Consider the following 144,179-nt stretch of genomic DNA (forward strand, 5'->3'; position numbering starts at 1 on the left):
GGTGAAATACCTTTTGTAAAACATATGGCCAAAATAAAAGTGATGGCGTGCAAATAATAAAGGGCAAAGCAGAGGAGTGTGCATGTTCTAGCAAGGAAGAGGAAACAGAGATATTTCCTTTATTATTTTTTTCCTGAGCCCAACCAATTTCAGGGTGACCCTATTTCAGGAAAGTGGTTAGAGTGAGCCCACTTTCGTAAGCAGTATCCGAAACATTCATTAAAGGGGAAAATGCCTTGCCTCCTTGGCAGGGTGACTTGACCATAACAGCCTATTGACAATTCTGTTCTGGAGACCCTGGAAAAGTGCCCTGTGTGGTTTTCCAATATGTGGAGTCTTATTCAAAAGACAGTTGGTTTTGTTGTGGGGTTTTTTTTGGGGGGGGGCACTTTTTAGAATGCAAAAGGCAACATAATAATGCAGAGTTGTATAGTTTGCAAGGGGCGAGGTGCATATAAAACCTAATGGCATATTCAGGGAAGACCTAGTATCCAGATCTCCCCATCAGGCTGCAGCAGTTTGGGGTCTGTGTGGCCAATTTCTCAAAGATTGCCAAGATGGAATGACTAAACTTCAGAAGGTTTTGTTAAATCTTTAACATGCTGGATGAATTTGAAATAATACTCGAAAGAAGATACCGTATTATTAAGCTTTGCTCATGCGCTCTGATGTTTGCAAAAGCCTAAGCAATTTGCTAATAACTCTAAATCCTGATTCATTTCAGTATTTGGAGGTTTTGATTCAACCCGACATTTCCCACAATTTAATTAGATTATAGCCAGAGCAAACTTCCAAAATTATGGTCCATCCCAAGCCATATGGCCTACAGCAGTGGTGGATAATTAAGCTTCATATAGCTACAAAGAATAGAGATATCCATGCTGGGAGGTGAGCAGTGGCCTTTATATGTACCTCAGCCCTCCCCAAATTACACCTGGTTCAGCCATCCACAAAACAAGGACCTACCCTGATGGCCAACTGCCCACCAACAGTTTCTGAGAAATCAAGGTCCTATATTTCATCAACCTTCTTTCAAATCAGCAACCAGATACCTCTTACCAATTTTCAGGGGCTACTATTCCATGAGCCCAGTCAAGGATTCAAGATAGCATGTTTATGATTCATAATAGCATGGACTTTTGCGGGGAGTCCTACCTAATCCAGACATGACCTTGAGTCAGTGAGGAAAATGGAGGATGCTAAAGAAAGCCATCACTACATAAGCACCTGTCCTCTCTTGTCCCTTCCCAATGCAGCTTCAGTGCATCAGGTACCATATATGGAACATTGTACTGAATTATATTGCATTATATTATAATGTACTTATATTATACTCTAAATTATATTATGAATATATTATTAAAATTTACCCTCTACTTCTCTGATATTTATACTCCACTAAGTCCAATTAAGAATTATGATTGTAGCACACATAAAAATGACAATTGTAAAATATACATACATATAAATAATACAGATGCAGCCCAAACAAAGGCATTAAACACAAACGAATCCCAAATTAGTCATGAACGTACTAAAAGTGCCACTTGCAAATCAGAATGGTTTAAGGTTCGATTTCTGATATGTCTAAGTAGAGATGGAACTCTTATCTGAAACTTTGAAGAAACACTAAGAGTCAATAGACATAATGTTGAATAAGATGGCCAATGGGTCTCCAATTGCTAAAATTACATAAGATGGATATATATGCATGAACCTCAAACTTCACTGGAAGTACAAAGATGATACTGTCAATGAAATCAGTACTGTACAAATGTGAGGAATCTAATGTGAACATGTGCACATCATTCCCCCCCCCCCCCCCCGCACACACTCTGGGTATTTGCAAATACAGCTCTGATGGGAAAGACTTATTAGGTAGATTTATTTTGCTTTCAACGAATAGAAAAGTTGAGGATATAAAATAGCATTTCCTCTTTTTTGAGATTATATTATTAGCTCATGTTGCTAAATGTTTGTAAAAATGTATGATGTACAGATTTTCAAAGGTCTTGGACAAGGAGAACGGGAGAGAGAAAGACATACAGTTCAGATGTAGTAGGTATTCTTCCAGCCTAGGACTTAGTCTGAAGATAGGTTTCTTTCAAATCTAGCAAGGGGAACAATTAATAAAGGAACCCATTAAGGTCTGATTGTTGCTGCTAAAAAGGTAGGTTGAATTTCAGTCCTTTGAAGTAACTGAGAATGATTCAGGCCTCATTACAGAGATATAATCTACATTCATACATTTATGTTAGCGATTCAGATCTATTGGGACAGATTGAATTCCGTTAAATAGTGCATCTTTCCTCTGGAACTTTTCTCAGGCTTTTTCAGGCTAACCTAAGAGGGAACCTAACAATACAAAATAGTATGGTACTTAGGGATTCAACTGTGCTTTAAAAGAAAAGACTATACAGAGAGCAGAAAAAAGGAACGAGATAGAATCTAAAAAGCTACGTCAGCTTTTCATTGGGCCTCTGTTTTCTAAGCGCCCATCTTGTCATCGCTCAGTAGAGAGAAAAAAGAAGTCCATGAATGTTTCTTCACCTACTCGAACTGAATTTTATATGACAGCGTTTACATTATTTTAAAGTAAAATGTTTTGTTTGTGGAAACATTTCAAACCTATCGATTGGTTCTGCTTATATTCTTTTACATGAAGAGTAAAATCAGTTATTCCTTTTTTAAAAGAAAAGATCATATATATTCTTCCCCATACGCACACATATTTATAGACAGATCTAAACCAATATATGACAGCACTTTGTTGATTGAGGAATGCTACAATAGTTTGGAGAAAGAACTCAAATGAAATGTAATGCTTGCAAATTAAGTGTCAGGAATAAATGGATCTGTCTATCCATTTCTATAGATCTATAGTTTTCATTACTGCCATATTCTGTTCATTTAAATGAAGGCCACAAGCAAGTCTACTCATTTACAGTAAAGTACATGCAACAGAATATCATTAAGATGTTTTCTTCTCATGAATCAGACTTTGGATCTATCTAGCTATCAGGGCTTGACTGGGAGCAACTTCTCAGGTTTTTAGGCAGGCGTTTTCCCAGCCCAGCCTGGAAGTGATGGAGAACCTGGAGCTTTCTGCACCAAAAGAATGATTTTTTCTAAAGAACTTTGGGACATGCAGCATCCATAGCTCCTATAACCTCCTTCATTGCCAGATATAAGTAGCTTAACGCTGTGGATGAACACTGCAATGAAGAACCTCATCTGGTTAGGTTATTTATGTCAGAGTATATTTGTCTTGGATGACAATTTTTCCTTTGGGCTAAAATGTGGTGAAAGCATATTAGGACCCCTGTACTCCAACCTAATGCCTCCCGCATGAATTTTTTGGCCATTCTGCCTGGGAATTTTGGGAATTGCAATTCCCATACTTTTGGGGAAGTGGGCCAGATTGGGAAAAGGCTATTGCAAGAAGTAGCTATTTTGAGCCACTGAGTGAAATGACTGGCAGCTTATAACTAACTGCCCAAATAATAGCCAAATTTCAAAATGCATAAAGATAATCCCTTTACTAGGCAACTGAAGATGCAGAATTCTCCATTAATTCCATGGTTAGAAGAGAGGAGGGGAAAGGGGAAGGGAAAAGCTGCTGATGTTCAAGCCATGTCTAGCAGGTTACATTAAATTAGATAAAATAGTGGAGACTCTCTAGATATGTAAATTAAGTCTCATTAGAGACAGAAGTGGTCTTTAAGGTGACATAAAGATGATGATGATAAATGAACATGTACATAAGTGTGTGTATATATACAGCAAATGACAAATGAACACATACAGTACATGCGTATATACAACAAATGCATTAGAAAATGGACATTTTCTGTATGTCAAATAATCCTTCCAATCAGAGGCAACCTTGGTACTTTCCAAAGGATCCAGCACATGCTTCAAATATGAAGACCAAATATTTCAAAGGAGCACAAACAATGTAATAAAGCACATGGATTCCAGAACCAGCCGTCTTTTTTTCCCCTTCTTCTTCATTCTGAGGGCTGTTTAAATGTTTCCCCTTGAATTGAAGTCCATAAATTTTAGAAATGAGTCTTTGGTAATCAAGTCCACATTGTAATTGGAGAAAATCATTTCTAATTTTCTACTGCATTACCAATATACTCGAAAACCCAAGTTAATGAATCAATCCAATCTGAGAACTATTTGTTCTGTGTGTATGTTCTGCTAGTCAAGGAAAGATTGATTCCAAATGCATACAATATTATGCCCTGGCTGTTTTTCCATTGCATTCCATTGATCAGCATTTTCTTTAACTCGCACTTTATTCCAAGAAGTCCTCTGTTTATATATGATAGAATCCAATTGTGTTGTGTGTTTTTTAATTTTGTTTTATTTACAAGCTATTTTTTCCTCTGTAGCATTTCCATAGAACATGAAAAAGAAGTCCTCATTTTACATTTTACAATATTTATTTTAGACTGATGAATGCCAACACATACTTTCATGGCCTGCTGCTGTAACTTGTAAGTCCAAGGGCCTTTTCCCACTGCTGATTTAGAGTTCTTGCACCCATCCTTAAACTGGAGAAAACTATATCGGCATAAAATGTGCTGTCCCCATTCCCTATCCTGCCTCGATTGCTTGTTTCAAGTCTGTAGGCACCTGGCTTCCTTCCAAGGCAATGGGTGACAAACCCAAGAGATTTTACACATGTTAAGGCTGGGCTTAGTGTCAGAATAAAGGGGAAACACTACTTTAACACTTGTACAACTGGCTTAAGCTGGTCTCTCTTGTGGAATGAAGATGAGATGAAGGCATCATGGGGATCCAGCAGAAAAATGTTGTTGCTCAGAATAGGTGCATGTGTCAAAAGGCCCCAACTGCCTATTGCAAGGTAATTTAATAATCATTGGAAAACTTCCAAGGAAGGGCAGTCTCACTGTCTCTGTGTCTCTTCCTTTAACCAAGCGGTAGGTATACAAATCTGGCAGGCTCTATTCTGGAAGAGTATTAACTGCTGGCAGCAGCAGGGGCCATCACAGGAAAAATATAGTATATCTGTCATGACAAACTTGCTATGAAGCAACACCTTCTGTGGAAAATAAATCACTACCCGCCCTTCAAAAACAATAGATGTAAAAATAAAAAAGCAAAAAGCAAAAGACAGAATGAAAGAAGAAAAAACAAAACGGAAAATGCGTCCCTTTCTGGTAAAGGAAACGGCATTAATAAAAAAGGAAAAGAAAAAACAGGCAGATTTTATGGGCCAAAGCCTTGCCATGTCAATAAAGCCCCCCTTCTTCTAACTCCCCCCCCCCCGCCTTCTTTTGAAGTCATAGGCAAGATTCAGTAAATTGAGCCATGTTAGTAATTAGAAATTTGGCCATTGCAGGGACCTTATTTTACAGAGTTGGGAGTGATAAATCTTGAAAGCTCAAAAGAAAGAGAAAAAGTGTGATTTCCCCTCTGCATTTTGCTTTTAATTTCAGCAACAGAAGCCAGAAATCGTGATTAATTAAAGAAAAGGGGAATGGAAGGAGAGGGCAGGCAAAAGACCTCCTTGGAGGCAAAGTGAGCTAACTGCCTCCCTCCCTTTCTTTCCTTCTTCCTCTCTACATTTTCTCCCATCTAGCTACCTCGCTTCTTAGCTAGCCCCCCCCCCCGCACCCCCCAGTCCTGCACTATATTGTTCTTTCCCGTCCTTAATCCCCCCCTCTTTTCTTTAAGGGGAGAAGGCGGGAGGGGGAGTCAGCAAGCAACATGCACCAGGTGGCTCTCAACTGCTGCCTGCCAAAAAAATGAAAATAAAAATCCTTCTCTAGAAAACAAGTTTTTAAAAAAGGAGGAGGGCTTCCTAGAGGGGATTGGCTGAGCCTGGAAGACAGGGAAATTAGTAAGGCATGAGTCTCCCAGCCCCGCTGGTGGCCAGTACCGTTTGAGGAGCAATTAGCAGAAGACGGCGGCTGCTGCTGCTGCTGCTAGAGAGGAGGAAGGAAAGGGGAGAGAGCGAGCGAGAGCGGGAGACAAAAAGGGGGCTGATCTTGGGGAGTCGTTCTCTCTCTCCCTCTCCCCCCCACCCCCAGCGAGCGCTCGCCCACTGCAACTCGCGAAAGGGTTTCAGGTGTCCCAGCACCGCCGCTTGACCCCCACCCCCCCGCCAAATAAAACTTGACCACCAGAGGCACGTCTCACCTCTCAGCTTCGCAATCTTTAGCATTTAGGCTACAGCCTCCAACCTGCTGGCAGCCCGAGGAGAGAGAGAGAGGCGAGCAGACTCTTCCGAGCGTGGTTTGATCTCCCTCGCTGCCGTAGAGAAATTAGAGCGCGGCGTGTCTAGATTTAATCTCGCTCTCGGGAGGATCCGAGAGGGGAAAAGTGTATTTAAAAAAAAGAAAGAAAACCTGCAAAGACTACTCCTGTCCTGCTTGGTTTTCGCTAAGAAGACCCGCAGCTGAGCGAAGACTTCTCGGGTGAGAAGGCGCAAGAAGGCACGCCGGGGCGGGAGGGGGGCCAGTGCGCCCTCCGCCGATTTGCTCCCGGTTTCATTCGGATTTTTAAACGATTCGAGCGAAAGCCGCTCTTCGCCTCTCTCCCTCGTTGCTGACTCGCCTGTCATCTCTCTCTTTTTCAGAGCTTCGCCTCCCTCCCTTGGAAGATGGTGCAGAAACCCCCGAGGACGGAGCCGCGTTAGCCCGGCGGCGCGCAGCGGCCACGGCGCGTGGGTCGGCGTCCGGACCGTGGCCTCCGCCTTGTGCGCGCGCGTGGTTTTGTTTGGCTCCCGCCTCCCCCCCCCCCCGCGAACTTGCTATCCAAACGGTTGTCTACGCTTCGCTTCGCCGAGAGGACCGTCAGGCACCCGCGTCGCCTCCCTTTCGCAGCGAGAAGCAGGACCGCAATTCGGAGGCTGAACGAATTCGCCGCCCCCCGAGGCGCAGCAGGGCCGAGGCTCCGAAGGGTGGACGTCAGGCGCCCCCGAGGCAAAGGGGAGGGGGAACGCCGCCGTTTTTCGGAGAGCTCGCCCCCTGAGGCATGGATGTCGGCGCCCTCCCTTCAGGCCAGATCAGCGCGCCGGAGGCTCTGAGCGAGAGGGGTCCCCATCAGCTGTCCGCTCGCCGCGCCCGGGAGCTCACCCTTCCAGTATGTTTCTTTCCATGAGGCCTCTCCCAGCGCCCAGAGCTTCAGTACAATGTGCAGATGGAGACTGATACAGGGTGCCTCCGCCTCTGCCCACCTGCCTTCCTCCTCTTCCTCCGCCTCCTCTTCCTCCTCCAGCCGCGGCGGCTGTGGTTTCTTCCTGCTGCTCTTCCTGATGTCTTCGCTGACCGCCTCCTGCCATGAGCACGGCCGCGACATGCTGCTTCTCGAGGCCACCAACGCCTCGTCGACTTCTTCTTCCTCCCCTTCCTCTTCCTCCTCCTCTTCTGCCGCCAGCGCGGGCAGACACGTGCGGAGCTACGATCACCTCCGGGGAGATGTGCGCTGGAGGAAACTCTACTGCTACAACAAGTTCTTCCTCCGGATTGAGAAGAACGGGAACGTAAGCGGCACCAAGAAGGACAATTGCCCCTACAGTAAGTGCGGGGCTTCTCTGCTTTTACTCTTAGGTCCTCTTCGCCGGTCGCGGTGTCAGGCCCCCTCCCTCCTCGTTTTTAGTTAAATGCAGTGATTTTAGGGCCCCTGCGAGTCATTTGCGGGCAGGGGGAGCGGGCTCCTGCCCTGAAGTCCAGGCGGAGGGCCTCGGAGCCTCCTCCCTGCTCGGTGGGGCAGCTCTGTGTCTGAGGGCGGCGCGACACCTGAAGGAGCTGCTTGGGCTCGTTCCCCGGAGAGGGGGGAGAAGGCCCTTTGCACGTGCTCAGAAGCTCTAGCCCTTGCGTGTCTTCCGCCGGTTTTATTCATTATTGTTTCATCTGATTGATTCTGGAGAAGTTGAAAGCTGGCGCATTTCGGTTGGTCCAAATAAAGGAGGTTGGTCCTAATAGGGGTGCTGGATCCCCCCCCCCTTTCCCCATCGTTGCTTATTCTACCCCAGACCTTGACTTTTCCTCAGTACTTTCCGGTTGACATCCCTGGATCTCGATTTTCTTGAATCGTCTCCGTGGATTCAAGGACAGGAACTTGATATTGGGAGAGGTAAAGTAGGTTGTTGAGAGGAAGGGAGCCGACGGACTGTATCCTAGGTTAAATTTGACTAAACTTGGCGTACCCCGGCTCGCATCTGCCTGCCGTTTGCCAATCTCCCCTCCTTTGGAGTTTGCCTCCGACTCCTTCTCGGATAGTTTTGCTCACCTTGTTGCTGGCTGGGGATGCTGGGCTGCATAATCTACCCCAGGCTTTAATAACTGAATATCATCATGTCACCACCATCACCACCATCACCACCATCATTATCGCTCTGTTTCTCCCTGCTTAGCGGAACGAGGGGTGGGGGTGTTGGAGAGAGGCGGGAGAAACCCCTTTTTCGAGATTCTCCGCCTCGCTCCCCCGTCTGATACCTGCCCGCCGCGTGCGCTCCTGCTTAGTGGCTCCCCCGAGCCGGGAGACGGGCGGGAAGGGAGATCAGGTTTGTGGAATGCCCGCTTCGTGTGAAAAGTTGACCGTCTTTCCTTCGAGAAATCACAAAGCAGAGGTAGCCTGATCTCCGGCAGATCAAACGTGCAGAAGCTGACGGTTGAGGAGCGCGGCGCTGTTCTTGGAATACCAAGGCTTTTTGGAGACTTAGATGGCCGGTTTCAAATTTAGGATAACCTCTTGAAGAAGAACGGAAGAGCATTGTCCTCCGGGCGTTATTTTTTATTTGAACGGTGGGAAGCCCTTCTCGGTGTAAATGGTCCTTCCCCTTATAATTCACTAGCTGGAGAGAATTTTTCATGGAACGTTTAATTTTTTAGAGGGCATGCTTGGGAGCGATTTGGCTTGGAGGCACTGACATCCATTTTTGCTTGGGCTAAACAGGACATTGTGTGTGTGGCTTGGAGGCATTTGACATGCAGCTTTGTGTCAGGCTTTCTTCACTGACCCTGTTTAAGAGTCTCATATTGCAACCCTGAGAGAGCCTTGTAAACATCTGATGCTGTAACAAGTCCTATGGACCTCACACACATCTCCTCTTATGTATTCATATCTATGCAGAGTTAAAGTCATGTAGAACTGTCTTTCTTGGCCCTGGAGAAACGTAACCTTCTGGTCCCTCTGCTTGCCTGCACAATCTCAGCAGAAGCAACTGTTGTAAATCACAGCCTATTTCATTATAATTTTAAGTGACTCCATGCTGCTGAAAATAAATAAATAAATAGCATGTTGGGAAACACAGCCTCTGCTAGACAAATATTTGAATAAGCTGCTTTATTGCATCTGGATGTTGGGAAGAAGAGATGGTGCTTTCTCCTTTCCCTTTTAATCCTGTCTTGGACCCCTGCCCAAACCCTGCCTTTTTCTCAAGAATTTCCAGTTGACATCCTTGGGGTTTTCCTCTTTTATCCTTCCAGTAACTCTGTGAGGGCTGGCTTGAGCGTTGGCAGCCTCAGACACTTGTCTTAGGCAGCACAGTCTGAGAGAGGTGGCCCCATTGACCTGCAATGGTCCTGGTTGGGATGGCACCTTTATTAGAGGACAAAACTGTGTGGGTTGTAAAACTTCCTGGGGCAGCTTTGATCAGCATGCTGGCTCAGGTGTTTCAGACGCCATTCTTCAGTCACCAGTGTTAGGAGTCTAGTAGCACCTTTTCTGATTAATATATTTTATTAAAAGCATATGGAAAGGGTTGTTAACACATGACGATTGTTAATTGATAAGATACTTGTAATCTGTCTCACATGTCACCTGCATCTGCATAACTAACCTATCTCCCCCCCCCATTTAAATCCTACATCAGTCTAGGATGAAGCGAGCTGCAGCTGATGAAAGCTTATGCCTTGTCATAAAATTTGTTAGTCGGAGAAGATGTTACCAAACACCTCCTTTTTTGCCATTGACCATTGATTAACACAGCTTTGCTCCTACAAGTGTTAAAAAATAGATCAGTTGTTGTCCAGGCATTTTCTTTACACAGAATGAGAAAGGAGTGCCATCTCACCCATTTCCTTGGACCGGCCCTGGCATCCTGTCTATTTCAGGACTGAGGACTTTTCCCCACTTGCCTGCAACCTTGGCACAAACCTGCCCTGGCAACATTTTCTTCTGCCATCTCCATCTCTTCCCCAACCTGTGAGTGAGACAAACTTCAATCACTTAGCTTTACCTATATTAAAATTACATTTTCCACTCTTATTATGACACTGTCCAAAGGCAGCATCCAGAGGTATAAAGTCTTATAGACATTGTTACCCCTCACCTTGGAAGGAAATCAAGAGGTCTGGCAGTGATTGGGAGCAGAGGAGTAGAGGCAGACAGGGAGCGCCAATGGAACAGGACATTTTATGCTACAGTAGTGGATAGAACTTCAGCTCATCTGGGAGGAAAGACCCCAGGATATGAATGCTGTGTTTTCTCACCCAAGTCTCATTCCAAAGCCCTACGTTGGGTGGGGTTGTTTTTAAAGGATAGACCTCTTCCTGGTCCATAAATAGAACCCCCGAAGAAAGTACTATGACTAAATTATTACACTGTGTATCATCTCTAGCTAGATAGAGCACGCCAGTGTAATCCAAATAAGAGGTACAGTGAAGTGGAGGCAGAATCATTTTGATTGATTGATTGATTGATTGATTGATTGATTGATTGATGATGTTCCATCAAATTCGTGTAAACTCTTAGTGACCATATAGACTTTCATCTTCTCTAAGATGAAAGCAGAATCCTCAAAACACAAATTTGGAAAGGGCCATTCAAGCCAGTAAGCCCAACCACCTGCTCAGTTTAAGGAACCAAATTAAAACATCCCCACAGGTGGCTCTCTGACATCTGCTTGGACATATCCAGTGAAGGGGACCTTAACCACTTCTCTGGGAAATTGGTTCCACTGTCGAGCTACTCTTACTTTTAGGAAGTTTGATTCAACTAGAATTGGTGTTCTGGTAAGTCTGGTCCATTGCTCCAGATCCTGTATTCAAGAACAGGTCTTGATGTTCTTCTGTGTGGCATTCTTTCAGGCATTTGAAGAATGCTATCGTATCCCCGAGAGCCAGTTTGGTATAGTGGTTCAGGCATCAGGATAGAAACTGCGAGACCATGGATTCTAGTCCCACCTAGGCACAAAGCCAGCTGGGTGACCTTGGGCCAGTCACTTTCTCTCAGCCCTTGGAAGGAGGCAGTGGCAAACCACTTCTGAAAAATCTTGCCAAGAAAACTGCAGGGACTTGTGTCCAGGCAGTCTCCAAGAACTGAACACAATTGAACAGATTAAAAAAAAAAAATCATATCCCCACCTCAGTCTTTTCATTTTAAGGCTAAACATACCCAGCTCCTTCAATCCCACTCCATGCAAACTTGAAACAGCAGGCGTGATGCAAATTAGAATGACATTTATTACTGAATGTAAGTGTAATATCCACCCATTTATTTGTGTTGACTTGCTAAAAAGAATGCAGTTTTTGATTTCTTTATGCTCCTGCTTGTGCAGCATGTGGCACTGGACATTCTGTGTCACCTACTGTTGGCTTCAGTCATTTATCATGGGCAAAAGGAAATGCTCACTCTCCTGGAGAGTTGGTCTGTGCCAAAGACATTATTTCACATTTCGTGAAAAGACTGTATAGGAAGCAATCATATGCCGCCCACCCACCTAAAAAAAGGGCTTCCCTTCTTAGGGCTGTGCAGTGCTTTGGATTTGAAAGGGAGAAGGTGCTTCAGAGCACATGGGGGTGTTCACATAGCACCTGTTGGCAGCCCCTTAAATGCTTGTATGTTTTTTCAAGATTACTCAGCTGCAGCATGATCCCAGAAAAAGATCCTCTGGTTTAAGGAACTGGTGACAGGTGCCTCGTGTCCACCCACACATACTCCAGAACATCCTTTTCCCTTCAAATCTAAACCACCAATAATAGCAAATTTGTTATTGAATTTACACAGTCAAACTTTTGATGCACCACAGGAACCAATATGCTGACAGATATTTCCCCAGCACCTCCCCTGGTTCCATGTGACTTTAATTTGTGGGTGGTTCTTTTAAAACAGGAAGATGGCATACTGCATCTTTGTTTCCAAGAATACAGATCTCAGACTCCAAAATAGGTCCATATGCTTTCTTAGAAAATTTAAAAAATGGTATAGCCTAAGGTTTATTTGGAAATATTCCCTCCCGCCCACAATTCTGAAATAAACTGGTCATGAGAGAGTCTTGGGGGGAGAACACAAAGCAACTTCTCCTGTTTGCCTTCTGGTGAATGGAGTTTTGTGAATTCTCACAACATGCTCTTAAAATGCCATATATGCCCACCAAATCAGAAAGTTGCCTTGCTGTCACTTAGCTTAGCTAGGCCAACTTGAAATTATTTCGCAAAGGTATACCAGAGTTCAAGACAGAAATCTTATCAGTTCTTGAAGATGCCAAAGATGTTTACCTCAACTTGTTTGGCTTCCATCTAGTAAGATGCAATGAATAAATGGTTTCCAGATCATCCCTTCCTGTAGACAGAGTGAGGCGGCTGCCTTAAGAAGCAAATTCTTGGAAGTGTGGGATTAACCACACATATATCAGTGAAATAAGGGTGAGAGATACTCATTGATCCAACTTATAAGCGTCATAATTGTAGAACTATGCTAGTTCCCTTTGCAGTTAACTTGGGCACACGAACTATGGCGAGGCACAGTCTTACTGTTTGCTTCAGGAACCACATCGTGGTTCGTCATCGTCGTCATCGTAGTCATCGTCGTAGTAGTAGTAGTAGAAGTATTTATAATCCTGCCTTTCCTCCAAGAACTCAAGGAGGTTTACATGGGGTTCTCCCTTCATTTTATGGGCTGAGCTGAGAGAGATACCCAAACTCAACTTGCCAAATCTCTGTGGCTGAGGGTAGACTAGAATCTGGTTGTCCCCCATCCTAACTCAGCAACTTAACCACCACAGCATACTGGCTCTCCACACCATAACTTGTCATTTGGATCTGGATTTAAATCTGTCCCCAAGTATGAAGCTTACTATTTCATAGGAATAAAGTGTGTATAGAGAGTGAAAAAATGATCTAAAGATCTTTGAATAAAAGGAAGGATACCTCATCAATCATAATAATAACATCAATAGCAGCAGAAGTAATAATAATACCAGTTGCTTTCCAGTTGGATTACTGCAAAGGGCTCTACCTGTGGCTGCCCTTGAAGACCATCCAGAAACTACAACTGGTCTGGAATGCAGCAGTGTCTGTGTTAAACCACTGTTATTCAAACTGTACTGGCTTCCAGTTTCCTTCCAGGTGCAGTTTATCACTTTTAAAACCCTTCATGGCACTGGGCTGGGTTATCTGTGGGACTGCATGTCCCTGAGGGTATCTACCCACTCCACTAGGTTGGGTAAGGTTGGGGCCTTCTCTCAAATGTTGTCATCTAGCGGGGCCTTGGAAGCACACCTTCTCAGTGGTGGTCCCTACCCTGTGGAACACACTTCCCCTGGGATCCAGCAGGCTGCCAGAAGACCTTAAAAAGCTGTCTTGCCCCAGGTGTTGAGATAGAGTGAGGATCACAGTGACTCTGGCTTTTTACGTATTGGGGAGTATTGTTTTAGGGCACCAAGGGTTGTTTTTTCGGAAGATGATTTATATTGTTTCTTCTGTGTTCTTACCATTGTCGAGGTAAGCAGCTTAGGTTATGGCACATTAAACGGGCTGCCATATAAGTCTATAAAATAAATAATATACCCACTTCCAGCCCTGCCAAACAGGAGGCAGCCAGATCTAGTCATATTATTTATTTTTTATTAAATTTATAGGCTGCCCAACTCTGGGCAGCATAAAACATAAGACAATTAAAAACAGAATAATATAGGTGCCAGAAATCTCAGGACTGTCATCTTAAGAGGTTTTCCTTGTGACAGAGGTGTGACATAATCAGATTTCTTACATTTTGTCTGACCAGAGCTGTGTGAATGTGTGATTGGCTAGGGATCTTGCTGGTACAGAGACTCCAAAGACTTTTTTTTCACACTAATGCTGAAAATGAGTGCTGCTGGCGGGGGGAGGGGGGTTGACTAGCACTCACAGTTCCTGTCACATGTTCATTGAGTGTCTGAACATGAAATCTGAAACCCTGATCCTAAGTAGACAGATGAGAAATCTGCCTCAGGCAGCAGAATACTTTAGACCAGTGTCTCTCAACCTTGGCAACTTTAAGATGTGTGGACTTCCCCACAGAATTCCCCAGCCAGCCATGCTGGAATTCTGGAAGTTGAAGTCCCCACATCTTAAAGTTGCCAAGGTTGAGAAACACTGCTTGAGACCATTTGTGAATTGCACCACTGACAGCAAGCGAGAATACAGTAGGGTTGAGGCACTGGGCCTCAGTAGACAGTTCTGCCTCCCCATTTCCGTTTCCCATTCTTATGCGCAGTAGAAACATTTGGCAAGGTACCCATATTGGCTCCCTAGCACACTGGTGTATTCTTATGACTGATGGAGATGCAATATTCATGCAGTTGGCTTTGAGCTTGTGTTCAGCCTTGCACATGTTCTACTATGTGTCAAATCAGCTAATGTGTAAAACAGATAATTGAACTTTAACTATCTTTATTCACGTTGTCATCTTTTCTTACAGAAGTTGTGCTTGTGCAAAAGCACAAAACTGAATTATAAACTTTTTTTGTGAAGTGTAAGCTTTAAAGTAGAATTGCTATTATCTTCTATCAGATGCTAGAAAAAGTTACCTCTCCTTATCTTGGGGAGAGTTTTTTCTCTTCTCTTAGTGATATACCTCTCTCATACCCTCGCACATTCTCCCCAACCCATGCTATGTCTCTTGTGCACCCACTTGCACCCTTATAAGCCAAATGCTATAGCCTTTACTCACAGGAGAGTTGCTGTAGCCCCTTGATAATATGTCTCCATGTTTCTCAGGTCAACAATTAACTGTGCACTGTATTCCATGTATAATTGAACCATAAAAAGGTAAAGTCTCCCTTGAGTTGAGGTCCACTACTGTTGACTACATGGACGCATCCATGTAACATCTTGGCAGCGCTTTGTGCCTAAGGTGGGACTAGAACTCACAGCCTCCAGGTTTCTAGCCTGATGCCTTCCCATGATAATTAAAGTCCTGGGATTTTCTGGATTGAATCTCATCTTCCTCAACTTTTAAGATTAGCTAAAGCTGGTTACATGCTGCCTATTCCTTGTTGACACTTAACTTCATATAAAGTATGGACAAATTAAAAAAGCATGGATCCTAGTACAGGTTTTGGGGCGAATCTCTCAATCCATAAGTGGAAGTCAGCTGCCACTTTTATTTTATTTACAACATTTATATCTCCCCCACTTCCACAAACTCTGGGTTGCTAACATCTATAAATGTATTCAAATAATAAAATAAAACCCCATGATTAAAGCACAATATAAACTGAAACGTTGGCTGAGTTTAAACTGTTGAGGCAGATTGGGAGCAGTTATCCAGAATTTCAGTCAAGAATTTTCTCCCACTAACATGGTAATGCTAGAGACTATTATTTTATTTTATGATTAACACTTCTGTGCTGCTCTACTCTCAAGAGTTCAGAGCTTAGGCATTTTTGACAAGTACAACAGCACTGCTCCTGTTGCAGGTCATGAATTAGAAGGCTCATGAATTAAAGAAGAGGATGGAAGTGGACTGGAGTGACAGTTTGATTATTGAACTAATCTATACTCCATGTAGAACCTACTGCAGATGTTTTCCTAAGGCAGCTGTCTATCACTGGATAGACAGGAACATTTAAATAAATAAAAAAAATAAGTATCCCTGACATCAGGTAAGGTGCTTTAGTACAGTTCTTTGACTTACAGTGGCAGTTGGGACCAGTATTTTGGTCGCTAAATGATGCAGTTGTAAAGCGCGACCACATAGCTTAGTGACAGCAATCCCTGCAATCCCAGTTGCTGTCATTAACTGAATCCAATGGTCATTAGGCGAGGCAACTTCTTGCTGGCTTCCCACAACCAAAATCAGTGGGGAAGCTGGCAGGAAGTTGCAAGTCCCGGATGGGCAGGCAGGTAAGTGGCTGCTGTTGGGTGGAGGAGGGGGTGAGGGCGTGAGTGAGAGGCGTGGGTTGGGGAAGTGTGAGGGGGTGCACGAAAGGCACGGCATGGGTTGGGGAGGGTGCGTGAAGGTGTGAGGGGTTATGAGAGAGTCACAGGTCAGGGAGGATGCACAAGGGTGCAGGTTTGGCATGGTTTGGGGACGGTGCACGAGGGTATAAGCCGTGGGTTGGCAAGGGTGCGAGGGTGTGAGGCGCGGATTGGTGAGGGTGCAAGGGGGTGTGCAAGAGGCATGGCATGGGTTGGGGAGGGTATGTGAGGGTGTGAGTGGGTGTGAGAGAGGTGCAAGTCAGGGAGGGTGTGTGAGGGTACAAGGGTCAAGGAGGGTGTGCAGGGGTACGCGAGTGGCCGGCGTGATGTGAGTGCAGAGAGGCTGGGGGAGAGTATCTGGGTGGGGGAGACTTACCTCAGTGATTTACAGTCTTCCCTGACAACTTCCCCACTGACTTTCTGAACCGCAAGGATGCTGGCACAGCCAGAACTTCAAGGACCAGTTGTAACCACCATTTGTTCAATGCCTTTATAACTTTGAACAGTCGCTGAATGGTCGTAGGTCGAGGACTAACTGTAAGCACATACTGAACATTGTTATAGAAAAGCCCTTTTTTCAGTTGCTTAAGGCTCTTTGAATTAAGAATTAAGTCCTTCTGCACTTTTGCCCTAGGCAGCTAAGTATCTTGAGATGGTGCTATGGATTCATGTAGTCAGGCATATTTACTTGGAAGCAAGTTAATTTTGATGCCAAGAAACCATATTGCCTAATGTCTGTTTAAACTGTGTTCCCCTGTTGGTACTTCAGTCTCAAGTACAACGGGCCTAATGGCTGAGAAACAGGTTGTAAACAGTGTAATGTGATGGTTAAAATGTGGGACTTGGATCAATTCAAGTCCTTGTTCAACTACTGAACTCATTGGGTGACTTTGGTTCAGTAATTGTATCAGTCCAGGCTAACTCATAGGGTTGTAAACCATGTAAGCTAAGAAATTGTTGGCTTTAAAGGCAATGAATAAATAAATAACAACAAATTAAAAGGGGGGGGATATTCAATGCAAGATTAGTAGACATATATTTTTCTATTTAGTGTCTCAGAAAAATTGGGCCTAGTTTCATTGGTCTGTTACCTCTCCATGCAAGCTTATGACAACCTTGTCCAACCTGGCACCTTCTAGATATATTGGACTACAGCTCTCATTACTTCCAGCCAGCCTGGCAAAAGAGTGAGAAAGGCTAGTTTAGGATTACAGAGAAAGAGAAAAAACTCTGGGATGGATGGGAAATATAACCCAGACCCCACTGATTAAAGTAGCTTCAACAAGATTCATTTTCAGAACAGGTTTAATGTATAAATACTTTATATGAAGCCCTGAATAAAGGTTTACTTTGGCAGATGTTTTCCAACTTGATTACACAGAGCTATTACCTCAGCCTTTTCTCTACCTTTAGGATAATGGGAAAGTGGGGTGAATTATGGTGGTTCTGTCAAAAGTCTGGGACGGCTTGCATAATTTAGCATTGCTGGAATATATCTGTCACTTGAAATGTGTAGGATGGTTTGAGTTTTGTTTTATTTTCTTTACTGTTAAAGCTTTACCCTGAAACTTGACCACTTGGCTCTCCTTCTTACCTCAGTGGTGCAGCTGCAAAAAGTCTTCCTGGGAAACTGCTCTTGAGAAATGGATTTCTAGGGAATAAAGCAGCTGTAAGTCTCTCTTGAAGACTGCTAACATGTGCAAAGCAAATAGTCAAGGATAAGCACTGCAGCTTCACCCTAGGGGACAGTTCAAGAAATATCTGAGGATTGGCTTGAAGGAGGAGGAAGAGGAAGAAGAAATATAGATATCCAGATTCTGAGATGTTTGCAGTATGTTCCTAGTCATGTTTATTCTGAAGTAAGCTTACCGGGCTTACTTTCAAATTAATTTATAGAGAATTGCCAACTGATCTCCTTGTATGGATCTACAAAAATAGAATGTTGAAACCTTAGGCACTCATTAGGACTATATGCTGCTATTTCAGGTGAGAGCTATCTCTGGGCTGAAAGGGGCTTTGGAGCCCTCTGTTTGCAACATCCTCTGCCCCTGTAGCCCCCTCTGTCTGCCACTGTAAATTAATTACCAGCTTGGTCCCAACAGGATTATTAAGGACTTTGGCTAACAAAATATGCCCAAGAAAAGAGCTTATAAGTTCCTAAATATAAGTGAAAAGTCTTAACAGCTACCATATTGGGAGAGGACAGTTTGGAGCAGAGAAGCACAAGGAGTGAACCTTTTTCTTTCCGTCTATTTTTCTACGGCATACTGTATGTACATTATCCCTCTCTAAGCCAAACTTTTGCTTGATACTTCAGTGATTCAAATAATTCATTTCTGATTTTTCTCTGCATCAGCAGAATTAAGATGATTGATTGATAGATAGATAGATAGATAGATAGATAGATAGATAGATAGATTTAATTTAGTAAAAATTTAATTTACATTTTAATCTTCCACACTTTAAATTGAGTTCAAACTTGTGAGTTTAATTTCTTGACATCTGAAAGTTCAGAGCTGTCTCAATTACTTTCCCAGAACACCATTTTTTTCTTCTTCAGCTTCTTCGTTGAAGTGCCTCGTTCTGCCCGCCATGACATATGCATTTCCAGAGAATTTGGATACTACACACTAGGCTGAAATGTGCTTGACTAGTTTGTAACATAACGTGTGGGGTGAACCCAGCATATGTAGTGAAGATTCAGTGTATTGTACAACCCAGACAGTTTGATTAATTCAAGGAATCATAAGTTAGCATGTTATTTTATAGTAGTTCACTCTATTCTGCCTTTATTCTGTTGCTTCAAACAGAGAATTCCCTGGATCATACAGATATTTCCCTGTTGCTGCACAGTTTAGGAAAAATCAGTAATAGTGAAGGTATCTTTCAGGGAAGTTCTTTGCCATACTGTTCTCACTGAAAATTCTTAATACCTTTTTTGCCAGGGTATAGAAGCCATTGCTATAAAAGAAATAATAAGATTTCATAGAATTTCTAGAGCCTCTGGTTGAAATCCATCAAATAATGCTATAGCCAAGATGTATCTGTTGAAACTCAATGTTTAGTGGTATCATAGAATCTGGTTATGAGATGTTGTCTCTTGATTTTTTTTGCTTTCCTTATTGTATTATCTTTAAGAAACTTTTGAAGAAGGCTGTAATTGGCAAAGCTGGATTTTGATTGGATTTGATACTGGTTCTTGGGATTTTTAAAACTGAATCACAAATTGACCTGTTAATCTGCTTGCTAAAATACTGATGTAAGAAGCCCAATGGAGTTTTCTGTACCAGAGTCGTGTTCTGTTCCTCGGGCTCGCTGCCAATATTATACACTTCAGTGACCCAGAAATATATCACTTAGGTTGGCTAAGTTAACACTCTCCAAGGGATAAATTTAAATGTAACCCAAGAGCAATAAAAGCACTGTTTATCTCAACATCTCTTCAAAGCAGTATCTTATTATTACAGTACTCCTTCAGATTAGATTATTTATAATCATTCACATTTAGTCATATTTAGAGGCAACCCGATGGCTTGGATGAAGGCTAATTCTTATTTAAAGAACACCCACTGAAATCAATGGAACAAATTACTCATGATGAAAGACTCACTGGCTTCAGTGAGTGTCTGTTGAAAACTAAATCTGGATACTACCCATTAATTTAGAATTAATATTCCTTTGATGAATGAGACTTTGGTCTTTGATAATGAATTGAATGGAAATGTAAAAAAAATAATTATTTTTAAAGGCAAGAATATGTTACTCTTCATAAGTGCCCCACACAAATACAGTGATGTAAGATTATTTTTTCTACCATAGTATCACTAGTGTAAGTGCATTCTGAGAATAACTCTGAAAACTATTTTTTGCAATATGGAGCACTGATTATCAACCATAGTTGAATGTTGGACTACAAATCAGATGTATTAAAACTAAACAGCTTATTTTTCACCAGATACTTTACAACTGTATGTAATCAGTGAATATAGATATTCCATGTATGTCAACTTCTTTCACTTACATCTATTCAAAATGCCAGATCTTCACTGTGCTCAAGAATAATGAAAAAAAAAATCACAAATTTTATAAAATGTCAGGTAATGTCACAGTCAGTTCAGTGCATTTGATTTAAAAAAAAAAAAGTGCTTTGGAGCATATGTGAGCATGAAAACAGCATTTTTTTCCCCTGGAGTCATGTGACCATTCCAGAAGAATGCTGCTGCTTTAAAAGGCTGCAAACAGGTGCTATGTTTGTACCCCAACACTCCACAAATTATTTCCAAAATACCTCATAGCCCTACAGCTTTATAATGAATGAAAATGTTTTTATAAGATGACCTTTAATTTTTCTTAATGGGCTAAGCAGATTTTATAAATAAAACAATCAATGCTTTCCATGAATAAAGGTTAGTACATATTATTTACAGGTTTAAAAACGGACATCAGGAAAAAAATGTTACTTTCTAATACATATTGTTTTCTCAGTATATATAACTATAAGCTTTTTATTATACCAAATGCTTTCTCATTTAAGTCTGGGTTTGTACTGGATTTATAACTAGCAACTTGCGACTGTGGGTATTTGGGATTTATGAATGCAGAAAGGATTGCACTGTATACTATCTACATGTCACTCTCCTGTAATTTTCTGCTGCATTCCCATAGGATAGATCCTCCACACACATCACTAGGGTTATCATAAATCTATTAAAATATACAATTGTAAGGAGTTTTTGTCTTCATAAATTTGATTTATAGCCACCTGTTAAAGATGGCTATGAAAACATTTGGTAAAAATTACCTTGACAACCTAGGAAGAGTATGATGCAACAGCCAAAGAAGCTCAGATGTTCCACACTATTTCAACAGATTTAATCTTATGGCCCCTTACTTGCATTAAGAATTCATCTTTGATGGGAATTTGGCCCCACTAAGGAATTCCAATATATATGCTTGGCCTAGAGAAAAACAGCAGTTCTTCATTCACCTATTAGAAAGTCAGTTCCATTCAACTGTGTGGAACTTTCTTCTGAGATAAGATGCACAGATTCAAGCAACTTATACGGGGAAGAAAAATATGCCAGCATTTGCCAAATATTTCTAATGATCTGTAAAAGGAACTGAGGAACACTTTTCCTGAAGAACAGACATGAAGCAAATACAGGTCTTTTAAAACAACAGTTAAATGTATCTCAAATATCAAGAACAAATTTACAGTGGCCTGAAGGATGTTCCACATTGTTTCTAACATTGCCAGTTGCATCTGGATGATACTATATGTGTTTTTCAAATATTTGTTTGCTCTATTTTTTGTTGTACCTCTAAATGTGTAACATTAAAAGAAAAAGTGAATACTTATTTTTATGTGAAGTGTGAAGAAAGTGTAAGCTGCCTGGGATGGATAGGGAAAGTTGGAAGAAACAAAAGCTGAGCAAGTGTAGAGATGTTATTGTGAAAGTTGTCCCTATACAGGGTTTAACTTAAGATGGATCTTAAGATGAATCTCTTTCCAACTCTGTGATTGGTTTTGCAAAATATGGATTTCACCAGGACTACTATATCTGGTTATCCCAAGAAGGCTGGCTATCTCAAGCATATTGATTGCTTAAGCCTAGTAATGATCTGCATATCTCAGTGGTTCTTCAACCAGATCAACTATTGTTAAAACATCCATACCCTTTATTGAACTTCAAATCCAGAAGTTTCTTTCTGGCTTTAAGTCACCTGTTCAAATGTATATATCAAGGACTGAGAAATCTAGTCTCCATACATGTATAAGCCTGCCCTAATTTGCTCTTTAAGTTTACGAATAAATATTTTATATCAACAATGTAAAACAGCCTTTGGGTGTTCCTCAGGTTTATTTGCTGGGAGACTATCTATAAGTTGTAATACCTTTGAAGCAATCAGTTTAATGAATCCCTCTCAGCTGCTACTTAGAAATATGAGAATTAACATTGGCTTAGATTTCATGGAGTTCAAATAAACGCTTCAGTCAACACTGCATTTGTTAAAGGTGTCATTTGATACGGCCTGTTGATATCCTTGTTTGTCTCCTGTCTGTTCTCCTTTTCTGCATTTTTACATTGTTTTTATTGATACAGCATTTGTGTCAATGTGAAAGCTGCAGTTTCATGTGATATGCCTATACAAGTATTACCCAAAAATAACTAGAGTTCCTTTTGTAGGCATGGTGAGAAGCATAAATGATTCTACAGTCTCAGTCTATACATAGTATATCTGGCACTGCATACATGTACTAATAGAAGAGAAGTGTCCCCAAGGACTCCACACTGCATACATGTATATGATTCATCTCATCTCCTTTTTTTGAAGGAAAATATTTGCATGAATAATCTTTTTGCATAAACCTCCATACTTCCTCATGCCTAGAGAAGGTCATATTGCTTGCCCAAGTATTTTATATATAGGTCTGAACTCTCAGTAATTTGCTTCCTATTTAGTGGCAAATATATTGGCCACCTTTCTGTTCTCTGTTCAAAGTTACAGCTAACCTTGGATGACCCAGTTTTTAATCTGATGAGGCCAGGATGGTTTTTATCAGAGCAAGTACATTCATAGTTGTTTTGTAGTTGTTTCGCAATTATTTGTGCATTTCACTTTTACTTAAAATCTACCCCAAGTCTTTTGGAAGAAACTCAAGATACTACATGGAATTTGAAGAATAAAGTTGGGTGGAGAATATAAACTATCTCTCATAAATCAGCTTCTTCTGTGGTGGAATAGCTTGGTTAATTATCGTGGTCCTGATTTTTACTGAGATGTGATTAAGGAGATGTGGGAACATTTATAATATGGTTTGTGTCATGTATTTAAAGAATGGCTTTACGGGCATTCTTTGCTTTTAAATTGGGTCACTAGTGTTCTTCCTTTGAACACTCTGTTCTAATTGGAGCTGTAAATCACTGAAGATTCAGAGTAGCTTCCCTTGTAAGGTGGACAACTGGACAGTGCCTTTTACTGCTCCAGACATGTGCAGCGAATTCTATTACTGCCTGCTAAGAAACATGGCGTCAGAAAGATGGTATTGCTTTTTCTTTTCTTTATTCAGTTGAAAGAAGTCATCTTCCTCATTCACTTTCTTATAATAAATGGAGGCATAGCTGTCTGTAAAGAATCTGCTCAATAACAGCTTTATAAGCACTAGTTGCTTGAATTAGGTTCACAGGGGAAATAAGATGTATTGTACTTTCAGGTAGCACTTAAAGAAAACCTATCTGCAAGAGAAAAACAGCCACAAATAATGGTCTCCCTCATGCATTCATAGGTCATGACCCACTCATCCCACACACACATGCAAAGAATTCCCCTTATGTCATTGATTTCTGATCTTCTCCTTCCCTGTCCTGTACCTACAGGTTTCTGCTCCTTATCTGGCTGGGGAAGTGGAGGTCTGGAAACATTCCAAATTTGGAAAGAGGAGGAGGATTTTATTTTTTCAGTCCAAAGTGGAAAAAGATGGGGGGAGGGGGGAAGAAGAAGGCTATATAAAGAAAGACATGCAGAGTTCTGTTGATTGTACATTAAGATTTTTGTTTTTGTTTTTGAGGGTTTGCTTACCCAGCCTATGAATTTTGTCTGTTCACTGGCTTTTTCAAAGCTCATTTAATGCAACAAAACTATCATTAATCTTTTCTATGCTTATTATTTTCTTATTTGCAAGTGCCAGAGCGATGGACTTAGGTCTATTAGAATGCAACATCTTAGATTACTTAGAATGTATCTTTTTTGGTAAAACTAAAATATTACTCTTTCTTACTTTCTAAATGAGATGAACAGGGCTATTTGATGTAATGCTGTAGAAATGTTCTTATGATACAGTGTTCTTGCATTTCTTTTGTTAGGCGGTGATGTCCAGTTGCGAATGTATACTCTTTCATTATACAATCATTTCTCTAGCAGCCTCCCTGACTTCTCACACTTCTGTTAAATCCCAAGCAAATTCCTTCTCCTGGGTTTTTTTGGTAGCGATACTACGCCACCACCAAGGGGGAGTCCTGGTCTTTAGTAACTGTGAAAAGATTTTCTTTCCCTAGAGAAATTCAGTGAAATCATCTACTCAGTTTCTCTGCCCATAACAGAATGAAGAATTTTGAAATGTTGTTCATATCCAACTCCAGTTCAGGTTTTTAGCAAGAGCAATTTGTCCAGCCAGCAACCAGAGTGGGGTGTCCAATAGCATTGTCCAATAGCATTCCAAAGGGGGGGGAGTCAGGTTCAAAACAGGCAAGATGGCAGACATATTGTGATTCAGGACCCTCCTCTTTTGTATGTGCTTCAAAGTAAACAATATGTACAAAGAGCTGACGCTTCAGTAGCAATGCTGCAACCACCATCTTGCTTGCTTTGATCACCCTCTCTTCCTAGATCCAGCTGGCAATGTCAGGAAGAGAAAGGCATGAGAGAATAAGAGAAAGGGGAAAAAAAGAAGGGTTAGAGAAGAAGAGAGAAAAAAAAGAACTACTGGCTTCAGTCCTTCCCACTATCAGCCAATTGCCCTCAAGAGAATGCAGCTTCCAGACCTGAAAAGCCTCCCCCACTTCTGTTTTAAATGGATTAGGAACTTGCTCTTAGCTTTATAAATGAAATATAAATTTGATAAGCATGTATGTACTGCACATAGAATGTGGATTCCCACAACATTTGAATTTTGTTCTCCAACGGTCTCCCCAACAGAGGAAAAAGGTTGTGTTTAATTGACCCCGATACGGAGCAGATTTCCAGAAACTTTATACCTCTAAGCCTAATATGTACGTGCCTCAGAGCCTTGGATTCAGGCCAAGGCTGAACCCATTCAACAACTATGTTTGCTCTGCAAACACATTATATTAGCAGAAAATAGCAGCCTCATGTCTAGTCAATTAGACATTTTAGATCTTTCCTCTTCTGTCATTTCTTCTTCCATTCTTCAGCATGGTGATTGTGCATCCCACCCCACCCCACCCCATTGCTCCATTTCATGAGATCATACAATTCTTTCTACATAACTTTGTTCCAACCATATGCCCATTAACATGGGAGTAGATCCCCCTGAAATTAATCTGAGATACAGCTGGGTAAATAATGCATGGAATAAAACTGTTCATTTGTCAGTTTTTATTTTGCAGTCCTCAGCTGCAATCTAGACTATAACTGGAAAAAGCAGGACTTTGGAAAATAATCTGTTCTGATAGCTGCCAAAGGCAAGTTATTGCAGTTGTACATCCAAGCTGGAATCACATAGAATTCATCATCTACAACTGCTAGCAATGGGTATGCAAACTTTGTGTTAAAACTTTAGGGCGTCGTTCTTACTAGGATGGCCAGGAACGTTCTGTTAGCGCCTGACAAGCCACATGTAGTCATGGAAGGTGTTTTCATATTTTCTTTCAGGCATTCTAGTCATTCTGCTAAGTCTGGCTAATGCTGAAACAAGGTTTTGGGAACTCATTGGATGATTGCTGATGGTTTTACAGATCACATATGCACATTTCTGGCAAGTGTGAACACACTGAGATAGATGCAACTACTCCAATGGCTACTGAACTATGGCATACTCATTGCCTAAAAATGGACATTTTTTTATGGGGTACTGATAATGTTTGTGTATGCTGATGTAAAAATGCTACATATTTGCAAAAGAGATCTAAATGGCAGATTGATAGGATTTTCCCAATACCATTTTGCCATGCACGCATCACAATCAGAGGAGAAAACAATCTGGGAATGAATTCATGGAACAATAGGCTGGCATGTCGCCCAGAAGTGACTAGTGGCCAGGAACATTCTGTTAGCATCTGACAAGCCACATGTAGTCGTGGAAGGTGTTTTCATATTTTCTTTCAGGCATTCTAGTGATAACTGCTAAGCCTGGTTAATGCTGAAACAAGGTTATGTTTCCCAGCTACAAAGTCTTCTGGAAATGTAGATTTTAATGCTTTACCGAGCTTTGCAGGGGTGCTTTGCTTTGACACTGCTTCTTAAGCAAATCATTCTTTTGAAGCTGCTTCCTAAAACAGCACACAGTCCCTCTAAAAGCAAAATGGCCATATTGCTTCATTTCAGGCCTTGACGGGCAGTTTCAGTAGGTGGAAAAGCTTCTCCCGGTGCATAGGAGCTTCCACCGGCTATTGGAACTGCTAGCGAAGGCCTGAGATCAGTGCAGAGAACCTTGACAAGACACTGCATCCCTTCTGTAGCATGATGGGCCTTCTCAGGACAAAGCGCAACTGCCTTGCACAAGCCTAGTGGATATATAATACCCGGATACATATAGGATACAAGTAGTTCTTACTAGGATGGCCTAAGACATGTAACTATATAGTTCATCCACAAAGCAGAAGGTGCGTTACTACAGCATCTGTTAGGTGGACATCCAATCTGTGCTTAGAAAGTTCTAACAAAACAGTCTCTTTGCTTGGAGTAAGGTTTTGTCACAAGTAGATTACAGCACCACTCCAAACTGCATTTCTAAGAATTCTTGGGAGAAGCCACTGCTACAAAACTGCCATCAGCCTATTACACAGTAATAGAATCAAGTCAGTTACTCACAGTGGCTGACCAGTACTGGAGTTTCAATGGAGGCGAATATGTGTAGCTCAGGGTTGAACTGTGGAGTCCTTGGGGTCCTCTGAGCTTGGTTCTTTTCCTGCAAATGTTTCATTACCCGGCTAGGTAACATCTTCAGTGCTGGGATGGGATGGGGTTTGCTGATGAGGATATCTAGGAAGGGTAGTGTGTTGTTGTTTTTTTCCTCTCTGGTGAATTTTATTCCTTTGAAGATGTTGTTGATGGTTTCATCAACAGAGGAAACAACAGCAAACTAGAAACCCAAGTTTATCAGAAGACAACCACACTAATCAAGTACTCCATTACCAAAGCAACAACCCAACCTCCCATAAGAGGAGCTGTGTAAGAACATTATTCAAGCGAGCACAAACACACTGCAGCAACCCAGAACAGCAGAAAAAGGAAGGAGACCACCTATACAACATCTTCCAACAAAATGGATATCCACGCAACTTTATCAAAAAGTGCCTGACCACTCAACCTACTACAACACAAACTACACAAACTATGAAAAGGATCACACTTCCATACATCAGAAACATCTCAGAAACCACCAACAAACTATTACGACCACATGGCATCTCCGTGGCACACAAACCAATGAAAGCCCTCCAAAATATCTTAAGTAAACCAAAAGACCCAGTAGCACAAGAAGAAAAAACAGGAGTCATCTACAACATACAGTGGAAGGACTGCAACAAACACTATGTAGGACAGACAGGCAGAAGACTGGCAGAGCACATCCACGAACACCAACTAGCAGTCAGAAGACATGATGAAAACTCCTTAATCTCACACATGGACAGATATAACCATAATTTTAACTGGGAAACTGTCAGCATTTTAGACCAAGCAAAATCAAAAAATGCAAGGGAATTCTTGGAAGCCTGGTGTTCAGACAAGGCAGCAGTGAACAGACACATAGAGATAAACAGCATCTACACACTATTCAAAAGAGACAACAGTCCGGAACATCTCACCAGCAATCATCACCCAGACAAGCAGAGATTAGCACCAGGCACACAAGCAAGCAGCAAACAATACCCTAATCAAGGAACTACCAGAGGAACAAAACAAAACCCCCACCCCCACCAACACTGGCAGGGCACGCAAGAGTATATAAACAGAGAGCAAACCCCATCCCATTCCAGCACTGAAGATGTTACCTAGCTGGGTAATGAAATGTTTGCAGGAAAAGAACCAAGCTCGGAGAACCCCAGGGACTCCACAGTACTAGAGTTCTTTTTATGTGTGAAGCACTTATGATGGTAGTTTTTCAGAATGGAATCTTTGCTCAGTAGCGCATAGTAGTACAGTGCAATGTTCATTGGGGTTGATCCTGAGGAGGAGACATAATTGTGGGAGAAGTAGGAGCTGCTAGTAAACGTTTTTGGTGACAGTAGCACTACAATTGCTAAGTCCAGTTGCTGCAGTGTTTATTTTTGTTTAATCCCTGTGACAAACAAGACTGAACCATACATTGGTATATAAGTTTATTTTGGAAAGAAACCAGTAAGTTAGCATATGGAGAAGCAGGAATTAGGGATGTTTCTTTCCTCCCACAATCCATTAGTTCGTATTTCTAATAGCTGGGGACTGTACTTAACACTTTAGGGCTAAGAATGGACTGATGTAGCCAAGTGGACGGAGTGCTTCACATACATGGGCGGTGGCTAAAGATTTCCTGATTTTTCTTAAGTTTTGTAGTGTGTATGGGGAATCTTTTGTTTTATGTTCTACAATTGTACACTTTTTGTACAATAAACAATTTTTGTATACAACTCATGTGAAAGTACCTGGAAACCATAACAAAATTTTTTGGCAATTACGGTCAGAGGCTACAAAATAAAAAAATAAAATACACCAATGGAGCAGTTACACTAAGTTACCAGCCTCAGTCATTCCCGTATCATACATAGCCTTTACTGCTGATGCCATGGACAGGACTGGGAGTTTGGACATATTTTGGCCATTGTGCCAAAAACACAACCAAAGCCCAGTTTTATACCAAGCATGTACTCCTATTAGCATTTCTAATTTAGAGAAACATTTCAACAAGTAGGGGTATATGCAGTGAACTGACAGTGTATGAAAAACTGTATAGTTGGGGTAAAAGCAAAGATGGTTTGCAAAGATAGAAGAGCACGGAGAGAGACAGAGAAGGATGTTGATGTAAATTAGATTTAGTTAAATTTCTCTTCCTTTTCTCTTACCTCCTCCCTTTGATTTCTTCTCTTACTACTGCTTAATCTTCACTGCTTTGCATGATGTTGCTTAACCCAAAGAGGTATAACTTGCTGGGTTATCTATATATGAATGTGTGCAATTTCACAATGCTGACAGAAAACTCTGTTGCTTGATTTTTCCTGCTTACATGAGTAAACATACAAATTCTCTGTAGCAGTATTCTACAAGTACAACTACTGCTTTGAAACTAACTGGACCTGCCGGCACGCAGAAATTGCAAGTGCCCAAAAGAACTGTCATTAAAGCAGTAAGGAAAAATTGATTCTCGAGAGAAGCAGCATTGAAAAGACTGCTTGTGTTCTGAAAGTGCGGCAGTCGTCACACCAATGGGAAACGTTGCTCAAACAGATCAATCTGTAGAATTTCTGCTATGTCTACAAATAGCATCTCAGGCAGGAACCCCTTTTTGTTCTTCTCTAAAATGCTTCCTCTGATTCTGGAGTTAGCATATTCTTGGTGACAGCTTATTCCTGGGGGTAGTAGTTGCCATTTTCCACTTGCCAGTTCATGTAATGATAAATAATAATAATAATAATAATAATAATAATAGTAGTAGTAGTAGTAGTAGTAGTCGTCATGTGCTTTAGGGAAGAGTTGATCTCTGCAAAACAGAGCTAGAGATAATTCTTGGGCTTGAATGTATATACCAGTGTTGTCCAAACTTGGCCCCTTGAAGATGTGTGGACTTCAACTCCCAGAATTCCCCAGCCAGCATGGCTGGCTGGGGAATTCTGGGAGTTGAAGTCCACTCATCTTAAAGGGGCCAAGTTTGGACAACACTGGTATATACTTTAAGACACCTTTTCAGTGCTAGTTTGACACATTCATATGTTAAAGTGTTAGATGTAAATTTAAATTGCAATGTATAAGGAACCCTGTAATTCATCATCTTTGGAAATAAAGAAAGCCAGCACGTTTTGCAATATAAAATGCATGCTGCTTCAAATAAAGAGCTGGCCGTTTTACTGGACTTTTAAATGGTCAATCTTTATAACTTGAATTTACTTGAGGAAAGAAAAAAAGAAACTAAAAAAGTTAAATAATTCAACGAGTTATAAATTTGCTTGAGCCATCCTGCAATTAAACTCAGATATTTGAAACAGTGAGATGAAATACTATACTGTATCTTTTAATTCATATCAGAAGGTTATATATAGTTCTTTGTGCATTCTGAATTGTGTGTTGCATTAAAAAAGGGCAAGTTGAAAGAGAAAACTACAGTTTATCCTGCCAAGTACAGAAGCCTGTAAGATGCCAAAATAACTATGTTTGACATAGTCCTGTCCAGTTCTGGCACTAGGTAATGAAATTTTAGCATGGCCTGGTTGGGATTGCTTGAAAACTGGGCATCCTACAACCTCAAATGTTTCCTTAGACTGCTTATTATGGAAAGGTACACTGCCTGAAAGTTTACTAGAGCCTCATACTACATCTTAGAACAATTAAAATCCAAGACAAGAATGCTATTCAAGATATGGAGGATAACTTGTAACTTGTGTACTATAGACAAGTTCACAATCTTTAGGGAAGACCTAAAGATTAATATATAGCATAAGCCAAGGTTCCCCTAATCTTTTGGAGCCTGTCTGACCGTTGAAAGCATGTTGTGATCCCTCAGAGAAAATGGCTGCTATGGGGAGCTTGCCTGTTCACAACAGGTTTACCAGAAGGCATCCGCATGTATATTTGGAGGTTAATATTAGGATTTAAATATCTAAGCAGTTAGTTAATGATACAACTGATCAAATGACTTAAAAGGTTCTGGCTAATCAGAAGCATGCATGTGTGTGTGTGTGCATGTGTATAATTAATCTCTCACAAAAATAGGAGGAAATACTTCATTTAAACATTGGGTGCATTATCTAATAATACAGAACAGCTTTCCTCAACTGGGTTGCTACCAGATGTGCTGGGAAGCATGGCCTGCTGGGAGTTTCAGTCCAACTCATCTGGAAGGGATCAGATTGAGAAAAAGTAACAGTGAAAATAGGCTTCTTGCTCAATAAATGTTTTATCAATATGCAGATTTAATCAGTGAATCTATTGACCTATTAAAACTCAAATAATGGCTCATTAAAAAGTATTTGGGTTGTAAGACCAGCGAGGAATTAATGACCTGTTTTGTATTACTTGGTTAATCCCATCCAAACCCAAAAACCTCAAACAGATCACAGATTGGTAAAGTAAGAATATACAGTATACAAACTTTTTTCTGTCCCAGTATAATTTCTGATCATAGGTTTTGCATTGTTTTTGAAAAGTTTAACCCAAAACCACATGTTTGAACCTCTCTTATCTGAGCCAAACATTCCTAAAGCTGTGTGTTGAAATTGTGTCTGGGTTCTCACTATTCACTACACTAAAATGTGATTGACTACTTTGTGATTCAGCATAATGTGCAAATCCCATCCCTATTGTTAGCTTAATAGAGAGGAACATATTGTACAAATCCAGAATTTGTATTAATTGAGAAAAACTTGATCTAATTAAATATAATACATGTGCTGTGCAACAGAGCCAATCTGAAAGTGGCAGTTGTAGGGCAGATGGTTGGGATAAAGCAGTTTAGCGTAGCTTCTTCTGACCCTTTTCGTTCTTCTGCAAATGTTTCCCAAGGTCCTCTTCCCAGATTCTGAAGCCTAGTTGGAGGAAGTACCAAATAGGATGGCCTGGGATAGTAGGAGACTTTTGCTGACTGGGAAATTCTGGGAGATTCATTCCCAACGTGTATTCTAGATTGGGGTGGCTGGTCTTGCCAGATTCAGAAAAAGAATTCTAATCCCCCTCTCTCCTCATTGCAAATGTATGTCTCAGAATTTGAATTGGGATTAGGATTATAACATTGTCAGATCTTTGTCAGATCTCTCTGAAGAACCGTTCTATAGACATAGCCCCTGGTAATTGACTGAATAATTTAAATCAATGCCATTCCAAAGCTTCCATTCTTTTCTTTCTTCCCTTCCCTCTGCTTTTAAACCCCTTATGTTTCAATGTTATATTCTTTACCATGTCCAAAGAAATAAAATTCCTGGCTTTAAAAAATACCTTTTTCATGTGGTAAAAGACATGCATATTATGAAAGAAAAAGAATTAATACGATTTTTCTAATTGGTTATCTGCCTTGGAAAAAGTATTGTCTTCTCTTTATGCTTTCAGAGAGAATGTTGCAAAGACATCCTGTGTTGTCAGAAAAATGCAAATTTCTACTGCAGTTCCACTTAATGTTTTTTTTTTTTAGTTGCAATTTGGAAGTGTCCCTTTAGGCAAAAACATGACTTTAACTGAATACCAAAGAAACTTCTAGTCCCATTTCCTTTTCCCATTCTGTGAAGGACATCATGTAGAGAGCCAATATTAGGGATCAGTTTAGATCTGTTGAGGGTTTTGATCTGAAGACTCCATGCTCCTCCTGGCTGGGTTTGGCAGTGTGCTTCTAGTACTAGTTCCAGGAAAAGGATGGCAGAAGAGGAGTAGGCCTCTGTCTCCTTCTTGCAAGCGCCCTAGGGGGTTCTGGTTGACAACTGTGAGGAAACAAAATTCTGGATTAAGATAGGCCTTGATCCAGCAGTCTATTATATTCTTACAGTATCTGTAGCCAATAAGGTAGTTAGACCTTACCCTGTCAATAATTATTATTAATCATATTTATATAGCCACCCATCTCACACAAGGTGACTCTGGGCTGCATACAACAATTAAATGTTAATATGTTTCCCATACTTCTACATGGAAAACTTGAGCCTGAGGAGCAAAGCTACAGTTATGAGAAGGGAAATTCACTATAATTTTGAAGTTGTAAGCCTTTCCTTTCCTGGAGTAAATTTTTCATCTTCAGTCCCCCTGCCTATGCCCACACCATTTTGTTAGACACTAATGTTGGTTAATGTTGGTTTCAATTCCTGGTTTGATGGGAATTTTGTTGGCATTAACCGTGCTTAGCACTGGAGTTGATATGGTTTCAACTACAGTGAGATGGGATGGAATATTCTTAAGGTAGAGAAAACTGGGAAAATAATGTATGATTCTGTCATATCATATAAAGTGATCTGAGGGCATTCTAGGAAAGTGCTGATTTATTTATATGAACTAATGTATTTATATGAACTGGTGGCTAATGTATTTATATGAACAGTGTCCATCTATTACTCAAATGCTAAATCAGTTCCTTTCAAATAAAACCCCATAAAGTAGCTTTCTCCAATTTGGTACCCTCTAGTTATACAACTCCTAGAATTCTCATGTCTGGAGGGCAGTGGATTGGAGAAGGGTGCTAAGTTATATTCTTGAAAAGAAATTCTATTCAATTCAAGTCTCATTAGTATAGGATCACACAGCTGATAATTAAAACTCAGATAAAGAATTAACTTGAAAGGATGTTGCTTTAAATTGACATGTTTTTGTTGTGAACAAACCATCTTGATATGTTTTGCTGATGGTCTTTTCAATGTAAAAAAAACTAGTGCTACTCTGGTATTGTAAACATGATCGGCTTCATCATTCAGTTCTGCTACAAATATTTACAGTAATTGTAAGATTAGAGACTGGAATGATTTTGAAAGTGACATTGTCCAATCTTTTGCTCAATTTGGATCTGCTAATGCAGAATTGGTTGATTGATTGATTGCATGCCATCAACCAAGTTGATGTTGATCCCATAGATAGATTTTCTGCACAAAGATCTGTCCCCAGTGTGGTCTTTCAGGTCTTCCAACAGTGCACCCATCACTGGTGTAAATGAATCTATCCACCTTGTTGCTGGTTGTCCTCTCCTCTTTCCTTCCACCTTTTCCAGCATTATGGATTTCTCAGAGAGGTAGACCTTCACATAATGCGTCCAAAGTATGATAACTTGACTCTGGTCATTTGTGCCTAAAGTGAGAACTCTGAATTGATTTATTCCATGATCAGTGTTGGTTTCTTGGCTATTCTTGGAAGTCTTCTCCAACAGTAAAGTTCAAAAGCATCAACATTTTTTCTATCCTGCTTTTTCAAAGTTCATAATGCAGAAGACAAGTGCAGAAATCTGGAGTGGATGACTGTGAGGTTCTGCATTGATCCTAGACTGATGGTAACCCTAAGCCAATCTTGTCTGATATTGGAAAAGCAAAGCAGGGTTGAAGATGCCTACTGTTTTGATGGTAATCACTAGGAAATCTTAAGGCTATAGACTAGATTGAGAAGTTAAAAAAAGGTCAGAAGAAGATAATGACAAACCACTTCTGTACTGTTCAAATACCTATGAAATAATCAGGAATCAAGTTTGATTTGAGGAAGTCATTATCTTTAGTTAAGGCATGTTCATGGATATCTGAATATTTATTTATAAATAATGTACTTGTATCTAATCTTTTGAATGATCAAAGTAGTTCATATACAATCTCAATTATAATCCTTAATTATAATCCTCTGAGAGAAATTAGCCACCTTATTTCCTTACTGCTGATATGGGAGGAAGAGATTGAGAAAGAAGTAATTCTGGTTTGCTTAAAACTTATGGAAACCAATATACTGTAAGTATAAAGTCATAAACTTCTGAGTTGATGACAGAGTTTATGATAGAGATGTGATTTGAAGTTCTTGATCCATGCCTCAAGCAATGTATTTCGATTCTGCCAGTGTTTTCTTTTTTAGAACCATCATTTTAAAGATTGTGAAATGCTGCCTCAGTGCTAAATATTTATTTACCGAAAATCCTGTTTGGGTTCCAGGGTGAGGAGTCACATCACGCAATGAGTGACCGATGAGGCAAACTTCGAAGCTCTGATTATCTATATTTATGCTTTTTTAGATGTTTTCTGAATTAGAGGTTTATCTTCCAGAATGGTACACTATGCCAAAATTCTATCAGAGCTTGGATAATAAAAGCACTAGGTAATAGATGCATGAGCCTGGCTACAGTTACCTGTTTCATTTTCAGGCAGGCCCATTTGATATTTAGTACCCTTTGCAGCTATGAAAATTATTGAAATTTGTGGGGGCGGGGGGTTTGCATCAGAGTAGAAGTTGCCTATGTTTATCCTAATAAGTCTACCCATGCCACCACAAGCTCTCTTGCACCTTTTCCAAATTTCTATTTTTATTTTTTTCCTTTATTTTATTTTATTTTTATTTATTTACTTATCTATTTTTGCTTACAACCTGCATCTTTCCTTTTTCTTGCTGTCCAAACAGCAATATCGTTTGTTTGTTTGTCTGTTTGCTTATTTAGAGCCCATCTTTCCACCAGGCAAGGTCCTAATATTTTCCCCCTTTAGTTGAGAAAGTAAATTTAATGGTGAAGTGGAAATTTGAACCTAGCCTGAATCAGATCTTGCCCAAATTCCAACTGTAGTACTGTACCATTACTGGCTGAACAATAATGAATTCCTAACTACCTTCATTACCAGCAGCCTCATAAATACATTTCTAACAGCTTTTATTTTTAACGCCTACTTTGGTTGCTTATTTTTCTTCTTCCTCCTTTCCAGCATTTTATCACTCAGCATTTCTTAATGTATAATATACAATTCTATCCCTCCTGTTCTATAAGGAGCTCAAAGCAGCAGACAGTGGGTCTACCTGCCCATTTTTGCTTTTGCAATAAATCTGTGAGTTAAATTAGGCTTACATGTAGTGATTGGACAAAGTCTCTTGTCTAAATGAACATTTGAACTACATCTCATCAATTCCAGTCTGAAATATAAAACACTCCATCACATTGATCCGCTTTATTAATAAGGGAAATAATAGATCTGGTTTTGATTTTTCTCTTAGTGCTGCAATTTGTTTTTGCTGCAAAATATCTCAGGAACGCACAAAATATTGTTCAGCAGAGAGGAAAGGAAAAACGAAAGACCTCTGAGAGTGAAGGGTGGAGATGTAATCTTGATTGGATAATTACCTTAAGGAATACAATAAAATATAGTGGGGAAATTTCACTCAGCACAGAGGCCCCTGTAGTAAGGTTATATAAGGTTCATTAATAAATCTAAGTTGAAAATCAAATAAAAATGGAATCATTTGCCTGGAATAGCCTTGCAAACCAAAGAACCTCATTAGTTTAAGAACTGAACCTCATAAAACTTTTTGGAAGATCAATTATGTGCCAAATAGAGATATACCAGAATTGTTCATTCTGTAACCATAGAAAGTGATCAAATTAAAGCAAAAATAATCATGGGAAAGACTAAGTAAGCAACCAAGAATGATACCATATTTGTATACTAGTGACTTTTGGTCATTCCACAGGCTGCTTACTACAGTAAGAGTATTTTGAACTAAATTAATCTGATAAAACATACTAAGGGAGCAAAAGACCATTTTACACGGGCCAAGCCAAAAAATGCTTACTTTTCAAGTGACTCCATAGTCTCCATTACATTCTGGGGGATCCTTAGGGACATCTATAACTTATAAACCATGAGATTCTTCATTAGCCAGCGCTAAAATATTGCTGCAATCAAGAAATGGCTTGAGCTGAATAAATAGTCTTCTCCTGGATGTAGAGCTTTAATCTTCTTCTAATGGAAGCATCCCTTTCTTTGAAATACTGCCATCTATTGAAACCTGAAGGAATAATAATAGCTAGTTTGCTAAACTTTTATCCATTCTGGAGGGAGTTAAAGAGATTTGTCAGGTTGTCTCTGACTTGTCCGTTCTTTCTGAAAAGTTCAGATTTTGATCATGATTGATAGCAGAACTAAGAACAACTCTTACAATATAAGCATCAGTAGAGGTTCCTTCTAGGAAAAAAAAATGGTGGAGGATATTTATGGCACCCCCAGCAGGCTACAATGCACATTAGTGGATTATATTTTTTTGCCCTCTTTATCTATTTTTGTTATGCATTACATAAATCCATGTTATATCATGCAGAAATAAAACAAAGTTATATTTTGATGTTTTCCTTGTTATATATTTATCAACTCAGGTTCTCTCCAACTCTCAGGATGCTAGGTTATTCCATGAACAACTGCATCTTGATGAGGACCTGCTTTGATCTGAACAATATCTGGAAACATTCAAAAATGGAGAAGCGATTATTGACCCTGGTATTAAAGTTATACTGCCCCCTTCCTTCCTTTCCTATTCAGTCACTTCTCCATGACCTTGCTTTAGTCTGCAGACTAAAGGGGAATATGCAAAATCCATTTCAGCCAGCAAAAAAATCTTCTATGGCTTTATGCCTCAGACCACACACACCGAACAGCACAGAGAGTAGCATCCAGATTTTGCACAAAATTTACCATGCTGGCGTTGCTTCCCACTTCTGCCACATACATAGTTGCGGACAGAGCCCACAGCTGATTCAGCTTATGGAACAGGAAGTGTTTTGCAATGGTGAAAGGTTCATAAAGGGAAACTGTGGAGAGGGAGTTTTTGCAAAAGAAGAAGACATAGAAGACAACTGTGCAAAGAAGACATCCTCTTCATTAATGCAACGTGTGCCGATTCGAGTTATGAAGAGTATTTGGAGATACGTCCTATCTTATAAGAAAGGTAGAGATATTCTAAGTATAGTAAAAGAAGATGAATGTTTTATTTCTTGACAAGAAAGAAAGATCTCAGGAGCTTGAATGTATGTTCAAAGTACTTCTACCATATTGTTTGCCTTCTAGAGATGGATGGGGATATTGTTCAGTTGGGTTTTGGATAAGGACTTAGTGAAATTCACAGATTTCTTCCTAAACAAGATAGAATAAAAACACAGTTAAGCATACTTTAATATGACAGAAAACACAATAGACATCCATCCTTGCCAGTTTTACTCTTAGTGATATGCAATGTCATCATATTCAGCTTTCATTCACTTGTATTCCTGTAATTTGTAACATCCTATGTTAGCAGTAATCACTATTTTTCTTCATCGAACTTCCCACCATAAGTACAGATGTTTTTTAGATCAAGATTTTCTTTAAAAGTTATCATAAGAATATCTGAACAAGATTTTGTGGTACAAAATATTAGTGTAGCATCAGTTCTGGACAAATCCTGAACTAAACTGGGCCAATTCAGACATTAATGAGGGATGTCCATCTTGAAGGAATCCTTCTCAGAAGTCCAAGGCTGAATTTAAGGGATGCTGAAACTTAGTTACTGATTTAGACCTTCCAAAGGACACCTTTTTTTTTTTTCATAGCAATGTAAGAAAAATATTATAATGGGAAAAGGAGAAAGCGAAGGAAAGCGTAGCTTTATGATTGACAGTTCTATCTGTGTCATGGTGAATAGTTTGAGCTCTCTAGTCATAATCGGATCGTAATATTGTTCGGTAATACTAGATTGTTCCTGTAGTCACTAGTTTTATTTAATAAGAGGAGGTTAAAAATGGTTTCTGGAGACTACAGATTATAAAAAGATGCAAAATTGTGTCCTTGCTTGAAAAATGTTTGCTGCTGCTGCTGCTGCTGCTGCTGCTGCTGCTGCTGCTGCTCCTCTTATTATATGGCCCATATTTACTGTCTACCCTTTACCCTAAAGCTCTTTCTAAGACTTGGTTAAGCTCTATTCTTGGTAACTTCACAGATACATCCATCTGGTTTTTTACATGGAAATGGTTTCCTATTGCCTTTTCTTGGATGTTTTTTCAACTTTCCAGTCTAGCTTACAGGTGGGAAAAAAAAAGAATTAAAGAGGTTGGCAGCTTCTTCAGATGTGGATACCATGGTGTGTAATTCTATAGTATATGATAGTGAGGATGCCAAAATATTATTATTATCGTTATTATTATTATTATTCCTGAAATTTTGTAAGATCACAATATCTCTTGTAACTCTATCAATTTTAATTATAGATGTATACCCAACAAACATCACCTGGAGTACTACAGGCAATATGGTTCCTGAAGATGCTGCAGTTTCCAACTCAGTCTAAGCTTGTTTTTCTTACTCAGTACCTCTACCATTCTGAAATTTTGTTAGTTTGTTGGCACAAGGACGCTTTTATGACATTTTTAATTGATTTTATTGAAATTTATTTGTTTGTTGTGAGCTGCCTAAGGTTGGGCTGCATACAAGTTTAAGGAATTGTTGTTGTTATCTGCCATTTTCATACAACTTGCCCTACCCCACCCAGATTTCCAAGAGTTATATGTCAGTTGCTACTATTATGCTTTGAGATTTGCAGATTTCTTTGGTAGAGGCAGCACTGTATCATATGCCTTTTTTCATAACAAATGTCTATAAAAACAATTGTTATAAGAGAGTAAATATATCCTTCTCTAAAACTCCCCAGACAGGAAACAGTGCTCATGCACAAAAAATATCCATGATCCTATTCATAGAAATTTGGCAGGCTTGATCCCTGAGAAGGTTCAATTTTGCCTATAAATTTCATCCAATTCTGCCATGAATCACTGGTAATTTCCTGTTTATAAAACAAAATGCCCACACTTGAGTACCTCCTAATGTGTGCTTACTATCCCTTGTATGTGCTTACTATTACCGAATATTTAATCCAGTTGCATTAAAAATAAAACAAGTTAGCCATTTGTCAATTTCCAGAGATCATCAATTAGAACATTCAAATTCTGCTTCCTCAACTATGGACATTTTTTTTTTCCTTTGCTAAATTGCCAAATTGGGGAAGAAATTAATCTTGCAATCTGTTAAAAACTCAACAGGCATACAGAGAAAGGGGCAGGGGGAGAAAAAAATGGCATCCTTATCCTGGCTCAAAAGCAAAAAAAAATTCTTCACAGTTGATTTTAATAAAGACAATGCAGGATAGAAATCGTATAATGGAAGAAATAAAACAAATTACTTGTACATCTCTTCCAGAAGATATGTTTGAGGTGAGCAGTAGGAAGAAGTAGATATATAATATACTTGTCCACACACTACACTAACCAACAATATAGATTGTAGATAGCAAGAAAGGAAATGTGGTGGACTTTTGAACATGTCAAAACTAGGGCTTGCCTATCAGGATCCCCTGCTCATTTTTGCACCAACTTTTCTACCCTTGTTTATATCATTTTTTTCCTGTGTTCAAGGTAGGTCTCTTACTCTGCCTATAGCAAGGCTGTTAAAACAATGGCACTGCTGAGCTTGTTTGACTCAATCACCATCATCCCTTGCTGTTGTGGGCTGACGCGTGTTGAAGTTCAACACCATCTGGAAAGCCACAGGATCTTTATGACTGTTCTGTACGAATTGGAGTGGTATAACAGATCTTTACTATTATCTGAAGGACGTTTTTTCTGAAGACATGTTGCCCTTCTGGTGTTGATTTCAACGATGGGCTCTCCATGCTTTGAATTGCCCTCAAACCCACCCCAAAATAGACACGCATAATGATGCCTGTGTAGTTTGTACTCCAGAGATTGATGGAAAGTTCAGCGTCTGTTGGACTAATAGCAAGCATACTCCTATAATTTGAGGTCACATGGAGGTGTTGTCATTACGCAGGGCTGGACTCCCTTCTCCCTTCTCCCCCATTTTTTATGTCTGGATTGATTACTCTTCAGTTGTTTATTTTAACATGAAGAGTGAGTCATGGCTATGATAACCACATATAATTCATAAAGGGATGCAGTATAATTCCTGCTTTAAGGGAAGTGCTTTTTTCCCCCTAACAAATATTATTTTGTAGAGCTCCAGTTGCGCAACAGAATTAATCAGATGTGCTTAAGGGTCTTGGCTGTTTACCGCACTTGCTATTAAGTACAATCTGTAGACTATTAAGGGATGTGGAGGGCTGATCAGACTAATGAACTAAATGTGACTGAATGCATGAATAAACTTTTCTCTCTTTTTTTTGGGTGGATTATTGGGGAGAGTTATGGAGCTTGAGAAGACGATTTGTTATATCCTGCTAAGTTACATCTAATGCTGTAATTGGCCTGGTGCCTCTCTATGATGCCATTTTGTTTTACTTCTGACATCCAGTTTACACAATTTAAAACAAATGGGATTTTTTTCTCCTCCACAGCCATTCCTTTCCCGCAAGGGCAATTTGCATGTGTATGCAAAACTCTGGGATATGGAATCTCTGCTGATACTTCAATCTAAACAGGTAGCTCTAAAATGATAAAAGCAAGGCAACATTCATGGATCCAGAAGGCTTTTCTGCTGCTCCCATTTATTGCTTATCCTACAGTAGCCTTCCCTAATTTGATGCCCTTCAGATGCATTGGTTTTCTTCACTTATTAGATTTATTTCCCACCTTTCAGGAGGTCATGGCAGTGTATATAGTGTTCGCTTCTCCTGATTTCCCCACAAGAACAATCTTTTGAGATAGGTTAGGTTGAGAGAAAGTGGCTGGGTTAAAGTCACCCAATGAACTTCCATGCCTGGGGGGGGCTACAATCTGGGTCTCCCTGCTCCTAGTCCAACACCTTAAGCATTGTATCAAACCGGGTCTCAGCTCTAATCATCCCAGCCAGAACAAGTCATCCAACACAAGTAAGGGGTGCAGACAAGTGCATTGGATTTAAATAGGGCCAACCCCAAATGTTTTCTTGGCTGCTTGCAAGGAACATTGGTGCCTTCTCCCCATCCATGGGTAGAGAAGTTAGACAAATTGGCAGCTGAATGTTTAAAGTAAGAGATAATGTCTTCCATCTCAGCCAGAATATTAGTGAAGTCCAGAATACGCAACCTTATCTTCCAAGAGAAGGGAAAATCAGGAGAAAGGTTGGGAAACTATCTTAGTCAGCATGTGTACCCTGAGGCAGTCAAACTCTAAGGGTAGGACCTGACTCCAGAATTTCACTGGATCACAAACCTAGTCAGGAGCAATTTTCTTGAACCTGACAAACATTTCCCACAGTGAAAACAAATGCTCTATAGGTACTAGCCTTTTAGTGAATTTAATCCCACACTTATTATTTCCACATCACATTTGTAAAGATGGTCTGGTATAAAACTAGCAAAGGATAAAGTAGAAGTGGAGGATAACTGAACTGCTGTCTATAAGAGACAATAAATCAGATGCCTTCTAGGATGAGATGAGCATTGACAGGCTTGCTTGACGCAGGGTTTTCCTCCCCCCTGGTAAAATTACATGTGTTTAATGTAAAGTGATACTGATACTCAAGAGAGTTATAGAATATCTAAAAGAACCCCAAGTTTGGCTTGGTAAGATCCTTCCTGCTCCAGCAAATATTTCCTCTCTATATCAATTTACCTCGTGGGGAAGGAAGAGAAAGTTGGGGGAGCATTCACATTCCATGTACAAAGGATAGATTTGTTTTCTGGGGTGTGCTGAGAAAAAGAGCTGCCGCTCACAAATCGTATGTCAGAAGCCACTAAAAGTGTCAGAATCCCACAGCAGGCCTTTGGTGGCTTGTTAATATCTTCTCTTCAAGGAAGCAGCTTAATTCATTTAGCTGTAATGAAAGCCATGCCCTTTCGGGTGAAGCCTGAAAACCGTGTCAGCCTCAACAAGCCCAGCCTTCTTTCTTCACCTCCTTTTTTGGCTTCAACCCTTAAACAAGAACTGTGATGTTTTCATGTCTGTGGTCTCTCAGATGTCACAGATGTAAAGAAAAAAAAAGAATTTGTAGTTATAGCAGCAAGGGAAAATATATACATCGAAGATTTCTTTCCATTTCACTCCGTTATTGTTCTCCTCCTTCCCTCAGAATGATTGTCTGCACAGTGTAAGATAGATCAACCCAAATGTTAAATGGAAAGACCAGATGTATTCCTAACCTTTTGCCCTCATCATTTGACTCAGCTTCCATTAAGTCAACTCCCAAATTGTTCCATATAACAACTTAAAATAACTAGCAGCAAGAAAAAAAAAATAAGAGTGACAAAAATGATATAATTAACTTGATTGACAGGTTGGAATAATACATAAAATGAAGACATTGTCCATTAATAAGTTTACAACAGAGATGGGCCCATGTCATTCTAGTACTTAAATCCTTCTGTCCAAATGCTTCCCAGGACATAGCAATAAAATAGCATCCTGAGATGGACAACTGATGTGATTATTAATTTCTCACAGTGGTAAAAAGAACATTGTAATCTTAATTATCAAAAACTTGCAGCAGGTTAATTCCATCCATCACCACCACACCACTATACACCACATCTGCAGCCTCCATATACTTTTGTACTATATCAAGTCAAGCAACTGGTGGTAATTGCATGGGGTGGGTGGGGAGAGGGTCTTTTATGAACAGTCTTCAGGTGAAGAAAAAATCCCCTCAGCACTTAAATACTCAAACAGGGTATTATTTGAATGAGATGTATGTCTACAAACCCACAGAAATCCATGCTAAGATGCGTTGTGGGGATGAATGCAGATTTACAGAGCATCTGCAGGTTTTCTTTTCAAGTACTGTGCATGTCAGCTCTTTAGGTGATATTTTGAAAGACAGACAGCTAGCTTGCTGACAACATCAAGCATATGAGCTGCCCTTGAGTTGTCAGTATCTATTTAGCACCTGAAATAAAAATCACTTCAAAATACTTTGGAGTCCATAATAATTCCAGAGCAATTATATTTGTTCCAACAGAAGAGAATATATGTACCTCAGGGCTGAACTGTGGCATCCTAGGTACTCTCTGAGCTTGGTTGCAGACATGTCTGTTTGCTTGCAGACATTTCATGGCCTGACTAGGTAACATCATCAAGTTAGTGAGTGTGGGGTTTGCTCCCCATTTATATACATTACCTTACCCTGCCAGTGTTGGTAGGGTGTGGTTTTCTCCTTGGTAGTTCCTTGATTAAGGTATTGTTTCTGCTTGATCGTTTGTCTGGTATTGATCTCTGCTTATGTGGGTGTAGGCTGCTGGACAGGATGTGCTCTGGTCTTTTTGTTTCCTTCTTGGTTTTTTAATTGACTCTTGAATGGTGTTTAAATATGGTTTACCTCTACGTGTTAATTGATGGTTGATTTGTCTGAATGCTGAGCTTCCAGCAATTCCCTGGCATTTTTGGATTTAGCTTGGTCTAGGGTGCTCACATTGAAGGCAAAAGGGGAAGGGGATGGCAGAGGATGAGATGGTTAGATAGCATCACTGAAGCAATGAGCATGAAACTGAGCAAACTCAGGGAGGCAGTGAAGGACAGGAAGGCCTGGCGCAATATGGTTCATGGGGTCACGAAGAGTCGGACACGACTTAACGACTGAACAACAACAACAAAGGATGCTCACAGTTTCCCAGTTCAAACTATGGTTGAGTCTGTCCATGTGTTGTAAGATTAAGGAGTTTTCATCATGTATTCTGACTGCTAGTTGATGTTCATGGATGCACTCTGCTAGTCTTCTGCCTGTCTGTCCTACATAGTGGCTGTTACAGTCCTTACACTGTATGTTGTAGATGAATCCTGTTTTTTTCTTCCTGGGCTACTGGGTCTTTTGGTTTACTTAAGATGTTTTGGAGGGCTTTAGTTGGTTTGTGTGCTACGGTAATTCCGTGTGGTTGTAACAGTCTGTTGGTTATTTCTGAGATGTTTTTGATATATGATAGTATTACCCTTTTCATAGCTTGTGTTGGTTGTTCTGAGTGCGTTGAATGGTCAGGCACCATTACTTTTGGTTGTATGTGTGGGAGTGCTATAGTTTTTAGACACTACATTACAGTCTTTGCTATGAGACCTGAGAGTGGTGATCTCATGGGTGTTCCTCTGATTTGTTGGTGTATTTGTCCATCAAACTGAAAGTAAGTAGTGAGGCAGAGGTTGATGAGGTCCATGATTCTGGGTATTTCAATCTTAGTGTATTTGGCTAGGTTGGATATTTTGTGTAATACTGCTGCCATGATTCTTTCGCTAGTTCTGGATCTATGGATGTAAAGAGTGCTGTGACATCAAATGAAACCATAATGTCATCTTCTTATATTTTAAATCTTTGATTTTCTGGAGGCACTGTAGTGGGGAATTGATAGAATATTCGGTCCCCTCTGTGAGATGTCCAAGCTTTTTTGTAAGTTCTTTGGCTATGTTGCATGTTGGGGTCCCTGGTAACAATTCAATTGGATGAAGAGGTATGTTGGGTTTGTATATTTTGGAGCATCCATAGAAGCATGGGAGGATGGGTCCACTACTTTTCATCTGCCACTGTTCTTCTTTTGTGATTTGACTTTTCTTAGTTAGATCGTTGAGGGTTCCCTTGATCAGGTTGTCCAGTTTCTGAATTGGGTTGGTGTTTACTGGGATGTAGGTTTCTTTGTCTTCCAGTAATTCTTTGTCCTCCACCCTCAAGACTGTATCTGTAAGACAAGCAGAAAAAAGAAAACGTCCAAACCAAACTGCTCAACCCCAGAAGCAAAGAGGTACCTGAACCCAAATGGGTAGCCAACATGTCCAGCTGTCCACTAGCCACTGCAGAACACAATATCCAGAAAGGCCTCAACTATAACACAGACTATGCTAATCAATTAGAATTTTTTGTGGCCTTAGAAGCAGCACTTAAAACCACAGGACTTGACACAGAGACCCAAGAAAGCATAAGGCAGACAATCATACCACAGACCAGAAGAACACAGAATCAGAACCAACTCAAAGCAGAGGACAGAGCAGTCCTCAAAAACCTAAAGAAAGACCAAACCATCACCATCCTCCCAGCAGACAAAGGCTGAACCATGGTTATCATGGACAGAACAAAATACATACAAAAAGCCAAAGAATTACACAGTTTAGTATCCTGTTTTCTATAATGGCCAACTGCAGACTTTAAGGAAGCCACAAGCAATAGCTCTCTCTCTCTCTCTGTTTATAATAGGGAACAAATTTGAATACCGGATTTCACTTCTAGCAAATTCTGTTTGGGAGGGACAGAAATCATGATGAATTATGGCTAGTGTCCGTCCTATTAAAAAAAAATCCATGGGAGATGTGGGGGGGGGGGTTGCACTTACTTTAGAAGTTTCGTAAGGTAGTCATGAAGGTTAAACTTTAAAAAAAAAATGAGGCATCTCAACTACCTTAAACAACTGTTAAAGTGCCACCTTATTTGCCCTCAAGTTAAATCAGATAAATTTCCTTAGATTTTTATTTTTTGAACAAAAGTCCAGAATTTACTGGATCAGAACTCTGTCTGTAAAAACCAACTGTTAGCATGGATAGTCTCTATCAGTAGTTGACTCTGAGGCTGGAGATCAGCCAGGATTGTTGTGACTAACAACCTTTGACCAACTGCCTACTTCTTTTTAAAAGCTCTTTAAGTTAGCAATCATCATATCTCAGAGCAGCAGATCTCATGAGGAGTAAGAGAGGCACATTCATTTCATATTGCACTTTCCAAGATACAATTGCTCGGGTTCACTTTAAAATCAAACATTTGGAAGGAATTAATCTCTGCATGCCGAGACTCAAAAATGACTCCAAAATAAAGGGTTGGGGGGGATTTTCCATGTATACAGACATTCCATAGCTTTCTACTTATTTGGTTATGGACACTGAATTACAGTTCCTTAGGCTGTTACCCTGACACTATAGATGTTGTAGTAAGTAGTTTGATGATTTTTTTTGGCATTTCCTGTTTTTCCCAGTAATGGATGAAAACAGGTATAAATTGGACCCCAGGGGTAGAAAATAAAAACTGGGTTATGTGGCATACTCAGGTTAACAAATCTAAAGTATTATTCCAGCTTTGAACTGAGGGGGTGGGCTTGGCCCTTGATTTTAAACTTGCAAGCCAAAATCTTGGTCTTTTTTTATTCTTCCTTTGTACTTCAGACTTGGCAAACCAAAAGAATTAAAGTGTGCATGCTGTGAGTTTTGTATCTATCCCACATACTTTCATCAAGTTCTACAGAAAAAAAGGATAATGATAAAGTTTGGCCCAATTTGACAGAAATTGGGAGAGCAGGGCACATTACAATATAAGAGTGAAATTGCTAACTAGAGGAGGAGAAGCTATAGGCTGTAAGAGACTTTCCCAAATCTGATTCCTTCAGATACTTTGGAAAATAACATTGCTGTTGGTCATGCCTATTGATATGGATGGTAGTTTGAGTCCAAAGCGTCAGAAGGGCAGCAAACTGGGAAAAGCTATTTTAGCACCACATAGGATGAAGGAGAAACAGGGAGAGTCAGTTTGTCTAGTGGTTAGAAACCAGGAGGCTGTGAGTTCTAGTGCTGCCTGAAAGCCAGCTGGGGGACACCCTCTTGGCCCACAACATCAGGCTCAGGTAACACAAGCTGGTCGGCCAGTTCCTGTCACAACCAACCAATCAACATTCGGTTGATCCCAAAAAAAAAAAAAAAGTGGATCCTGCAACTGCGGGAAAAACATTAGGAATAAAAAAAAAATGGGATGAAGGAGAAAAGGGAAGTTGTATCCACTGCTTTGGAGCAGACTATCATTCAGAATTCACTCCATGTTTGTCAGAAATACATAGGAATTGTCAATATCTGGGAGCTCCATACCAACTCCAACCTTAAAAATTCCTTTCTTTGCTTTCTATTTCATTCCCACCCCATCTGATTGGCCCTCTCTATAATATATGAGCCAGCTTCATACTGAAAGGACGAGGAGGAGGAGACTGGGTAGTGAATGAGTGGGAGCAAAAAGGTCGTATCCATTTATAAGATTCCTCTTCCCCCATTTTTTTCTCACCCCCATTTCCATGTTTTTATTTGCGTGCAAATCTAGCATTGTCAATTCCAGGGTGATTTGTTTTGGCTGTGGCCAAGAGAGGGAGATTCCATTTCTGCCAGACCTAAGCAACCTAGGCAAGGTAGGGAGCTTAAAACAAACAGCAGAGTGAAAAAAGACAAGAGAAGAAGAGTGAGCATTCTTGCAGTTTGGGTAATCTTTCTGGAAGTTGGGAAAAATCTCAGTAAATGATTTTCTTAGTTCTGAGCCTAATCATTTTGAAATTTTTGTTGTTCAGTCGTTAAGTCGTGTCCGACTCTTCGTGACCCCATGAACCATTCACTACAGTTTTATAGATAAAAATAATATGGGAGGGGTGAATCTCTACATGGAAAGCTCCAGGTGCTATTGGTCAAAAGGAATTCTCTACCTGTTCTCTTAGTGGATTAATGGATTTATATAGATATGGATTAAAGTCAGAAAATATGGTAGACACAAATATACCATGTATATGGAAAGGCAGAAGATGGCAGATTATGCTATCTAGGTCTCTTTCTACCACACTTTTGTGAATAAGGCAGGGGAATTGCATGACAAATCCTGATTTGAAAGCATCTCATGTGGCTTTCCAGAGCATAGTGATTGCCTCATAGTTGTAGTGCATGAAGTTACAAATGTTCTGGGGGTTGCTTAGATTCATAAATATGAGAATGCATGGATAATGCCTGGAATTATATAAGGCATCCAGAGAGGAATAGTCATTAGAAATAAATAACCTCTTCCAAAACTTCTTATTTCCACTGGAATCAGCCAGGCCAGTTTGATCTACTCGGAAAAAATTATTAGCAGTGTCCACTTCAGTGAAATGAGGGGGCCGAGGTTCAGTGGCACTGCTTTTCATTGGCTGTGCCAGTTCTTTGGAATGGTCTCCCAGTAGACATCTGGTTGGCTCCCACTCTAACTGCCTTCCAGAAGCTGCTCAAAGCACTGCTCTTTCAGAGGGCATTTGGGCCTTGACCCCCATCTTGGTTTTGTTATAGTTTGGTTTGGTTAATTTAACTTTATTCTTTGTTTTTCATTAGTTTGTGGACCTTTTAGCTGTATACTTTTTGTTTGTATTGTTTCTTATGTATCTGTAAACTGCTGAGAATCCTTAGAGATCTGGGGTCTGTAGGTATAAATAATGATGATGATGATGATGATGTCATACCAAAATATCTGGAAAAGGATTTGGTTACAATAGAAATGGACAGAATCTCAACTCATCATTTACAAAAAGTTGCATGACTTGGAATAGCACATATATTATGACAATATCTTTTACTATCCTAGATCTTTGGGAAGATCCAATAGTCAATAGTACCAAATCTATTTAGAATTATCTGGTAAGCTGTGTGTACATAAATGATGATGATGATGACGACGACCTGGCTTGGAATGCCTAAAGCTGTTTTACATTTGGAACCCGTTGGCTCCAAGTACCATAAGAACTGATTGTCTTATTTTTCAAAACAGATTAAAGGCATAAGTGATTCCTTACAATTTGTCTCTAGGATCTCCAATCCTCTTTCAATATCTGACTTTACATTATAGAACTCAGGTGGTTAAGGAGCCTATGTATTTCCACAGAAAATATGAAAAAGGTTCATACTTTCTCAGTTTTCTTCTTTTTCTTAACTTTCCTAAGCAGCATTGTGATTTGATGTGTAGAAATACACAATTTATTCAGAATGGTCCAAATCAGCAGATATTGGCGGCTATTAATAGCAACACTAGGGTGTTCCATTTCTGCAGATCCATAGGGCACCCTTTTCCCAACCTGGTACCATTCAGAAGTGCTGGGTCTCATGCTAACTGGGAATTTGTAGTTGTAGTATCTTCAGCACATCTGAAGAGCATTAGCATATCTTACATTTTTTCCCATCCAGTTTCCCATCTTTATTACAGATTCTACCAAGATATAGGCATTCATTTGCTTGTAGTTTTTCCCTGTTTATGTATAACATGCAACTGTTCACCTCATTTGTCCTGTCAAGAAAATTAACTTGGTCTTTGATATATTAGTTTTTAGATCAATATTCATTGTTGCATCATACAATCTAACATTTGTTGCAAATTATTTCATTCTCAGCCAGTAACATAGGCTTATATGTCTGGGTTGATCTGAGGATTCCTACCCAGGAATGTTGACATCCCGGGTTGTCATCCCCTACCCCCTACCCGGGTTGACATCCCTTTCAACCCTAGGATTCTGTGATCTGCATACAAAACTATACATACATTCATGTCCCTATCCCACATTCCTCTAACAATAGCATAAGCATTCCTTATGTATTTATCCATAAATACATTAAACAACCAAGGGATACAAGCTTGTCTTACTCCCTGCTCAGTGTTGAAACTATAGTTAAGCATTCCATATATTCTCATGCATGCTTTATTTCCATCACATACAGTTCTTATTGTATAAATGGCTAAATTCACACAACACCTAAAGCCAAAAACCATGGCTAGATTGATATTTTGGCTTTGTCTGGTGGGTGAACCCAGTTACATAATAGACACATTGTAATATCTAGATGAAGTTTTAAGTTATGCATGAGAAGCAGAACGCTCATTAGGGTTCCTATGGAAGAATTTAGCTCTTCCATTCCTTTAGCTTCATTGTTTCCATCTGTTAGAGCAATTGCTTTGACAGTCTGTCTATTATGTCCTACATGTGCAGAGTATCAGTAAGATGGGAAGAATAGTTTTTAGCACATCCCACAGTGATGATGATGGGGTTGGGGGGAAGAAGTGTGTGTGTGACCTCTTTCCAAATGTGACAGATCTCATGAGAACTGTGCAGAATCTATGACAGGAAAAGGCTGATTGAATGAAACATCACCCAGCATTATTCCTCTGCACATACTCTATATTAATTGCAAAAATATATTGGAGCACTTTTTCAGGGTTTATAAAATCATCTCCTTTCCTTCTCTGTTAGTCTGTGAGATGCCCCCTGAGGGGCTGACCCCGAGTTTAGAAACATGATTTTGTTCCAATTCAAACTTGAAATGTTGTAACCATGTTGCTTTAGCTTTGTGTCCATCAAAGAAAAGGGGGTGGGAGGACAGAAAATAAATGACAAATAATAAAAAAGAAAATGTAAATGGTACATAAGTATGTTGCAAGATATTTAGTTGGCTCTTCAGAATGTTTTGATTTCTGTGTGAATAGTTCATCTATTCAGTTTGCATAATCATTATCTTTATCATTATTCCTTCCAATGAAGCCCAGAGCAATTTACAAAAGGAACAATATTTTGACACTAATAAGATTGATGTCAGGTTCAGCCCAAGAGACAATGCAAATACAGTTCTGTTGTGTTTATTAGCTACAACCTCCAGACAGAAATCTCCCCAGACTGAACCCTAGTTCCCAAGCCAGCCAGCCACAACACCGTGAATTCCTTAGGGAGGTGCCAGCCTCATCTTCTTGAACTTCCCACTCTCCTGTTGGGGGCTAAGAACACGCTTATCTCCCTGAGCCTGGCCTTCATAAGTCCATTCCATCACAATAGTACAGCATAAAATACAATTATTAAATATGATAAAATCCAAGCGATGGTGGTATTGTTGCAGCCTGTGACCAGATAATATTGGTCAGGTAGGACTAGGGAACCAGCCATCCCCAAAACTGACCATTCCCATCCCCACCCCATGCGTGATGACAAAACCAGGTCTTCAGTTGTTTTCTGAAGTCTAAGAGGGAGAGGGCCAACCTCACTTCTGGGGGAAGGGTGTTCCAAAGGGCAGGGGCTGCTGCAGAGACCTCCTAGACCCCGTCAGATGAAATTCTCTTGCAGACGGGGTCCATAGTATGCCCTCTCTGCATGACTGGGTGGGATGGGTTGATGTAACGGGGATGAGACAGTCCTTCAGGTACCCTGGACCCATGCCATGTAGGGCTTTATATCCCATACAATGCACACTTTCATCCTATTCAGGAGATGAGGATATGAAAATAGATCTTTCTTTTATAACAATGCAAGTGAGAGTCAGTTTGGTCTAGTGGTGAAGGCACCAGACTAGAAAGCAGGAGACGGTGAGTTCTAGTCCCGCCTTAGGCATGAAAGCCGGCTGGATGACTTTGGGCTAGTCACTGTCTCTCAGTCCAACTCACCTCACAGGGTTGTTATGGGGAAAACAGGGGGAGGAAGGAGTATTAGGTATGTTTGCCACCTTGAGTTATTTATAAAAATAAAAAAGTCAGGATTAAAAAAACAAAAAATATAAATGCAGACTAAACTACTGTTATGGCCTACCTATTATGAATTGCAGTGCACATCATGTTCCCTATTCAAAAAACCCAGAACAGATACTTTTGTTGTATATGACATGAATTTCCACCTTGATTTAATTGTTCATTTAACAATATAAACAGTGGAACCAGTTAACAGATTCTGAGATTTACAGCCAATCTTATTCCTGTTTTCTTAAAAATACATGCCACTTCAGTATGAGATGCTCACTCCTAGTTTACAGTAAGGAGCACAGCAGCTTTAATTAGGCAACAGTGAATGTATTGTAGATATGGCTTATGCAGTTCATTTTTAATTGTCCGAACTGCAAATTTCACAAATCTGCTTCATAATTAGAATCCACAACTATTTTAATTAATTAATTAATTAAAAATTTATTGGCTGCCCAACCCCATAATGTCAATAGGCAAATATGTTTTGCAAATGTTGGGGAAAAAAATCAAGGCATCTCTAGCTTGAACTCTTAATCATACATTTATTGTTTCTTTTTATTTTTATTTTTGTGATGGGTGGGTAGATAGATGATAGATAGACACAATGTTGCTTTACAGATTATCTTGTAACTGATTTTATTCTTGGGTAGAGAAAAGTAAAATATATTAAAAACAAAATGTTTAAAATTTAAAATTTAAATTTTGCAAATATTGTTATAACATTTGGGGTTGTTTTTAATGCCACTTGAACATTTTAAAAAGTCTGAGATTCAGTTATCTTTTCTGGATACCAAAGGATGATGCAAGGGACCATGTTTCTTATGAAGTCTGCCTTTTTTCCCAAGGCCAGGGAACTTTGCTGCAAGGGAACATATTTTCTGTAAGGGGATGTGGTTGTTTAGCATGGGACACATTTGGACCAACATGCTGCCAACACAGTACCATTCTGATGGCAATATACTGAATTTTCATTTCAAGAGGTTAGTTGCAGAGGACCTGTTAGTCAAAAAGAGGAGACATCTCCAGGTTGAGAAAAAAATAACCCCTATGATCAAAAACTCTTGGGCTCTATTCAACTCAGGATTAATTGGGGTAAGACGTATACACATCAAATTACCTGTACACATGCCTGTATACACCTGTACACATCAAATATCTATACACAACAAATTCAGCCATCAGGCATCCACCAGAGCCCTGAAATAACACATTGCTGAAAAAAATGCACGTTCACAACTTCTTGTGAGATCTTGTATCAAAATGCCAAAATCTCATGGGAATTCAGTCCTTTCAGAGATCCAGAGGTACCTGGGCCTAGTTTTTAAAGCCTCTAGCCATAATAAAAATTAATTAAAGGATGCTAAGCGACAATACACAATGTTCCATGCAAGGTGTAATTTGATCATTTAAAACACACACACCAAGGTCTCCCTTTGAGCATCTGTTTCAGTTTGATGCCTGTCAGCCTTGCAAGGTAGTCCAGACAAGAAGCACACCCTGAAGTACTAGATCTAACTTTATTGTAAGGTTACATTAACAGAATCTTGCAGGTCTAAAAGTACCTCTCTGCCCCCTTGCCTTTACAGACCAAGAAACTAGGAAGGGTCTCTTCTGAGATGTTTGCCAGGCCCCCATTCCTTCTGCCAACTCAGTTGCCACTTGTATAACCATTGTCTAGTCTGCAGCTCTTCCTCCTGTCTTCCAAGGTCATTCCCATGTACCATTACAATGGCTACACAATTTGGTGAGGGCCAGAATAAGCTGTCAGTCCTAGGTACCGAAAATAGATCCTAAGTGACTTAAAACCATTTTATTAACATGTTACTTATGCCTTTCTCACATAGAAATGGGATGAGTATATTAAAGTAAATAATGGGATAGAGAAATGGGTGAGGGGAAGAGAGAGACTTCAATCCTCTACTAATAATTAAGGTACAGACCAACTATAATTAGGGCTCTGTTATTAACATGGCACATTTAATTTGCAAATATACCACCTGGGCTATTTTACTGACAATCCAAAACAAAGATGCTTCCTTCTCCTTCTCCTTCTCCTTCTCCTTCTCCTTCTCCTTCTCCTTCTCCTTCTCCTTCTCCTTCTCCTTCTCCTTCTCCTTCTCCTTCTCCTCCTCCTCCTCCTCCTCCTCCTCCTCCTCCTCTGTTCTAGGGACAGGTTTTTGGCAGCTGCCTAACCAAAAGTTATTCTTTTCCAAGCACAACATTCATTAGAAAGTTCTCATTAGAAAGATTTATTGAGATGAAAGAGACAGGGTTACAGGAATTCCAGCAGCTGAACGTAGAACCAATGTTCACTTTCTGATTTTCTTTCTAACAGCCTTCTGTGACCCAGCAATTTTCTAATAATGGAGAAGATCACAGCCAGCTGTTTATTTAACACTTCCTGAATATTTATTCGTTTGAGAACTAATTATTACACCTAAGAAGATAATGAGGAATGACTAAGAAACTTTGCTGCCATTGTTAACCCTACAGCAGCTGAGGCAATTGCTCACTTTATCGAATGCCTGTCCTGCCATTCCTAGAATACCAGACAGTGGTAAAAATGTTGGTATTCAACAGTATCTGGAATGTCTTTAGTTGCCAATCTCTGCTCTGCACTGTTAATTCAACCCAAATTAATATATAAATTACACATTTACATCTCTGATACTTGCATGACTAATATAATTGAGTTATCAGTGCTAAGTGAAGGACTCTGCACTCTTGCAAATGGATATATGAAAAATCTATAATAATATTCCATTGCTTAGTATCTTGTTTGGATTAAAAGGCTTTATGGATAATTTGAAATATATGACATGTAATCTAATTTAGATTAAAGTTAAATTATGGTAAGTAAATAAGCCAATAATACTCCATAGCAACTGCATCTTCATTTTACCATGTTGTGTAACTCTTGCAGTCTGTGAAGCAAAAGAAATCAGATCACTCTTCAAGCAAGTAAGGTGAAACTGAATCTCATGTGAGGAGACTTCTAGACATGCAAATGGACTTTTTCACCCCCTTCCCTCCCTTACAAAATCTGCTCCTGAAGGTCTCTCAAAATCCAGAACATGTTCTGAAGGCACATGGGGGAAAGAGGTTAGAAGGGAAGGGAGAATTACCTTCTACTCAGTCTGGTTCTGCTGAGGAAAATAGGTTTGTCAGCAGAAAAACTGCACTGGCATTTCACCCTCTATCTACATCCACCTAAACTTCTGTTACAGAAGTAAAAAAAAAAAAAAAGTTGATAGATGTGTTTTCCTATTGTGACAGATCTTTCTAATATAATATTTCCTGGGGCCAGTCTGTGCAATTTTATCTGTTCATCACTTTTCCTGACAGATATATCAACAGGGAGTATTCTCAGCAAACTGGCTTTTAAACTATGTCATGGGTAGAGTGTTCACCATTACAAGCTATGTATGCAGATAATGTACACCACATGGACATAATTCCATCTTTGTGTCTGGCTTTAATCATTGACTAATCCATGAAATGTTGCAATCTTGAATTGGAGGAGCCATTACACTTTTCTGTAGAATATAACTGTGGATTATAGGTGAACTGCATAAACAGGCTACAGAAGTTAATTATGCCTGAAGGTTTCCAGGGCTATCTACTTTAGCTGACACTCTCAGAAAGCTATAGAAGCAACCTAGTGACCATTATTAACACTGTGAGAAATCAGCTGTTTTTCTCTAGCCTGAAATATGGTTGGGAGGTTGCCCTAGTCCTACCATTGAAATAACAAAATCTCACCCTCCAGACTTTTGCACTTCCCCCATTATAGAGATCCCTCAGTGTATGCTCCCTCCTTTACCAGATCTTTGTCTAACGGAGCTTTCCATAATCTGGTGTCCCCTGATGTGTTAGGATTACAAATTCCAAAAATCTCTTCCAACAGCCAGCAGAGGAAATAGGACACTGACTTGAAAGGACTTTGGTCTAATCCAACATGATTCTTGTGTTCTTCTTACATAGGCTGTGCATCCAAGTCAGCCACTGATCCACTAGTGGTTCTGAAGGCACAGAGTCACATAGACTGTGTTAAAAACAAAAAACAAAAACATTATTTGGGGAATGCACTACAGAGAAGCATCTGCTTTCTCCTGAGATTTCATGGTCTTCGCTAGCCAAACAGGAACAGTAGGCATGACTTGGTCACTGCAGCCACTCAGTGTTTCAGAGTTGTGTTCTGTGTAGAAGCTTGCTTTCTTAGCCACTCTTTCTCTCCACTTCTTTTTCTTGAAGGATTATGCAAAAATGGGCCAATCACTGGATTTAGGAGTTCTCTGTAAGAAATAACCTTGTGCATGACCAGATTTGTTTGGGGTTGAATTTACCCCTATGGTGGTTAGTTGACTGAGTTAATTAACTCCTTTATGATGTATTTCCTCCCTTAACCGAGATAAGCTTTATCAAACTTAGCTAATGTTGGCATTTATAAATACATATACCTATAAAAAATGGAAATTCACTGCAGGAGGGGCCACTGCAAGGCACTTGCCCACCCCTTTCCACTTGCCTGCTGTCTTATCAGCATCACAGTCTCTGCTGCCAGGGCTGATTTCTTGAAATAGCCTGTTTTTGCAAAGCTGAGTAACCCTATAGCCCTCTTTTCCTAGAAGTCAGAATATCTGATGCTCTGGCCTCTGTACTAAACAGTGTAAAGGCTATCTTGGGGCCTTGCAGAAAATTCTTATTCTGACTATTTCATCTTTCTGCCCAGAGGGCAGTTAAGGCAACAGGAAAGATTATCCCTCATCCACTATAACACAGTGTTAGAAAGCACTGCCCTAATCTTTTTCTTTTTCATATACAAATGTAATCAGTTCAAGTTATGTTTTTTTTCTTGCTCTGGTTTGGTTATGTATCAGAACAAGAAAGCTATAAAAATATATATTATAGGTAGTCTTAAACTGAAGTAGGTGAGGGAATATTGTTTCCTTACCTTTTAGAGTTGGCCTTTCGGCTATAGTCTTTATCCCAACAATTTGGACGGGTGATCTAGTGAGGTGGCTCTGTTATTTTTTACATCCCTTCACCTATTATCTTCTGTTTTAGTTTGGTTTTTTATATTTTTTATATTCTTTAATGTATTTATTGACTTTTTTTAACCCTGTTGTACACCATCCAGAGTCACTTGAAAAAGTGAGATGGGCAGCTAATAAATTGTGTAAATAAAATAAATAAATAAAATAATTCCCACCATTGCTAGATCTCCCCAACATATATTAAACCTGCTTGGCTGAGGACAGATTAGCTTCTAAATGGGCATTGCTTTGTTTCTTCAAATTGTCATCTCTGATATACCATATTCAGTGCTACAAGTGTAGGAGAAATGGAGTATGTTACTTAGTTACTGTTTTTAAAAAATTATGGTGGGCTGTAAAGATAAAGTCTCCTTCAAGATGAGCTTGTCCATGCATTTTTCTTGGCAACAGTAGAAAAGTGGTTTGCCATTGTCTTCTGGGTGTTTCTTCATCTTTTCAGTTTAGCCTATATTCCTGGGGTTTTCTGATGATCTTTCATTGAAGAACAATTTGATCCAACCTTTATTGAGATCAACCAAATTTGGGTAAGCACAGTCACCTACCTGGGCTTTGTGGCATATAGAAGGAAGAAAACAAACTATATTTTTCAATTTTTTTTTTTATCTGCGCTCAGTCATTACCGACTCTGCAGTGACTGCTTGGACGAGTCCTTGCAGTTTTCTAGGCAAGGTGTTTCGGAAGTGGTTTGCCAGAGCCTCCTTCCTAGAGCACAGTCCAGCTGGCGAGCGCAGGAGGCGGAGTTTCCGTTGCTTTGCGCCCTTTTCAGGCGAGCGCGATTTCGCGCTTACCGGCAACTGCTCCTGGCTCCTTTTGCAAGGTGCCGCCAGCATTTTTCCTCCCACCGGAGTGAGAGTACCCATTTATCTACTCACGTGAGTTTTCGAACTGTTGGGTTGACCGGAACTGGGGAGGAAACAGGAGCTCACCCTGTTAACGGGAAGGCTGGACTCGAACCGCTGAAGCGTCGACCATTTCTGGCCGGCAACTTTCAGCGTCATTAAGCCGCTGCGCCACTGTGTCCCTGTATATTTTTCAATACCAGCTGGCAAAAGACTACTGTTGCTTTTACAGATTCTACTACTTTAAGGGCATTGATAGAGACAGGATATAGAGCTGTTGTTCTTTTTCTCAGAGTTGTAAGTACTTTGAAGGTGGGATCACTGTCCAGGATGCAAATGTTCATGTAGCTTTTGTTGTGGTGAACAAGAACTGTGGGCTTCCCTAGAGTACCAAAAACTTGAAATACCTGTTTGATTAGAAATGACAAAGGGAGAAGCAGCACCCCCCCCCGTCCCCTGGAAAACTTATGTAATTCTTTCTTTTGATTAGTAATATTTAAATGTGTAGAAAATACAATGAGCTGAAGAATAAACACAACCACTGCATAAATCCCTAATGAAATGGCAGTAGCAATTAATCACATCAGGAGTAGAGTTAAAGTCCACACATCTTAAAGTTGTCAAGGTTGAGAAACACTGGTATAAGGGGTTGCAGTCAAGTGCTAAACTTGTAGCCTGTGATTCTGGAGTAGAATTGCACTGCCTTAATGCTGAAACAAAGTGGCTTTTTAAGTAATGGGTCTAAACATGCAAAGGAACATGCTTTTAAAAGACCTCCCACAAGCTTTCCTTGATACAAATATATGTGTGTGTTAGAAACAGAAAATACAACTTGCAGTGATAACTATATTAAGAAGAATGTGTGACATCCCTTCATGTCAAAATATGCTTAGAAAGTACAGCAAATGCTAGTAGGATATTATGAAAAAGGAAGGTACAAATCTTGCTGCTGATTAGTGCTTATTTTTTAATTTGTTTATATATTAATCTTGCATTCAAAATCTAAGATGGATGATAGACAAAGACTGTGCTCTGCTGAGCTGTCCTCGTACTGAAATCTTCCATGCCAAAAGTCATGTATACAACATTTTAATGTGATGTGTAAGAACAGAGCAAATGAAATGATTAATCTTTTAATTCAGCCATGTGAAGTTCAGTTTATATCTTCTACTATTTTTAGAAATGGTTTTATGTCAAAATAACAAATAGTTTTGACTATTGATGAAGTTCAAAGCACTTTAACATCATTTTAAGAAATCATTCTACTAACAAACCCCCCCATGTAATTAATTCCCCTCCCCACTTTAAAAATAGGGGTCTTGATATTGTCATAAATTCACTTTAGTGAGCTTTATTGGGCCAAAAGAGGAAGGCACATAAAGAAGACTTTCCCTTCTCCCTGTTCCTGCACAAATCATGCCAATATTTGGTCTCAAAAAGGGATGGCAGTTTCGGCCCATTAGAAATTGAGGAGCTGAATGGGGGCATTGAACCTCATTTTACAATGTCAGATGAGACTACTTTTTTGTTATTTATGTTTGTATTTCCCCCTTTTTATTAAATGAGGAAAGTTCTTACTAATTGTACTATTCAGACTGCAGATGGAGACCCAAGTGCCTCCCAGTCCAGGAAACAAACTAACTAACAAACTTGAGCAGCTCTGTGTATCAGGGGAAAGAGTTCCAAAAGCATTTTTTCCTTGATTTCCTAGGTTCAAGGAGCATGTGTACATCTGTGTGCAGCCCTCAAGTGGTACATTCTAGTAACAGATTTATCCCTTCATTTGTGGTGTGCATGTCAAGCTTTGCAGTTCTATAAAAATGGTAACAGTAGGACTGGAAGTCACAGCTCTTATCTGGGAGCTCTGATTAGCACATACATCTCGGGATGGGACCCAGTGCACCTGAGTATCAGAGTTGGTAGTTCCAGATTCGTGAGACCCGTGGGTCCAATAGCTGGCTGCTTTCCAACTCCATCCTTTGACAGCAGGAAATCCCTGGGTAGCCAATAAAGAATGAAATGTTTTAATGTTTTTACTCAGTGACTCACTTTCATGGCAAGGATTTGGAGGTGTTTTGGTTCTTTTTGCATTTGTTTTTGTCCTCTAATCAACTGTGCATCTCAACATGGACTGGAGTACAAAATATTCAAGCTGAAAAATACACTATGTTTGCACAAAGAGTTTTGTGTGAACTGAATACAAAATATGGAGATCCAACCAAGATAGTAAACTTAGTTGGAAGAGAGTTTAGTTGTGATATAAAATCAGCCCCTCCTTTGCCATTCTGCCTTTCCATCCATTTTTCTGGCTCCCCTGCTGGCAGATATGTTGTCAGACCTTTTACCAAATCTGGCAGTAAATTAGACAGCAAAGTGGCTTTTGCTTCATCCTGACCTCTTCCAACAGTACATCTTTGAGATGGTGTTGCACTGTTAGCCTTTATAAACTATGAACTTTTTGAACTGGGTGAACTGTGTTGAAAGATGGCCTCTTAATGATTCTGTATTGTCCAACTCTCTCTCTCTCTCTGTTTTCCTGTTCTTTCTTCTTCCTTCTCCTGTTTTTAAAAAAGGAAAGAAAGTGGTGATCGTGATCCTACATAATGTATCTTAAGTTGGCTCAGAATGTGACTGTGGGTAAGTTTTCCTAATGCCAGAAAACTAGTGTTTCTATTATTAATTAGTTTTATCTTAGTATCCCTCTATCAAAGAATCTGATGAATAGCTATAAAGAGATAGTATTACAAAGTTTGGTGCATCATCAAAGGTAATGAAATCAAGGTTAGACCCAAGTAGAATCTGAAAGTGAACAGCAGATAAAAAAGTGAGCTAATTATTGGATACAGTATTTGAATGAATACTGTATACCCTAACTAAGATAAAGCAATAGAACTTCTATGGTTTATCCATCATAAAGTCAGTCTTGAATTTTAGTTGCTTTATGGTTTCCTTCTCTTTGCATCTTATAAGAACTATTTGCATCAAGCTAACATGACATTATTTCTTTTGGTCCACATTTGCAGAATCATCAAAGATGTTTAGGCATCAACCTGAGCATCTTGGTGAGTTTAGATGAAAGAATACCCTTTCAATGTTTTCATGTTTCTGAAATATTACTATTGCCTTTATTGGATTTGTTGAAGTATCTGTGTACTTTTGTTGTTGTTCAGTCATTAAGTCATGTCCGACTCTTCGTGACCCCATGAACCATATCACGCCAGGCCTTCCTGTCCTTCACTGCCTCCCTGAGTTTGTCTACTGTGTATTTTATTGTCTAATGAATTGTATGAATGTCTTTTCTTAAAATTTAGGGTCCTTAGATGTAATGGAATGTGGGAATGATCTTGGGAGACTGGGCCCAGAGACGCTGCCTAGGGAATGGTCAGATAAGAGACAGCATAGTCCACAGATAGATAGTGGGTGGGGCAAGAGGCTCAGAAAAGACCCTCCCTAGTTTCTTGGGCTGTAAAGGAGACAGTGGGAGAATTGTAATTTCAGACTTGCAAGATTCTGTTAATGTAGCCTTACAATAAAGTTAAAAGTAGCTCATCTGGTTGTATTTCCTGTCTGGTCTACCTGGTAAGGCTGACATCAGGTCATCTTCCCACTGCCTGAGACATTTTGTTTTGTGTCATTCAAAATTCATTGAAAATGTTTCAGAGCAGATTCCCTAGATTTGCTCTGAGGTTTCAGTTTATGTCAAATTCAGTGACTAGTTGTCCCCTTATCTACTTCATGCTGATGTATCTGGTAATTTCAGGGACTGAATAGTTTAGGAAGTATAGGCTTGTTGCAGATATCCACTACATGCTGATATAACTGATGATGTCTTTGGCTAAGGGGTTTGGGGAACAGAGTAACCCTAAGAGGGCTACAAAATGATGACATGATAATGACCAAATAACTTTGAGGACCTGATTCTACCACTCCTAGGTTGTTGTTCTTAGCAAAGAGGGTTATGGAGATAACCTCGGGCTGGGAAAAGGGAATGTTGTGTAGAATATTGATTAAAGGCAGCTTTCCACAGTCTATTAAGGACTCATTTATTTGTAGGTATATCTCACCAAACGGATCTCTCTCCTAGTTCTTTCTTTGAATCTGTGGGTTAAGTCAGTACTTTTAGCTATAATGAAGTAAATATATTTACATGAAATATATAAGGTATAGTTTTAAAAAATAATTATTTTTCTCTTCTTCAAATCATATGAACTAGAAATCTAAATATATAATAAAACTGAAATGAAAACTGTATTTCCTCCTTTCCATTGTTGTATTCTTTGGTTCAGTTTCTCATATTAGAAGAATGGATCTCTGACACCAAAACAGCTGTGTGATTAAAGGAAATCTTTAAATTTCAGATTCTTGTTACGTACTGGCCCATACATAGGTAATAGATATATTAGCAATACAAAGATTCAAATTATTCACATTGCAGAAATCACAGCATTTGCTTTTCTGTGCAAGGATTTTTAATTATAATGCAGTATTTAACATATTTAAACATAGCCTTATACCCTATCTGAAGGTCATATTTAAATATATTGATATTGATATTTAAACATCATGTAACACTTATCTAATAAGCTTTTAAGAATGTATGATTTTCTGGTAAGGCATAGCCACTCAACAGGCTAATTATATCAAGCATTTACACTTTACTTTTGAAAAAGCTTTCAAAACGTAAACTAATTAATGTTCCAGGAGCACAGGAAGCAATAAACCTTTAATAGAGGTTTAGAATGGAATGGAGCAGCGCAACTTTAATCAGTCTATTTGGCTAAATGGAAAATTGGCTTTACTGAATGCCCTGGTATGATATTCATTGGCTTTTAAAATTGAAGCAAACACTGCTGTGAAGCCTTGTCTGAACAGTTTGTTTGGTGATAGTGGCAGTAAGCAAAAAAAAAAAAAAAAGGTAAACAAAGGCCAAAACATATGAATATACCACGTTGCTTTTTTTTTTGGAAACAGCTAGTTTGGGAACTAGGAACGTATGAATCTGTAAACTTCAGCCCTTCTTTGTTTCCCATTTTTTGAAATTGATAGTAGGTTTTATCCTCTCTCTCTCTCTCTCTTTCTCCCTCTCTGTCTCTGTCTCTGTCTCTCTCTCTCTCTCTTACACACACACACACACACACACCAGGGCAATAAAAATTTTGAGAAGTGCAGCAAATTTCCTTCTGAACTGTATTCCTCCTATCTGTGAAAGCATCTGCAGCTGTATTCCTCCTATCTGTGAAAGCATCTGCAGCTGTCTTTAATTGATACAATCTGATTTTTATTTATTCATGGATTCACTTTGGATGAGGCTGTTTTGGCTTTTGGATCCAGTTAAGTCTGTCCAGGGTGTGACCCATCAAACTGAAGATAGCATGTGAGTCATGGATGACCATCTAATCATATAGCTGAACAAAACCCACAGACCAGAATGGAAGAATATGGGTTTTTCTCTCCTTCAGGAAATGATACATTTTAGAAGCAGAAGTCTAGATTTGGTCACAAAAGTATGTGCCATTTTTACATACATTAATTTTCTCATTAAAAAATTAATTGGAGAATTTCATAGGATGTAGAATTTGTATTTGTTAGCTCTTTCAGTCATTGCTAAGTATGCTGGTCTCTTCATTAATTTTTATGAAATGAATGAATGAATGGCACAGTTGTCGACAAGCTGTTGTTCCCAAATAGGAACACATCCAAATACAGATCAAATGTTTATCTGTGGAGAGGGATTTTCACTTAAAAAGATTTCATTATTTTTCAGGGCTCCATGACTGCAATGCTGACATCCTTGATTTGTAAAATTATTTGGTTGTACCCAATCACAGCTAAATTATTATTTATAATAATAATATAATTATTATTATTATATTATTTGATAGCATTTATAATCTGCCCACACTAAAAGGATTCTAGGTGGTTGACAGTGGAGCACGAAAATTAAAACCTTAATAATATAGAGACACTAGAAAAGTGGTGACTGACATTTCTTCATTTTAATCTTGTGTATTCTTATTTTTCATTTTCTATTAATTAATCAATTAATTTAATAAATTTTTATGCCTGCCCATCTCATATACATGACTCTGGGCAGCTAACCATTAAAAACAAAAACAGGATAAAACAACCAACATTTTAAAAAACAACATCAATAGCATAGAATACCTGCCAAGAACATTCAACATCTCACATTCAAATGAACCATGAAACAGGCTCCCCCATACTGCCAGGGCCCCAGTCTAGATGGCAAAACCAAGTTTTAAATGCCTTGTGGAAGGCCAGCAGCGCCAGGGTGAGTCTGATCTCAGGGGGGATGATATTCCCGAGGGCAGGTGCCACAGAAGAAAAGATCTCTTCCTGAGCCCTGGCAGATGGCAGATGGGACCTGGACCATGCCTCTCCTGCCAGATCTCACAAGGTGGGCAGACACCACTTGGAAGAGACGGTCCCATAAGTCAGGGTTCCTCAACCTCAGCAACTTTAAGATGGGTGGATGTCAACCCCCAGAATTCCCCAGCCAGCCATGCTGGCTGGGGAATTCTGGGAGTTGAAGTCCACCCATCTTAAAGTTGCTGAGGTTGAGGAACCCTGCCATAAGTATCCCAGCCCCAAGCCAAGAAGGGCTTTAAAGGTAACCAACAGCACCTTGAATTGCACCCAGAAGCATACTGGTAGCCAATGCAGCTCACAGAGCAGAGGCATCACATGTGCCAAACAACCAGCACCCATAAATCTGCTGCAGCTGCATTTTGTACCAGCTGAAGCTTCTAAATGCTCTTCAAGCTGACAGCCAGTGACGTAAAAACAGAAAGCAGAATTTGTAGACCATGGTTTAGCAATCAGAAACTACCTAAATTAATATATAATGCCAGGTCAGGATTTTTAATCAGGGTTTGCACATCATGCCAAGCCAAAAACACAACATGTTAAGAATTACTTATGCATCAGCTTAATGCATCATCTCTACCAAGCTATATGGTTGTATCTGTGAAGTTTTGGATTATGGGATGATATTATTATTATTACTATTATTATTATTATTCCAATTTATATAGCCACCCATCTCACCATGGCGACTCTGGGCAGCATACAAAAAAGCTACAACAATCAATAAATATATTAAAAATATAAAAATAAAAATAAAAAGGATGTTAAAAATAAGGGAGCCACCTCACTAATTCCCCTGACCCCTGCTGGCGTAACCAAGTCTTAAGGGACCTCCGGAAGCTCAACAGTGACGAGGCCAACCTCACCTCAGGCGGGAGAAGATTCCACAGTGCAGGGGCCACAGCAGAAAAGGCCCACTGCCTAGGGCCCGCCACATGTAGCTCCCTAGGTGATGGAACCTGTAACACGCCGTCTCTGCTGGATCTGGTAGGACAGGCAGATGAAATTGGGAAGAGGCAGTCCCTCAGATAGCCTGGCCCATGCCTATCTGAAATTATCAGATAGGAACATGTATCATAGGACATAAGACATCAGTGCCCCCCCCCATTTATATAATGCTGATCTCCACTCAAAATGAATCATGATCCAAGAATGTTGGGTAGGAGGCATTAATTCTGTTGAAACTCTACTATGGTTGCCTGGGCCTTTTTAGAGACTCCTTTAATGTGACTTAGGAAATAGTAGCTTACCTAAGAAATTCAACAATATACAACTCAAATAGTAATTGAGGACAGCAATCTGTCAGAATAAGGCCTGCATAACTTGTGGCCTTATGTGGCCCTCCATATTTAGGCCTTGGTTGCTATGGTTGAATGAATTCATCGAACTTTGTTTTAGCATGTTGTGTGAATATGGTTATATTCAGTCTGGTGAACGCTTTGACCAGCCCATGTTCTACATTACCTTGTAGGCAGCAAAACCAATCTTAGTTTTTTTAGTATAAGTGTAGGAATCCTTTTTGTAGTCATGGAACTCACTTTGTTTAAAAATATATATTGGGGCCAACTGAGGACTGCAGAAAAAATGGAAGACTGCAGGGTTGGTAGGGTTGAAAATATTTGGCCTAGTTATTTGGTTTTCGTTGTTGCTGTTGTTTTGTTTTCTGTTTTTTGTAGAATTCAAGAGGGTTAAGGTGCAAAATAGCTGTGTTTGACTTATAAGTTCAGGATTTTATTTCACTGAACAAAAGGGAAAAGCAATCATGCCATTGTGTTGCCAAAAATAGGTCTTTGATCACCAAAATCTAGCAGAATAAGTTAGGAGTGCTCTGAGGGCCACAGAAATGGTGTTAGAGGTTGTATTGGGTCCAGGTGTTGTGGTTTATGCATCCTGATTTACTAGGTCACAAATAGTACAGGCCTATAACATGCAACTGTTAGATTAAAAATGCTGAGCATTTTGTCTTATGTTTAACGTGACCCTGAACTTGCCATTGACAATTCAGAAGGTTTGTTTCTTTGAGCACATCTTTATCACAACAAAAGCCCTCTTGGATCCTGTTAGCTATTAAGGTTTTAGTGATAATTTAAGTTCAGGTCACTGAAATGACCCTTCTTTAACCCCTTCATCTACAGTTTTTAGGCCTTTCTCAGTCTGCAATAAATTGTGTCTGAAGATGATAGATAGATTATCTGGGTCTTAATCTTCACATTATTTAAACTGATTCCAAAAGATAAATGCTAAATCATGTAGGTCTCAATAGCAAATCTGTCAACAATATTGGAGCTTCTCTATTGATTCATCCTTTCAAACCCAAGAGAGGTGATATTGTATAACAACAATTTATGATTAAAAAAAAAATCTCAGGGGACAACTTCCATTTCTGTAACTCATCTGAAGAATGATGAAGCCTGAACAGGCATGGATACATATAATGTATTTTTGTGTCTGTAGAATTATATATTATCTGTAGGTGATATTCTCACGAAATGGTTTACTCAAGAGCAGTCATCAATAAAAGTAATCAGACAGAGCAGTGAGACAAAATGAAGCCAGAATAAAGCTATTAATCACATTTAAAATATAACAAAAACTTGAGTGACTAAAAAAATGTGTCTGCTGATTTTCAGAAGATAAGAATCAGTGAAGGTGACCTTTCCTGGTAACATAACTCAATATTCTTGGTGTTCATGAGAATAGGGATATGCCCGTTGGCAATGCCTTCTCCTCCTAGAACATGTCCAGCCACTCATTCAGTAGGTATAAATAGAGATCCTGTGCAGATATGGCAATCTGCATATGTAAAGTCCCTCCCCATACAGAATCTCCAGTCTATAGGAACCCCCATTATTCACAGAATCTGTAAAATGGTGGGGTTTTTTGGTTTCTTAATCATTTTTAAAATTTACTTTATTTTAAAAAATAAATAAAACAATTCATAAAAAGAGATCGTGAACACACGTTTGTAGTACATGAAATTAACCAACTACTTGACCAGAGTATTCTGTAGTCCTCAAGAATCTTCTCTTTACTTATGTTTACCAGTAAAACTCATAAAAGGATGTCACATATCATAAAAACCTTTGGGGTTTGTGAATCTTTAATACACCTTATTATATGTGTTAATTTTTCCCTAGATACCATACAGCATGCTTTATTTAACCATGTGTCAACTGTTATGGGAAACAGAATAAATTATTGCAACAGATCACATAAACACAGTATTCTGAATGTTGTATTTTAGAGAAGTGTTTCTAACATTTTTTTTTCTTTTACCTGTAATCATCTCCTTTTCCTCTGTACATGAGCAAAACCTTGATTATAACAGAATTGGTACCTATGACTATTTTAATGCAGACACGAGAGCTTCGTTGTTCTTCCTTTATAATGGGGCAGGCAACCTGCAGCTTTGCAGATGTTCAGGCAGTACTTATTTGCTTATTTATTCAATTTATAAGCTGCCCTTCTGTTCAAATTGGCCAGTGGCAAGGGATTATGGGACTTGTAACATAAAATAAAACATCTGGAAAGCACAGGGTTGCCTGCTCCTGTTCTTTAGGAACAGAATTGGATTTGCTTACATTAGGAATTGCACTTCTTTTGATAGTTGGCAACCTACACAATATTCAGTACCTTCCTGACAACCTAGTAACTGGAAAGTACTGAACATCTGTTGTCCCAGACTTCATATTATAGATGAACTGATTTGGAGACAAAAGTATAACCATTTTATGGTGATAAACTACCGAGCCTTCTTTTCAAATAATATTGTTCATTTTAAAAAAACAGTGGTGTTTTCCAGTTCCTCTAACTTGGGATCCTTTGAGACAGAGACTGAATCTGAGACCTGCATATAATGAGCAGTTGTAGGACTCCAGGACGTGAACTGGCATCTGAGCAACTTGGCAGAGCAGGCCATTTTTCTTGCACTACTTTTGTTTTCAGCAGTTGATTTGAGGGGTTATGAGTTCAAACAATCTCAACCCAAGAGGGATGAGACATTTGTTTGGTTTACATTTCGGTGTGAACTTTCCTAATTTTACCATTTCAAACCAAAGCATGAAACTTGGGTATCCTTTGAAATTTGCTCCAAATGTTGTGATGCAGTTTTGTAGTCAAAACATGTATACAAAATATGCCTTGTAAAGTACAAACATGAAGCCAAAATACTTTTAAAGATGTATATATTAGAATAAAACACATAAAGGCATCCATATACACATATACAAACACACTTTAAAAAAACCCTCACAAATTGTTGTGGAGATGGATAAACCCATTCTTAAGACTGGAGAATTAGAAACTGAGAAAAGCAAATGTATTAAGAGTATTAGAGTATGCATGAATTGTAAAAAAAAAAAAATCATGCATTTTTAAAATTTTAGCTTTCAGATCTCTGATTTGTAGTGCATGATGAAGATGGTGTTTCTGGCTCCAGATAGGTAAATGTTTAGGAATAGACTAAGCCATTAGATGTCAAGAAGACGCGTCTTCTGGGAAAAAAAACTAATCCCATGTTCTGTATCTCTACTGAACCGGATGAAACGGTTGAAGCTGTTTTGTCTGGCTCCCTCTGCTGAAGAAGAAATTGGCCAAAGATCCCGTCATAACCTTGCACTGTGCAGTGTGGCCGCACACGCTGTGACTCTTATTATACTAGATTTCTTCATTTTATCTCTTGACGCCAGAAGTTGAGTTACCCTTTGGAGTTGATGTAGTACCTGGCAGCACACAGAACCCTGACAGATGGAGAAGGTGTCAAAAGCTCCAAAGCACTTGAGAGCAGAGGCACTTTAATCTGTCAGCGCATGATCATTAGGCTTATGGTGTGTGACATACTTGTGATCACAGCTCTAGCTTTAGAGCTGACTCTCTGGCCTGCACTCAGCTATTTATAATTTGCTTGGAGAGTTTCAAATCAAATATTGTTGAATTAAGCCAACACAAAGCTTAGAGCTAGGTTCAGGACTTGGGGCTGAGATGATTTTTTTTTTTTTTTTTTTTGGTCACGGCTACTTTGTTGAAACCTTCCCTCGGGAGCTAAAATTATTCATTGCAAGTGGGAAGATTTGTTATGACTGGAGTTGAGCTGAGCTTCTGGCTTATATTTAGTCTTTCAAGCCATTTTGCCATTGACAGGGCTTAGTATAGGAAGCAACAGCTGAACCTCTTTCCTTTTCAGAGTAGTTTTTATTTTTAACCAGGGCTTAGAGCAGCCTTTCCAAAGTTGGATGCTTTCCAGATACGTGGACATCAACTCCAATAATCCCCCAGCTAGTATGACCGTTGCTGAAAAATCTGGAAGTTAAATTCCACAAAACTGGAGGTCACATATATTGGAGAGGCAGAATGAATGGTACAGTGGCTCAGACCTTTCATTGGTGTACAGAAGAAAGGAGTATGTGTGTCCATGTATATGATTCCATTCGGACAGAACATTTTTATGACATACTTTGGTTTTTAATTGAAAAAAATCCATGTAGGCCCTTTTCTGGATTTTATTGCTGCTTTCCTCATGTGCTGCTTTCCTCATGTGATTCAGTAAAAACAAATATGAGGGCAATTGCATCGGTACAGAAGCCTTATCTGTTGTGCCTGTGCCTGTACTGTGGAACAGCTTCCCACTCAAAAATTCAGATGGCCCCAATCCTACTTGCTTTTGAAAAGGCTCTGAAGACCTTGAGTGTTGGGCCAGAGGGTTGAATGAGTCCACCTCTAGGGAGTGTCTTTGGTTGTCAATCTGTTTTGTTTGACTTGATATGTATTGTTTGTTATGATTGTTTTTAATTTGTTTGTAAGCTGTCCAGTGTTGTCATGAGTTGGACAGCCGTACAAATTGAAGGAAGAAATAAACAAACAAACCATTCCCATCAGTGCTTCCACTGATGACTACATTCCTTGCTTAGATTAACTTCCTGAAACATTTAGATGAAGCATATTTGTCTCTTTAATGTGAATTTCTGATGTGTTCCCAAATACTTAGATTCCAGTCCTTCATCTTGCCTCATTCTTGCAGTATCTACTTAGATATCATTATCCGTCTCGCTCATTTTGCCTGGACCATGTAATGGACATTTATTAACAGTTTCCTCCCAAAACTAGAATATCCCCAACTGAACTTAATGCCTTTTAGTTTCTAGTCTTACTTCTCAGTTTCATAAAGCCCCTAAAATGCTGGATTAGTCATATCATTTTGGTATAACACAATGATATACCAGATTTCTTCACCCGGGGTTTGGTAGAGAAAATTATATTATTTCCAGAAAACTTAATAGATTCTTTTTTGTTCCTTTCTTGCTTGTAAAAAGTGATAATAAATCCTGTGGTTTGTGCCGTTGAAATCTGGCAGCTTTCTTTTTATCTATATTGTAATTTCTTCTTGGCTGTACATATAAAGATAATACATTGTATGGTATCAAATAAAACTATCCTAGATCTTTCAAGTAATTAAATTGCCCATAATAATAAATATTACATTATATCAGTAATCCTTAAATCCATCTTGTAAATTTATACTGCTTCTTATTGTAAAGAAGAGCACTCTCACTGAAAGAAGAATATTGCCTAGAGCTATTTAGAGTTAATTGTAAAGATGAAAATTTGTGGACTTTCTTCATAGTTCAAGCACTTTCTTACAGCAGCGCTTCATATTAGTAACTGGACTTTATAGCTCAATCTCTGATCAATCTTGAGCACTAGAAACATGCTGTTGTTTTGATAGTGATAGTGTCTGGCATTTTTATTTCTCCCCTAATATTTTAAATCTGTAGAAGCAATAGAATCTTAATTGCATTTCCTTTGTTCTTATAATTCCAGCTATAATATTCTAAAACATCTTCCAACTTTTAAAAAAGCAGTTAGGTGGAGAAGGACATATATTATTGATTTAGATATCCTCATAGACATGCACATCAAACTTTTATAATTATCCATCTCATCCCACCCTGAGGGATGGAGGGATGAGTGTTAGATGAAACAAAATAGTCTAATCATTACCTGCTAAAATTAATATACTACACTGCTTTGACTTTGATGTGAAGGCATTTCTGACACTCTCTATTGCAACAGTTCAAAGCAATAAGGAAGTGTTGGTTACAACTAGCCTCCCATACTTCTTTGAACTTCTACCTCAATGAAGGAGAAAGACAAGAGAAAGAGCTTTCCTGAAATACTAAGGACATCAAAGACTGAAGAAACTAAACTATCGTGCAGATGTGTTTGTCAACCTGAAGCATATTTCCCCTTCCCACCTTCTCATAGAAGGAGGAGGATGACTTATACAGCATGAAGATAACAGAGAAGTTGGGTAGAGACTAATCACTGGATCTGCCACTTCAAGTAATACCATGTATTCAAACCTTAGTGAAACTGTGTTGGGGCAGCATGTTGTGGTAGAACTTTCCTGTAGGTGGGAGGAACATTTCTGTTTCAGCCTTCTTGCACATTCTGTTGTGTTCCTGAGCAAAACAATAGAATCAAGCAAATAGAAATAAACTTTGCTATGGCTGTTTATTTCAAAGAACGGGGCAAGAGTAGAATTGTGCCTGGTAAACATAAGCTGTTTTCCTAGTGCACAGGAATCCTGGTACTCCTGCTTTGGTGCTGTTTTCCCTTTTTAATAGGGTGACTTTTCTGAACCATGTATAAAATAATCCTCCCCACCACAAACAAATAACATTTAATGCTCGAGAGTTGACACTTAGCTGTGCAGGTATGAAGGCTGCTGGAGATTTAATTTGGGGAATGAAGTGAAAGATTCCATTTGTTGTTGCTTTGCTTGCCTTTGGCATCAACTCCTGTGCTGTAAAATCTTTTCAGGGCCTTCATAAAAGTGAAATTTTCTATATTCTCTAACAGACATTGTCCAGGGAATTATCTGGGAGTAGCTAATGTGATAGAACATTTGTTTGCCACCTGGTGTCCACAAACATATCCCTCTCCCACCTAAATTTGTATTTGTTTCTTACACTCTTTTAATTTAAAAGAAAACTGGAAGCTGGCATGCTGCAAAGCAAGTTATTCATCTTCAGCAACTTTTGTCATAACTATGCAGTTGTCAGATTTCCAAATTAGTTGTGAATTTTGTGTTACCAAATACTTCTGGACAGATACTGAATTTCATACAAGTAAATGTATTCATCTCCTCTAATGTTTTAATTGAATGGCTTCAATGAATATTTATGTAATTTTTACTGAATTCGTTTATAGATTAGTAGTAACCCTAGTGAATTCAATGGAACATACCTCTGCATAGGGGCAAGTATAGGATTGCAATTTTCTCTGAGACTTGGCATTGCTTGTCTGAATGAGGTATGCAGAGATTATCCAAGGTGTTCTGCTCCTAGAAGTTGTCGTGAGTTTTACAAAGCCCTATTTGAAACTATAATTCCTTGATCCCAAGTAACTATTTTAAAAAATGAGGTGGGGGGAAATAAGGAAAGAGAAAGTGGGCTTTGAATTGGTAGATCAACAACTTATTTGTTTCTTTAAAGTATATTGACCTCATTCTTTAATATCCAGAACAGCTCACCTGGTCACAATTTTCTACACTACAATGAAATATATTATATTTCTACTTCAATTACAGTCGTTTTTTCTGAATTGTGTATTCTAGGGGTCAGCAGTATGGCATTCACAGATGCTAGGGCAACTGTTACCACCAGAACGGAGTTCTCAAACCTCCAAAATCAGCTTAAAATTAAAATAATTTTTAAAATGGTTGAAATATTTCAGGAGCATCAGAACTCAAAATATTTTATGGTCTTCTGAGGCTTCAAGTTATTTTATATCTGTGTGTTTGTAAAAGTTATGTGAATTTGTGTTCCTTTGTCTTTTTTCTTCTGTTGTTGCAAGTCATCTTTTCTGGTACCGTCAGTTGCCATCCTAATAAAAGTATTTGTCTGAGGGTTGTGTGTGGGGGGATGAGGAGGCAGAAAAATCTTCTGTCTCAGAAATGTTCATCCATAAAATATAATACTGTTCTCTCTCTTGGCCGGACTTCTACACACAGGCAGTTCATAAATAACTGCTTTTTAAAATTCAGCATCCAAATATCTCTCATTTTCCACCAATGGGACCTGGATTGCCCTCTTCCATAGGAGAAGAGCCAGAAGTTCCAAAAGAATTATTTTTATGTGGAAAGTAATCTAAAACCCATGAGTTCTTGGGGAAGGCAAGGCTGGCAGATTGAATTAAAAATTGAAAATAAAGGGTCTCCATTCCAAATCAGAACATTTTCAAGGCCAGGATACCTAAGACCATCTAGTCTCAAAAAGAAAATTTCTGTTTCATGGCCACATAGAGTGTAACCTATGTGGACCTCTGATCTGAGTTAAACCTGCTCTCTGTACTGTGCTCTTGGGAATATTTGACTCTTGTCAATATCTTGTTACAACTGCTGCATTGATTTCCTGTTCATGTCCAAGCCAAACACAAACTACAGCTTGTTAGCTATTAAATGGCATAGCAGCATGCTGTCAGCATGTGGCATTTTGGGAGCAACAACTAAACAATTAGCCCAGCTCACCAGGACTATGAATCCTCTTTTTAATTTCCCACAATATCTCAGATAGGTGTTAGGTACAATAAAGCATTATGAGAAATGTAAATTGGATCTTCTAGCTGACCTTAGAACAGGAGGGTCCTTGCCCAGGTGGCAAGTCTTCCTCCAATGCACAACTAGCCTTTTGGTTAAGTACCCAAATACCTAAAGGACCACCTCCTCTCATAAAATCTGCTCACTGAGAAAGTCCTATAGGAGAACCTTTTTCTCCTTCAGTAGCAGAGAAATGAGAGCCAGTTTGTGTAGTGGTTAAAGGTTCTGGACTAGAAACCAGGAGATCATGCCCTGCCTGAGGCATGAAGCAAGCTGCGTGACTTTGGGCCAGCCATTCTCTCTCAGCCCTTAAAAGAAGGCAATGGCAAACCACTCTTTAAAAAGTTGCCAAGAAAACCGCAAGGCATTTGTCTAGGCAGTTGCCAGGAGTCAAGACTGACTAGAAGGCACCATCCCCACAAAAGAAGGCAGAAATACAGCTAGTGAATACAATATAGCAGAGCCTTTTCAGTGTTTGTACCCAACCTGTGTACTTCCTCACTTAGAGAGTTGCTGATTGATTGGTTGGTTGGTTGATTGATTGATTGATTGATTGCCATCTTTCAGTAAATAAATATTTGGCCTGCCAACATGAAGCTATTTTTGTGATCCCTCTAAAAGGAATTGCTGTTGTTTCATATACTCATGGCATATTATGATTGAGGTGTTATGATTTGGTTTACTCTTCAGATCCTCAAAGAAGCATCTGTCTTCACTCTGTGATATTTCCAGCCTTCATTCTGTTTCTTTCTGCCACTGGCTCTTCAAATATTTTGTACCTTCTTAGACAATTCTGACACCATCCTTCTTCACAGCAGGGGAAGTATTATGCACTGATTGAAGGGCAGCTTTTGTCTGATCTGAATCTGTGGCTAATAAATTTCACTAGATCAAAAATGTAAATATAGAACCCCAAAGCTTCAGGTGATTGTTAGAAACTGCAAGGAGGCCCCTAGAACTTTTCCAGCATCTCTCACCAAATTACAGTATACTGTAACAGGACAAGATTGTTACATATGTGGCATGAATATTAATATTATTATTTTTTCATTAAGTTGATTATTGCAATGTAATATAAAGCAAGGGAAATGAAATTTAGCTTTTATTTTGACCCAACTCCCTTTTTAGTTCTGGCTTCATTATTTGTGGGAGTGGTGGGGATGAAGCCCTGGCAACCAGCTGAAAAACAATTATTGTGCAGCAACTGATTTAGAAAAAATTGCACATCCTTGTATTAGACGATTCCATATTCTGAGAGAGTTTGCACAAATACAGTCAGGTTTTGAAAGGTTGCTTGAGAAGTTAGGGTGAAGTCCTCTAATTCCTCTCAATGTGCATACTAAGTTTATGAAGGGTTAGGTTGTGAAGAAAGTAGCCATGCATTTTGCCACATATACATATAGATAATTAGCCTTAGTTTTTTTCTCTGATTCCCAACAAAGCAAGGTTAGACTTGGTTAATACAAACCAGTTTGGTGTAGTGGCTAAGACATCAGGCTAGAAACCGGGAGATTGTGAATTCTAGCCCCGCCTTAGGCACAAAGCCAGCTGGGTGACCGTGGGCCAGTCCCTCTCTCTCAGCCCTGGGAAGCAGGCAATGGCAAACCACTTTCAAAAACTTGCCAAGAAAACTAGACAATCTAGGCAGTCGCCAAGAGTCAATGCTGACTCAAAGGCACAAATTAATACTATACTATACTATACTATACTATACTATACTATACTATACTATACTATACTATACTATACTATACTATACTATACTATAATATAATATAATATAATATGATGTAATAATATATGTGTCTACAAATGACTACCAGGAACTCCTAAGGTTCTAGGAATTAGTCCCAAAAGAAGCCAGGGACACCTTCTCTAGGGTTGCCAAGAAAACTACATGAATGTGTCCATGAAGTCATTATGTGTTCAGCTGACTTGAGGGAGTTTTTACCTCATTATGTTCTTCATTTGGTTGTTGAAAACTGAACAGGTAAATGCATTCATGGCAGGGTTTGGGAAGCCACTGTCTCTCCACCACTGCTGCAGACATAATTTCAACCTCTGAAAGGATGAATGTGAAACACATCAACTACAATAACCTTATTGTGGATTAGAGGACAGACCTGGTTTGGAATTCCAAAAACTGGCTAGGTGAGGAAGGGGGTCTTCCCCTCTCATAAATGTGTCCATGTGGGTTTTGGGTCTGTCACCAGTCTCAGATTTGGGGGGGGGGGGTGTTTGTCACCCAGGAATCTCTTATGGCATCTAGAAGCACTTTTCCATAGATAGGCAGTTGGGGGGCCATATTTGTGGAGTTGAACTCGAGGGACAAATTTGGGAGTGCTGCTGTTGTACCATTGCCCCATTTTGTGTGGTTTATGTTTTGATTTTACCCTGAGCTGTGGAGAGGAGATTGTACACAGCTCAGAGTCCACTGTGACCGGAGCAGCCTGTAAAGCCCATAAAATAAACAAGGAAATAAGGTTATAGCAAAATCTTTCCCATTGGATTGTGCTTACTTGTATTCATTCTGTTTTTGCCTGTAAACAACCATTTCTTACATCATTTCACTTTTCTCATATTTATGATTGCATTTTTAATGGCCTTGGTTTCCAAGTACTGGTGGTTGCATTCTCCCACCCTTTGAAAATTTAATATTTCTGTCCCCACCCTTTTGGGTGCATGCACGCGCCTTAGAATAAATCTTGTTTTAACCAGACATGAACTAAGAATGTCAACTTTGCTTTATTCTCCTATAATAAAAATCACAGTCTTTAATCATTACCAGCAATATTAGTGGCACACCGGTGTTTACATCCGGAATATGCTTCCAATTTTCACAGTCAAAGGCAAGTTGTTGGCGATATCTTAATGTTTTGTTCTCTCTAGGCAGTTAATGCCAAACCTCAAGGTTATGATCTTGAACTGAATATTTCCCAGATGTGTGGGAAAGTGAAAGGTGGCACGCCTAACAGAACCTGACTTTCTATCTGCGTTGGCCTAACTTAGGTAAATTTTAAGTCAGGCTTAATTAAAGAATGAGCTTGACAAGCGTTCACCTTTGCAGTGGCTTGAGATGAAAGGTTGGAGCTTGCGTGCCTGGTAACATAAGCCACATGTCGGGGGGGGGGGGGAACCCTTGGTCCAACATGGTTTATGGAGAGTCCGTAGTCATTTTCTTGCTGAAAGTAAATGAATCTGGGAAAACTCATTGTACTTGTATCTTCTCAGTTCCAGAACCTTTCTTCTTTTCATAAACAGGGCTTGCAAAACCTGATTGTTTTCCATGATCTGTGGAATTCTGAACTATAGTCATTTCAGTTTCTTTCAACAAATACCCAGACATGACCCTGGCTGCTATCCTATAGTTTTTGAGCTACTTCCAGCAATTTCAGTGGACCTTATACCTCAAAGGAGAAAGATATGAAGGTGCTGCCATTTGGACTGTGTTTTATAAAGGCTGACTATGTTGGTAGCTACTAAGATGGCAGCTGCCAACTTTTAAAAGCATGACACATCTGAATTATTTTTAATTAAAATAATATTTGAAAAGGAAATAGTAGGGGAGGGAGCCTGGTGGATGTCAAAGAAAGGTGTCCACCATATTCCTTAGTGCTGAATTAATTGTGAAAGATCTTCATGACTACTGTGTTCAAAAAAGTCATTCCAGAAATGTTTTAGGGTGTGCAGCGGATTGCTGAGACAGATAGATGTAGGCATGTAAGTTATCCCAGGAGGAGGCAAACTTTTGGAATTGGTGATCACAGCTGGAATTTAGAGATCATTTTTGTGGGTACCATCACAGAATTGCTTTCATTAATAGAATTGCATGTTTCATGGTGGCAGTCTCTACTATGTCTCTAATCCTCCAGACAAAGCTTAACTTTGTCTTTTTTTTTTTTTTCTGGAGAAGTAGATAAAAATCAGGACTTTTTTTTGGTCACCTATGGATGTCTGCTGAGCACAGAAGCATACTTGGAAATAACAGTAATGCAAGAGGTTGGCACTCTGCTTCCTAGCATAACACATCTGATTTATTTTTAATTAAAATAATATTTGAAAAGGAAATAGTAGGGGAGGGAGCCTGGTAGATGTCAAAGAAAGGTGTCCACCATATTCCTTAGTGCTGAATTAATTTATATTTTGAGCTAAACCATAAGGTAATTTATATGGGAGCCATTTCTATGGGCCTTTTCTTTTTTGAAGGTCAGTTACAATGAGCAAATGTGATCTTGTGAGATGTAAAGATTCTGAACTGAGCCGGTTCACTCTCCTCCTCTAGGTCTGAAGCAGAATTTTAGCTGAATAGGATCACACAACAACCCATCAAGGTGCAGTGCTGCCTTGGGTTTATCCAATGCCATACATCATATTAGAAATTGTAGAGGACAGAGGGGATGGCCTTGGGGAACAGGAGGAAGAGCCACTAGCAAGACAGTGGTCAGATAAAAGAAACCTGAGTCCGGGGCAGAAATGTAACCTGAGAAAACATCTCAGACATGACCCTCCGTAGTTCTCACGAAGGTAAAGGGAAGGAGTGGGGAGGCACATTCAAACTTGCAAGATTCTGTTGGTATATCTTTACAATAAAAGTAGTATTGGCCTACATGGTTTTAGTTTCCTGGGCTGGTCTACCTTGGAGGGCTGACAGAAATCTACAGAATGAATTTGCCATGGTCTAATCTAAAGCAATGAAAGAAAACGGCTGACTAGGTCAAAAGTAATCTCATTAAATTTACATTGCCAATATTAATTGTTTGTTCATTATTATATATGCATTTTCATTTATAGTCATAGAATTTATGAAAACTGCCTGGTAACTTTTACCTTCCATGAACATGCTGAATTCATTAGAGGCCATACTATGCCATAAATGTTATAACTTTAAAGCTTTTGTTCTTCATATTCAGAAAGCAATTAAAACAAGTCAGGTAATAAGCATTAGCAAAGTTAAAGATGAAGTTCCTTTGATTAGCTAAAATTGGAAATTTTCAGAAAAGCCGTAAATAGTTCAGTAATGTAGAGTGCATGTTGCTATGGCAGCAAACACTTCCTAAACGTTGATTGTTTGATCATTAATGACCATTTTACAGATAACTAGACAACTCTGTGACCCATTGGGTCATCCTTTGAGAGAAAGATGGTGCAGTCTGATGTGACCAGAATGAAAATTAAATTTTAGGCTGACCATATTTTTTTACCCCAATGCTGGGCTGTCTCATGATCATCTAAGAAGAGTATATATCATAAATTGAAAAATAATTGCAGTGGCAAATGAACTTCAATAATAAGTCAATATTTACTTAACTAAACAGATAAACAGAATGACCATGGGTGGGCAAAAAAACAGTGGGAGCAGGAGCGACTTCTGACTTCCTGCAGCTTCCCCATTGTGGGAAGCTGGCAGGGAGCATCGGAAATCATGATCACGTGACCACAGGGATGCTGCAACGGCCACAACTTTGTGAATAAAAGTGGTCTGAACATCATGGAAATTCCAATTCCACAGGAGTAATGGATCCCAGATTTTTAATGCATTTTTTAAATTAGCAGATTTTTAGGTACCTTGATTAAAAAATTGTTCCAGTATAATTTTTTTTAAATTGCAGTATAAAGTTTGGACTAACTTGAGGGTACAAACAGACTAACAGATAAATACAGTGACAGTTTTAGTAGTATATAGATAGTTACATATATTCAAATGAGGCAATACAAAAATCTGATAGTAGTAAGCCCCATTTGTACTAGTGTGCTTTATTTCCACTTAAATATAAATATGCATAGAATTAAAGTAAATATACCCTCAAGGTGAAGTAATTCCTGATGCCTTCATGGAGACCTCCATTGTTACAGTAATAACATGGAAACGTTGTGCCATTGCCTTTTGGGGTTTTTTTTTTTTTTTTTAACTTTGCAGGCTAGTCTATAACCCTTTGGTATTATCTTGAGATCTCCCATCCAAGTACTAACCAGATCACCTAGGTTTCTTAAGATTATAAAGATAAACTTTCTTTTCAATCAAGCTTGACTTCTGATGACTGCCTACCTTCTTCCAGGATGTTTTTCCAATTTTCCAATCCAGCCTAAAGTCCAGAGGAATTCCCATCCAGATCCACCTCTTCTTAGCTTTGGCTAGGTGATAAGTAGAGTGTGTTAAATTCTTGGGATCTGTGACAAAAGACTTTGACTTTTAACAGAGGGAACAGAAATAGTATGAGTAGTCAAAACATGGGAATACCTCTTTATTATGTATCTGCTCGAACTCATTAATCATCTTTAGACTGTCAGTTTCAGATGCCCCCATCAAGCAAAGGGAGATAGATAAAAGGGAGAGGGTCTTTTGGATACATGGTGGGTATCAGGCATTTGTCTTCTCCCAGTGTTTCTCTATCATTATCAGTTTTAATTTAAATTCCTGTTCTTCACTGAAATAGTGGGGTTCATCTGTTGTATTTGTTTCTGTGATATTTATGTATTAATTGCATTTTATTATTTTATATCTTTGATTATTTTTCTTTTTAAAAATGTTAGAAGTTTTTTAAGGTTTTAAGGAGCTATGTATGTCATCTACATAATCATTGGCCAAATTAGAAAATACATTCATAAGTAGGGCTGCAGAACCATGCAATTAGTGCTTGCACCCAATTCTACAAAAAGGAATGACAGGCCATTATCTGACCGTATCAGCGGAAATACAGTAAGACAATTTCAGAACAGATGTGTGTCTATTGAGAGCTGAAGGGCTTTAAATCTATTGTGCTTTCCATGCCTGCCTTCCAGAGTTCTCAGGAAAGCTAAGACTTTACTTTCTGATATTTTTTTTTAATGAGGTGTTGAAAGAATGTTTAGGGAAACGGTGCTTATTGTTATTACAATGGAGAGAATGTTAAAGTGTTTGCTCCAGGGAGACAGGCAGGCAAGGAGTCAAGTATTGAGTATTAAAAGATGAAAACACTGTAAAAGACATGTGTCAGATATATGGAATATTACGGGCAGCTGTTTACATATGTATATAAGAGACTAGCCTTGAGTCACTTTGAATGCTGTTACTTAGGGAGGTTGAAAAGGCATTCAAAGCTGCCATCAGGGTACCAAGGTACAGAGAACACATCAGAGTTGAAAATCAAATGACATTTTTACCAAGGTACAATTTGTCATTGTACGTTCTCTCGCGCTATAATGCTGTGGAGTTAGAAAGCTCCTTATGAAGGACATTCTTCATTTTTGCACATCCTTATTTAAATATAGAGTATTTCCCAGCATCCCACACAAATACTATGCACTAGAATAATAATGAAAAATATATTGGCATAGCTGTAGGGAGTATTTCAATCCAATCATTTCTATACCCTGGCCATTGAACATGCTAGCTGGGGTTATAGAAAATCTCCAGGTTCCCTACCCTGTCTCAGCCAAGCAGCATGCTTCATAAAAAATTAGGAAAAAAAGATACAAGAGCCAAAACTGATAAAAGATTTCCAGAATCTGATATTCATCATTTTGATGACTGGTACCAATTTGGATAATTCCCTGAATTCAGGGAATTCAGGGAACTGAATCCAGAAGAATGGTAGAAGTGTGCTTGTTAGTCTTCGTAAGGCATTAACATCTAGGAAAGAGCATACATTCAGGTCTTTTTCAGCTACAGCAGTCCACAAGTAACAAAGGTGAAACCATCCTGCAGAAGTCTTATGATGACTCAGAGGCCTAGAATGATTTTTGCAGCATCCGACACTTTGGTGAGAAACAGTTGAAGCATTATTAATCCAAGTTCATCCAACTCAAGGGCCTCCGCATTTCAGAGTTCCTAAAATATTTAACTGGTAGGTGACCATCTGGAGAGATAACAGAGTTTGACGAAGTATGTAGTGATCTAGGAGAGCTGATAACAAGCCCTCCCTGAAGTAGTCCTGCTACAGGCAAACCTGTATCTTCTCAAATCTATGCCTGTCTTTTGACTTAATATAACAGCTGCTTTATCAGTGGTGCTTGTCACCCAGTTGCTTTGAAAGGAGGGAGGAAAAGAAAGTTTCTGGTCAGACTCCAACTGAATTACCATTTAGCTACATTAACCAACAAATGAATGACTTACAAGGAGGAGTTCAGGAATTTATGGGCAGCATAATGAACAGAATATAAATAGTGGGCTAAGCTTGCTTATATTTACAGTTCTTTCAGAATTATGATGAGAAGGGAGGAAAACAATTCACAGTTAGAAACATTAGCAGTAGGTATGGATAGATATAGATGGGACATGCTTTACTACATATATAAACCTATTTCAAATTTGCTGAATTATCATACTTAGCCAAGGAACAAGGGACAGACATTGCAAGTGGAGGACAAGTAGCCCAAATCAGATTATTGTTTTGTCTAACACAGTGTTATTGATACTGGCTGGAAGTGGCTGACTTAAATTTTGGGCAGGAGTTTTTCTCCTCTGGTCTATGTTTTACTACTATCATCCCTTTGAGGTAGTTAAGACAGCAGAGATTCCAGGAATGTTCTTTAATGTTGTAGGGTAGAATAACAGAATCTTGAAAGTTGTCAGAGTTTCCATCTGCCATATTTTATACCAAGCAAAATCAAGCTGGGGTTATTTTGAGCTTCTTTCTCACACTTTCCACTTTCTCAGGATTGAATTACCATTTCCTCTTTCCTTAATAGTTCATTGCTCTCTTCCCTCTTTCCAAGGCCAGTTCTAGGTTATTTCACAAATACTGACTTGATGACAGTGGAAGTTGGACACCTTAATAGGGCACAGAATTAGGCCAGCATTGCCATATCCTGCTTTCTAGTACAATTGAAGTTGCCACCTGACTCAGAAGAATTGAAATAAAAGCACATTAAGACATTACTGGTGTGAGCGTATACAATATTGTACACTAGATGGCACTTTCTCATACTCTTGACTAGACTTGTGGCAAAAAACCAAAAAGGGTGACTAAACCAGAGAAACTAGTTCTGTGTAAGAGTTACAGGACTTTAACAGATAATTCTCAATATCATGAGCAAACTGCAATTCCCAAGTATTTTATAAGGAAGCATCAGTCAGTTTGAAACAGGCTTCAAAATTATTTGCATTTGCAGTACAGATGCGTCCTTATATTCATGACCTCTTCATGTGATGACAGTAGTATACACTATTATTTTTAACAAGAGTAGATTTCACTGGCCATAGCATGATAATGTTTTCACTAACTAGTAAAGGAAAACAAAGCAAAGCAAAAAAAAAAAAAAAAGTATTACAAAACACAGGATGGAAAATTGGTTCAAAAATAAGTCCTTAACTTGTCACCCTGTTTCAACTGAAGGCAACATTCAGACCTCTTCATCTAACAGTCATTCCAGTTGGGATGACTAATGTTACTGGACCAAATCACTTAGAAAATATTCACTCATTTATTCAAAGAAGCCCACCCATGAGAGCAACTGTGAAGAATTTGCACAATACTCGTTTCATTTTAAGACCAAATATGTCCTGCTTGGTTTTCTGCTATAAAAACGAGAATATATTCTCCAATTATGTTTGCTTACGTCTCCTGTTTGTCTTGCCTCATCCTCAAAACCTAACAGTTTATTTTAAAAGATACTACAGAAAAGCTATTGACAATTAAAAGGGTAACACCTAACAGATCTGAATTTCCAGCCTGAGTCAACAAATGAGATAGATGAGGAATTATAATGTTTTCAGAAGATGATCAGCTGCAGGCTTTGATCTAAATCTCCAGGAGAATTAGAGAGATCCTTGCCATTTTGAATGGGCAGAGGTGAGAATAACACCATTTCCACATACGCTCTTTGCACTGTTCTAGAATCAGTTCTAGAGCCGAGAGTTGTCCCCTTGTCATCTGTGTTTGAAGCTGAGCAAAAAAGATGATCCTATGGGCCATGAAGCTCTGCAGGGCTTCTGGGCTGTTTTCCTGTTGATGGAAACCCTTAGCTCACCCCACTCCTGCTGCCTAGGCTTCAGCTGAGGCCACATTCTGTTTTCTTAAAGCAGAAAGGGGTCTTCATGGCTTTATAACAACTTTTTCTCCCTCCACCCTGCTTTCATCCCTTCTTTTTCAACCAAGGACACATAATTGTAGTGTAGCCCAGATTGATCTACCAAAACTTGTCCCTACCCCCACCCACAGCAACCCAGCCAAGGGAGCTCTGGTGAAACTGGCATAATTTCTATCTGTTCTGCCTTCTTTTTGATAAGAGACCATGAAGCCAGTATCTACCCCCCCCCCTCGCCTCCCCCAGCATCAGTGATTGCCTCAAGATTAGGGCAGGAAAACAGTCACTTTTCTTTCCTTTTTATGTTGGATGATTGTTCCAGGACTGTTGCTCTCTCCCCTGTACCAGGAACTCTTCAATGTTCTGTTCATGGAGAGACTTTCTAGGCAGGATTTAGAATGGATCTTTCTCCCACCAAGCCACTTCAGCAATGTATAGCAAAGATTACAGCTATTGGGAGAAGTACCTAGTTGCAAAGTTGCTAATCTGCTATCCTTTCACCATGACAACTAGCCATAGGCTTGTCAGTGCAACAGAGGAATGGTAGTTTCAGCTTGGCAGCTCTATAGCTACCCTTTTATAGCAATTACTCAGGTGTTTTCTTTGTTTATATTTGCAAGTTGGTGGATAAATACATACAATATGCTCTGGAACCATAGAAGTAGAGGTGGGCAGCAATTCATTTTATTCTTTTTGGGGGGTATGATGTGGGGAGGTAGTATTAAGGACATTTTAGTTGCTTCAGGACCTGCAGTTACTTTGTGGGTAATGATTAATAATGGGTTTTGCCATGTGTAAAGATGGCAGAACTCATTTTTCTTCGTACTGTGAAGATGATCATACAGTGAACTTCAAATGGCTTGGGAATGGAAACAATGCCATGTAGAAGGGCCTTAACTAAGATTCTTTAAAAGTCATGGTCACTGGTCTCCACCACATCTCATTCCTGCTAGGCAAAGCTTTTGAAAGACAGAAATGTATGATCCTGTACCAAAACGGAACACTTCAAAAATGCCATTTTTTCTAGTAGAGAAGAATCATGTTACTGATTTTCTCATTTTTAAGCATTTCTTTCTGTTTCTGCATTATTATTTTTAAAAAGTCCACATGGCCTCTATTTTAATACAATTATTGTATAATATTGTGAGATGTGAACTCTATAACAAAAATTAGAAAAGTACAGATTTCAGCATATAAGTTTGTTCAAGTTAGCATATGTGCTTAGGAAATACTGTAGGGTATTTTTGTTATCCAAAATAAAACAAAAAAACCCAGGTCAAGGGACCTGGCCATCTCATCTATTTTCAAAGGTAAATTATTAAAAAAAAAAACCTTTGTCCCTAAACAAACTAGAAAACAAATGTCCAAATACTTTGTTTAAAATCTGGATATATTCCTTCTGAAACAAAAATTTGTCCTTCAAGCCAGAAAGTAAAAAAAAATCAGATTTACACTGATTCACACATTCCAGGTAAGGGAAAGCAAGAAAGATGATCAAGAGATCTTAAGAAGCAAAAGAATTGATACCCTTGAGTATCAATTGGGATGAACCATTTGGAAATCCATATGTGTTATGGCTGGCTTCCATAAGCAAGGAGACGCTTCAAATTTCAGTGCACAAAAGTACAATCTGCTACAGTATGTAGGCTTTAGACATGGAGAAAAATGTATGTTCTACTTCAAAGGTAGATTATTTGATACTTAAAGATTATGTTTAAATTTACTGGCCAGTTAGGAATATTGAATTATATGGATTTAGTTAGTGTGCACCATGCAGAGACAGTCAATATTATATGAGGCTGGACACAGAGGCTGGGAAAGTGCATATAGAGTATTCCTATTATGGTTTTCTGTGGGCACCTTTGGAAATCTGAAGCCTACAGCTAGCTCTCATGCAAGTCTTCATCAGAAGTCAACAACCCGTTCAACCTGTAAATATTTTCTAAGCGATTACTTCTGCAATCAAAGCAAAGCACTCCCCCCTCCTTCCCCAAATTTATTCATATTCATTTAATATGGGATTTGGGCACTCTTATCTGACAGTCAATGAGTTTCCAAGTACATTTAGTGAAACACACAAAAATCAATAATCTTGTGTCCATTTTAAGAGCTTAATTCTTTTTTAAAAGATAAATTTGGAGACTCCCATTTGGGAGGATGATGGATAGCGTTACAACCAAGAGTGCTATGTGGCTGACCCTTAATCTGCACAGAACTAGTACTATCTAAGTAGTCATTTGTCTTAATGAGAACTAACCAGACTTCTGCCATAGCCTGTGGTTTTCTGTAAATGTGTTCTGCTTCTCTCACCTTTTTTTTTAAGAGCACAAAGAAATTAGGAAACAGTGTATAAAACCACACAGAACTCTTGATAATGAGTCCTCTTTGTGAGGCAAGTTAGGCAACTATTCTTTTGTTTTCTTGTCATTTTGGATAATGAGTTCTTGCTTTAATTACAAAGGGGCAATTGATTTTAAGGTAAGCTGGCATATTTGGTTGCTCTGGGAAGTATGCTTCAGACTGGCAGATCCACAAAGCAAGCCCTTGTAATGTCTACCTTGTGTGAGGAGGGCGGCTATATAAATACGATTAATAAATAAAAATAAATAAATATCTCATGTTGATATTTAGGACATTTCTAATTGTCATAACTTGGAAATGGTTCAGACATTGAGAATCCTACTTTTATAGTGGATGTGGACAAGCAGGTTTAGCCATTAAGTGTTGCCGTTTTCTGAGTTCTGACTATAAAAAAATAAAAATGAAAAAATAGTGTGCTATGTGCCTTAAAACAATTAATATGAGGACTGCAAATGTCTGTTTCAAGAGGACATAATCTTGAATTGTGCAAGTACTACTGAGAAACACCAACGCTGTTTTCTTGCTTTTTTCCTTTGCTGTTAACAATGAAGTCTTCTGGTACATGCATCTTTCAGAAGCAAATACTTTGAAGCATTAAGGATGTTTTTTGTAATTGATTCAGTCTTCCTATGAGTCTCGATCCATAGAAACATTCCTTCACAATCACTAAAATAAAGGAAAAAACACCATCTTAATGAAACCATGCTATTGCAGGTCAAATGGCAAAACCTTATACAAAGTTTTTCTTCTTCTTTGCTGATTGACAAATGTAGTCAGAAGAGAAGACACCAGGCTAACAAGGATTCAAAACAGCTAATTCATATCATTATTCCTATTTGGTACCTAACAGTAAGGATGGTGACAGATAATGTTTGGTCCACATTTGTAAAAGTGACATGTAATTGAACTAGGCAAATATATGCTCCCATTTTTACTTTTTAGCTATTCATCAGAACATTTTATTTGTTAGTCACAAATAACAAATCCCAAGGAGTTCAGGACAGTGTACAAGGAAGAAACCCATTTTATGCACAAAAACTTTATAGGTTTTAAGTTGGCACAAAGTGTTCTTTCCTGTTTCAAAACTGTGAAGAGATTTGAAATGAGGAATCTCTAGTCTCATAGTCTACCCACATGCCATTCTGATTGAGGGCCTCCTAGAAGCAGCATAAAATATTTTGGACATCTCATCATTTGAATTAAGCAAGTTGAGGATTCTTTCAAATTTCTTTGTTTATTCCATTGTACATCTGGAAATATTCATATGGAGAATCAATCTACAAAATTACACTAAACGAGATGATATATTATGGTAGGAGAATATTGGATTCTGCAATTACACCTGAAGAGAAGGAACATATTTTTAAATATACCCCATGTTTTTCTTGGTTTTGATAAATATTCTCACTAACCTAGATACATGCCTCAAGTTCAGAAAGTTTGATAACTCATTCAGGATAATAATGTGGAACAGTACAAGAGCAGAATCAGCATAGAAACAGTTCAATCAAGTGGTAAACAAAAAATGCCTCTTTTAATTGATATTTGTTCTATTCCCTGGAAACTTTTAGCTACTAGAGTAAGGAAATTCTATGATCTTCAGAACATTGCTACTAACAAAAACGGGTTTACAAGTAGTAATTTTTTTTTTAAATCAATTTAAAAATAGGAAATTGTGGAAAGTTCCACAATTTAAGGTCTGTATTCTAAATCTATCAATTATTTATCATTACAGGAATCAAAGAGTCATTTATTCTGTCATTAGAAAACTGTCAGTAATAAGTTCATTTCTGTAAATTTGGGAGAATGATTTTATAATCCTTGAAAATTTGTATTATTGCTTTTCTGTTGGATAGTGGAAAAAGCCTTATCAACACAGACAAGTTCAAGTGGGCTGTTACACAACTGTATAATCTATAATCCATTTCATTTATGTAGATGATATATCCTGATGTTACTACAGTCCTACTACACAGATCTATCCTGTGAAGTGAGTTGCTGCTCTCAAAAGCTTATGCCCCAATAACATTGGCTAGTTTTGAAGACACTACCAAATTCCATATCCATTTTGATACTGCATCATCAGGGCCTGAATTGACCCAAATTACTATAGAGTAGACAGAATGACATTCTGTTTGAATACGGCCAAAAGGTAAAGATGCAGTCAAGTCAAGTTTTAGTCCTGTTGACGCTGTTGACCATTGCTGCCTTCTGGGACTTTTCTTTGGTCTTTTGATTTCCAACCTTGGAATTCTCAGGTGGCCTCTCTTCAAAGTAATAATGAGGACCAACCCTTAGTTTTTGAGCCCAGACAAGATGAGCCAGCTGCTCTCAGCTGCTGAGATATATAAATAAAGGACCATGATATTGTCAAACAATGGTATATCTAAATTAGTTTAAATTAGCCATTTGCACCATACTAGATTATTACTTTTCATATCCTACTGCTCAAGATATCTTTAAAGGATATTGCTTTGGATTGTGTTGTATGGTATGCCTTGATAAGGATTATATACTCTCCAGAAAAGGATTTTGAGATCTTTAAATAGCCATTTCAGATTCTGCATACTAAAAGACGATGGTATTATGAACCTGGACAAAAATTATAATTCCCTATAATTTTACTTACTACGAATCTGTATCTTCCAAAATAGATGCAGCACCTCTTAAGACCAAAAATTCCAGTTAAGATTCTAAATATGTTCAAAGGATTATACAATGTTTTGCTTTTTTTTAATGTGACATCCAGCTTTGTATCTCTTAAAAATTGGCAGCAGGTAGTCTAAGAAACCATGGTGTCACTAAGCACCTGATTTATATCAGTTCACCTAGAAATCAGATGTAGTCTAGCAGTGGGATTTGCACAATTTGCATCTCTGAACTACAGTCCAACACCGGTCTTTGTGCTGTTTTTTTGTTTTTGTTTTTTGCCATTTTGCTGCCCTTGCAGGATTACGGATTAACAGATGGAGACCAGATCTTCCAGAATCCACAGAACTGGAGTGAGGGGTTAAGATTGCCCTGAGGATATGAAAATCAATTCCGACTAATCTTTTACATCACAAAATCCAGAATTCAGCCAAGTCCGATCAGAATTCTCACTATTATTAAATCTAGCTTGATTTAGACAAATATAAGGGAGAAAATCCAAATTTCATTCTAATACTATGTGGCGCACAGGTGATAACATAAATTCTGATTTGCTTTTCAGAACTTCCTAATTACTAATACAGTTGATACAATACAATACAATACAATACAACACAACACAACACAACACAACACAACACAAAGCCAGTTTGGTCTAGTGGTTAAGGCACCAGACTAGAAAGCAGGAGACTGTGAGTTCTAGTCCCAACTTAGACATGAAACCTGGCTGGGTGACCTTGGGCCAGTCACCCTCTCTCAGCCCAACCCACCTCACAGGGTTGCTGTTGTGGGGGAAATAGGAGGAGGAAAGAGTATTAGGTATGTTCACCACCTTGAGTTATTGTAAAAATAATAAAGGCAGGATAAAAAATCTAAAACAAAAATTGATTCATTTGATTAAATGATCCAACTAGAGATTGTTTTGTTCTGATACATTGTATTAGAAAGCTCTGCATTAGTTAAATATTGGGTCAAAACAAAACAAATTGCTGGATCCATTTGAACTGCACCCCATGCCAGCTTCATACTTGAACATGTTATCCAGCTCAAAAGTTGAGCAGATGTCTGGTCCTGCAAAATGATACTTATTAGTCAATAGATCTGCAGTTTATTGTAATGTGTTACCATTCTTACAAACATATTATAAAAAAAAAAAACCATTGGAGCATAAAGTAATAAAATTCCATGAAAATGCTAATGTAACAAGGAATTAATTTAATCTGGCATTGCTACAGAGGCCACAGCAAACAAACATGTTCTTGTGAAATAATAGTCTATGTTCCCTATTGGTGTCTGACAAGCAGAAGACCAAAATTATATTGATCACAAAAAGGAAAATGAGCCAGCTCAAGCTGCAATGAGACTCTTTGATGAAAAGAAAGCTGTATTGCTTGGATTACAACAGAAGTTCTCAATGCAAATCATCAAACTGGCCATTTTATACCTCTTGTTAAACAAAAATAGATTAAGATGGACAGGGTTTTTTCCTCCTTGTTTTAAAGCTGGAATGACAGTTGCTGCAATCATTATGAGTCAGAAATCAAGCGGCACCAGACTGTCTGTAAGAATTTAACATGTGATGGACTCTATAACCCATTATCATTGAAGTATCGCCATAAATGTGGGATTTCGAGGAGAAAAAAGCAGTAGCTTTATAGTTGATTTTGCATGAGATTCTTTCTGAAAAAAATAGTTCCATTTGATTCCAACTGCATAACTCAGAGTAGTTTCTATTTATTCCATTCTCACTTCCATATCTTGCCCTTTTTCAAAGAACTTGGTGGCCAACACAGTTATCAGACAAAAGAAAATACTTCACATGATTATTTCCTGCAGTTCACTGTCGCCAGATGTGGAGATGCTCATTAGCTTAAATAGATTTAAAGAAGACATTTCATGAACAATGGGTCTTTAAATGGATTGTAGGACTTCCACATTCAAAGGCAATCTGTCATTGAGTATCAGTTACTACAGAACAGCAGAAGATAACCTGTCCATGAAGAGCTTTCAGGGCTTTCCATCTGAATAGCCACTATGGGAATAGAAAATATGGGGCCAGATACATCTGTTGCCCTAATCAAGTTGGAAGAAAGTATAACAATGGTTATTTGAGAATTTGGTACAATATCATGTTAATGAACATATTTTTAAAAAGGAAAAAAAACTGTCCCAGACTCGGAGCTGGTCCCAGCAGCGCAAAGAACAAGGAGCACCATGCCGACTGGGAGCAGCATTGTTGCATCAGAGAACCAGTAGAGTTTTGGAGCAATAGCTTATTATTTATGCATGTTTTATTGCATATATTGTGGATTATTAAATACGGTAGACTAATCAGATGCTAGGCATGGTAAAGAATTCACAAATCTTGTGGCAGAAGGGAAAAGAAAATTGTTTTGCCTGTTTCCATTCATGTGGATTGCATTAATTGCTTGTGTCTGTCAAAATGGATGATTTATTGTTGGCGAATAGAACTGAATCACACATCTGTTGTCATTATGAAGGCTATACAAAATGTTACTGAAAACAAAAATCAGTTCTGATTTTTGTTTACTTCCTTTGCTCATCATTGTATTATTAGGCCAATATATTATTGGGCCCTGAATGTATGCAGCTGAAGAGGTAACTGGTATTAGAATTAATTTCTATACTAATTACAGTGATGGAATTGCATAAAATTATTACTGTAACATAAAAATGGGGGATACCTGCCCCAACAAATTTCCAGATTTATACAACAGAGAAAACATCTGCTCCTGATTTGTATAATATATATTTAAATATAGAAAATCTGAACCTCAAGATTTTCCTAAAAGTCAGTTACAACTATCCTATTCTGACTTTATTGAAATGCCACTAAGCAAAAAACACATGCTCTGTTCTCGTTACTTACTGTATATCCTCTTCCAGTCACTAGAGTTCCCATCCTGCATTAGAAGTGCACAGTCGGAGATATTCAGATTTGAGTGGCAGTGGTCATTTTGGGGGCCTTTCCCCCCATTGCATCTTTTTCTGATATCTGATACCTCTTTCTTCCCCATTTCCTTTCTTTTCCCACACCAGAGCTAAAAATATTTAAGGAAAGAATCCACGGTGGAGCAATTTGAATCTGTAGCACAGCTGAAAGATTCGTGGTGAGGTATTACCCACCTTTCACTCATTTCTACTCATTTTTCATTTCCCTGTATGGCCAGGGAAGGGGTGAAAAATAAAACATCCACTGGTCATCAGCTTCATTTCAATCTCAGTAGAGTTCAATGTTAGTTAACCCCAAGGGAACCGTTTCCAAGAAAGACAAAGAGAGGAATTACTTCAGCCCTACACAAGACTGGATCTGTTTAGAGCTAAATTTAACTGTGTCAGTGAACCTTCCAGTGATCCGGTTAAACATGTCATGGTGCCAGGGCCATAATGTCACATTTTTTCTTTATTTATTATGTTTACTATGGCCTTACTTGTGCCAGTGAAACAGCATTTGCCTCAGTTCCATTTAAGCTCAGCTATTCATACAGCAGTTGTGAAAATCCATATTTTTATTGCATCACCAATGTAGTTTAAGTATTGAAGGCTAGCAATCTGCATAGCTAGCTGGTTTGGGATATTAAACTGTTGTGCACAATTCAAACAGCCTTTATGAGCCCAATAAATGGTGTAAATAGGTGCTTAGATTGGAGAGCTTGGTCTGATGCTTCAAAGCTATATTTGGTCCCCAGTAACCTTGGGTGGGGCCCTAAGAGTCTCTCCAAAAGTTGGCATTGAATTTCAGTTTGCAGTATGGAGAGTAATCCGTTTAACTGAATGTAAGTAATTTTATTTAAATTCAGTTAAAATTAATCAAATATCCACTTCTTTGACCTCTCCGCCTACTTTTTGAAATACGACTAGCAGGTGCCCCGAAATATATTATGTACTCCTAGAACAATATCTGCTTATAATGCTGTAGTCAGCAGAGGGGGAACCAAAATCAATCTGGCTTTTCAATTTAATGTTTATTGCAGGCAGTGACCAGTTAATGCAACAAAACAAGATTACACAAATAACATGACAAATAAAATATACGGCATGCTATCATACTAGAAGATGTGAGGGCTATATGAGCTATTTGAAATATATTCCCTGGCCAAGGGTTGAAGTTACATTGTTGTTAATATTATCAGAAAGGAAAATAAAAATAACGTTGCTTTTCTAATTGGGCCGAGACAAAGGGGATAGAGAGAGAGAGCCAGAGACATTCCATGCTCCACAGAGAGGAAACTCTATTGATTGCTTTTTCCAGAGAAGGGAGATAAACATATTTTACTGAAAACAAAACAGAGAGGGTTTTCTGTTATTTGAGAGGACAAGACAATATGAGCCATCAAATTTAGCTCAGCCATATTCCAAAATCTGCTTGCAAAAAGCATAAAATACAACCAAGACATTTAATTTTATCTAAATATCCTATAAGGAATAAAGTACTTACCACTGTTTCTGCCTATTAGGATGAATCTTCTATTCTATTCACATATGCTATAAATTTAATTCAATATTGTGGTTTAGATGTCTGTCAATATATTTCAGTGAAAATCTACGCTAAGAAGAGTTGAGCGGTTTCACTAGTTAAGGAGTTTGAAATGCAGAGAGGGGAAAGGAAAGATAGTAATTGAAACAATGTTCATGTAAATCTGTCCCATAATAGTTTCTGTGGGTAGTTGCCTGGTTGTTTTGGATCTTAAAAGGATTTGAGTAGTTCTTGATCCTATTTTACAAAAAGTTCATCTTGATTTCCTTCTCTCTCTATCTTTTCTTTGTTAATGATGAGATCCAAAGTCTTAGATCTTGATCTGTGCTTGTCTGATTTTCTATCTGCTCTTGTATTGTAGGCATATTGGAAATAACATCTGTGGAAATTGGAGTGGTGGCCGTTAAATCCATAAACAGCAATTATTACCTTGCCATGAATAAGAATGGAAAAGTCTATGGATCTGTAAGTATATTTCACTTTCTTGTATCTAGCTTTTTCTGTTTGTGCATTCCTTGTCCTCTTGCATTGATTAGGTCTTACTTATTAAAAAACATAGGACTGGAGTATAAGATCCTGCTTATTTATTTATCTATTTATTCCTTACATTTATATCACCTCTCTCCAGGAACATATATAGCACTGCCTTCCCCAAAGTTTTCTCATAACCATCACCCTGGGAATTTGCTTGAACTAGGAGAGAGTGAGGAGTCCAAATTCACCCAGTGAGCTCCTATAGCTGAAGGAGGTCTTCCAGGAGATCTCCCTGTCTGCGGCACTGATTCAGTTACAGATTACTCACTTTCTGAAGTTGTTGATTTACCTTTAATCTTGCCTGAATCTTGCCTTGTGTCAAGTCTGAGCATTCATTTATTCATTCATTCATTCATGTATGTTTATAGGCCACTACTTGAGTAGTAACTGATTCTGAATGGCATACCTTATTCAGTAACATAAGGTTGAAATACACACAACAATCAAATTGTTACCAACAATTCACAGTTCTATGCCAGGGGCAATAAACAAGCTCAATTCAAACAGAAGACAACATAGTTTCAAACCCATCTGTTCCCAAAGCTTACGGTTTTCATCACCTTTCTAATGCTCAGTAAAATTGAGGAAATACTGTTCCAAAGAAGGGGGCAGCAATTGAAAAGACCCCCTCTCCAGTGAAGGTCACATTCGTTGAATGAAGGGACCCAGAAGGAACCTCTTCTGGTTGATCTTATCAAACGGGCAGAAACAATCAGAAGGCAGTCCTGAAGATTCCCAAGTCCTGACCCATGTAGGGCTTTAAAGGTGAGAAACGGCACCTTAAACTGCACCCAGAAGCAATCTGGTAGCCACTGTCAGAGTAGAGGTGTTATATGAGTCAATCACAACATGAACTACCTGAGCCATTGCATTCTGGACCAGATGATCATAATCCTGTCTACCTTTTCTGTATTGCCCGTGGCAGGAGTAGACCAAGGGAGTAGATCAAAGGCCATACCCTTCACTTGGGTTACGGGTTCTAAACCTTCCTAAATTTCCAAAAAATGCCAAAAAGAAGGAGGAGGAAGTGGAGGAGGACAATGATGAGGACAATAACATTTTTTACCTCCCCCACTCGGGGAGTGGTGAGACTGTATAAGGGGAGCAGGCTACAATTTTTGCACCCCTGGTCTATAGCTCTGTTGTCAGGCAGTGTTCTTCAGACTGATTGGAGGATGCTCATGATTGAAATTCAGACCTTTCACATACAAAGAAGATGCTCTCCAGTTAATTATAAGGTCCTGTTTTCTCTGTTTCTTTCCTGGATTAAATAGCCCCCAAATAGCCATATTTAAACTTCACTCTATCCATAAAAATAAAATCTTACCAATTCTTATAGCCTGCCAGTTGTGTTACAATGTTTTAAATAATATGGATATGTGGCTATGTTATTATTAATAATAAAAATAAGGTTAACCTCTGAAAGAATTTTCAGGCACATATTCAGGCTTTCCGTAACTAATTTTTTATCCTTCTGTCAAGCTTATCCTCAAAGAAAGTAGCATAACATTGCATAATGTAAACATAGATGCAACATTTGGATTTGAAGACAGTTCATACTGCTTGCAAATGTGTGTTGTTATCCTGGGAAATGTTTAAAAAGGTAAATGAACAAATCAGATTCACAGGCCTATTATTATATTTTATTCTGCATTAGAATATATTTAATTAGAATCCATAAAACCCAATAATGCACTTCTTCCCAATTTTATCAGTTATTTTTCTTCTGTGAAATTTGTCAGTGATCATGCTGATTTATATGGGAATTGAAATCCAATATATCCAGAGGGTGCCAGGGTAGGAAAAAAACTAATATAGAATGTATGAAAGATTTGTTCATATTGTTCATACAGTATGTTCATATCTTCATGTTCATCTAAATATGAACAAACCTTTCATATACTCTATATTAGTTTTTTTCCTATATTTATTACATCTAGTAAAAAACGAAGTCACTAATTTTTATGCAACTTTACAAATAGGAATAATTTCTTAACTGAAGTTGCGCATGTACAAGTTTCACAATGACATAGTCCAATAAATTATGTTTAGCATTTATATATTTCTATAATTTTATATTCATTATATTAATGATCCTTAGCAGCCTTTATAAATTAATTAATATTATTATGCTCATCTGTCAAACTTGGTAAGGCAGATTTGAGGCTGAGAGATGATAATACTTTTCCAAAGCTACTTGCTAAATTCATGGCAGAAGCAACATATTAATAATTTGCAATAGACCACATATGACTTTTATTTCTATATTTTATTCTATTTATGATGTCAAGATTGACTGAAAATATCCCAAAGATAGGAAGTGTCACATGATTAATTAAATTTATTTGTTCCTCCAGTAGTCAGCAACACCTCCCTGGTGAATCTGAAGAACTCCAAAATTATTTTTACAAAAATGAAATCTCTCATGATCATTAAATTGTATGAGGTTTTGGTGATCTTGCATGAAGCCTTACAAGATTTCAGAATTCTCATGTGAGATAAAATATACATGGATATGGAGATGAGCAAAAAAATCAAAATGGCAGGAACAACTACTGATCATTAAATTTTATGAGGTTTTGGTGATCTTGCATTTGAAAGCACTGCTCTTTTTTTACACCCATGTGATGCATATTAAAAAGGGGTGGGGCCTTGATCATGTGGTTGTGCCCACCATCTTTACTTTTTTTACCTCCCTCCCCCCACAAAGCTCCATCATATAAAATATTGGACATGAGATTATAAAAATTTCCCACGATTTGACTGTCCATGAGATTTTGGCTACTTTAATTTGTATTGGAGAAGGTGGACCAGTACAGGTAAATCTGCATATATTTGTACCTAATTAAATATTCTAAGAAAAACATAATTTTCATTTGAATGGTATAGCTATGTCACATATATAAATCTTCTAAATAAATAATAAGTAACTTACTTCCCTAATTACATTAAAAAAAAAATATATAATGTTTCATATAATTAAAAATAATCTTTAGTATAATTATTCATTGTTGAGCTATTTAAAAAGACCCTGTTCTATGTGTCTTCACAGAAAGAGTGATTTATTTATTCAGCATTTTTGTTATAGAATTTCTACCCAAAGGAGGTTCAAACAACCTATCTTGTTTTATGGCTTTGATTTACTCTTTTCCTTGACAGTGGTTTGTTTAGTTTGATATATTATTTAAACCACTTCAACAATTCTTGCTGGGTCTGATAAGCAGCATGACAATGCTTCTACAAGTGAAATAAATAAATGTAATAGATTAATCTCATTACTTGAGTAGACTGAAGTTCTAAAAGCAAGGCTGTGTCCCATAACCCTCAATGCCCCATAATGTAGCAGTCAAACATCTAGTAGACATCACGCTTGAAATGGCACTGAATTCCCCTAGTGTTTGTATAAACTTACCAGAGACTTCATTATCCTTTTTCCACAAGCCAAACAAGGAAATGCTACTAAAAATATTTGTGTTTTCCAGAGATCATCATGAATGCTCAAATTCACATAGTGTTGATCTGCTATGATTGTTTAGAATACAAAATACTAATTTGTAAAATACTTTCCTACTTTGGGCTCTGGCTTGCAGAACATTTTGTATAAAATCCGTGATTATATCAGAAAGGTTTCCACAATCTATTAGTTAGGATTCCTGATAAGATTTTCTAGGATGGTCACAGAATAGTATGATAGGGGACTTTGGCTTTTACAAGCAGATGGATACAAAAATAGCCTCAATAATTTTTTTTTTCTCTAAGAAATACTCGTTTTTCAGCATAGCTTTTTCAAAAAAAGAAGTCCATAGATCATGCACTAATACTGATGGCAAAGAGAGTTCAAAACCGGGATGTCTAATATTTGTCATCTCTTTTCTCCTGAGAAGGAAGCTAGAGATAGAGCAATGCCACTTCTAGAGATGAAAACAATAATAGCAACAACAACAAAACCACTTCAGAAGAATCAAATTAAATCTATTTTGAATCCATACATAGCTCATGGTAGAACTTGTTTCATAGATGATTGAATCAATTACCAAAGGTTCTAAAATATATTTTAGAGCCAAGCTATAAACCAGACATGATGCCAAATGAATCAACAGAAAGCACATATATTTTTTAAAACATATTTTCATAACACACAAAGGAGAGATTTTAACTAGGATTACAACAGAGGGAATTTTAGTACAAATTGACCAGATCTTCATCTTCCATATATTAAAGCATAACTATAAGAGATAACTGTTGATCAGACTCTGGACTCTGGAATGTAGGAAACCAGACAATTCCAGTATCGTACTCTTAAAAACATAATTTGAAATTACTTAGTAGTTTAGGGCAATTAAAGTCATATCTAATTTGTCCTTCACTTGGCCACCTCACAAGTCATTCACTTCTCCACTAATTCTACATGCTACTTTTTTCTTTCTCCTCTTTTTTTTTTTTTTTTTTGAGAAGGGCTAGTAGTACAGTCTTACCTGAGGGACGTTAAAGCCCTTCTTTGTTCCTTCTTCTCAGCTCTTCCACCTTGGAGTGAAATATGTCAGAGCATTCCTTCCATAATCAATGGCCACTTCAACTCAGTAACTTCCAGATTCCCAATTATTTGAAAAGGTATAAAACATAACTTTAATGAATGTAGGGATCCAAATGGAGGTCAAACTTTATGATAAAAGTGAGCCTCAGAGTGACTAATGATTAGAGAACAGCAATCACACGTGTCCTTTTTTCATTGTTTTTGAAGAGTTTTAACTTGCCTACCTTTGGAGGTGGTTTAATAATCTCCAGGGCTCAAGGATGCTTACTTTGTATTCTAAAAAATGAGCGTAAAATATGGGAAGAGAGAAAGCGAGAGAGACATTAATGGTATTCCTTTTTACAAAAATAAAAGCATATCCATATTTTTTTTCAGATGTTATTCAAGAAGCAGGATTTGGGACTCACCTTAGATTAGGGTAGCTAATCAGAGTCCTGTGGCCAACATGCAGCCACCAAATCTCTCTTTTTCTCTCTCTCTCTGAACCATTTTGTATCATCATCCACTGCAGGTCTTAGTCACCCTAGCTATGATAAGTTTGATCAGCAGACATCTAAAGGTTCCTGATCTTGCTTTAAATCAAGCAGAACATGCAAGCAAAATACTGAGCATGTCATTTATAAGAGCTAGATCTATGAAATGCTGCCTGTACATTCCAGGTAGATGTACCATGCGTGTGCACACATTTTACTTTGGTCTTCTTTGACACATAGAGGCTGCTGCAGCAGCAGCAGCACAATAAGACTGTATGCTATACTGCTAATGTTTGAGACTAAGTGGGTATGCAGATAACCTATTCCAACATGTGCACAGCTTATTTGTCATTTCTGTTTACCAAGCAGGAATGATACAAACAATGGAGAAGAGGAAATGCTCAAGAAATGTTTATTGTGAAGTTTGACACAGTTGGGCTGAAGCTCCCTTTTCAGAGCAACTTCCCTGCACTGCACTCAGGGCAACAACCACTCTGGCACTAGGGATATTTGACCTCAAAAATGGACTTTTTGGTCTGAAGTACATTGGGCCATAAAATAAATGTTGCTTGGACACTTTGATGACCATCTCCAGCTCTTTGTGCCTTTTGCATCTACCTTCTGGTTGAAGCCTTAATGGTGCATGAAGGGACACAACCCTGCAGAAGGGGTAGCCAAGATATGTATAAAAATCAGCTCTAAACATACCCCAAAAGTCATCCATTTCTTTTGATTGTTCTTAGCGGTCTTGTACCTTCTCACCTTCTGATATTGTCTCTGTTTTTGTCTGCATGTGTTTTTATACAGAAAGAGTTTAACAACGATTGCAAACTAAAGGAGAGAATAGAAGAAAATGGATACAATACATATGCCTCATTCTTTTGGAAAAATAATGGAAAGCAAATGTTTGTGGCTTTGAATGGAAAAGGAGGGACAAGGAAAGGACAGAGAACCAGGCGGAAAAACACTACTGCTCATTTTCTTCCCATGGTAGTCGACACACAAATGAAGGACCTCTTCTATTGATAGCAGCTGAACCAAAGATTTTGTCAGGAATTTGTTGGTACTCTTCTCAAAGAGAAAAGGCAAAAACAGAGCAGGTGTCTGGTTGACTGCAAGGGAAACCTGTGAAGGTTCTGTACAATCTGTTGAAACATGAAGTACCTCTAATTAGTTATGTGTCATATCCTATAATCAAGACACAAGCTGGATCAAATGGGATCAGAGCTTTTTCCAGTGCAAACAAATTATGATTATTATTTTTTATCTTGCTGATAGAACTCAAAGGATATGAGACAATGTATTGAGTGATGTTGGGGAAAGTTATTTATGGAATACTAACTCAAATCATTAAGAACTTCATCCAAGCCTAATGATCCAATGAACAGTTAAGCATTTACTGGAAGCACATGGGTCATACGCAGACAGAAGAAAAGATTCTGGAATGGTCTCATATGGAAGAGATGAATAGGATTAAGAAATATAAGCATATTAAAGTTGTTTTAACAAAATAAATAGTATGGTTCTCCATCCCTTTGTATGCTAATGCCATGCCTTTGTATTTCTCCCTAAGTTATTTATTTAATAGGATGTTAAATATCTTTCTTCTCTTTTTTTTTCTTTTTTTTTTTTTGGGGTTGTTTGAAGGATTTTCCCAGTTGCTTCCTGTTGCATAGTGATTCTTTTCCTGCTGTCCATATTCTTTGCAAGATTGACAAAGTCAAACCTTGAAAGCTTGCCCAAGTTTCCAAAAATACAGAAAGGATAACACAAAAGAAAAATGTAGGATTGTAGACTGTGTTTAATCGTGTTGTCCCTTTTTTTTCTTTTCCTCTTGAAACTTGGCTTTTAAAATTTGCACTTAAAATCAATAGGATCAGAAACAAATGGGAATTGCAACAGGATCTGTGTGTATTTTATCAGCATCTTTGATTATTGCTTCCCTCACGGATCCAAACTTCCTATAATGCATCATCTGAAGAGTTTTGCTGCTGTTTTGAAATGGGCAAAATTTAATTGGATACTCAAATGTCATTAAATGCCTGACCTCAAAGGTATTGAAATTGAATTATAATTATCCTTTTTTTAGAACAAGGCATAACTATATATAGCCATATTTTATACCAGTGTTTCTCAACCTTAGCAGCTTTAAGATGTGTGGACTTCAATTCCTAGAACTGGAACTCTGGGAGTTGAAGTCTACACATCTTAAAGTTGCTAAGGTTGAGAGAGGCTGTTTATACTAATGAAATTTCTTTTCAGAGAGATATTGAATTAAGTCTGTGGAGCTGATACATGTGAGTAGTTATTCCTTTGCGTCACCACAGCTGAAAAAGTAAAAGAGAAAAAGCCAATCTTTTGACTGCAGTCTATTTCAGAAAACCGCCTTGATGTACATGGTGTTGAAAATTGCATCCTCAATCTAAACAAACTTCAACTCTGTTTCAAATATTATATAGGAGTTGGGGAAGAGGAAGGAAATTGGATTCCTCTTACACCATCAAACCCAATGCAAAAGCATATTCAGTAAGTCCCTGAAGAGATGTCTTTGTTTCAGAGTATGTTATCTCTTTGCAGGAAAACGTACACTTTCCTATAAAGATGGGAACCATGTGCTATCCATGCTGCTCCTACGTAGTGTTTGAAACCTGTCCAAAGTTCTTGATCATATCAGCTTAAGATGTCCGTACTTGGATTCTACTAAAATCTTACCATTACAAATGGAATTAATTCAATTAATAATTCCTTAATTGAAGATATAGAATTGGATTGAACATCAGATATGTACATTTATCTTTCCGTAGGTGTGCTGGTCATCAGCTGTATTCCTGGGAACCTTGCTTTAGAAAGCCTGAGAAACAGTTTCTCAGTATTGCTAGCAGTGGATCTAGGATGGTTAGCTGAAAAACTTTCCATGAAAAATGTAACAGACTGATAGAAGAATATCAGGGTTATAATCATCAAAACAAGTAGTTGTTCCCTTCTTATTTTGGTCATCACTTGCTGTTAGTTTTTAATGCAGGGGTGGGTAATCCATGGACCACGTGGGGCCCTGTGTTCCTTTTGTAGTTTCTGGAGCTTCTCAGAGCCATATTGCCAAACAACAAGAGTGTACTTACACACCACAACCACTACCACAATCCCAGTAGATTAACTCTCAGATAGCCACAGGACACCAATAAAAGAGGGGGAAGAAAATTCAAAAAAAAGGGCCCAAGTCTTGGTCCAACTCTTATATGACATCATTTCATCCCTTGGCCACTAGCAGAAAAAAAATCAGACGTTGCTTCCTGACCCTGAGAAATTGCTCACCCCTGTTTTAATGGTTAGAGGCTAGGCTTTTTGTGTTATAGTATTCAAACCAGCAATCCTGGCCCCAACTCCCTTACTCCAAGGGAGTACAGTCTGGAAAAGGCTTCACAATGTGATCTGTTGTCAGTGTGAGTTCTAGGGAGAAAGAAACTCTGCCTTCTTGGGGTGAACATTTAAGATCTTAAGTGGATTGTGATGGTCATACAGTCATTCCTGACCATTTTAGCAGAGTCTACATTAACTATATTGGTGAAAATAGATATATTCTGGAGTAAATTATTTGAGGATTGCAGCCACTATTTTTTGTACGTGTATATAACTCTTAAGAGCCAATCTACAAGCAACATCTTTCTTCATTTATCAAAATATAAGCAATGGCTCTAAAGTGTAATATTGGGCATAATTTTAATGGAGGGCTTTTTTTCATAGCTTACACTGAGTAATGCAGTCTTCAGTTAAACATAATATCAACTTCCTTCAGTCTGGAAAAAAAACTTATATGATTTTTGTTTGTTTTACTTTTTCTCTCTTTAACATTAGAGAACTATGGCTAGTACATCAATATAACCATAACAAGATTCATTTTGTTAGAGCAAGTTAAGTAGAAACTGTACATCCAACCAGCATGTAGCACAGTGTATTCCACTAAGTAAATGAAGAAATGCATACGTCTTTTTTGCAGTGTCTATAGTGAAGAGCAGATGTAGTTTGTTTTTTTAATGAATATTAATGTTCAAAATACTTTAAGGGACTAAGTGTATTGATACTGCAGTTTTTTTCTTTAGTAACTTTTCGCACAAAAAGAATGGGTTTTAATTGTTTGGAAATAGTAGTTTGGTACAGATGCTTTAAAAATTGGGTCCTTTTTGCTATCATAATGCATAATTGTACAGTGTTGAACATTTTGGTGATCTTTCTTGCACTCTTTTCCGTTCTCCAATTCCCTGCAAAATCAGCTAGATTTGTCCAGTGGGGAAATTATTCCAGAGTGTGATACAGTTTGGTATAAAGTTTATAGAACAAAGAAAATTCATTAATAATAAAAATAATAACATGGTAAATAACACAGTCCAACTACACTTCCTGTGACACTGGCATATGTGCACTACATCATATTCTCATCTCAACCTCGTCTTTTATCTGTGATTCAATATTCTTTGAAGGAAATTTTTCCAAAAAATGCTCTGTTGAGCCCTATGCCAGCTTTCCCCAACCTAAGTGCAGTGTGGAAAGATGGACTTCAAATCGCAGGATTCTCCACCAGCCTGGCTGTGGCTGGGAAGTCTCAAAATTGAAGCCAATCTATCCAGAGAGCACTGGGGGAGAGGCTGCCCTATGTCAATCATCCTTATTCAGACATGACATCTACCCTAGGATGGATTTGGTCTTGCCTTCTCTCTTTCAAATGTTCAGACTGCAGTTGGTTAGCCTTAAATACAAAATGTTTTGCCTGGGTGTTCCCTTATGCAACCCCCCCCCAAAAAAAATATGAGATAGTGGAATAGTTCCCTTGCACAGCTCCCCCTGCTTTCACTGGACATTGCCCACTGGTTTATGCTCCAAGTCTTGTTGGACAACACGGTATTTTGGCACAAAGCTCCTTTCTCTGCCTGATATGCTGAAATACAGCTCCAAGAAAACTGAGAGTTGCGCCAGATTGGGAAAGACTGGGCTAAAATATCTCCTTTTTCTTGTAATTGAACAAAATGATTTAATATGTGTAAAACCAGCAATGGTTGGATTTGGGGATGATGGTGGTAACTATGGTAACGTGTGGCTGAATAATGAAAGGTTTGTCATATTAGGACAGAACTTTCCTTGTGTTACATTTCTTGTTTTGTTTTGTTTTGTTTTCAAAGTGATCATTGCAACTGACAATGCACCACCCACAAGAAAAATTAAGTGTTTGGTTGACAAATAAAGGATTGGATGACCACTCTCTTGAAGAGTTGATATGGTACAAACAAGGTTCCCATGTCAAAGAACTATTAGCATTTCTTTGGGATCTTGGGGAGAGGAAGATGTGCAAACATTCATAATTCAAGACTTCAAAAACTTGTAGAAAAGCCTCTTGTGAGAAAAAAAATTGGATATAAAAATATTTATTTAAAAAATTAAAACATGAAAATCAAGGTGAACAGAGGTAAAGATGTACAAAGGGGGAGGTTAACAATGTTACTCTCCTTGTAAAAATGTCTGTACTTTTCTCTCCAAATGTCTTTGATGTTTATCAGAGAAGGAAAAAGAATCATTTTTTGGTTTAAATTTGCTTTAGAGTATGCAGAATGTAATAAAGTCCCTAATAAATTGAGCTATTGTTATTATATTTTTTGAAAGGAAGAGGGTTTTCTTTTTCCTCTATCTCTCAAATCATTTGCCTCTAAAATGGGAATTATATTTGCAGAAAATACAGTACATTAATGAAAGCAAGTTTTTAGAGGTTGGGAGCTTGAATTCAGAGTCGTCATTCTTTTGAATAGATAAAAAGAATTTAAAAGGTTGAAAATGAAGTAATTTGGAGGGGAAAAAACTGACAAGGAACCACCAAATTTATTCAGAGGTTCTTTCACAGATTATTGAACATTAAAAAAAAAATGACTTCCACTGGTCTTGTGAAATTAACATGCTTTGGTGCCCACTATAGCAGGTTGGTGCTACAGCTGGGTTTTCCAAAGTAACACTTTTCCATCAGAAATGGGCGCATGTACAAGGAACTTCTCAATGTGAAATATTGTTTGAATTGAATCCAAGCACTGATATGACTCCCATTAATTTTAAAGGGACATGCTAGAGAGTTCTTGGGTAGATGTAAAGTGTTTTTCTGTATCCATCATAAACCTGAGACAGTCTGATCATAATTCTAAAAAAGGATGCACACAGTATGTGTGCTATTGTTGTTACTGTTTTTTTAAATAGGTTGAACATGTACAGTATATTTAAATAATAAAAAATAAAAATTAACTACAGTTCTGAGAATAGAAAATGATTTCTCCTTTGTTTAATTGTCCTCAAAATATGAAGTGATTTTTTTAAAAAATGAAACAAATTGTGTAGAAAAAAGTCAGATTTGATAGCCTCCATGTAAGTTCAGAAAAATCAAATCATCTCAATATCAGTTTGTGTATCACCCTCAACAAATTGTATCCATCCATATCTACCTTCTACAATTCACCTGGCAGATGGATGTAAATAACGCTACCTTTTTTCACCATTGTTTAGAACAGTGTTGTCAACCTTGGCACCTTTAAGATGTGTGGATTTCAACTCCCAGAATTCCCCAGCCAGCGTGTTCCCCAGCCAACAATGGTATAGAAGAAATCAAATTGGGTGGTACATGATGCAATTCAGCTTTGACACCTTAATCAGCTAGGGTATTGGGCATGCACATCAGTCCTTCAAATGTGTACTAGAGTTTGGGAAAGAGAAGAAATAGCTGTTCCTATTTGGTAGGATAAAAATTGGTAGACTGTCTTCTGAAGGGCTTTGCGTCATGATCAAAAGACAGACACACTGTCAGTTAAAGCAGGGTTTTCCAAGAGTGAGAATTGGGTAGGGTCCCATGATAAACTTGGGGTGGGGGGGGGGGAGTTCATTCAAACACAGACAATATTCTGTGAAAAAGGAAGCTTTGCCTTTTGATCAGAGTTGCAGATTTATTTATTTTTTTAACAAACAGGTTTCATGACCTGAAAAGGTTTGAAAACCCCTGAGCTAAAACCACTGAAGCAGCCTTCCCTTCCAAAAGTATTCTGGTTAGAAGGAAAACGAAAGTCTAGGTATTTCATTTCTTCATCAGAAGCTAGAACCATCAGTCCATGCATGATTGAGCTCTGTGTCTCTTACATCTACCATTGTAGAATCAGTTTTGCAATTTTTTTTTTCCATTTTCATTTTTGACCTGGCACATAGGATGACATTGGGGGGCAGGAAATCCATGCCTTTTCTGCCCTTTTCTCAACTCCCTCTTACCTGAAAAGACTGGGTAATTTTTCAACCATTTTGGGAGAGCCAAATGTTCCATATGCATCTACACAACTACATAATTGTGTATAATTAACAACCTTTTGATATCAAAATATTTCTATAAAGTTCTACAGATAAAGATATATTTGCTAGTTTTAAAAGGAACCTGAAATGACCAATGGCACTTTCCATTTTCCCTCTAAATGCAGTACTTTGGGTATGCATTTCCATTCTGAATACATTTAATTAAGTATATAGACTTATTCAAATACCCAATTTTCCACTATGCAGTAGTGTAATCATGTGACTGTAAGATTCTCAACTATAGAGCTATTCAGCAACTAATGTGAGAAATAAATAATGCACTGCAGTACAGAAGAAGGGAGCTTCTTGGTTCCTTTGGAAACAAGAGTCACGGCGAATCAACCAAAGCCTCTATGGCAGTTTGCATAGGGGAACATAGGAATGAAAGAACATGTTCCCACACAACAGTGGAACTCTCTCTTACATCTGTGAAGAGGCTACAATTTAATATCCCGGAAGAGCTTCACACAGCTAGAGGACCTTGAAAAATGTTGAAAAGGACATTGCTCGGACACCCACCCTTGGTCTCTTCCTCTATGGATGGTAAGAAATACTATATAAGCCAGTTCACGTTTGCCTCTGATGACCATATCAGTGCTGCTTGTAAGAACGAGCAGGATAAATGTGGCTGACCTGGATGAGAGAAATGAAGCAGAGAGAAAGTCATTGTCTGTGTGTTGGTACCGCACAGGAGTGGTTCCAATCTGTCCTAACCTCATATCGCAATAGTAACTTCAATGAATATAATCCATAACAATTTTGCTAATAAAATGGCTTCATATTATCTACACCAGAGAATCTATGGCCTTCCAGTTGTTGTTGAATTGCAATAGGTAGCATTCTAAAAGAGACCGCTGGAAGCTGTCGTTCATAAAATCTGGAGAACCACAGATATACCAGCTCTGATCCATATCATATGACATTGATTCTATGGGATTCTCAGATGTTTCTCTGTCTTCTTAACTGGTTCGTTTCCCATGCAAAGTATGTGATCTTTCAGTATCTTACTGACCTTTCCTCAAAGGTGAACTGTATTCATCAAGAACAGACCTTCTGGTTGCTTTGATTGATTAGTAAATCAGCCTGATCTAAAGAGTATTATCTGATCCACCGTAATCCACCTGATTCTTGGTGCAAGAAGGCTTCATTGACTTGTGTGGATGGGAATCTTGCTGTATTCTCCTTTAGCCAAAAGTGGTTTTTAGTGTGCTGGCCAAAAGCCTATCATGTCATATTCTTGAGATCACTATTTTCAAATAAGAGGCAGGCCCAAATCATGACATAAGGCTATTGGCTCCCCACCCTTGTGGCAAAATTTGATAAACACCAATGATAAGATATAGCTTTGTCACATGACTTTGAAGACTTAGAAATGGATTGGTTACTGTACTGTCCTAACTCAGCATTAGAATCCATGCATGCACACATAGACTGATGCTCTTCACATGATAAAAGTGCAGTCTTTTCCCATAAACTATTTAGAGGATTTGTCTCTTAGGTTTATTCTTCTTCACTACAAACCTATTTCCAAGGAGTTTAACTTACGTATTTAGAATTACATTATAAATGGATTCTTGTTAAATCTGAATCCCACAAGTAGGAAAGGGGGCAAAATGTTACATTTTAAAATGTCATCCACTGGGTTCGGAGGCTATGAAATAATAAAAGAACCAGATGTTCATAAGAGAGCTCGTGCAGTAGAAGGTAGGATGTTAAATCTTTCACGGCACTTTCTTTCTTTCTCCACTGAGACAAGATCTTTGGCACGCTTATTAAGTATGACTCATATCTGACAGTTATCTTGAAAAGACGCTCAAGGTGAAACACAATCAGTAAGACAAAGACCGCTTTATTATCTTCTAACTGTTCCAGTTAGAAAATATGATTTTTGCCATCCACTTATTCAGCTTTTCCTACTTATTTGATTTTGGAGCAGCTCTTAGACTTAGACTTAGACATTACTTGCCTTGACATTAGAATGTTTGGTCAAAAATGGAAGATATTATACTTTTACCATTAGTTTCTCAGACAGAGAGTAATCCTTCTGCAGTTCTCTTCATTGGCTTTTTTTCAATTGCTGCATTTCCTGCTGTTTATTCTATTGCTCACTTTGGTAGGAGATTTTCCATGTCTAGCATTTCTTATTTAGAAAAAAACCTGAACAAATATCATCAAACTGGATTGGGCCAACTTGGGGATTGCATTTACTGAGAAATTTTGTCAAACTTCAGTCAATTTTCTATCTGTCACCTACTCTACAATACAATACAATACAATACAAATCTACAATACAGGCACTTCAGGAAGTACAAGATAAGACTTCTGTTTCTGAAAGATCAATAACCCTAGAAGAGATGTCTCACCCACCTTATACATGATACTTTAAAAATAAGTGCAATTCCCATTTTTTAAAAGGAAAGATAAACCATTCATGCTTCCATGGATTATTCAGGAATCAAAATCTCTAAATCTGCTCCCCAAGTAATTTGGGGCAATATTGTAATAGTGTTCTTTTCTTTCTTCTTGCTGCTTGCATAATATATGCACCAAACAGGCTGCAGAATTTCTTCTATTTTTTTTTTTTTTAATGAGCCAGTTTGCTATGTATTTGTAGAATCATCAAATGTCTTGGGAAAATGTTGCCTGATTTTTTGTTCTGCCAAGTCTTTTTCAATGATGTGAGTCAAGGTAACCTAGCAAATTTCTCCCCATTTGGCTTCTTCTGTTGAGAAGTATGGCAACCAGGGAGGTATCATCAAGATGGATGCAACCATACTAGCCACCAAGCTCAGAGACCACCAAGAGAACTTCAAAAGAAACTCTCAAGCAGTTTAAATATAAAGTTAACCCTGCCCCTCAAAAAAAAGAAGAACCTTTTTTTCACAGAGGAAGATTTTATTTGGAGAAACCTCAAGGCATTTTTCAGCACAACAGTAGAGTTATCAATCACATCAGAGAATGATTATCAGTGGAGAACAGCAGCTTTTTCGCTATGCTTCTTGATGAATAAAGCCTTTGGCAGCATATTAGCCATTGGATGGGTGGCAAAGAAGAAAATTTGGATTCTATGCCTATGTAGCCCTCAACATCTGTTGAGACTACTAGTCAACTTCAATAGTTGTGTCTATTCTGTGATGTGATATGATGTAGGCTACCTGTCTATAGGGAATAAGACTGAGACCACCAAGCATGTAGTCCTATGTAAAAACTGCTACACAGCCAGTATTGATAATAGTTTTCCATCATTACCAACATGGGGTCAAATACAAGGCAGCAGCTTCAGAGAGTAAGTGTGCAATATCCCATTACAAATCTCTTGAGCCTTCCAGTCTCCCAGAATTAAGTGTACAAAAGTGCTTGGAGAACTGAAAGCTTGGGAAACATAAGCAGTTATGGTTTTAACAACTTAAAAGGAATGAAAGCAACTCACAACCAGTTATGTTCAAGGGGGCTTAAAGGGGCGTGTTGGGGATGGGAAACTTTTTTTTTTTTTTTGGCTGCTTCTCCATTTTCTGGAGTTCATAAAAAAAATTAAGAAGAAAAGAAAAAAATTCTGATAGAATTTGAAAGCAAAGTTAGAGCTATTTTGCGGCCATGGTTTTCAAATAGGGTGTCTTACAGCTTACTGTTATAACTCACTGTTATACTACTCTAACAATTACACACTACTGCTATCCCTAGGACAGTGTTGTCCAAACTTGGCCACTTTAAGATGAGTGGACTCATCTTAGGGTTGGTCCCCATGCTGGCTGGGGAATTCTGGGAGTTGAAGTCCACTCATCTTAAAGTGGCCAAGTTTGGACAACACTGCCCTAGGATATCTATTGCTATTCTCCTGGCCTTTCCACAAACCTTGACTGCTGCTTTCTCCCTTGCTTCCTTCTGCCTCTCCTCTACACACCCAGCACACTACCACACCACCACCAAACCCAGCTGTTCCAAACACAGGGCTTTTAAAACAACCTCTCCCCCATCTGGATGCTGAGGTGCTTTAGAAATAAGGGGGAAGGTACACAGTTTCCAACTGCCTACACTCTTTTTACAACCCATCCTTCCACACAGTCTTTCTGCTGAAAAGAGCAGGTTAGAAAGAAACACCCTTCAACATTTTGAACATATAAAAAACAAGACGTGAACTATAAAAATAGAGACCACAGGGAAAAACAAAACCAGGCTTTGCAAATGAAAAAGTGGGCCTTTGCCAAGACAGCAGACTGATTCACAAGGACTACAGAATCTGAGGCTTCCTATAGTGCCAACACCTTGATCCACCAAACTAAACTATTTTTAAGACTGACTGGCATTTTTAACAAGGGATCTTTTGCAGCCATACCTGGAGACTGAACCCAAGACCTTCTATTGCTACTAAGCTATAGCCTCATCCTAATGAAGTCCACTCTTCTGAGATATGATACACTATCAGCATATTTATTAGAGCATTCCCATATCATCTTTCTATCCGGAGGTCAAAAGTTCTCTCCCTCCCTCATGCCAATTTAATTTAGAATGGTTAGAAAGATAGCAGCTGGCATCATAGCCGAGTGGGGATTGGAATCTAGACCTCATTAGTCCAAGTCCCATACTCTGCACCAAAGACACGTCCTCATTCTGCGATTAGCCTTGAGAAGAGAAGAGTGATCATAGCACTGTTCACATGCCCAAAGGCCAAGACCTGTTCCCTTAGAGGGCAGAGCATTGAATAATGGATTCCAATTACAGGAAGGTAAATTTCAGTTGAATCTTATGAAAAACATCCTAACAATGGAAACAATTGCTGTGCCTGTTCAGATCTTCAAGGGCTGATTTGTTTGAAGGGTTGCACAAAGCGCCTCTTCGAAATGGCTATGAGAAATAGCATGCATGCTACTGAAAAAAAACTGCTCCGCTGCTTTTCCTTGGTTGCATCGCTCTGAGTCTCTCATTCAGCAGGTCCAGGGTTTCTACTGGAAATACAACCCACAGCTCATGAGTGGAAGCTGCCTCACACAGTCCAACCTAATTACCCAGAAAGGTAGTAGGTTTCCTGCACTGCTCAAGAAGAGGCTGGATAGCTATCTGTCAAGAATGCACTACTACAAAAGCAGGAAATTGGATTCAATTCCAATCCTATGGGTTTATTATTTTATTTCTGAAGACTTCTCAGAGGTAGCTGAACTCAGAAAAAACACCATAATAGTAATTTCTACTATTAACATATTAATCAAAGATCCTGGAATCAAGAGTCCTTGAAAGAGTGTGAACTCTGCTTTCCAGGAAGAATATTATAGCAAAGGGTGTGATGTTGGAAGTACAGATTGGGTGAACCTGATCTCTTTAGCACCCCTATAAGGGGACATGGTATGGATGGAGAGTTAAGGATTTATTCGGTGTCCCTTCTTTGTTTATTACTCTCCCTACTCTGTGTCTGAGAAATTGCTTATCTAAAGTCACTTCCCTCTAACTTTCTTCCCAGAGACACATGCACAGACCACATGATCTTGGATTTTCCTTCTAACAAGACATAGTTAGCCAGGTACTGGGAATTATCTATCCAATAGACACGAATATGTGTACCTCAGCATGGAACTGTGGAGTCCTTGGGGTTCTCTGAGCTTTGTTGTTTTCTCGCAAATGTTTCATTACCCGGCTAGGTAATGTCTTCAGTGCTAGAATGGAATGGAGTTTGCTTTCTGTTTATATATTGTGGCATGCCCTGCCAGTGTTGGTGGGGGTGGGGTTTTGTTTTGTTCTATTTCTCCCCACCTGTAGTAGTTCCTCGACAAGGTAGTTCCAGACAAGGCAGCCATCAACAGGCACATAGAGGTAAACAACATCTACACACTATTCAAAAGAGACAATCGAAAAGAAAACAAAAGACCAGAACATCTCCTCACCAGCAATCATCACCCAGATAAGCAAAGATTAACACCAAGATTACAACCAGACATACAAGCAGTAAATAATAACTTAATCAAGGAACTACCGGCGGAGGGGTGTGGAATAGAACAAAACAAAACCCATGCCACAGTATATAAACAGAGAGCAAACCCCATCCCATTCTAGCACTGAAGATGTTACCTAGCCGGGTAATGAAACATTTGCGAGAAAACAACCAAGCTCAGAGAACCCCAAGGACTCCACAATTATCTATCCATTTCTGCAAATAAATATTTTTTTCTGTTATAATTGTAAAGCATGCTTCACAAATCTTTCCTCAGGTGAGGTTCCCTCTTTCAGGAACACACACATACATGCACAGAATGCTTTGATTTCCATCACATGGCCTCTTCAGTTGGACAAAGGAGCCTACTTTTCCCTTCCAGAAAGACCCTCAGCATCCACTGATGGTTTTCCTGACTCTGGAGGGCTGAAAGGCAACATATTCTGACCTCTTCCACTGATCATATAGTCTCCATAAAGAGGGACATTGTGAGGGACTTCTTTTCACTGAACCTTTTCAGACTGGGAAGAGTAAATTTTCAGTGTGATGGAAAGTGATATAACAGAAATCACTAGCAGTTGTAACTTCTAACACCTCCAACAAAAAAGAAGGTCAAAACACCACCAAGACAGATTTGAAGAAAAAATCTTAAGCATCCTGAGAGTAAGATAGAAAAACAGAAGTGTCTTTCATAGGAAAAGAAATATTTGAGGAACTGCAAAGCAGATTTCAGCACATCATTAATTCTGGCTTTCTACATCAGCCAAAAGAACAACAGCCACAATTTCTATTTGGGCAGGAGTTCCAAGAAGAGAAGATCAGTCCAGCCTAACTGCATTTAATTGCCTGCATATTGCTCATCCCTGCTTTCCAGGCCTGAAAAACTATCTCCTCAGCCTTTTCCCTTTCTCTGAGAGACAATAAAGGTCTGAAAAGTAGGATAAAAATGAAGTCAATCCATGAATAAATCTTCAAAAGTAAAAAAAAAAGAGAAATTGGGGTAGTATTTACTAGAGACTTTGACCAGAAAACCTGGGCATAAATATGGATCATTGGCATGTATGAACCATAACTGGTACACAGTTTCCTTACCTCTTGGCTAAAACTCAGAATTGTGAGAAGGGAAGGGAGTTAAATTAACATTCCATATACCCTGCTATTCTTGTTAAAGTTCAGTGAAGTTTTAGAATGGGTCAAAATTCTATGCTATCTACGCAGCTTCTCCTCTCCGCAACATGCATCAAACTATTTGGTTTTAATTATTGATGTTGTCTTTGTTTGTTTGAGGCCTTCCCAGTTTCTCTCTGTTGTTAACATTTCTCCAGCAACATTGCTCTGCTTTGTGTAAATACAAAGAATTTTCTTAAGCTGAGCCAGATCACATTTAATACTCCGCCATACAACTAGTGCAGCCCTAATTAAATAGAGGACAGATGGCAGTCCTCGTGTAATAAATAGAAATCTTGTGAGTTCGCTTTTTTTTTTATTGAGCATAAAATACATAACAGATTTCTTGCCACCTAGGTAGAATTGAATGAGATACAATTTTCCTCCCCCTCTCTCTGTCAAGTCTTCATAACTGCAGAAAGCAGCTTTGCAGAACTCGGCACACACTAGAAATGACAGACTACAGTTCACATAATCCCCGGCCAACTTTGTTGGGATTAGGGGTTGATTCCAACATCTGGAAGGCACCCATACTGAGTCTTTTAAAAATCTGTCTGACAAGACAAATTTTCGTTAATCTAGAGGGAAGATTAGGAGAGACTAGCTTTTTAAGAGCCCAGATTAAAGAAAACAAAACAAAAAACAAAAACATTTTTTGGATCAGAATGATGGTTGAGTACTATAACATATCACTTTGGAGAAAATGTCAGCTGGGACCATTTGGAGGAGATCTAGATAGATAGATCAGACAGACAGACAGACAGACAGACAGATAGATAGAATAAAGCAACTGCTACCAAAAACCAAAAGCATGGACTCCCTTCATTCAAACTTGTGCACTTGCCTGCAGTCAGAGACACATGTGCAAAATATTGAGTTCATGGAACATATGTAAAAATGGCATTACACGTTTCCTGCTACCAAGAAGCATAATCCACATCTGATAAGATGTCCTAGGCCTGACAATATCAGAAAATTTCCATGCCCAAAAGATAATTCCAGAAAGTGAACAAACCCAACTGTCCTTGACCCGGGTGTCTTCCAGATACGTGGGCAACCTCCAGAATTCCACAGTCTGCATGGCTATTGCCACTTATTTTGGGAACTAAGTCCATACTTCAAATGGGGATAGCTGGGGAGGCTTCAGAAGGATGGAAATGGTTGTAACAGAAAACAACTCCAGTAGTAACATGTCCTTTGCCACCTCAGGCCATAAAGAAATCTCAGAAACACCATCAGAAGAAATTAGAAAGAAATTCTCAGTCACCCTGAGAATAAGATATAAAAACAGAAATCTCATTGCCAGGAGAAGAAAATATTTGAGAAACTGCAAAATGGACTTCAGTGTAGAATTTCCTCCAGGACCAGAGACTTTTGAATCCAGCTCCTGGATGAAGTCAGGAATCCAAGATAAAATATCTCCAGCAAACGGAGCCCCTACTTGAACAGATTCAAGCCTGCCACCTCTCCAGGTAATTGGTTCAACGTTGTTCTTATTGTTAGGAAGTTTTTCTTGAGGAAAGTGGCTGTCCTGTAACTTAAATCCCTTATTTTTTGTCAGGCATTCAATTGTCCCATAAATAGGGTCTTGGGACACAATTCTCAACCTTGACATCCAAATGCATGACTAACTCCATTGTTGAGCATTCAATGAGCTGAAGTCCACACATTTGTAGGGTGCCCAAAAGTGACTTCCTGAAAGTGAGAGAACAAATGTTGGCTTCACTTATTTTTGGATCTGTCCCCATTTCATTCAGTCTCCTTTTAGTTTGGGTCTCACCATCACATATGGCCCTAAGTTGATTATGTGGAGGAATTAAATACCATGTTGTTACCATTCACCTAGACTGAAAAGGTCTATTGGAGGTCTTCACATTCCACTTCAGTTTTCTTCATCCTGAGCTATTTAAGGTTAAGGAGATCTATAAGGCTCCCAATAAACTATCACACCAAACTACAATTAGTATGCTGCTTGAGCTTCTAACAACAACACATTCTCAATCATGGTATCTGTGGACTGAGGTGGGCAGGTCAAATGTCAACATGGAGGCCATGACTACATGATGAAAGCCCTGCCCCTTTCTACATGTATGTGACATTATACAATCACAGCTGCCTTTCTGACTTTTTTGAACTCCCCCCCCCCCCCACTCTTCCTGCAGATGTCACTGATTCTGGGTGTAGTGATTAAGCAAAGACTTATGCAGCCCTACAATGGGATATGGAGTTGGCTTTGTACATGATAACAGCTGCGAAGATACTTTGTGTCTCTTACTAGAAATCATACATAATTCCTTCGCTAGAAAATGGCAGACCAAACTGGCAGTAAGCATCAATGTCATATTTGAAAAGCAAGTCTTAATTGTACTGAATTGAACTTGGAGACCATTTATGGATTATAATCTGCATAGAGATTGTACCACATCTAAAGTTAGGGTTCCTCTGACCATAAGGATTTAAAATATTAGATTTTGCTTGCCTCTTAGTTTAGATAGAAACTCTTGTTAATTGTGATTAGTGTTAATTAATTGTGACTAATTCTGATTAGCTATTCTTATTATACTGGCTGTCTTTGTTAGTTACTGAATATTAATCTGATTTTAATAATGGTCTTGAAGTGCCAAATTGATTTATGATCATTTTATGTGCAGTATTAATCTAAAGTTACTCCAAAGATCTTTATTTAATTTTATATAGTTTTTAAATCTCTACTTTCTAGTGTTGTTTTTTTAATTCCTTTTTTTATCTTTTTCTTGGTTGTGTTTTCAAATATCTATTAAGATTATATATAATAGTTTTATAATACTTAATAGATATTTATAGACATATAATTTTAATAGATATTTATTATATATTAGATGTAGATTAGATATATATAAAAGATCTCACAGACCAAATGTTATGTGATTAAAATGGCTGGAAATAGTTAGATTAAACTACTTCAGTAATAGGTCACTGCTGATAATAACCCACAAATACAATTCAGGCTGGAGAGTAGTAGGGAATGTAAATCTCCATAAAACAACCAGAACCCCAAAGCTTATTAATTGTGATTGTTTTCCTTAAGTGCCTTTGAAGAAGGATGTCGAAAAAGCAGCTGTTCTCACATTTAATACAGAATTTTTTTTGATCTGCTCAATCTCCCAAGAATTCCATTCATCGCATAAAGATGAAGGAGAAATCATGCTAGACTGCTCAGAATTTCACTGTATTTAACACTTCTGGTTTCTTGAACCTATTGCCACTTACAGAATTTATTTGCTGTTTATCTAGCCACTTTATCACAAACGATAGCAAATTAATTAACATTTTGTTTTACTTGGTTCCTGGATACCTATCAGGCCCAGCCCAAGAACAATGATGAGGCGGTCCAGTCCAGTATAGTTCCTTTATTAGCTTGCATCCTAAAGACAGAATCTTGCCAGACTAAATCTATGCTAAAGCAACTAGTGGATATACCCCGTGAGACTGTAGGGAGGGGCTAGCCTAAGCCTCTTCTTCTTCTCACAGTCTTGCTGCGGGCTAAGAAAGCGCTTGCCTTGTACCCTCTCCTGGAATGTATTCCCTCCCTCCTGATAGACTTGATCTTCCATTCCAGTATCCTCCTCACACATGCCTTCCATTACAATACCAAATTATAGGAGGTCTAATCATCGTTTACTTATGCATCAATAAATAATGCATAAACCTTGGAGCTGTGTACACTGTGTGAGTGATTTAGCAGAAGTATTCTAGACCTTCTGTAAACATGAGTATACTACCTCTCTGCTACTCATTAAAGCAGTAGCCCCACACCCTTATTTTTTTTAAGGCTTCTGATCAAACCTGAAAAAGAGTTGAACCTGCTTTAAGGAATTCAGTCCTGAAAATTAATTGAATGCTTAAAGCAGCAGCATCTTTCTTTTCAGCATTTTGGGTAAAAATACGCTCTGCATGAATGAAAAAAGACAATCTGCTTTATTGGCTAGCAGAAAGGTGTTGTGTTGATAGGAGCACTGAATGAATATGAATCAGTAAGAATCATATTCTTTGAATTGATCAGGATAAAAATGGGAAGTAGAAGGTTCAGGGATGATATGAGTTATTTAATTATTCTAACAAGAGACAGACTGTTAGAAATCGATGGTCAGTGAGCATCATTGTGATAGCTAAATGCTAACCTAAACATAATGAATTCTCTGAAAGGTGATTATAGCTCAGAATCAGGCCCATTCTTCCTGCCAGAACCCTGGACTGGCCAACTCAAAAATTCCCCTCATGGGTTTACTGCTGGGCTGGTGACACCTATCTCATTATGTTGCTCCAGCTATTCCAAAATGTCCAACACATTTCTAACATTGTCCTTTAACTGTCTTTTAGCTAAAAACCCACATTGATCCTCATGAATAAATTCTTGCAAAATTATTTTCAGTCATTATCAGCTAGAATCATTGTGAACAACTTGTAGTCGTTATTCAATAATGATATCGGCCTATAGTCAGATCTTGTCTCTCTTCAGGTATTGGTGCTATACTGGCCCCTTTCCAGCTCTCTGGCATCTTTCCTCCCTGTAAGGTAGAGTTCGTCGTGTTTGGTAAAGGTTGAGAAAGTCCATCCTCAAAACATTTATAATAAGAACCTAGCAATCCATCTGGTCCAGACACCTTTCCTGGTTTAATCTTCTTTATAGCTTCAGAAACATCCCTTATTGTATATAGGTCTGTTCACAATCTGTCTCTGTTCCTCTGTAATCCTTGCTAAACTTTGTTTCTTTAGCTATTCATCTATTTTCTATAGAAGAGATGTCACTTCCTGTATACAAGTTCAAATAATATTGATGAAATGCTTTTTGTATGGTCGCATTATCCATTAATATAGTATCTTGTAATAGTAAACAAAAAACATTCCCATGAAGGTCCAGGTCTTTTGTCTATTTTATTTACAATTTATTCAAAAGCACTTTCACCAAAAAATAATCTTTCAAAATAACTATCCCCTTTATCTGGCTTAAACTTTCTTACATCCATTCCTTGTTAAGCTTTTTGCCAAAAGTTTTTAAATCTTAAAATCTTTTTTTTCCCCCTTTGTAATCCAGAAAAAATGTTGACTCACCAAATTGAGTTTTCTTACCCTGCCACTCAGAAAATCTCTCTTTGGCTGTAAATTAGTTACATCCGAAAGTGTTTAAGGAATAAGGGTAGTGCGAACTTTGTGTCCATATAGACTGCATTATGGCTGTGAGCTTGATTGAAATCCCTCAACTCCCAGCCACTCAACTCATGAGCTGACTGCAAAAACCTCAGTTCCTACAGTCTTCTCACAAGGAGCAGATGTCTGGAGTGCAAGGGGTGATCTCACGATCTCTCCTTAATCTTGAGAGACTGCACTGGCCACAATGCCATTCCTGCTCCTTCAGGAACATCTAGTTCACCATGAATCCTCAGTGGAAGCACCAAGTTAAATGCAGACTTATCCACCCATTTTGATGTAATAATTGTCTGATTAATTGTTACTAGCTTATAAAAACTGTTCAATTGTTTCTATTCTCTGCTTCTGTTTCTTTAAACAGTTATTAATGTATAATAAGGATCTTGCCCTTATTCCATGCTAACCAAGGAGACTGTGATGGAGGATTCTGAACTAAATTATTTCCTAGTTTTTGCTTTCTTTTTAATACTTAATTATTTAAAATATTTTAGGTTGGTTTTAAGGTACAGCACCCTTAGAAGCCAGCTTGAAAATTTTTTAAAAATGTACTAATGAATGCTGGAATCAATAAAATAGATGACACTAATGAAACAGGTATTTCATTGCAAAAATCCTTTAAAAAAAAGACACCACTGTGGTCAAAACCATCAGCAGCCCAAACATACAATTTAAGAGAAACCCATGTAAAAGAAATTAGTAGGAAAGATTTTCTGTAAAGCTCGGTGTGATTGGGCAAGATGGGCTTCAGTTGTCAAGCATTCTCTTCTTTCACTTTTAGTCCTCACTAGGTTAAACACTCTTTTGCCCTGTACACAAGACTCACTTCACTGGTTCATGGGGAAAGAAACTAGCTTGTTGCACAAGCATCTTAACTCAGATAACTGCCCAGAGTAATCCAGTAGGGTTTAGCCCCAGGGCTATTTAGGGTTAAAGTAACTCCCCATGATTAGATGTCATCTAACATTGGATTTTAACTCTCCTTTCCTCCTTCTAGGTAAATAATAATATAAGTCCCATGAAGGGCTAAAATGCAGGCCCAAAAATGTGGCAGAAGATAAGTTCCCCTTCCCAATTCTGTCTATCATGATGCTAAAGAATGAATGAATGAATGAATGAATGAATGAATGAATGAATGAATGAATGAATGAATCCAATGAAAAGAGAGGGGATACAATAGAAGAGAATATCTGTAGCTCAGGATTGAACTGTGGAGTCCTTGGTGTTCTCTGAGCTTGATCGTTTGCTTGAAAATGTTTTATTACCCAACTAGGTAATATCATCAGTGTACTAATGAATGAAACATCTGCAAGCAAACAACCAAGCTCAGAGAGCACCAAGGACTCCAAAGAGAGGGAAATCAGGAAATAATAGCTTCCCAGTCTTCTTTGCTATGTCTGGGAAAACTTATTCAAATGGCTGCTCCATGGCTGACTTGGTGACCAGAGATTGTGTGCAACCAGTGCATGAAGATGAGTTCATTAGTCAGGAAGCAGCTAGCTGGGCCCGCTATTTTGAAAAAATACAGCCTTTCTTTTTCTTTCCTTTAATTCTTAAAAAGAATTGGGATGCCCTGTAAAGCAAAGCCTCAGTTGTGTCTAAATTTTTTCATTTCTCCAGCAGACCTCTAAGGGAAGGAGGAGAGGTAGAGAAGAGCTTGAATTTCAGCCGCCTCCCAAACCCTAGAACTGAAATACCATACTTAATGGCACCATTGCTTGGGGCATTAGCATGTCTAAGTCATTTCTTAAATTTCTAAACAGACATCAAGAAGTGTTACCCTCAGGGGCAATAGATCCACTATTTGCCTCCATCCTGTTTTTTACTCTATATAATGAGAAACGTGTAAGACAGTTGAGTATTGAGGGTTTCCTTCCCCGCCTTCAGGAACGGAGGATCAAATTCCCTTAGACTCTCTGTTTGGTTCCCAGTGTCTCCCTGCACCTGTGCTGTGCAGGATGGATCACATCTGCACTTTGAGCAAAAGTCTTTGTTGTTATACACATTGGTACACTTTTATGGGAACTGAGCATTTTAAAAAAAACCCAAGAAATGATGTATTTGCAATGGTCTCTTCTTCTGCTTTTAACTCAGTGAAGTTGTTCTGTTTCCATCACTTTTCAATGCTTAAGGTTTTTTAATTAAAACAAAAACAAAAATCAAAATGAGCCCCCTGTCCCCAGTTATCAGAACTAAAGCAGCATGGGAAACTTTAAAACAGCTGTGCATTTGGAACATGATCCAAACCATGTTTGCTCAGATAGAAGCCACAGTGGATTCAATGGGACCTACTCCTTTGTAACTGCACTACAAACTACCGGCTTAATTCTAATTGGCACAACAATAGTCATGGGGGTCCCTCACTCTATATATACTGATGCATGTGGCACATATCAATCCTTTGGAAATGCCTTATGCTATACCATCAGTGATATCTTTTCTTGGGCATATGATGCTTGTTTCCATAACATCAGAACCAGTGCACACACATTGCATAACATTCAGGATTCTTGGGAAATTGTACAACCTCATTCAGTTTTTTTCAAGCATCGTTTGCCCTCACTGAAGTGAAGAAGAGCTTACTTGGTCTATCCCAGTGCCTATACAGTTCAGGTCACTGGTAATAACAACAACACCACCAATAATCTAGTGCACAATAAGAAGCTAGTACACTGTGAAGGTTTACTGAATACCAAAGAGACCAAACTGGCCTACAAGAAAGATCAAATGAAAAATAGAAAAAAGACATGGCAAGGCAAAATATTACATGGCCAGTACATAAAAAACTAGCAGGCAAAGCAGTTAACAAGACCTGACAATGGCTAAGAGCAGGAAAGTTGAAGAAAGAGACAGAGGGGATAATTCTGGCTGCACAAGACCAGCCTTAAGAACAAAGCATCAAAGCCAGAATTGAGAAGACAGCAACATACAGCAAATGCTGCCTCTGCAAAGAAGCTGAAGAAACAGTGGACCACCTAGTCAGCTGCTGCAAGAAGATCGCACAGACTGACTACAAATAATAGCATGACAAAGTAGCAACAATGGTGCATTGGAATATCTGGAAGAAATACCATTTGCCTGCAAGCAAGAACTGGTGGGACCACAAGACAGATAAAGTAATAGAAAATGAATACGCTGAAGTGCTCTGGGACTTTAGAATTCAAACAGACAAGCACCTGCCACACAACACCCCAGACTTAACTGTTGATAAGAAAGACAAATAGGTCTGGATAGTGGACACTGCAATACCGAGTGACAACGGAAGAGAAGAGAAAGAACTGGAGGAAAATCACAAAATACAAAGATCTGCAAATAGAAATAGAATGTCTGTGGCAAAAGAAAGCAAAGATAGCACCAATAGTAATATGCACCTTGGGTGCAATCCCAAAACATCTGGAGCACCACTTGAAGACCATCAGCATTGACAAAATCACCATCAGTCCATTGCAAAAGGCAGCTTTACTTGGAACAGCTTATATCCTGTGACAATACCTTTAACACCATCAGACAACAACATCTGCTTATCCCTAGGTCCTTGGTAAGCTTGATAGGTGGATAAAAATGCCAAATCCAGTCTAAACATCTGGCTGACTGTGCAACCAACAATAATACTAATCACCTTTCCAAAAAGTACATAACAACCAGTTCAAAAAACAATTAAAGCATCATAATCTCAGATAACCGGTACAACAAATCTTTACACAGTAAAATTACAAAGCATGACAACCTAATAAAAACCAAACAATTTCCAGCCTCTAAAACAACAAATCAGTTAAGATACATGCTGTCCTATACCATACCAAAATTACACTTAAAACCTTTTAATTAAATAAACATTCATTAAACAATTTTATCAGGGCCAATCAAAGGCCCCTGGGGAGATTCATGTACAAAAATGATGGCAGGATGAAAAAACTTTGCAGAGGCCAAGAGTCAATAGCTTCATGTTTTGATAGGGTGAAAGCCTCAGTGGGAAACACAATGATGCAAAGTGAGCCAAAATGCCCTTTTGCCCTTGGATGGTTTTTATTTCTTTTTTAAAATTTTATTAAGTATATCTGAGAGTTTAAACTCCAATTTGGATTTTTTTTTTAAAAAAAATCAAAATGGCAGTGAAACCACATTATCATTAACGATTACTGTGACAATCAGAAGGACCAAGATCCAACAGAAAAGAGCCTAAGATCAGAGAGATCCATTACAATAAGGCTACAAAGATAATTACCCACTCTTCCCACTGAGAAAAATACATATTCTCAATCTATTAGTATACATTGGCAGGAGAAAGAAACATGAGATTTGATCCCTGAGACTACTATTCATATGAGTACACTCATCTTTAAACTTAATGGAAGATACACTCTTGGAGAATTAGCATACACATTGACAACAGATGTGATGCTTCATATGAGTCTGAAGAACTAGAGCAGGAGAAAGTTTAAACTCTCTTCAGTTTGTACTTACTCAGATTGTAAAATCTTTTGCACATCTAACATTTTATGTGAAAGAAATGGCCATCAGAAAGAAAATATTTTGGGTAGTGACCCAGGGTTTTGAAACAAATTCCTTTAAGACACTTGCTTGGTGCCATGATTTTGGAGGGCGGGGGGGGGGGTGGTGCGTTAAATGATGTTCCCTTTATCTCATGTTATCAACAGCATTATTATAGTGCTATGTTCTCCAAAAGTCTCCATTGATAAGGACCTGATTTTAACACTTCAGTTTCAGTATCAATGATCAACTTCAAACCTTGACATTGTGATAGTCAAATCAAGACTCTCCTCAGATTGTTCCAAGCTGTTTCTTGACTCTGCAAGAGCCATTCTCAATTGATTGGAAAAGCTAAAACAGTGTTTGAAGCTGTTTGTTCATTTTGACCAAAGATACCTGTAAAGTCATAATTGTTCTACTACAATTGTCAACCTTTGTCAATAACACAAAGCCTGCAGGAACCCCTATAATATCCATCAATACTATCCAGGGAATTACAAGAGTAAATGAATATATTTTAAATTAAAATAGCTGAAATCTTGGGAGATGATGAGATCTTGGGAGATGTTCATACTTTCACATGAGTTCAGGGTTTAGATCCCTAAAATCTGACATGATTTAGGCCATGATACAATTTTCTTTAGCTTAGGTTTTGGCAACTTGTGCTATTGAGCAAGATCATGCAGTAGTGCCCAACACCTAAAACTATGGCCATCCTGTGTCCTATCTTATATTCTCAACAATTCAATCTAGAACATAGCATTGACAATATTAAAAATCTCAGCCAGTGCATTGTAAGGTGTCTTAATATTACTGGGAATGCATTTAGATGCATATGCACAAGAGGGAAGAAACATCTGTTCCCCATCCAGAGATTTAATTTTTAGAGAAAAGAGAAGGAGTAATTCTAAGAAATCATGCTAAGTAGGCATCTTCAAAGAGAAAAATAGGGACATATTATAAACCATAAAGAGAGGGAAAACAGTTATAAATGTAGGCATGGCATACCTTGTGCGTCTATGAAATATTTTGTCACTGTCAATTATGGGTCTTTGGACAGAGCAAGAAACTACTAATTGACTTAAATATTCTAATACACCAGGGAGTTCCTACTGAATCTCCTGTGTCTTTGCAGCTAAATATTGTAATAGGATAAAAAAAATCTTAAGTTTTATAAAACACTCAAAGAGTATTCAAAGTACTTGATATACAGGCATATGTTAAAGAAGACCACATATGGTCTTAAAGAGTATTCCTATATGGCATTCACACTTACTGGCGTCTCATTTAACATTTCATCTGCTGCTTTTGTAATATTAGCACACAGTGCCAGACTAATATAGGAGTGTAGTTCTCATAATTTACAGCCTTGCCTTGCTGTGCGAGGATTATGGAAGGGGTAGTCTTACATCTGAAGGCACAAATTGGAGCAGGCTCATCTAAGTATTAAGGTTCACAGTTCACAATCATTTTCCTATAACATCCTCTGGCCCACCAGTTAATGCTCAACTCAGTATCCCTAGTCATTAGGGCCAACAGCAAAGGATGGTAGAGACAATAATTCAGCCGCATCTGTAACATCACTGTCCCCAACGTGTTCTATATTTTATACTATTTCTTTTATGAATTTTCCCTGAAATTTAGCTTTTTGCAAAAGCCAAATGCTACAAATATATTAACTTTTTATTCACTTCTTCTAACTGGAAAGGATAAATTCTGAATAGTCCACTTGTTCAATTTTCAAACAGAATTATTATTAAGTCAATTATGTTTCCAATAATTGACATATTTTGCATAATCTGTCATAACGTTTGTACTGCCAAGCTTCTATTGCTGTGAACTCAGCTCTGTTTCTTGGGGGTGGGGGTGCAGAATGGCATTTGGGAGTTTTCAACCTTATGTGAACCCCAAAGTAGATGTGTCAAAACAAACTTTGTGTAGCAGTTCCAAAAATTGAGTGATAATATACATACGAAATGTGCCGACTCCAAATACATCAGCAGATGGATGACATATTTCAAGTTCAAAATGAATTTGAAAACTTGGGCAATTGTATATGAGATCCACCTCCTCATTCTGCACAACTTAAGTTGCTCCAAGCCAAAAGAAGTCCATTTCTTGTGCTATTTCAGATTTCTGTGCTCCCTGCCAGTGGGCAACTGAGTCTCCAATCCAAACACAATACATAGCTAGTGAGGAAACTTTGGTTTAGGCTCTGTCGGTAAAGCATATGATGAATTTGGTTACCTGTTTTAATGAAACTCGACTTCCAAGAATCTCTGCAGGATAAATTCAAACTACAGTTCTTACCATTTCGCTTTTACATTTAGAAATGTGACAAAACAGAAAGGACTAAACAAAACCTGAATGATGGGAATCTTCTTGAGTTATGGGGGAAAGGTAGAAAGAAGCCTTCAATGTCATTTCATTTTATGGGAGATAAACAACTTTTGGGGGCCATGAGCAATTTTTAAAAAATGATGGTCTCTGAAGGTCTAAATGAGCATTGAGAAAACTGAGTGATGGCAGTGAAGGGAGGTGAAAGGTTCTGCTCAGGGCTTCCCCCTCCTCCTCATTTTGGGATAGGTGCTTAAACCCTGTGGAAGCGTAATGTTCCAGTTTTGATTAAGAGAAAATTGTACCATCTAAATTTGTCATTTCAGTAGCAACATTTGGTAGCATGAAGTAGTTAAAAGGGCTGCAAAAATGGTTCTACGTGTGAGTCACAGGTTGTCCACCACCGTCTTAATGGAATCCACAAGTACCCATCCTAAGATTACTTATGCGTGCCACAGCCAGATGCAATAGTATAACACATATGGTGGTGTATGTTTCTGGAACTCTGAAGTTCCCAGGGCATTTGGAAGAGAAAATTAGCAATGCAAGCTGTCCTTCCTTGAAAATCTGAACGACTACACACATTATTCTGCCCTGATAAGTCCAGAAACCTAATGAGCAAACTGAGCAATAGGATCTCAAAAGCAGCAGGCTTGGTTTACTACTTTGTAAATTAATATAGATTACCATATATTTTACTAATCTCAGATGATCAAATCCAGAATCTAAAATGATCTAATTGAACATACCATTAGGTTACTTCAGAAGATCATACTGTTTTTAAAGAGAGATGGTGAGACCCAAAAGTTTTGGCAAATGCATATGGAAACATAACTTGTATTCTAAAAAATCCCCCAGAATCCCTTGCTTTGGGCACAGGTTCCTTGGTAGGAAAATTGATTTGTCCAGTACTGTCTTTTCTGCCAAGAAGTTTTTTTTTTTCAGGAGTCACAGATGAATGCAATCTACATTACCTATCATATGTTTTGATTAATTATGTGCCATCAAATCATTTTCAACTCCTAGTGACCACATAGATCAGTGTTGTCCAAACTTGGCCACTTCAAGATGAGTGGGCTTCAACTCCCAGAATTCCCCAGCCAGCCATGCTGGCTGGGGAATTCTGGGAGTTGAAGTCCACTCATCTTAAAGTGGCCAAGTTTGGACAACACTGACATACATATTCTCCATGATGAGCTATCCCTAACCTGGTCTTTCAGGTCTCCCAGCAGTGCACTCATCACCACTGTAACTGAGTCCCTCCCCCTTGCTACTGGTCATCCTCTTCTTCTCTTTCGTTCCACCTTTTCCAGCATTACAGGCTTTTCCAGAGAGCTTCTTTAAAAAAAAAAAAAATTGGAGTTCCCTCCAATTTCAAAAAAAGGTTGGGATTTTATATATGCAAGGCAGGTGCTCTACCACTTCCACAGAGTGATAGGCCAGTGTAAGTAAGAATTCCAATCAAGCCATGTCTTTATTACTGAATTTTATGGATATCCCCAAGGTATGAGATTCTTTATGACTTTTTCAAAACCTAGTCATAAATAGAAAGCACTAAACAAAATGTCTTTGTCCTCTGGTAGCCTCCCCTTGATCTTATGTATCAGAACAAAAAAAACCCCTCTTACTAACAATTTAAAATAGAACAAAGAATAAAGGGGAGTGGAGTTCAGTCAGTTGGCTGTTGTGTCTGCCAAAAAAGGGGAAACACTAATAATAATTTTAAAAACACTTAACAATATAGGTGGAAGAGGGAATCAAATTCCATCTTCTTCTCAAGTCAGCTGTGGCTGTAAATGATTGTAAACTATTGTAGCAAAATGTTTTCTTTTTCTAGTTGAGAATTAAGCCAGCTGAGGGGAAAATTCATGGCTAAATCAAATTGTCTGCCATTGTTTGTGTGTGTGGCAACAATAAATACCCATTTTGTTTTCTAGAATTTGTCTCTATAAAGAGGTCATTACAATGACTGCTTGTAAGAAATACACACCACGTGCACTCTCTCACACACACACAATAGAATTCTCCCTCTCATTCCTGCATCTATCTTTTCATCTTCATGTTTTGTTCCAATTATTTCAGGACCTTCTTGTGGTTTCCTGAACAAAATTATATCCTGAGGTCTAGCATTTACCATAGGCAAGGGATCATTTTAAAAAGCCAACAATGGAGAATAATAAGTTTTACGTGTGCATTAAACTATACACAAACCTGGAAGATATTGGCAAGTGGCACTTAATTACAGTACCCTTGGCTTCTAACCACATTTTCAAGACCAAAAGATCTTCCTTTGAAATCCTTTTCAGAACTGGATACACAGGTTTCAAAACTATGAAAAACTGTCACATAAAGTCATGCTGATTTCTTGATCTAGAAGTCAAAACTAACCTGCAGATTTCAACTGAACATTGGCAGAAATGTTTGGTAACAACAGAAATTTGAAATGGAATCTACTTCCAGGAGAAGTGAAGCCCTCCCACTACCTGAAAGTCTTCAGGTTAAGTTTGGACAACCACCTATGGTTCATACTTTAATTCTGGACTTCCTGTATGAAACAAAAGTTTGGACCCTTTCAACATTATGATTTTATAAATCCTTAGAAAGATATTAGTATAAAGCAATTGGGGCAGTCAAGAAGCAACTTTCCAACACCACTTTCTACCAATTTCTTTCTTTAGATCTCACAACATATCAGAAAGAACTACACAATCTGATTAAATAACTTCCTAAGGACATACAAAACTGTATCTACATGATGGCACTGACCAGACATCTGTTACCTGCTTCCCAAAGTACAAAACAAGGCAACCATCTTATTGTCTCCAGCATTGGAACGATCACAGTGCATTTCAACTTTTCAGGGTACTCTGTTGGCAGACCTCAAAGTGACCAATTCAGAAAAACCAGACTTTAACAGCACAGTCAAATGAGAGACTGCTAAATTCACATAACATCAAAAGGTTTCAGGCAGTCTTAGAAGGTCTCCACAAACACAATGGGTTTTTAACACAATACATATGTTAATTAATAAGGCACTTGTAATCCATTGCACATGTGACCTGCACCTGCAGAACCAACTTGGTTTTCACTCTCTTTCCTCCCTACCTCATCCCAATTTAAATCCTACATCAATCTAGCTCAACGTTTCTCAACCTCCGCAACTTTAAGCCAGTATGGTGGCTGGGGGAATTCTGGGAGTTGAAGTCTGCATGGCTTGAAGTTGCGGAGGTTGAGAAACACTGAGCTAACTAGTTTATGCTTCTGAGGAAGTAAGCTGCAGCTCATGAAAGCTTATGCCTTTGAATAAAATGTGTTAGAAAAGGTGATATTTTTTGCTACCATAGATGAACAGCCCCCTTATCCTACTAGAAGCTGTTAGAAAGAAAGGTAAGTTATCACTGAAACATTTCAAGCCACATAAGTCTGACAGTGATACTCACTGTAATCACCATAGTAAGAAACTATCAAATGGCATTAATATCTTTTAGTGACGTCTGGCTAGAGTTAGACCAGGTTCATTCCAACTCAATAACAAGCTGAATCTCCCACAGTGTCAAGACTGCAGCTTAGGGTTTTGTTTCATTTCATTTTGTCTGTGTGCCTTCAAGTCAGTCTTGACTCTTGGCAACTACATGAACAAGGCCATGCATTTTCAGAAGTGGATTGCCATTGCCTCCTCCCTGACTTTGTGCCTAAAGCAGGACTAAAACTCAGTCTCCTAGTTTCTACTCCAGTGCCTTTAAACATTATTCCAAACTGGCTCTCAGTTTTGTACTTAGCTATCATGAATAAACTTACTCTTGTTTTCTTCTCTTCCTGATACATGTTTAATTATTAATTGGATTGAAAAATATTTGCAAATGAGACCCATACCCCAAAATAAACTTCATACAGATGTAATTCTGATTTATTTACTGGATTGTTTTGCACTTGTAAGTTTTAAACAACACCATAGCTGGAGACTTTCCTGCTGGATCAAAGAACATCTAGATCTGAAAACACAAAACAGTGCCATTAAGGATCCCTGGAATAGGACTGCTCATGCTTCCAAATGATCTGAAAGAAGTGCTTTGGACCTCAGGCAGGGATAACACAGCCCTTCGGTGCTGTTCTTTAAAATGGCTCTGAAACAAAGGTGTCATTGGTTTAAGACCTTTAATGAGATAATTTCTTGATACAGGGATTGATATTCAGCCTGTTGTGGATGGAAGTCATCTACCTCTGAAAAAGTAAGTGCACAGTTGGTAATATTTCTTGATGTTCAACTGTCACTAGATTCCCAAATGGGGCTGTAGCAAAGAATGCCTTTCCACAATTACCTCTGATGCACTGACTGAGTACCTTTCTGAGATTATCAGATTTGGCAATGGTATCACATCTTGGTTATGTCCTGTGTTTTAGATATAGCTATTTTCCATGACCACAGAAACTAGGACCAGAAATAACTGCTATAAGTTGCAACTATCTAGATTTGTTTAAATACAGGGAAACACTTCCAAATAGTAAGAACTGTACAACAGTGGAATAGTCTGCCCATGGAAGTTGGATGTTCTCCATCTCTGGAGGTTTTCAAGAAAAGGCTGGACAGCTGCCTCTCATGGATGGCTTAATTATTTTATTATCCATTGAAGAGGGTTGAACTAGATGCTCTTTGTGATTCCTTCCAAGTCTACAGTTCTAGATTAGTTTTTATAGGGAGGTGCCAACCAGTACAAAATGCAGGAACCCTACAGTGCTTGTAATGAAGGATCTGAACTGGCTGCCATTAATTTACTAGGCACAATTTAAGATGTTGGAATTCACTTCTACATTCCTAAAATAGCTTTGAGTATATAAGGCAACCTGTCTGGTTATTAAGAATAAATCTTTTTAAAGATGTCTCTGCTATCAGGGATGCTTTTTTTTGGCAGATGGGAGAAAGTCTTCTTCTGCTTTATTTCCTGGCTACGAAACAGTTTTCTTGTGAACTGCATTTGGCTCTTGTTCACTCAACACTCAGAACACTGGTAAAGATAGATCTCTTTTGCCAGACTTGTAACTGTTAGATCAGATACATTTAGTGTTTATTTTATTATTTTTAATCCATGTTTTTAATTTTTCTGTTTTCGTTTTAAATTTTGTTAGCTACTTATGTGTTCATCAGTGTGGAAAGATGGGACATTAATTAAGCAAACAAATAGCCATAATTTCATTTGCATTCAACTAAATGAATAAGATTATTATCTAGTCATCCATTTAATATTTCTCACCCTCTGTTACATAAAAAATTACAGCTTGATAACAACTCTTGGAGATCTCCAGAGCCCTCTTTGAGGTCGCATGTAGCTACATGTCTCAGACTGTGTACCTCCAAGGTGCAAGATTGTGTATATTGGATGACTATTTTTAGCAAAAAAAATTCAGATCTTTATAAAGATTAAGCATATTTTATTCAATGAAGACCAATCTTAGTTTGCCATATGTAAAGTTCTTTAAAGTTAAATAAAGCTTACATATGCAGCATTGATAACACATCATTTCCAACATTTCATAGCCAGTTTATTTTCATAAAACAGTACAGGCTCTTAGAAAATATCCCATATTTTAAGCAGTGATAGAGATGCAGAAAGATTGTCAGATTCTTAGCCAATATAAGCTGTGAGTTCATTCCACAACCCAGCTGAGTTCATATACCTAGACTGAAATTGATTTCAGGACCAAATACTGTGAATGGCAACAATCTTGGGAAATGGGATGGGTCTGGAAACTGTAATTAAGGACCTAATTATATGTGATATCATCCATGTGGTTTGGGCAGGTGTACAAGGTTTTTTTAATATTAACTAAATTGCCAGAATTTGGGGAAATAAGATGTATTAGTACTGTGGCCTGATGGATAGAGGCTTTAAACTTTTCCCCCACTACAGTCTTGGCAAGAATCGGTCCTCATGTTTGAATTTCAAGATAGCGAAAAAAGCTAATTGGAGCATTTATTATAGTCTTCTGCTGAAATATTTTATTTTATTTTATTTTATTTTATTTTATTTTATTTTATTTTATTTTATTGAAAACATTGCTTTTGGGTTTTCCCCCCAAAGAAGAGCATTTCAGAAAAATTATCATGAAGACGGTATGATTTTTTGTGCACTTGCTATCGTTTTGATGTGGCTGTGGGGATGAGTATGTGAGCAGCAAGATCACTGCAACCTCCTTGGCTTCTCAGACTTTCGTTAAATCCCAAGGAATGACATGCCAGAGGAACTCCTCCCTTTTTCAGATCTAGTAATGGGGTCTGAGCAACTGTAGGATGATGGAGAAATGTATTCGCTCTTTTGCCCACTTCAGAGGAACAAAAAAAAGCTGGTAAGCTTCCCTTAAAGAAATTCCAAAATATTTTGAGAATGAAGTACAGGTGAAGATGACTTCTAGAAAACTGGAAGCCAGATTTCAGTATACAGTATTTTATCTAACCTTTCAATCTCTCCACAGAGGACTTTATTTTCATCCTTCATTTTCATCCCCTAATCATCCCTGTTGGCCTTCATGATGCTCATTCCAGTCTGTGTAGAGTACTTTAAACTAGAGAATAGATTTACACCTATTCCATATTTAAACACCCTGTTCAATACATACATACCCACATATAAGGGTGACTTGGCAGAAAAATATACTATCAATAAACTGGGCTGCCCCCAATTGCCAATCTCTAGTCTGCAACGGGAATGGGGCTGGTGAAGGGTGTTGTGTTTATTCACCTGTTACAAGCCAAGTTAAGAAAATGGATTGGTGGATTCCACAAGCCTCATTTCCCTTACCACTTGCCAGCAGGAAAAGAATCATGACTTACTTTTCCTAACTTGTGGTGGGATATAGTTGGTCAAGTGTAGGTGGGTGCTTAGAACAACAGGTCTAGCTATCCATCAAGTTGCCTAACAAGTTACAGGAAGGAACTAGTGAATGGGATGAAGCAGGGAGGAGTCCTTCCGGTGCTCCTGTTTAGCACACCCCATCCTCCATACCTGTGATCTGTCATCCCTACAAGGTAGACCAGAGTAAGAAATCAGTGCCATTAAATCATTAAGTCAATACTACTTTTATTGTAACAGCTATAGTAACAGAACCTTGCAAGTCTGAATGTGCTTCCCCCTGCCTCCTTTTATCTTTGTGTGAACTAGGGAGAGGCTTGGCTTAAGCATTTTCTCAAATTACTTTCTTGGCCCATGCTCAGACCTCTTTTATTGCCTTGGTAGCAGCTCTTCCTCCTGTCCTTCAAGGCCATTCCCTCTTCCCTATACAGTCAGTTGATCTATTTCGGAACATGAGCCTAATGCTCTTCTGAAAGACAGCTAAACCTGTGTTCAAAAACATCTCAGGTAACAGGTGTGGAGGAGAGGCATGTAGTGAAGTGGTAGGTAATGATAGTTAGCAAGTGACCTTGTGGACTGGAGCTCTTTCTTTTTCTTCAAACTAGTGCTGCCAAAGCTGGAATGGAGTAGGCATTAAGAGGTCTTCTGAAAAGTAATAAAGATAAAAATACAGTTATATACAACTCCTTGTCAGCAGCAGCAAACCTGTAATTCATCTAATTATGATAGAACTAACAATACACAGCTGGCAAAATCTAACTCTCTTTCCTGGTTTAAATTGATCTTCACTCCAATGCAGAGCTAACATTCTTTCAAGACAGCAGTACTCCTGTTTTTTTAAACACTTTTGCTTCTTTCAAAAACCATCTTTCCAAAGAGTTCTAAACCTATATTTATAAGGAGCCCATACACAACCTGAAAAGTGTTATGGAAAAGCAAAACACTTCCTAAGGCATTACCTGGGGAAAAGCCCCTGCAGAAGACAGGTTTCCAGTTTGTCCTGCAAATGGCCATGGAGCACAGTACCTACGATTCAGTTCATTATGTTGGATATACTTTATAGCATAAATATTCACAGATCATTCCAGATAAAGTGAAGGTTGCAATATGGCAAGGAGCTGCCAAGTTCTCTGAAAGTATAGCCCAGAAAACACTAGCTGGAGTATTCTCTCATAAGAAGAGCTGTTGTTCCAGAAAAGGCCTCCAAGCAACTAAGAAAAGGCCTGATGTTTCCATAGCTCCACTTCTGCTGAGTGTTTCTTAGAAGGCCAACACACTCTTCCCATACTCTACCAAAGCTGGAAAGTTGTAGAAAGGGATGTTAAAGGATCTTCATGAAAAGGTTTGACCTGTGTCTTGTTAGATTCTGAGCTACCCTTGGTGTGACATGAGACTCCAAGTCAAGGCACAGGATAATTGTTCCAGACAGATACAACTGTCAGATCTGACCATCTTTCTGACTACACTGAATCTCTAAAACAGATTGACATACAAATATACTTATTCTTCAGCTCTGTCTGGCAGGAAAGTGTGTTCTTCTTGGGAGTAGCCTCCAATCTATCTCAAAAAACATCTTCCAGATGCTGGTTATAAAAGCATCCACTGATCCTCGGCAAGCAGTCAAGTTCAAAGAGGGTTACTTCTCAACTGCTCTCCATAAATATTCTCAGTTATTGTATATTTTTTTATCTCCCAAAGTACTGGTCCACAAGCTCCATGTTATGGTAAAGAGTGTCTGCAAAATTTCAGTGTGAACAAACAAAGCAATGTTTGAGTTATGGAAGTGTGGAGGAACATCTGAAAGTAGTAACTTCCTCCTTCCAATCCCCCCCCCATCTTGTTTGCTTTCTTGTACTCCTATAATTTAAAAATAGACCCACACACATTCAACTAAATGGGTTCCTCTTCTCAAAACATTTTGAAAATAAATATATAGTCAGGATAAATGCTTCTGTTCAAAGCATCAACCACAGAACACATTTGTACAAGAGTGCCACAATTTATTCCTCCAAATAGACAGTTGTAGAAAAAGCTCAAAATAAGGAACACATTTTATCATGATGCATAGCATTTACGAGGCCTCTTCTACATACTCTGTTTGCACTGATCTGGGATTGGTGCCATGACCCAGCATTCTCATGACATTGGACCTCTTCAGCATTTCTTGCGCAGCTGAGCCAGTAAACTTCTGGCTCAGCTTTAGGGCAGGATCAAACCCTGTGAAGAAAAGTTTGCACAATTAATGCAGGAACTGTGAGACAGGTATTTTCCTTGTTTTTGGCTACCTCTTGGTTCCCAGCTCCCTTCTTCCTGTTGAAGTTGAGGTATCAAATACCTTCCCTTAAATGTTGCCATCTCCCGGGTCCTAGGAAACATGCCTTTTCAGTGGCAGCCCCTGTCCTGTGGAACATCACCCTTTTACCCTTCAGGAAAGCATTGAAGACCTAGCTTTTCCACTAAGCGTTGGAACAGGGTGAAGCCAGCATTGGAGAAGAACCTTGTGAGATGCATCAAGGGAATTTGGGTGGGTTGCCAGGTTTTATTTTACTATTTGTTGTTTTTAACTTTTTTCTATGATGTTGTTTTTGTATTGTGCTTGAGTTCTGGTTTTAAGATGAGTATTTATATAAATACATACATACATAAATCATGGCACCTTGCCACCAGTTCACCAGGCTTTTAAAACTGAACAGAGAGACAGCTTTGTATCCCCTGGCATTTTCCCCTCTCCCCTTTCTGCAAAATCACATAGAACAAGACAACAATATGGACAGAGAAACAGGCAGTAGCTGATTAATGGTCCTCCCCCTTCCCCAGTTGGTCAGCTGGGTGGAACCTATTGGAAGTACCAGTATTTAAAAGAGGGCAGCATTATTTCTGAGAGTTTGAGTAGTAAAACTAGTGGCTTTATAGTTTTGCACCTGAAAGGAGGACCATTCAGCTGCAAGTCATTACTATGACTATTTAAGAGCAGGAGGTCAAGCCCATGGCCCCTGCTTTGTGGGGTCCTACAGGGCTCAGCACTCTCCCCGTTCCTGTTTAATATCTGCAGCAAGTCACTGGGTGAGCTATCATCAGCTTTATATCTCCACCCTTGGCCAACCAACCAGTGCCATGGAGGATCTGTTTCGAGGCTGTGGGATATTAGAACACTTTTTAGAAAATAGATTGGAACAGAATATCTTCAGAGTGAAAAGATCTTCATTTGTATAAACCTAGTTATTTATAGTTAACTTTATACATCATGGTATTCTATGAAGTGGGCTACTCTTTTATTTTGGCTTAGGATATTGTGCAATCCCAGATATTTTGGTTTATAAGTCATGGTTTATGGCTTAGTACAACAATCCCAAATAATATAGTTTATCCAATATAATGTATTTAACCATGGCTTAGCATGTTACCCAAATTTGGCCAACTGCTGACTGTAAAATAACCCTAAAGATCTCCATATAAATACTGCACATATCCTGAAGGTTTGCAGGAAGAAATCATCCCAAATCAGGGGGCCAAACACCAACATAGTAGGACAAGCCTTCACAGTTTTAGAAATGTTCGTCAACTTGCTTTCATAATCCACCTTCAATAAGTTGACTTTTTCAAACATTAGGAACTTTTAATAGTCATCACTGAATAATGTCTGGTTCCAGATGGAATGGTTACCTTATTTTATCATCTACAAGTCAAGTTTGGATCTTTTTCAAATTGGTTCCCCATTTTTGCCCTGTGGTCCTTTGTTTTCTAGAAGATGGGAAGCACAATAATAGAAGCAAATCCTTAATTAGAAATTAGAACTAATAATTTTTGGTGTGCCCGTCAAGGCAGAAGAGCTAGCATTCCTGCAATGAGTTTCAGCTTTCACATTTACTAATAGTTTCTTATTAGATTAAGTCTTAAGCACCAGATATTTGTTTCACAGAAACTTAAAATGTTCTGGCTTTAATGTTAGATTTTTTTCTGGGTAGACTGATGACCCACTAGAGCCATTTACTGATACAAAGTTTTTAATTTAGGTCAATCTGTGGTATTAAATGATTGAATATGATTTAAACCTAGAAAGAATCAACCTGCAATTTGACTATGACCACAACTAGCCACTCAGATGTTTGAACAGGCAAGAGTACCAATTAACCCTATCAGTACTAGGCCACTGAGCAACAGTCTAACCTCAGAAGGACATCTTGAAACCATCATAACATAAAGCCCTACATTTCTCATCCAAGCTGCTTCTTAAGATGCAGACCTATTTGCTCATGAAGTTGATTTAGCACTGGGCTGTGAAATCCTTTTTTTAAATTGATTTAGCTAGGTTAGTCCATAACCAAGTCAACACCTTTACTGAAATGTGGAAACAACTAAAGAAATCAAAATATTGAAATATATTCTATCTAATAAGAACCATAAAGGATCAAGTTCTGCTAGTTGTCTCTTTGATAGTAAATACCCTGCTAGATTTGTATTGTTTGGCCTTGTCAAATTCCTCCTGATTAGGAATAGCTACACTGGCTGCTAGTGTCTTTTCTAGGGCAATTCAAGGTGCTGATCATTACATGCAGCCTGGATAGCAGAGACTGCTTTTCCCAAATAGTCTCTGTGCATCCAACCCAGATGGCTAAAGAATATCTTCCATGGATTCCCACCTATCAGGAAGTTTGATGGAAGGAGGTCCAATGTTGGATGTTTTCAGTGGCAGCTCCCCTCCTACGAAGCAGCTTGGCCCTTGAGATGAAGATGATTTTCCAAGCTAGTAAAAATTAGTTTTTCCAGAAGGCCTTTGGGGATTGACCGTAGAGTCAGAGGTACTTCTATGTATCTATATCTTATTGAAAGTTTTAAAATGAAATTTTATTCTTATAATTATGTTAGTATTTATAAACCATGAGGATTCAAGCAGGAGGTAAATTGCATAACAAAATTAATATATCACTAAAACGGAGTTATGCAATATTTGGCTTGTTTAGAAGGACAAGAGCTGGGAAGTTCAGAAGGTATTCCATGGCAGGAAAGGTATGAGTTCTCATCCCAAATAGATCACGTTGTAGTTATGGTTACTGGGTTTGGGTAAAAATCTAACATTTACAGAAATTGTAATTTGACAAACAATATTTTGTTTTCAATATTTTCTATCTTGTAAATAGCAAATTTATAGAAAGTACTCAAGCAATCTTTGCAAAACTTTAAGGCAGATTTTCCCTGCCTGGCTTTGCAACTAGAATTATATATATTTTAACCCAACACATCTGAAGACACCAAGATGAGGAAAGCTGAGTTCAAGCAACTCTGATTCCCAGTGTTACCTTCTAACAGTATCCCTCCACACACTTCTTGCTTCATCCTGAGCTGAACTCACAGGAAGCTAATTGCTCTCCTTTATTATTGGAAACTAAATATAGTAAATCTTTTGCTGCAAACTCATGTAAACATATAAGCATAAATACCCTTTGGAGTCTCCTATGCTATCATAGATGCATTAACCTAAGCCCATTTAGAGAGTGTCATGACAAAATCCCAGGGGCATTTTTCCCATAGATTAAAGAGAAAATAGAAGCAAGATGAGAGAGAAAAGTAAGCAAAACAAAGCCATTAAGTAAATCAGAGCTAGAAGGGGGAGGGGGGTGCATGTGTAACCAATTTAGCAGTGTCAACACATCTGGCAGGCAGGCCTGTTTCTCCTAGATTCACATGATAAATATTTTTTATATGTAAACAATACATTATCAAGGATGAGTCAATTTTGCAGAAACAATATTCAAGATAATTATTTATCATCTAGCAATATAGAACCATACTTATTGGACTACTCTATAAAATGGGAAGACTCAACCACAGCAAAAGTCTGGAGGCTGAAGGGTAAGCCATACGGGATGCTGAGCGCTTAGCGGCAAATTAATTAATAGGCACATGAGTCTTCGATTTTTTTTTCTCCATCCCCAGGCAACTGCATTGGCTCTTTGACTCTTCCCAGATCCAATTCAAAGTTTCAATCTGAAGGTTAAAAGGTTTTAAAGATTAAAAGCAGAGATTTTAAGTGATGTGCCAGCAGTTAAAAACTAAATTTAATTTAATTTAGTATTTAATTCTCCTTGAAATTAAAATTGTTTACATACAATAAAGGTGATTATTTTGCAGATATTTAATACTTTCCTCTTTTTTTTTAGGTTAATACTGGAAATTCATTTGTGGGAGGCTCAGTTAACTACACCAAAATTTTGGAGAGTCATCCTTAACTCATAAATATTTTAAGTCCTTCATAGTTTAGAACTAGGAATATGCAGATCAGAATACATCTACTTGGATTTACTGTTTCCATTAGTAGAGCGCTATTCCAGCCTAAAAGAACAGACTGTGGATAGATCATCATGGAGAAAATCTATCTATGTGGCTGCTAGGAGTTGAAAAGGACCTGACGGACATAATCAATCAATTCTAGCCTGTTATGATTTTTTAACTTTTTTTTTAAATAAGCTGCAAAACAATTCCTATCCATTTTTCTTTTAAAATCTCCCTTAGCATATACAGGTAGTCCTTGCTTAATGACCACAATCGGGAACAACTCTGTCGCTAAGCAATGCAATCATTAAGCAAGACATCATGTGACCACAACTTGTGATTTTACTGCCAGCTTCTCCACTGACTCTGCTTGTTGGAAGCTGGCTATGAAGCATGCAAATGGTGATCATGTGACTGTGGAGATGCTGCAATGGTTGTAAGTGTGAGGACTGATTGTAAAGTTACTTTTTTAGTGCCATCGTAACTTCAAACAGTCGCTAAACAAGATAGTCTGTAAGCAAGGTCTATCTGTATTGCTTTTGTATGCAAATGGCTGTAAAGACCATAGTTGCTCACAGAAATTATTCCAGGAAACCACTTTATGCAGATTTACCAGATTTTATTCTTTTACATATAAATTTCCTTGATATAGTTTTTAAATTTGTCATAGAGAAAATCTATTTATGTGGTGGCTAGGAATCGATGGCATCTATTATTGACTGCACATAATCTTTTTTAAAAAAATATACGTTTCTCTGATATAAACTCTCTTTTTAAATTTAATTAATTTCTTATACACAATTTTCAGAAATATACATTCTTCCTTATAAGCATCTCTCACTAATAAATCCCTTTTTGATAAGGATTTTTTTGTAAAGAAAAAATACCCTATTTGGTGCTACCATCCACACTTTCTGATAACTGTAAATAAGAAAACTATTGGCAACTATATACCTCTGCCACCAATTGTGGCACGTCTAGCATAATGATTTTTAAAATCCACATTAACCTTGACTTTATCTTACCACAAATATCCATGCCACCCAAATCTCAGGTCATGTCCTTCTAACTCAGCCCTCTATTTCTCAGCAGCACCCACTCTTTTATCCAAAGCAAATAACAAACTGCAAAATAGAGTTTCAAATCAGGTAGACCCAATCCTCCTCTTTCCTTTGCATCTTGTAACATCTTATATTTAACTTGTGGGGGGATTTTTCCCTTGCCACACAAATGTAGATGTATCCTTCTGCCCCTGTTTAAACGGTGCATCAGTTGTCAAAACAGGTATTGTCTGAAACAAAAATGTCATTCTAGGCAAGACGTTCATTTTTATCACAGAAATTCTCCCCAGCAAGGACAATTGTAGTTTCTCCCATCTTAACGTGTCTTTTTAAAATTCATTCCATGTCTTAACATAGTTATTTTGAAATAACATACAGTTCATATTTGTCATGGTGATACCCAGGTTTTAAGATTTCTTCTTAATCTTAAAACCAATTTTATTCATCAATTCTGTTTGATATTCTATTTTCATGGCTTTTTTGTTGTTGTTAATATCTTCGTCTTCTGTTTGTTAATCCTAAAACCTGCTAATGTACCAAATTCTTTTAGTTTTCCCATTAATATTTCAATTCTCTTTAAAGGAACTTCCAGAACCAGCACCAAGTCATCTGCAGAAGCCCTTAACTTATAAGTTTCTTTTTTAATCTTTGCTCCCATAATCCTCTCATCTTCTCTTAGATCTCTATTCAATATTTCAAGGACTAAAATAAACAAGAGAGGAGACAGTGGGCATCCCTGTCTTGCTCCTTTTTGTATCTCACAGGGTTTTGTTAGATCTCCATTAACAATTATTTGTGCTTTCTGTGAAACATAAATCGATCTTACCCATTTTATAAAGTTCTCTCCAAAGTACATATCATCCAAAACTTTGAATAAGAAAGCCCCATTCAAAGACCCTTGTCAAAGACCTCTGCGTCTAAGAAAATCAGTGAGGCTTGTTTTTCATTATGTTGCTTCAACTGTTCCAAAATGTCCAACACATTTCTAATACTTTAACTATCTTTTAGGTAAAATCCCACATTGATCTTCATGAATAAATTTTCACAAAATTATTTTCAGTCTATCATCTAGAATCGTTGTGAACAACTTGTAGTCATTATTCAATAATGATATCAGCTTATAGTTTCTTGTTAAAGTCAAATCTTGTCCCTCTTCAGGTATTAATGCTACATTGGCCTCTTTCAGCTCTCTGGCATCTTTCTTCCCTGTAAGGTAGAGTTTGTCGTGTTTTGTAAAGGTTGAAAAAGTTCATCGTCACAGTTGAAAATGCACTTTAGAGAGGAAAGAATCAAATATATTGCAAACCCTCTTAAAGGGCAGTACTGAAAATAGTGCCACGTTGGTGCCCACTATGTCCCATTAAAAACATAGACTCCTGCCCTACATTTAAAGAAAATAAAATAAGGAAAAGTAGATACCACCATTAATATATTTGTCTCCCCATCCCCAAGTGTTGGCTTCAAAAGACTCCAAGGTTTGGCTGTGATAACCATCCAAGTTTTTAGGTGTTTGTCAGGCTTTATCCAACCTTTTAAAACATTTTAGTCTTTAGAACTAGGCCAGAAATGCAGTAACAGCTTGCCTTGCAGGATTTTGGCCTTCCAGTTACTTGCCTCTGCCAGAAAGGGGGAAAGCGAAGGCACGCAAGCAGTAACTTTGTTATTACTTGAATTTAAACTTCTCCACCGCCCCCACCCCCACCTCCACCCCTTCTCTCCTAATCTAACCTGAACAAAACATTTCAGCTCCAGTTCCATATAAGTTTCAGTCAAAAGTCTGTCTCAGTTTTACTCCTATCACAATTTATTATCTCATCCCTCAATTTCAAAACCTTACATATTTTTTGCTCATCTTCTGAGTGGAAACAGATGGCTATGCACTCACAAACCAGCTTTGCAGACTGAGTCAGTAGGAACTTAGATCAGCTTCACATGGAGAAAGTTTCAAGACAGCAAGTACGTGGAAAGCATCTGCAGGAGCCAGTGGTGGTACTGCTGTTTTGCTGTTACATTAGTTGTTGGTTTTTGGATATTAGAATTTACCTTTTGAGTGAAAACTGAAATCATGTTCTGCCACATGGTCTGTTGCTGATGGTGCTGGATTGGAAAATTACTTTCACTTCTTCCTTGATCATGAAACTGAAAGGAGTAACCAAGACAAAGTAGTCCTAAATGGATTTGCGTCCGGCATGGCCGCAAAAGATGCAAATGGAATTTTGAGTTGCATCAATAGAAATGCAGTTTCTACTTTGTTCTGCACTGGCCAGATCCCAGGTCACGTAGTTCTGTATACCACATTTTGAAATGGACTCAGAACATGTTCAGTGAGGGGAACAGGGATGACTAGGGGACTAGAAACTAAGCTGCATGAAGAGAGATAGAAGGCTTTGGTTAATTTAGCCTTGAGGACAGAAGACTGAAAGGACATACGATCCTTTCTCTGAAAGGACATCATGTAGAAAAATGCCAAGAACTCTATTTTATAATCTCAGAGGGCAAGACATGGAATACTCAATTTCAATTATAAGAAGGCAAATTCTAACTGAATATTGGGAACCCTTCCCAACAATAAGAACAACTCTACAGTGGAATGAATTATCGAAGGAAAAGATGAGCTTCCCTTAATAAGTACCAGAAACCATTGACATGGCCATGTTTAAGCAGAGGCTGGATAGCCATCTGTCAGGGTGCTTTCATCTGGATTTCTGTACTGGGCAAGCAGTTGTCTCAGTGGCCTAAATAGCCACTTGCAACTCCAAGATTCCATGAATAAATAAATAATAAATGCCCTGGCTAAGCAGATGTGGGTGAGCTAAGAAGTCTCCGCTTTTCAGTAGGTAAGAATAGGCTGCAAAGCCTGCCTAATGATTGGCAAGCCAGTTTTCAACCCTCACATGAAAATCTCCACAGTTCCTACAGTACATTGTTGTAATTTTGTTTAATCTTTTGTTTTCACGCTCTGAGACTGCCTCTTGAACCAGAAGCTGGCAGATTAATTGCAGACCAGGAAATAAAAGGGAAGCAATTTGCAAAGTACATAATAGGGCAATTGCAAACATTTCCCATGGCTCGATGAGATTAGTAATGACAACCAACTAGTAAAAAATTTAAAATAGCTTTCTCTTTTTAAAAAAAAACACACAAATTGCTGTACAATTTTTCAAAATACAAAAAGAAACTAGGATTTTCAAATTCAAAAGGAATGTGTTGCAAATCAGAAACAATAGTCATAGCAAAAGCAAAACAGGGTAGTTGATCCATCCATTAAAACTTGACATTTAATTAAAGACAAGCTTCTATTAAGCAATGAAAATATAATGAAGATGTATAAATTGAAATTCTCGGGTGATGAATTCCAAATTTCAGTTCCAATATCAAGTTCCTTTTATGAATATATAGCAAGCTTACCACTGCATTAGTGGACTTCCTGAAATTATGATAAGCCTTTATTCCAAAATAAAAAAAATAATGCAGTAGAATGATATACACATACTGTTTCTACTTGAGAATTCTGTGGGTTTTTTTCCAAAAGTTCAGAGGACTTTGCCAAAAGAATAATGATTTTTTAATTTATTTTAAATTATTATTTTATTCTTGTGCTTATTACTCTGACTTCTTCTAGTGTAACATTATTATTATTATTACCATCATCATCATCAGCCTGTATTGTTATATTATAAACAGGGGAACTAAAGTGCATTATGGGAAATCAACCTATGAGACTGAAGCTAAAATGATACTGAATATTTAAAATAAACAATATGGGTACATTATAAGTTCACATGTATGTATATGTTCATGTCTTCAAATGAGGTGTGGTATGTTCACATATATGTGCCCAAAATGGGATGGGTCTTTCAATATTTTCTCATCACTGGTGGTTAAATTTAAACACGCTAGTAGCCTTAACTAACTATATATATACTAGTTAATATATACCTTTCTCCTATCACTGCATAAATATAGATCAATTATTAAGGGCATTCTTCAAACTTCTGTTAAGACAACTTGGTTATTTATTTATTTATTTATTTATTTATTTACTTACTTACTTACTTACTTACTTACTTATTTATTTGGTAAATTTATATAGCCACCCTTCTCACACACATGATTCTGAGTGGTGTATAAAGTTAAAAAAACAAAACACTACAGCAAAAAAACCAAAAACATAACATCAAACATTATTTAAAAACATTAAAAACAATAAAAGCCATTAAAATGTTTAAAAAAGAAACAATCTGCAGGGGAGCACACTCAATTTCCCTAGCAATATAGCCACTTTGCAGGCTCCGTACCCACGTTACCAGATCCCCCAGCCAGATGGCAAAGCCATGTTTTGAGGCCCATCTGGAAGGCAGCAAGGTTGCAGCCAACCTGACCTCGGGGGGGATGATGTTCCACAGTGCGGGTGCCCCAGCAGAAAAGGATCTCCTCTGGGTCCCACCAAATGACATTCTTTTGAGGATGAGACCTGCAGCATGCCATTCCTGCCAGACCTGATGGGATGGGTCGATTTGATTGGGAAGAGGTGGTGCCTCAAATAACCCGGCCCCAGGCCATGTAAGGCTTCATAGGTCATTGCCAACACCTTGAATTGAACCCTGAAGCAAACTGGTAGCCAGTGTAGCTTGCAGAGCAGAAGTGTTACCGGTGTCCACTGATCTCACTGAATAGTAGGTAGTCATTTTAATACCAAAATAGAAGCAAGAGAAAAGGTATAATTTGTCATCAATCATGAACACCTTTAATAATTGGTTCAAGTAACTGAGCTTCAAGCAGGTGAGCTGAAATCTTGGAAAGGCACTGTGAACTAAATGATTTCCCTTTCATGGCAAAGACCATCGGTTTTATCATGCACAGGTTAATCTACTTGCCATGCTATGCCAGCTAGTTCAGAAATCATAGAGCTACAGTTC

At 38.4% G+C, this 144,179-nt stretch overlaps 1 protein-coding gene across 1 annotated transcript; it reads left to right on the plus strand.

Moving 5' to 3' along the window:
* The first annotated feature begins 6,773 nt into the window (after positions 1 to 6,773).
* Positions 6,774 to 104,904, plus strand: FGF10 (fibroblast growth factor 10). Its single transcript, XM_007423364.4, has 3 exons — positions 6,774 to 7,553; positions 93,447 to 93,550; positions 99,434 to 104,904. Exons 1-3 carry the CDS (start codon positions 7,169 to 7,171, stop codon positions 99,650 to 99,652), a joined length of 708 nt encoding a protein of 235 aa, XP_007423426.3. The 5' UTR covers positions 6,774 to 7,168; the 3' UTR covers positions 99,653 to 104,904.
* Positions 104,905 to 144,179: the final 39,275 nt, after the last annotated feature.

This window comes from Python bivittatus, unplaced genomic scaffold (assembly GCF_059951505.1).
Source record: "Python bivittatus isolate LINGU-HERP-01145 unplaced genomic scaffold, Pbiv_v1 ctg000570_np1212, whole genome shotgun sequence".
NCBI lineage: Eukaryota > Metazoa > Chordata > Lepidosauria > Squamata > Pythonidae > Python > Python bivittatus.

Bases quoted from the DNA above. Each gene is read 5' to 3' on its own strand.
- FGF10 (XM_007423364.4), top strand. From the start codon at position 7,169: ATGTGCAGATGGAGACTGATACAGGGTGCCTCCGCCTCTGCCCACCTG. The intron at 7,554-93,446 runs GTAAGTGCGGGG...CTTGTATTGTAG, and splicing joins GAAGGACAATTGCCCCTACA to GCATATTGGAAATAACATCT. The intron at 93,551-99,433 runs GTAAGTATATTT...GTTTTTATACAG, and splicing joins ATGGAAAAGTCTATGGATCT to AAAGAGTTTAACAACGATTG.